At 38.3% G+C, this 120,275-nt stretch overlaps 1 protein-coding gene across 1 annotated transcript; it reads left to right on the top strand.

Moving 5' to 3' along the window:
* The first annotated feature begins 25,137 nt into the window (after window positions 1-25,137).
* On the top strand, window positions 25,138-114,397 carry LOC139738516 (protein SFI1 homolog). The gene is made up of 30 exons (XM_071649140.1): window positions 25,138-25,724; window positions 26,242-26,313; window positions 26,818-26,928; window positions 27,433-27,527; window positions 29,555-29,775; window positions 30,779-30,938; window positions 32,357-32,518; window positions 33,392-33,462; window positions 34,746-34,838; window positions 35,515-35,612; window positions 36,562-36,628; window positions 37,429-37,559; window positions 39,210-39,291; window positions 40,876-40,968; window positions 41,939-42,024; window positions 42,252-42,327; window positions 42,831-42,926; window positions 43,570-43,646; window positions 43,969-44,003; window positions 44,958-45,109; window positions 45,975-46,071; window positions 47,188-47,348; window positions 48,254-48,328; window positions 107,244-107,495; window positions 108,220-108,530; window positions 109,272-109,385; window positions 109,789-110,348; window positions 112,486-112,711; window positions 113,570-113,678; window positions 114,287-114,397. Exons 1-30 carry the CDS (start codon window positions 25,138-25,140, stop codon window positions 114,395-114,397), a joined length of 4,581 nt encoding a protein of 1,526 aa, XP_071505241.1.
* Window positions 114,398-120,275: the final 5,878 nt, after the last annotated feature.

The raw sequence follows: 120,275 nt of genomic DNA, 5'->3' as shown, positions 1-120,275 counted from the left end.
TTTTACACTCCAAAAACTGCAGTTCTTAGCCATATTTTTTCGCTTTGGAAATTAAGGGGGGCGCACCGGGCGCAACTGCTGGCAACTTACTGGCAGCAACATCAGGTGAATTGCATAACGATTCAATGCGAGCGAGCGAAGAGAGGAAACTTGAAAACTTTGCATTTTACAGTCCAAAAACTGCAGTTCTTAGCCATATTTTTTCGCTTTGGAAATTAAGGGGGGCGCACCGGGCGCAACTGCTGGCAGCTTACTGGCAGCAACGTCAGGTGAATTGCGTAACGATTAAATGCGAGCGAGCAAAGAGAGGAAACTTGAAAATTTTGACATTTCACAGTAAAAAAACTGCCGTTTGTAGCTATATTTTTTTTTTTTTTTGCTTTGGAAATTAAGGGGGGGGGCGCACCGGGCGCAACTGCTGACGATTACTGGCAGTAACATCAGAAGAATTGCATAAAGATTAAATGCGAGCGAGCTTGAAAATTTTGACATTTTACACTCCAAAAACTGCAGTTCTTAGCCATATTTTTTCGCTTTGGAAATTAAGGGGGGCGCACCGGGCGCAACTGCTGGCAATATATTTACTGGCAGCAACATCAGGTGAATTGCATAACGATTCAATGCGAGCGAGCGAAGAGAGGAAACTTGAAAATTTTGACATTTTACAGTAGAAAAGCTGCCGTTTGTAGCTATATTTTTTTGCTTTGGAAATTAAGGGGGGCGCAACGGGCGCAACTGCTGACGATTACTGGCAGTAACATCAGAAGAATTGCATAAAGATTAAATGCGAGCGAGCTTGAAAATTTTGACATTTTACACTCCAAAAACTGCAGTTCTTAGCCATATTTTTTCGCTTTGGAAATTAAGGGGGGCGCACCGGGCGCAACTGCTGGCAACTTACTGGCAGCAACATCAGGTGAATTGCATAACGATTCAATGCGAGCGAGCGAAGAGAGGAAACTCGAAAATTTTGACATTTTACAGTAGAAAAACTGCCGTTTGTAGCTATATTCTTTTGCTTTGGAAATTAAGGGGGGCGCAACGGGCGCAACTGCTGACGATTACTGGCAGTAACATCAGAAGAATTGCATAAAGATTAAATGCGAGCGAGCTTGAAAATTTTGACATTTTACACTCCAAAAACTGCAGTTCTTAGCCATATTTTTTCGCTTTGGAAATTAAGGGGGGCGCACCGGCGCAACTGCTGGCAACTTACTGGCAGCAACATCAGGTGAATTGCATAACGATTCAATGCGAGCGAGCGAAGAGAGGAAACTCGAAAATTTTGACATTTTACAGTAGAAAAACTGCCGTTTGTAGCTATATTCTTTTGCTTTGGAAATTAAGGGGGGCGCAACGGGCGCAACTGCTGACGATTACTGGCAGTAACATCAGAAGAATTGCATAAAGATTAAATGCGAGCGAGCTTGAAAATTTTGACATTTTACACTCCAAAAACTGCAGTTCTTAGCCATATTTTTTCGCTTTGGAAATTAAGGGGGGCGCACCGGGCGCAACTGCTGGCAACTTACTGGCAGCAACATCAGGTGAATTGCATAACGATTCAATGCGAGCGAGCGAAGAGAGGAAACTTTAAAATTTTGACATTTTACAGTAGAAAAACTGCCGTTTGTAGCTATATTTTTTTGCTTTGGAAATTAAGGGGGGCGCACCGGGCGCAACTGCTGACGATTACTGGCAGTAACATCAGAAGAATTGCATAAAGATTAAATGCGAGCGAGCTTGAAAATTTTGACATTTTACAGTCCAAAAACTGCCGTTTGAAGCTATCTTTTTTGCTTTCAAAATTAAGGAGGGGGGCGCACCGGGCGCAACTGCTGGCAACTACTGGCAGCAATATCAGGAGAATGGCATTACGACTAATGAAATTTTTGACATTTTCTTTTTACAATTAAAAAAGCTGCCGTTTGAAGCTATATTTTTTCGCTTTGGAAATTAAGGGGGGACGCCCGGTGCGCCCCTCCCCCTGGATCCGCCACTGGTAGTCAAAGGTGTCGGTTTATGTTCATGACTGGGGGAGGTATGACCAGCGAGGTGGCGTCGAAGTGACCAAGCGGGGGAAGGATGTCCAAAATCTGCACTTTAGAGCATCCCCTAATTGTGCGTGTTTGTTTGTGTGTGTGTATTATATACATGGAAAAGTTAGGAATTAGCCCAGGTCAAGTCTTTTTATTGGCAATGCAAGACATTTTTTATATTGACTAGTATGTAAAGCAACACTGCAAACTCAATAATCTAGCTTTGATATAACGAAGCGTAAGGTTCAAAGGTGTACATTCTACATCACATTGCGCAACATTGTAGCGACTCTTTTTGCCGTTATCGGATGTTCTGAGTACACTGCGCACATCCTGCTTATATGCAGAATGCCAACCAGGAATCACGCTAAATCACAATCTTTTGTCGGGTCCGTGCTTTTTGAACAATACTGTTTCACACTATATACCTATTTAATTATGGTTAAAAGAAATCATAGAAAAATATCTTGTTTCTTGATCACCCTTTCATTCAAAAGCAGCTTACAAACCCTTGAATAACTATTTTGGTAGGTCTTTTTTTTTTAAACCAGCGGATGGGGGGGGGGGGAGGCACCCCCCCCCCCCTCCGTAGTTACACCACTGCTTTTGGGTGAAATAGGGTCTAATTGGACAGATTTCTAACAAAAAGGCAAGAAAATCTTTTCATCGCGGGAATTATGATTATGTGGGGTGGGGCAAATGGTGCGCTTGCCTTCCAATATTTTTATGGGGGCAACATTTTTTTTTCTTTCAAAAGCAAGAAAATCTTCTCATTACGGGAATTATTAATCATGGGGGGGGGGGGCAAAATTAAAATATGCTTTTGCCCCTCCAATATTTTTAAGGGGGTAACTTTTTGTTGTTGTTTTTTTTGTCAAAAAAAGGTAAGAAAATATTCTCGTCTCTGGAATTATGGAAGGGGGGGGTGGGCAAAATGATATGCTTGCCCCTCCATTTTTTAAAAATTTTTTATGAGGCTAAGGCTCGCTCTTGGGCTGGCAATATGGATTGGTCAGAAGTAACGTACATATAGACCCTACATACTTGTAAGTAGCACACGTACATGCAAACGTGTACGTGCTCCGTATCGTACGGATGTACAGTACGGTCGATAAAAAGTATTAAGACGCTGTACAGAATACTAGTAGATATGTATAACATCAGTGCTGCCAGAACCAGGGGTGCGAATTGTTTTTGCCCAAGATTTTTTTTTTTTTTTTTTGTCCCTGGTGCAAAAAAAAAAAATATTTAAAAAAATAGAAAAGAATAATTATTTACCGTCCGGCGTTGAGGTCGCTCGCAGACTGAAGTTTTTTTTTTTTTGTTTTTTTTAAAGGATCTGAAGGGGGTGCGTTCGCACCCAACGCACCCCCCCTGGTGACGCCCATGTCTTTCTGATAACCCAGGACGTGTAGCTCCAATCTCTTTTTGCAGGCTATAACTGCTGGCATTGCTGATAATTTATAGCGAATACCTTATAACATTACCCTCTAAAGTCATTCCATATTATATCGAGAATAATCATTTACTTCACCTATGTGTGCATGCGAGCGAGCGAAAGCAAGCCAGCGCGTGAGGAAACATGCTCTTTTCATGTGTCATATCATTTTTATACCCAATGAATATCTTCCCGAAAAATATAAGTTCCAGGTGCAAAACCTAGGTCGGCGCGATGTTTGTTACATGTTAAGAGTTTTCCGGCTTTACATTGATTATGGAATGACATGTGTGAAACGACAAATTACTGGCAGCAACATCAGGACAATTGCATATCCCCAAAAAATGCGAGCGAGCGGAGCGAGCGAGCTTGAAAATTTTAACTTTTTGTACAGTACAAAAATTGTCGTTTGTAGCTATAAAACTTTCTCGCTTTAGAAATTAAAGGGGGGGGGGGGCGAATATACCTTATAACAATACCCTATATAAAGTCACTCCATATTCAGAATCATCATTTACTTCACTTACTTGTGTGCGAGCGAGCGAAAGCGAGCCAGCTCCTGAAGAAACATGCTCTTTTCATGTGTCTTGAATACATCATTTTTACCCAATAGATATCGTCCCGAAAAATATCAGTTCCAGGTTTAAAACCTAGGTCGGCGCAATGTTTGTTACATGTTGACAGTTTTCCTATTACATTGATTATGGAATGACAGTGTGAAATGACAAATTACTGGCTGCAACATCAGGAGAATTGCATATCAAAAGAAAATGCGAGAAAGCGGAGCGAGCGAGCTTTAAAATATTGACATTTTGCAGTCCCAAAACTGCCGTTTGTAGCTATATTTTTTCGCTTTCCAAAGCGGGAAAGGGGGGGGGGGATTTGTATGGACCTTTTTGTTTTTGTTTTATATTTTGGCTGCTGTTGTCACGTTTTATCTTTAAAAATCATTCTTCTGTCGTAGTTTTCATCTTTTTTCTTTTTGTTCAAGGGGCGGGGTTCGTTCGAACCCCCTGAACCCCCCCCCCCCCTAGTTACGGGCCTGAATAATATTGGCATAAATAGGCGCTCTAAAGTGCGCGTTTGCTATAGGGTTATAGCGAGGCGCAGAGCAGCTGGACTTCTTTATAGGGGAGAGTGGGGTGAAGTGGGACAAAAATTGTGATTTGATGAATTTTCTCCTACAACTTTTCTGATATTTAGAATGGGGTATTCATGTCCTGAACCCAGACTCCTCAAAGGATGCTATATAGGCCACAATGATGGGTTGTTATTTCATATTCCTAAAAGTCAGTATTTGTTTTTTTATTATTTTTTTTTAAAGGCTCCTGAACGGGATGAACTGGGCCACCCCAGTTGGGAGAAGTGGGACATTGGTTTGGATGAAGTGGGATAAAAGTAACTATAAGCTGGACAATATTACAAGCATAATCATATAATAATGTGTATGTATGTGTGTGTGCGTAGGCCCAGGTTGTGAGTGTTTGAATATTTTCACATGAAGTGTTTCATTGCAAAACGGAGGATGTCATTTTATTCACTTGTTCTTGCTACAGCCACCATAGTGGTTGGCAGCAAACCATAAAAAAAATTAAATCATTGTATGCAATAGTATCTCCAAGGTATTGATATATAAAAGCAAGATATTTTGTGTGTTATACAGTCGACTGTGATTGAAGTCGTGCCAATATTGAGGATAACACGATTGGTAAAGCATAATGCCTCATATTCTTGTGAAATTGTGAGAACTGTAGGCATAATCCGCATTTCTGCATTCATTTTTATTCTTTGACGTTTCTAAAGTGGAACTGGATTGAAAAAACTTTTATTTTGGTTATAAATTTGAATCCGTGAAGAATTCGGGAAGAAACAGAATCCTTGATTTTGTTTAACTTTATCGATCGATATGACTATCTATTTTGACAAAATAAGTGATGAATTTATCAGTTTATAAATTCATACAGCCATGATTAGCAGTAAGCATAACAAGTCAAGCTTTAAAGGGAAACTAACTTAAATGATCGTTATTTTTATTTCAGATCTGAATCTCGAAATTTAAGAACCCTTCTTTAAATTTACAAGAGTGTCCAATATACATGTACGCAGTCTATCAAAATATGGCTCCCAGCAAGGGCTGTAAAAAATAAATTATATACATGGGCTTCTAAGGAGGGGGAACAATGTAGAAATAATGTCTAAAAGTTAATAACTGCATGGCAATGCTTCTTGAGATAGTCCACAATAATGTGCGCATATAGGCTATACTTAATACGGTATGATATCATGCGAATGTTATACATATTATAGGCACCTATAAGAATAAACTAAGCCATGCACTATAATATATACTCCCAATATTGTTACCGTAATTTCATCGAAAGGGGGTAATTTTGAAAAAGTCAGAAAGCATTGTGCAAACTTTGATAATTCGAAGAGGAACGATCGAGAACTTGATTATCTTAACAATCGCCCGGCCAAATTGAGAATCCATCACACATATTTTAGCAGCCAAGAGACGCTTAAGATGGCGGAAGAAAATGTACGATCAACAAAGGACTTACAAGTGAAAAATGAATGATTTACTCTATACCTGATAAAACATTTACGATAAAAAGTACAGCTTGTTTTAAAGGGAGACATCACCAAACCCGGTACAGGAATTTATTGAACGAAAGTGAAGAATGCGTTTTGTGATTAAAATCATTTAAATCACTCAGTTATTAGATGGAGAGATCACGGAAAGTATATTTATTCATATATATTGCTACTATTAATGATATGGCCTACCCCTTTCACACAATGTGCATAATTGGCTTAATCTGACATTAATTGCAGCTAAAGTTGATTTGATTTGATTTGATTTATTTCTGCTTAATTCCGTTACATCAGATAGGATCATGTACATGTCATTTATGACAAACAGTATATCAACACATAGTTTTTAGTACAATTATACAAGACAAATACAAATATACTAGCTTATGGAACTTAAACAGAAGGGTCTCCAAAATAAGCCGAGGCTTGACGGTATGGAGACTATATGCTTACCTACTCTGAATAGAATAGGGAATAGAGAAAGAGAGAAATAGGGAAGGGTATAGGGGAAAAAGGGAAAGTTACAGAGTGTATGGGTAGTAATGATGATAATAATAATGATAGTAATGATGATAAATACAGTGTGATAATGATATCAAAGTTAACACGTTCAGTTGCCTTTGCCGGAGTAATGACCAAATATGCACTATGAAAATAATAATGTGTGAATACAAAATATCTTATACATATTGTTATCTGACATTGAACAAAATATATCGTGTTTGTTTTATGTACGCAGTAATGATAATTGGAAAGGCACATCGTACACATACATGCTCATATAATATACATGATGTATGGTACCTATCCTATACATACATACAAATACTCATATTCATAATATGGATAGATAAATAAATCGATATGTGTATGCACACATCCATGCATTATGTATCACGTACATATTCATATACATTTGATTATAATACAATAAAGGAATCAGAATGTTATCCTGGGGAATACTGCTTAAGGAGGTGAAGTTTTACAGCCCTCTTAAATGAATACATAGTGGTCATGTTTTTAATTTCGATGGGAAGGGAATTCCAAGTGTCAGGGCCGGAGTGTCTGATAGAATGATGCGCGAGTGCGGTTTTGGGGTTAAATAAATGTAAATTTGTGGATTGTCTGGTTGGATAAGAGTGAATCTCTGAATTTGACCGAAATATTATGTAAAATATTGGAGGCAAGAGGTTTGACTTGAGACAAAACATAAATACAGCTTTTTGGAGAAAATTTATATCATTTATCTTAAGGGATTTAAGCTGGAAAAACAATGGGTCGGTGTGATCTCGAGAGCGTGCTCGACTGCACACTCGTATTGCTTTTTTCTGTAGGAGAAGTATACGGTCTGTGTTACATTTGTGGGTTGCCCAGATAATGTTGCAATACGATATATATGGTAAGATTAAGGCATTATACAGGGTAAACAATACACGAGTTGGTAAAAAATACTGAAGCTTAGTTAACAGGCCAACGTTTCGGGATATAGGCAAAATGATGTGTTTTACATGATCATCCCATTTTAGGTTTTCATTTATATACACACCAAGAAATTTATTAAATATTTTCCTTTCAAGAGATATACCATCAATATACAATTCATATTCTGGTAAATCAGCTTTTTTACATTTAAAATGAATGAAATTAGTTTTGCTTAAATTAAGTGCCAGTATATTACTTTTAAACCATGTAGATAATTTCGGTAATTCATTGTTCAAAATAGCAACTAGGTGGTTTAGGTCAGCATGTGAGTAAAACACATTTGTATCATCGGCAAATAATATATACTGTATACATAGATGATGCGTTTGAAATATCATTAATGTAAATTAAAAACAATAACGGCCCTAAGATCGAACCCTGGGGAACTCCACATGTTACAGGTAGTGTATTGGAGGATACTGAATCAAAGGAAACAAATTGTTTTCTACATAACAAATAGTTTTCAAACCATGTAAGTGCAGTACCCCGAACCCCGTAATGTCGTAGCTTATATAATAATATTTTGTGGTCAAGAGTATCGAATGCCTTGCTCAGATCCATAAATATACCAATTACATGTTTGCGATCTGCCAAGGCACTCGATACTCTATCAAATAACTGCATTAACGCGTGATCAGTAGAATGATTGGTTCGGAAACCGAATTGATCAGGATTGAAGAAATCATTCTGACACAAAAATCCATACAACCTATTATACACAATTCTCTCGAGTATTTTGGAGAAACTAGAGAGAATAGAAATGGGACGGTAATTAGTTACACACGTGGAGTCATCTTTTTTATAAATCGGTATTACTTTAGCTATTTTGAAGGAACTTGGAAAAATACCAGAAGAAAGAGAAAGATTAAAGATATGGACTAAGGGAGACAAAATACTACCTATAATCTGCTTAAGTAAATTGGTGCTGATTTCATCATGACTGACAGAATAACTATTTTTAAAAGCACAGACAATTCTGAATATTTCAATAAAATCAGTTGGATTTAAAAATAAGGATGAATCTATTGGTTGTGGCAGAAAATCTGCGAAATCACAATTACTCTTATCGATTTTAGAGCCCTGTTGTGGACCAATATGCACAAAATATTCATTGAACATATTATATCTACCGGATTGCTTACAGTATTGCCATCTTTATAAAATACTTGAGAATCAGATGATGATTTACTCTTATTGAGAATTTCATTGATTATTTTCCATATAGTTGAACTTTTACCTTGAGTATTATCTATCTTTTTAGAAAAATACATTTCTTTAGACTGTTTGATAATGCTTGTTAATCTATTTCGATATGTCTTGTAATTGGAAACATTTTCAGGGCTAGTTTGATGAAGACTTATTTTATACAAAATATTTCTTTTATTTATAGAATTCAAAATTCCTCTTGTTATCCAAGGTTTTATAGGTTTATTACGTTTTCTCCCTGCCTTGGTCTTAGGTATACTAATGTTGAAATATATCTCAAATTTAGCCCAGAATTACTGATATGCTCTTTCGGTATCGTCACAGGTTAAAACATCTTCCCAATCTTCATTCTGCAAATTTTCATTTCACCTAGCTATATTTTCAGTGGTGAATTTACGAGCATAAAATGATTGTCCATTTCTACGAGGAGGAGGGGAATCAATCATTACAAACACAGGGATATGATCTGAGATTTCAGAATATACAAGACCTGAGTGAATATGACAATTGTGTACATTGATAAATATATTGTCTAGAAAGGGTAGACGAATTACCTACAATTCTTGTAGGTTTGTCGATGACTGGAAAACAGGCGTTCGAGTATACTACACTTTTGAAGTGATTGACATTGTTGTTATCCTGTTGCAGGTCTATATTGAAATCTCCCATTAAACATATAATTTTACTTTCTCTATTCAGATTATGTAATATATCATCAAAATCTTCTAAAAAAATATCAATACAATTATTAAAGTATGGCAATGTCATGCTTCTGTATCATAATCTTGGACACGTTCATTGTTGGAGGGCAATGTTTTATCAGTGGAAACATGCACCATTAGATAATGAACAGTTTTACAAACCAAAAAGTAATGAAGGCATTTTTTGTACATTCCATTTTTATCATTGTCAGCTACTAATATTGTATAATTCGTATACTGATTTGTACTATAGTATCATTAAGTGTGTCATCGTTGCTTTGATTGCATTTTATTATGTTTCTGTCTTTCTCTTATGATGGAAATTAATGAAATAAATAAAATTAAATAAAGACCATAGTGAAACATGAATTCTGATTGACGAAGAAAAAATTAAAGCTATACAGTCGGATGTATAAGATTCAGAGTGATATCTATATATCGGACATACTCGATCAGATTCTCTGCGGGGTGGATTTCCTCCTTTTTAAATTCCATTGTGTAAAGAGAGTTGGCATTAATTCTTGTTGAGAGTATACAGGCGATCACGCAAAATACAATGAATTTTATTAAAATCGCATACATTCAATGGGACCAGTAGTTACCGTATTTCAAAGTTTCAAATATTTTCACGAAACATTATAATGGGAGCAAACTTGTTAAAGAGGAGATTTCGTCATAATCATCTTACTATAATCTCCCATCTCCATATTGTAAACCAAATTGTCATTATATAGAGAATCGCCTCTGCTTGCCCATGGTTACATGACTTTAATGCATTGATTTGATACTGCAATCCGAAAATGAAATAAAGTTCGTTATAGATTACAACAGTACGTTCGTGGGCGCACACTTTTCTTCTTTTTTTTTCATCTGCGGAATAAATGACCTTAGGTCATTTTCGGATTAACGAACCTCTGTTGATCCAAAATAATGGACCTTATTTTAATTTCAGATCAACGAACCATTGGAGTAATGCGACAAAATGTTTGGATCATCAGATTTTCAGATTAACGAACATCTTTATATAGTAATATGTTTTCTCTGCTGATTCGCCATCTGGGATTGAGGCCGCCGTCACTTTTTTTTTAAATTCAAAATCAAATTCAAATTCAATTCAAATCCAATTCAAAATGATTTTATTTCCATATAAAGTAATACATATTCTAGTAATATACATAACGCTTACATGAGTACATAATTTTAATGGAAACATTATACAGTGTACTTTCAATGTAATAACTTTCTCATTATACCTCATGGCGTGTATATGAAATGGTTATTTTGCTATATGTATATGTTATGTATATGTATATATGACTATGTATATAGATATATATAAATTTATATATAATCATGTGTGTGTGTGTGTGTGTGTGTGTGTGTGAGTATCCTGGGTACAATATACATAAGCCTGCATATTATGTATATGCCTACATCTATTGGCGTTTCCGAGTCACTTTTACGCGGTGATCTGAAGGCCCTTGTCAATTAGCATTTCAAAATCATTTTAAAATCGTTGATGCCATTTAACGCTTGATCAAAATTTGACTTTCATCTCAACTAACTTCATCTCTGGTAAAGTGGACAAATTATGATCATCACACATGGCAGTTCATTTACGTAATATGCATTTAATTCCTTTCTACAGGGTAGGACCTATGTGCAACACCTGTAAACAATCCGTCCTGTAAAGGTACAGTAATATTTTGAAATGCAGGATCGGGGATGTGAAATTGTATGTAAATCATTTGCTCTGTATACCCGTCGAAATAGTGTATAATATATTTTTATCAAGATACTGGGATTTTTACGAGTCTACGCCAAGGAAGTTTACACCTACTGTGCATGCACCTTATATAATAACGGATATATATACATATCTTAATCCGGCATGTTGATTTTTAAAGGGAAAAATGATAAAAAATCCCATGAACTAAAATTGTAATCAGCTTATAACTTGCTGCGTTAATCACGGATAGCATTTGAATTCTTCGTATTTCCCAAGTGTTTCCCTTGAACAGAAAAAAAAAATCCCTAAAGAAATTCAAAGAAACTTCCTGTTTGTTCTGGATGGCTTTGGTTGGTCTATAAAGCGAGCTTTCGAAGATAACAAAGTCAGTTACGGAACTCACACGAACAAAAATACAAACGCACCGTTTTCTATTAACAACAAATTGAAGATTCTGCCATTGCATGAACTTGTCATATTGAATATCCTTTTTTTTTTTGTTTAAATATCATAACGGTATGCTCCCTTCTGTATTTGGCAATATTATGTTCTTAACAAACTCTCCTTTTCACATGCGTGACATGTATTCCACTCGTTCTCGAAGCAATTTACGATATCCTTTCACGAGTTTGACTGTACGATCCCACTCTGTCAGGTTCACCGGTGTAAACGAATGGAATTCAGTAAGTATACTCCTGCTTTGAAATGCAGCACAACTCTCAAGTGCTTACTGAACTTTACTGAAGCGCTCTTTTTGAACAGTTATGACTGAGCAGATAATGTTCTTCTTATGTATATCCTGTCTTCTATCCTATAGTATAGTCAAATATTGTATGCGTGTGTGTGTGTGTGTGTGTGTGTGTTGTGGCGTGAGTGTATTATTGTGTGTATTAATGTCACGGTGTCTTCTTATATCTACTTAATTGACTTCACACAGAATCATAATGTTCCAATAATTGTAAAGTATATAGTATTTTCATTAAAAAAAATATCTGGTATAGGCATCCTAATATCAAAGCACAAAATGCTTTCAAGGCTGCCTGGCTCTAATTGTAAACGCCATTATATGTTTTTGTGTTTTATTTTGCTGAATAAATGGCCTAAATTGGTTTCAATCAATTCAATAAAACATATTCGTTAGTCATGAGTGTATCCCTTTCTTTCTATGTTCCTCCACAGAGGGATAATCGAAACAGGAAGGATTCTTTATTAAATACAAGGACCAAATAAGCAGAAGAAAAACAACAACACGACAAATCCTTGATGACCAAAATCTTGAGCAATATAGAATGGAAAATATAAAATATAATTATAAGCCATACTCTCAAATGGCAGCAAACTGTTGCTAATGTCCTTTTTGGAGTCAGGTTACTCACTCATTTCAAATTGAAAGAGTCGGGATCTTTTCACATAACTTAAATTTTATCATTTTATTATCATTATTTCTTCCTTCTGTTTTCTTTTTTTTTTATAAGAGCGACACAAAATTCATCATAAAATTGGTTCATTGAACTCAACACAATATTGGCTATTATGCTCACAATATATAGTCCATATACAGTACTCAAAAGCGACACAAAAATTCATCATCCAACAGGATAAACTTGCCACAATACTGGCTATTAATACACACAATAGTCTCACATTATACTGCAAGGGTATTCAACTCAGAATCGATGCGTCATTGCAGCGTGCATGGTTTCACAACCGGAAGCTGATGCTCGGGGTCGGTCAATCCCACCCCACCTCCTTCTCTCTCTCACCCCTCTCTCTTCTCTCTCTCACACACACACACACACACACTCGCGCGTGCGTGCGCAGCACACCGACCCTTACACACTACGAAATACAACTCTGTACATGTCTCGAGGACAAGAATGTAGGCCCGTTCTTTCGGTTTCTGTGTTATTATAAAGGGGAATTCCGTAACCAGTTCAAAGTTAGTGTGAAAATAAAAAGTAGCGTCTACAAGCACGACAGTGAAAATTTAATAGGAAATCAAATAGATATTAGGGGAGTTGCAAAATTGTGAAGTTTCGCTTATCTTAAAAAAAAAAAAACCAGTGCATATTGACAATTATTTCACTTTCGTTACGTCAGCACACATTGGTTTTATGTATAATGTATAAAGGTTGCAATTATTGTTGTTTTCCGTGTATAAATTTACATAATATATTTATATTTTTTGTCACTGAAAAAAGTGAGATGTACGTTTGTATGCCATTACAGTGAAAAAACGAAATCGATTTGAACTTGAATTTGAACTTTAACTAGGGGAATAATCATGGCAGGGCCCTCTGGTAGAGCAGCAGTGGCAACACTGAAGAGGCTTTATCCTGGGTAAAGAAGACATTATCCAGTGGCGGATCCAGAGGAGGGGCGCAACCGGCGCACGCCCCCCCCCCCCCCCCCGAGACCCAAGAAAACAAAAATAAAAGGAATCCCGGAAGTGGCAACAGAAAATATTAGTTGTCCCCCCCCCCCCCCATCCTTTACAAAATTCCCGGGTCCGCCCCTGTTATAATTATTGATATGCAGTTATTGAATAATCATAATTATGCATAATATAGTAAGAAATATAGATGATGTTATCGCTTCAAAAAGTGCTCATGATATCTTGCGGCATATTCATCATTTCGATTTTTCCCCAAAAGCAAGTATGCCAAAGATTTGTATTCCTATAATGTGTGTATCTGACTTATCATTATTTTGGAGCCAATCAGCCATGAATAAGATTGTGTTGTATACACAATGTCATTATGGCATAGATAATAATACATGCATTTTCGTCATTATACATTTTGTACACGACAAATGGGTAATTATGAAGTGATCACGATAAGAATTATTATCAGCTGACTCTCCTGCATAAAACTATAAGTTAACAGTTATGCCGTTTGAGAACCGTTTTGCATATAAAACTGTGAATCTCTCATTTTATAACTTCCGTCCTTACTTATCAATTCGAGTTCGATTAAAGTTTTCACGGCATTGCTCGTAAAATTAGGCATTCCATTCAAAATAATCTTTTTACTACAGAGTATATATATATATATATATATTTTTTTTTTTAAGACATCGCGGTTGAGAAGCGTGCGCTGTTTTAATTGATCCGGACCAATTCCGATTCGTGTGTGTGTGTGTGTGTATGCGCGCGCGCGCATGTATATATTCGTTAACTCATTGACGTATACAAAATAATGCGGGGATTTCCCTGATTTCATAATCACGCCTATAGAAAACTGGCAGCACAATTCGCATGCGGTCCACAAAAAGGAATCTTAAAACAAGTGAAAATTTGAAACAAACATTTCCTGGAGCGTAAAGTCATGCGCTATTTCACATGAGGAATTCGGTATCAATCTTCAAATAGCATGCCATACGGTACTTAAATACAAGTTGCAGAAGGACGTAATTTGACAATCTTGAAAAAAAAAAGGAATCAAACAAAAACTATATAACTTGCTGTTAGTTAGGAGGAGGAGGATATTTCGAGATATTCGAGATACCTTGGTGATGAACGTTTCTTTAGTTTACATATACTTATTGTTGTTTTGGTTTGAGAAGGAAAATGAGAAAAAAAAACAACGTTGAAGGAACATAGACTATGTCAGTATGAAATAAAAAATATTTCGCCATTACTATGCAGAAGCGATTGAAAATGATAACGTTGTGACAAAATTAATGTGAACATTTGAAATCTAAAAAACGAATGTAAAAAAACCAACAAACATCATGGAACCTATGTGTCAACATACAGTCGTCTGCCCAGATTTAATGGGGAGCTGAGAGGTGGGATCGGAGGCTTTCGGACCCGCATGCATGCACTGTTTGCATAACGTAATGATCATAATACGAATCTATGTATATGATATATAGTATGTCTCATTATTATCATCTATACACTATATTGGTTTACAGTGGTGGATTGAGGGGGAGGAGGCGCAACGGGCGGGCCCCTTTATTTTTTTTTTTAAACAAAAGAAATAAAAAGAAAAACGGAGGGGCGCGTGCTCCCCCTTTAATTTGTAAAGGCGCCCCCTCTTTACGGGATGCCTGGATCCGCCCTTGGTTTATCATACAATGTTTTCAAAATTGACGTGCTAAAGAGCTTGATATTTCCCTTATTGTTCTCCGCCCTGCTTATGCTTATGACATTTCATTTTTATTTTGGGTTAACAGGCATTGATTGTATGCATTGAGCTGCTCTGTTCTACCAAAATTGCGTCGTCTACTGCATTAATGAATCCAATATTCGTTTTAGCCGCAATGCAATCTATAGGTTCCTTTGACAAACTAGTGTTTCTTTGAGGATGGATTCAATGCGCATACATAATGTGTATGCAGTCAAACCTGCCTTAGCGGCCACCTGTATACAGCGGCAACCTGCCGTATGCCGCCAATGAAAAATCCCCCCACCGAAAACCTATGTTAAAGACCCTATGATGGCGACCACCAGTACTGCCATATTTATAATAGCGCGGTAAGCGGTCGCCAATTTTGCTTCCCTCGGTCATGTCATTTTGGGTGCTGTTCGTTATTCCGAAGGTTCGCTATTCCGAATGGTCGTTAATCCGAAACACACAAATTCCCTATACCTAGAGGTTCGTTAATCCGAAAATGAAAAAGGGTTCGTTAATCCGAACATTGTGGCGTTATTCCGAAGGTTTGTTATTCCGAAGATTCGTTAATCCGAAAATGAAATTCGGAAAAATGAACTTTCGGAATAACGAATCTTCGGATTAAAGAGCCTTCGGAAAAACGAACCTTCGGAATAACGAGCTGTAACCGTCATTTTAACCTGTCTATAGCGGCCACGTGACCCATAATTCAGCGCGTTTGTTTATTGTTTGTTTGTTTGACACATGCATGGTACACATACATACACACACATACACTATAATAAAATTCAATGTGCATGTAGGCAATACACACAAAAATTAAAGGGCCCCTGAAATCCAAATACATGTTAATTTGTGTTGATTTACCCTCAACATCACTTTTGCGGTGAAACGAATATCTATGGAAACATTCCATATATCCTTAACGATTTTTCTTTTATTTTTCTTCAGATTACTCGGGAACGCCCGCAAAAAATCCTTCCGAACCAATATTCCTCAGATGACCTCATCTGTCAATCATTGCTAAGTACTGAAATGTTTAGCAAAAGACATTGGAATGCACCTTCCCCTCGACTCAGCATAACTTGCATGTTCCCTCGCCATGTCTTTTGTTAGTGACATTAACATCACAGAAACATGCAAGTTATGTTGAGTAGAGGGGAAGGTGCATTCCAATGTCTTCTGCTATTAACAGAATATTATTAACAGGGGGTTACATGGATGAGGAATGACCATTATGCTGCATGAACCAACACTCTATATCGAGTTTTAGTTGATTTTGTATACTCAAAGAACGAGAATGAGGAAGGAAAACAATCGTATGATTGATTTTATGATAAAACACGACATTTTTGAAGGTGCGCTTGTAAACATTGCTTTTTAAAAAAAAAGAAATCGTTCTGAAATGATACAGGGCAGTCTCACGTCATGCTCAAATTGGCTTCACCGAATAGAATAAACTCTAAATGATCAGAATGATTTAAAATCTTATCCAAAAGCGGATCTAATATAGGTAAAAGGGCGATGCTCGATATTCCGCCGAGGGTTTGTCAATCCAAAAATGAAATAAGGTTCATATAAGTCATGAATGTTTGAAGTTTTTGTGCAGCCACCGCAAGATGGGAAGACTATACAGCTTGTCATGCCTCGTAGATGTAACGATAAAGAAAGTGTTTAGAGAATTCATCCCACATCGCAGTAGGACCTACCTCTCGCAAAATGAAAGAGCGATTTACTTTATACCTCCCATTCAGAAAGCAGGTGAACAATATTTTCCTTAACATGTAATAATGTCGAGGAAATGTGTACTTATCATGAAAAAAAAAAGGGAGGAAACTATAGAATTGTCTTCACATTTTCCTTATATACTGTTGTACAAACGTGACAACATTGTACGATTGTACGATTTTCCTCAAACCTTCTCTGATGACATTCTACTTTGGGAGACTTATGGACAGAAGTCAACGATGTTGATTCCAGCATTTTCATATTTTCATATGCTTTTGTATGTTTTTTTTTTTCTTTTCACTTTACCTATCAATAGCATATTCATTGAATTCACTCATGGTATTTTGCATGTCGATATAATGCTCTTACACTTTACTGTATGTCTTCAGTAATACAAAAAATATTTACATGTTTTGTTAGAGTCAGTCAGAGATGGAAAAATGAGTGAAATAAACGAAAGAATGAATGTTTCTAGATAGATTCTTCCTGTGAATTTCTATTCAAACCAATGTATGACTTATGTGAGTAAACAAATTACAATATTACAATGCGGGGTGCTCAACAAAATGTACACCTTTAAACATCGCATCTCTATGAATCTAGACTAGTTCAGTTTCAGTTTCAGTAAGTTAAATTTCTCCACTTGCAGAAAACAAAAATAAGTATGACTATATCAAACGTAATATTCAAAAGTCATGGAAATATAAGCAGGAGTTCTCAGTACATAATCATGTGAATAATCAGGCCCGTAACTGGGGAGGGGGGGGGGGGGGTTTCAGGCCTTCAGGGGGTTTGAACGAACCCCCCCCCCCCCCCCCCCCCCCCCGCTAGCGAGCAGGGTCCGCTTGAACAAAAAAAAAGGTGAAAACTTCTTCACAAAGCTCCAAATAAGACAGAAGAATGATTTTTAAAGGTAAAATAACAACAATAACCAAAATAAAACAAAAACAAAAACAAAAGGCCACGCATGACCCAAACTCGACTAACGTCTCTTGCGCTTCTCCATATTCACTACCACAAAGTGATCAACCTGGAAGATCGAGGTGGTTGATATCTTCAGCAACACAAATCCAAGAAGGATGATGCTCAACTTTGTATTATATAGATGATTAGGTATAAGAACAAGGGCGCCGAAAGCGGGGGTGGCACCGTCTTACCCCCCCCCCCCCCCCACACTATTTTTTTAATATTACGAATACATCATTTCCTGACCGAAAGATTGGTCTGTAGCTGGTCATCGGGGATGGGATATGATCCGCGGAGACTGCTTATGTACGTCTGGCTTCACGAAATCCCCTCCTAACATGTCTACATCCCAGAAGAGATCCGTAATGTTAAAAATTGTAAAAAAAAAAAACCAAACTCTTCTTTACAGACGGATTGTTCTGTTTAATATATTTCACGACAATCAGGTGGAGGAGACGGTAAAGTTGTCAATAAGCAAATCGCTTGACTTGGCCAACGGCCTCAAAACATTACAGCTTGGAGCAATTCCATTTGTTTTTTGACTGAAAGAACAGAACACAATTCACATATAGAATAAACAACGTAAAATTGTCAAGTATTTTAAGTGCCATTTGACCAAATGTGAATAAGATATTCTCACATTATACTGGCCAATGGAGTCAGCGGCACTTTAAATAGGTTGGCCCTACTAAAGTTGTGTCTATCACTCCGATCAATCTATCCATCACGGAATTCATTATTACATAATGAATTGCACCATCTTATTTATATAATCCTTGCTCAGCTTTGAGTGCAGCCACCAGCTGTCTGAAGCACTTCCTCAATTCCCTCGTCCGTTTCCCCAGTATTCAACGTGTATGCATTCTCTTCCTTCCTTCCTTTCTTCTTTCTTCCCTTCTTTCTTTCTTTCTTTCTTTCCATTCTTTCCATTTATTTTGTACAGTGTTGTGTCATGTTGTTGTGTTTCTACTGTTTTGTTCCGTCTTGTCTTAATCATTTTTTTGCCAAGTATTTGCAAATAAGTATTTCATAAGATATATATCATACACACACACACACACACACACACACACACACACACACACACATATATATATATATATATATATATATATATATATATATATGTATATGAGTATATGAATATAAGAACGACCCAAGTCCATGGAAGACCATTTCGAGTAAACTAAAAAAAACTTCATATTTTTTTGTTTGTCCAATAATATTCTATTTAACTGTGATGGGAAGGCAACATTGTATATACAAATTAGAACATATATCATTATGACAATTAACATTAACATTAATTGTGGAGACGCCATTTTGTGTGATGGACTTGGGTCGTTCTTTGATTCATATGGACTTGGGTCGTTCTTTGATTCATATACATGAAATTCTGCTATAGAGATGAGGGAAGGACGAGAGAGGGCGCTATAATATGAATGTAAGAATGACCCAAGTCCTTCATTCTTACATTCATATAAGATTTAACTCATTTATTTCAGGCACTTCCGGGGGTAATTAGGATTTATCATTTATACACACGATGAGTCCATGCATAAGCTACAATTTCCCATGTCAAACTGAATTTGGCCAAAAATTGGACTTGGGTCGTTCTTATATTCATATACTCATATGTACATATATAATTTTTGTTTTTTAATGTAGTGGTTCACAATATGCAAGCGTGCTTTTTGGTGGACATCTCAATTCCTTTTTTTTTCCAAGTAGGCAACTGAAGCATAAATTTGCATATTTGTCGGTATATCGGGTATGCATATTTGCATCATTTATTCTTTGCACCGTCGAATGTATGAATTATGCTTATGAATTAATTCCTGATTTATTCTGTCTTATGTTTTGTTGAAAAAAAAGGAAAATGAAAATGAAGTAAGTGAATTTGAATTGAATACCGAAGAGATTAAATGTAAATTTGAATAACATCACCTCTCTGGTGCATAAGGATGACGCACAAGAGTATGCATCGACCTCACAAAAATGTTCATAACTCTCATATTCTTTTAATAAAACTTCGTTCTTTATTACTACAAAGAACAGAGGACACAGAATTGTATTCATGTGAAATTACCACTTTCAAGCCAATTCTAAAATTTTACGAACAACGTCAAAATCCAGTAAAAAAGAAAAAAAGAAGGAAAACAATGTTATAAATCCACTAAGAGTTCTCGAAAATTCGGAAAACTTTCACAGCATAATGCATGTAGGCAGTGGCGTATCTAAGGGGGGGCAAGGGGGGCACGTGCCCCGGGCGCCACTCCCCGGGAGCGCAAAAAAAACGAAGAAGAAGAAAAAAAGAAGAAAAAAAAACGAAGAAGAAGAAAAAAAAAGAAAAGAAAAAAAAAGAGGAGAAGAAGAAGAAGAAAAAAAAAACTCGCCCGGAAAAGGGGGGGGGGGGCAGAAAACCAAATCAAACAAGACCATAAAAAAAAAAAAATGATGCCGCCGACAAAATGACAATGTTTATTGTGTTCACACAAGAATTCCATGTAAGTAAGCTGAAGTACAAAAATTTTCGGCTCGCTTGATGCGCTCGCTCGCCAAAATTTATATAAAAAAGAAGGTAAGAACAAAACGTGATGATGACATGGACAAAATGACAATGTCTATTGTGTTCACACATGTCACTTTATATTTAGCAGGCAAATGTTTCACGGAGCAGCGGCTGCCATTTCTTTCGTTCTGAAGCGATCGCCAATTGGATCAAAAGAAGGCGCCAACGGTTTCGAACATTCCGGGGGGGGGGGGGGGGGATGGGGGCGCAAAAAAAAAACCAAACAACCCAAAACAAACAAGATAAGAACAAAGCGTAATGATGACGCGGATATATACAAATTTCGGCTCACTCGCTCGTACTAATTTAAAGTATTTTTTAAAGTCCTCAGTTTGGGTCGTCACTATATCTTGTAAGAATTGTAAGATTTAATAAGCAAAAAATGACAAGAATTTTATGTTTTGTAAGCTGAAATACAAAGTTTTTCGGCTCGCTCGCTGCGCTCGCTCGCCAAAATTTATCCCCAAAAAAGAGATAAGAACAAAACGTGATGATGACGCAGAAATATACAAATTTCGACTCACTCGCGCGTACTAATTTAGAGTATTTTTAAAGTCCTCAGTTTGTTGGTATAAATCGTTATCGTCGTCACTATATCTTGATTAGAATAGTAAGATTTAATAAGCAAAAAATGACAAGAATTCCATGTTCTGTTAGCTGAGATACAAAAATTTTCGGCTCGCTGCGCTCGCTCGCCAAAATTTATTTTAAAAAGAGATAAGAACAAATCGTGATGATGCCGCGGAAATATACACATTTCGGCTCACTCGCGCGTACTAATTTAGAGTAGTTTTTCTAAGTCCTCAGTTTGTTGGTATTAATGGTTATCTATAAGGCCGTCACTATATCTTTATTAGAATTGTAAAATTTGATAAGCAAAAAATGACAAGAAGTCCATGTTTTGTTAGCTGAAATACAAATTTTTTCGGCTCGCTCGCTGCGCTCGCTCGCCAAAATGTATTAAAAAAAGAGTTAAGAACAAATCGTGATGATGTCGCGGAAATATACAAATTTCAGCTCACTCGCGCTTACTAATTTAGAGTATCTTTTAAAGTCCTCAGTTTGTTGGTATAAATCGTTATCGTCGTTACTATATCTTGATTAGAATAGTAAGATTTAATAACCAAAAAATGACAAGAATTCCATGTTTTGTTAGCTGAAATACAAAAATTTTCGGTTCGCTCGCTGCGCTCGCTCGCCAAAATTTATTAAAATTCATTACATTTAAATCACCCTCAAAAAGACCCCTTTTAAGTGCTTGAAAAAGTACATCATGTGGACTGTGTTTAAAGTCCCTACTGGGATGGGGTTGGGGTGGAACGCTTTTTCAGAAAGTAGGGGCGCAATTTTCGCGCTTGCCCCGGGCGCCGTTTTCCCTAGAAACGCCACTGCATGTAGGCTGACTGGACGGGACGGTGGTCGAGTTTTAGCAGATAAAAGTTCTTTCTATAATAAATTGGCCAAGACTGAACGGACCTTTATAGCAGCTACCAAGAGATGGCAGCATTTCACAGTGAGGAGAAAGTGTCATTGGCATCATGCATACAGAACTCACGTACCTGTGATGCTACATCATAGAGCTGCATTTACATATCGCGCACGTATACAGCTCTATGTGCTACTACTCCATCCGCATCCATGCATTACAGAATTTTCTTCTGTCTGTAAATCTGCTCTCTTGGCGTTCATCAGCGCGCGGTATTTCAAACTGACGGACCAGTTTACAGGCCGGAACCTGTGGTTAGTAAGTACTGTTAATGTAGAAACAGGTATATCTAGTATGAATAACTTTGCTTCCAATGAGGGGACATAATAAGGCGGGCGAAGCCCGAAATTAGTTTTCAGTATAAAGTAAGTAAACAGAAGCTTACAGTTACGCACCCAGCCAGGCCAGGCCTAGTGAGCTGACGGGGCTCACCAGCCAGCCAGTCGACACCTGGGGGGCATTTCATGAAGCATTTGGTCGGATATTTTTCTGACAAACTGTTACAAGCTACTGAAATCCTTGCATGTGATTGGATGAGAGCAGATTTGTCCGACAACGTGTCGGACAACATGCTTCATGAAATGCCCCCCTGGCCTGGGCCCAGGCGCTAGAGGCCGAGCTAGCAGCGGTGGGAGTGCAGTGGTCATCACATCACATCATCACATCACATCTGATACTGATACGGAAGTAGATGGGGAAATTACAGTTTACCCAAGTAGAGAACTTGTCCTGTAGTATTCCGGTCTCAACATAATAGAATTAATGAGTGTTGATTTTGACTATTTGTTGCTTTACGTGCATTGCCATGATTGGGTGTGGACCCTGTGCATTGAAGAGCAGAGGTTTTGAATTTCTAGCGATTAACCAGGGGTCGCACTTAACTTTTTTTTTAACTAGCCAGGCGGACTACTTAGAATCAATTTTGGCACTGAAGCAATATTTTGGCTAGCCAGACGGACTAGCTACTTCAGAATTTTATGATTTTTAGCTAGTCTGACATGATTTTGGGTGGCCAATGGCCAGCGGACCATCGCCAATTTCGAACCCTGCGATCTCCCCCCCCCCCCTCCAAATGTCTATCTGACCCGTCTATACAATAAATTTGTGAAATCATTAGTTCTGAGGAAAGCTTCGATGGGACGATGACACGTCTAACGTCAATCTGTTTCAGTCGGCAACTACTCTCTGGCTATAAAAGACATACTTAGTACTTCGCAAGTCTAACCTTTATCTTCTCCTTGGTTATTCTCCCTCCGGTCTTCAGAGATCAGCGGTTATCCGCATCAACTTAAGCTGTGACTGTGAGGTAATTTCAAAGCGTATCAGGTGATTGAAATATAAGAATGTATCGAAGGCAGTGAGTGGGTCATAATGATGGTAGAAAGAGAGGTAGGTATTGATAGAAAGGGGAAGGAGATTCTACTATTTCTAGTGCTCGGAGTAGTGGTACCATGGATGGAGATTTTGTTTGCTGTAGCATAAATGCCTGGGTAACATGGTCTGGAGGGTTTAGTGCAAGGATGTGCTGAATGAGTGCTGTCCTGAGTTTGAAGGGCTGGACAAGAGGCAACGAAGTGAGCTGTGTTCTCTTTCTCAAGGCTACAGAAAACAGTTACAGATGGAGGTACTGGAAGACTAGACAGAAAGATCCGTCTGTCCGGAGTAGTCTTTTATTTTTTTGACGTTATCGCTCTCTTCGGAGGGGATCCGTGAAGCCAGACGCAGTCTCCGCGGAACATTTCCCCGACGACCAGATACAGACCGATCTTTCGGTCAACTGGAAGACTTGCCTATGGTCATCAGACGGTACTGCGTTGGGTAGGTGCCAGTTGCAAGCTGGGATCGGCGGAGTGGAGTCTTGAGGCATTATGGAGGTGTGTGTGGAGGCAGGGAAGCTGGAAACAGTCTAACCCTTTCTTCAAAGGGGTGGAAGGCTGCTACATTGCTCCCATAGAGCAAGGGTGTGCCTAGCCCGACCAGACGCTGTTAGGTAGGCTGTGCGATGTACAGCGACTGGGCTGTGTATAGTTAGGGTGTGCCTATAATTTCTATGGCACCATGAATCTCAGCATTGTGGTGGTCGTGGATAGCTCGACGACACAGCCTTTTCCAGTCTGGGTAGTCGAAGCTAGAGCTTGAGGTGCCAGGGAAGAGTGGGGTTAAATTGAGTTTGGCAAAAAGCTGCTTCCAGTAGGGGATAGAGGGAGTGGTGTTTGCCAGAGTGTGAAGAAGGATCCTGTGTTCAAATCTGTATGAGGGCAGTGTGAATAATTGTCGTAACTGGTGAAGAGTTTGAATTCATGACTTCACTTTATGACTTGATTCAAATGATATCTGATAGGAATGTGATTGGGTAGCTCTTGTCAACTGGGTAACCTTTTTGATATTGTGTTCTAATAGAATAGTCCTGTACCAAAAGATGAGCAAGATTATTGTTTATTTTGTACATCATGGTTAGCGTATCATTTTCTCTGTTCCGTTGCAGAGTGGTCCAATCAAGTGCTAGTTCTTGCAGTAGTTTAGTGACACTTAAGGTATTATGCATGGTTCTTTGCTAATGGTACAGTTCAACGATGTCGAGTACACACTATCACACTAGATTCCATCATATCATACAATGCATGCAGGACATCACAATCAGTACGGGTATGTTGGGTGAATTTCTGATGTATTTTCAGCCGCCAAAAATAGTAAATATAAGTCAATGTGGCAACTGAAAACACATGTGAATGGTGAAATAATGCCCATTTTTTTTTTTTCATTTTCTTCGGCATTTTGAAAAATAGTAAAAAACCTGATACGGTACCAAAATCAGACATGCGTGAAGAAGAGAAACTACTCTCTTGTTGACTTGGCCTTGTAATCAGACTACTGGTCATGTGTATCTTGATTTCATTGTTTAGTTCATTTTTTCACTTCAACTTTTTCTACCTAAGGTATTCTCCTGTCATACTACACAGTGTACATCTCCCAGTGTCATCATACATTGATTTCTTTATTTCATTGGTGTGTATGTAAATTCTCTCTTTAGACTTTAAGCATGGCCAATGGTATGTAGCGAAGCGTAGCTGGAGATGGCCGAGAAAGCTCCACGCAGGGGGATTCTTCCCAGCCCATCCCTGGTAGAGACCCACCGGAAGGCGGACCGCTACGCCCTGAGTGACCTCCACCGGCAGACCAATGCTGCGGCTAAGCAGGCCATTCTGCAGGAGCTGCACGTCTCCATGCAGCTCCGAGCAGAGAAGATGCGTCTCCACCAGAGGGCGGGCTCCGGCTACGCTCCCGGCGCCGGTGAGGAGGGTGGTGGAGCTAGAGGTGCGGACGCCTTCATCGGGATCACCCCGACTCGAGGAGGTAGATCGCACGACAGCCAGATCGGCAAGAGAGTCACATTCTACGGAGAAAGTCGCCAGGATGCTGTGGCTCCTCAGGCTCAAGGAAAGACCCAGTCGAGGATCCCTGTTCCAGTTCGGAGCAGACCTGTGCCTGGTCCTCGAGGGACGACGTCAAGTCAAAAGGAGCCACTCGGCACCCTTGATAGGCATCAGCATAGAGCCAGACGGGTCCAGCGTAATGCAGGCAGTGCGGTCTTAGAGGCGCACAGTGAAATGTTCCGGTACACCTGGGATTCCAGAGGAAGGCTCAATGAACTGAGAATAAGGTATTACATCCCCAATCATCCTAATATATCTTTCATCTTGAGAAACTTGTTACCTATAATTTCATAGAATGTCAAAGCATTATCTTGTTACAGTTAAGTTTACTATGTTAACTTGTGTTTGGACATTCAGTTTTACTTTTGTTATTTACGTAATTTCTTATGATATGATTGAAATCATGTAAGGCATTGAAGTAGGACCGAGGTTCGTAAATCATAAATTTCCACATATCACTTTGTAGCATGTGTGTTGAATATGCTTGTCATATCATTTCAGCAAAGTCTGTTGCAACAGAAAAGTATTTCAATTAGAAAACTGGAGAAATGTAGATGTCTAGATGTCAAACAACAAAGGCTAAATATAAGACTTTGAACTACTTGATCTGTATGTCAAGTCTGTCTTATGATTGCTTGGAAACTTTGCCCTTCAGTGGCCGGAATAGACATTTCAGATATGACTAAGTTACCAGAGCTTCAGGTTCATGTCGTAATGTGGTTCATTGTCATTTTCTGTTGACAGATTCCTTGCCAGGAAATACTTCTGCATATGGCGTGAGAATACTTTCACTGGTGTCAGACCATCAGCAGTGAGGTGGGTTGAACAAAGTCTAGAAATCCTACCCTACAGCATATATGTGTCAGAAGAATACTTATCATTCATGTATTTATATGGTCTGTTTTGCTGCATAAACAGTGCAAACCAGATATATGAAACATCTCAGGCCCCTACACTGTCCAGTTGCAAATGTATGTTGGTTGAAGTTTTCAGACAAAGGAAATGCTGAGCATTAGGAAGGAACAAAAATGAAACAAAACAGAACAAAACAAAACTCAGAATTAACATTTAATAGTTTATTGAGCAGTTTGTAATGATATTTGAAAATTAGGCCAAGTAGGTGTTGTCAAGTCAATTTCTTGCTGCTAAAGATCTACAAAGCCTTATCAAATAAGACTGAAGACTCTCAAAAGAGAGCCGACAATAACAACAACTATGGGGGAAAAAAGAATGCATGCAAAATTAATCAGCTATGGTTGTGTATACATTGGAGCATCCTTCGTCTTTCTCACCAGTTTACGTCTGTTTGCAATTTCACAGGGCACTCTACCGTCACCGCCTCCTGCGCAAAACTTTCGACGAGTGGCGGGAGTTTTGGTGGACGCAGCGCCGGGAGTGGACTCTCCTCATTCGGGCGGAGTATCATTACAGGTACTAGGAAACAGAGAGAGTTGGAATAATCTGCATGCATCATCAGTAGTCAAGAAATTTGTGATCCAGGCCAGCTTGTTCATGTGTACATTGTGCTTAAAGTTTGGTATTTATCATATACTAGTAGTTCACCCACCTGAGTTTCATCAGTTAGCCAATGAACATGTGTGAATGTGGTTTTGATCAAAGTTGTTGGTGTAGTTGTGTTTAGAAGGTCTGATTTAAGAAGAATTTTGCCCAGTTAGTGTGTGATTACTCAATCTTTGGTGTTGGCTGTTAGGATTTGGATTAGGCCTACAATAATTTAAACTTGCAGAAGACTAGAATTCCTCAGTGAAATTTCTGAAGGGATATACAGTCTGTAGACATGAAGGACCTCATGTAGGGTACAATACTTTGTGACATAACATGATAAGATATATACATGTAAGTGTGGGGATTCATGGAGTGCAAAGTGCAAAATATATTGATATTTTTCTGTCACATGATATTATGATGGTTTAGGTACAAAGTCTACCAGTGGGTGTGGCTGGCTTGGAAGAGCTTTGTGGTGAGGCAGAGAGTGAAGGCCAGCAAGAAGAACATTGCAATGATGCATGGTAAACACTTTATAGCCCTTAACCCTATTCTAACTGGGGGGGGTCAATTTGAACCCCCCCTCGACGTTTCGTGCCACTATTTCGCAACGCGCAAAGATTTTGCCGCGTCGTTTCACGACTTTTTTCATTGAAGTCTCCCGCATATTTTGAGACCAAATTTGTGACGTCCGGGTACACCGTTCTGAAGTTACGTAATGTTTTGCATATGCATGTCAACCAAAAAACAGCTCAAATTCATGATATCGTGTGCAAATCCAATGCAAATTGTGTTTTTTGGTTAAATTGATATAAATTAGATTATTTCAACTTTTAACCATTGAAATTAATCAATTCTAGTGTAGATAAGCCTGAAAAAGTGCCTGCAACAAATTTTGGCAAAAAACCAATAGAAAACAAAAGGTCGAAAAAACAATGAAATACATAAGAAATTAACAAAACAATAAAAAACAAAAGAAATTGATTTCGATTGTGCTATTTTTTTTACACGAAAATTGTTGATGTGTCTTGAGGAATTTTGACACAAAAATTTAGCAATCCTCCAGTCTTTTTAATGGAGTTATAGGTGAAAATATGATTTCATGCACAAATTTGCATAATTAATTTATTAAAAATAGAAAGGCAATATTTTTCTATTGTATGACCATGTAATCTTGTAGTTGACATCCAGCTCTATCTTCAGGCAAAATTTCGCGGTGATCGCGCGATCGGCGGCCGAGATCTGAAGGGGGGGTCAAATTGACCCCCCCTCAGTAAAAACTTGGTCTCAAATAGCCCAGTTAGAATAGGGTTAAAGGACAAGTTCACCTTCATAGACATGTGGGTTGAGTGAATGCAACAATATTAGTAGAACACATCAGTGAGAGTTTGAGGAAAATCAGACAATCCGATCAAAAGTTATGAAATTTTAAAGTTTCTGCTCACTCAAGGCTGGATGAGGAGACTACTATAGCTTGTGATGTTACATGAGTGCAACGATATAAAGAAAGATTAAAGAAAATTCAACATATTTTCACTTTTCTCGCATAACAAAAGAACACTTGACTTCTCTCTTTCAGAAGGCAGGGGGAATAATATTACACTTAACATATGTCAGTAACAAGTAGAAGAAATGAGCGCTTTATTCAGAAAGTGAAGTTTTGTGAAATTCTCTTTTTATTTTCTTTATATCGTTGTACACATATGACATCATACACTGGCAGTAGTAGTCTTCTCATCCAGCAGTGACTGTGCAGATACTTTAAAAATTCGTAACTTTTGAATAGATTGTCCGATTTCCCCCAAACTTTCACTGATCTGTTCTCCTAATATTGTTGCATTCATTCAATCTCTTTGTATATGAAGGTGGACTTGTCCTTTAATTCTCTGTGTGCCATATTGATTTCTTATCTATAGGTTAATGTGTGAAATTTGTGCACATTCAACTCAATGGCATGAAATGAGTTAAACAGAGGGACTTGGCCTTGAATCCTAGGCAGCAATGCAGCTTTCACGCAGGGAGAGATGGAATTAAAAGAAAAACATTGTTGCAATTTTGCATACTACATGTATAACATTAAAGTATCTTAGTAGCCATTTCTCGAACATCTGAATTACTCAGTGATGTTGAATTTTGTGGGTAGACAGATATTCAAGAAATTCCAAAACAACGATTGAAAAATACTGCCTCCCTGTAAAACACATGCACTGTATGTCATCTTTGAGGTTAGAAATCACTAAAATATTTTTCTGAAAAGGGATTTAAGCTATTTCTCATTCTGTCACACTCACAGAATTGTCTTACAAGACCCTATTTGTGAAATGCTAGTATTATGCGTGTGAAGTGTATGGCGTATACAGTATTGAACGTGATCAACGATTATGGACAATTGTTGTTGTTGTTGTTGTTTTTGTGTGTGTTTTTTTTTTTGGGGGGGGGGGAGGGGTTGTTTTTCACAGTTTGACGAAGGTTCATTTGGCACACAGAAGTTGATGTAGGGTATCTTGAATTTTGGTGCAATGCCGTAACCCATAATTTACTTCATCTCCAGCGTCCCGAGCTGCTGCCAGTAGGACCATGGAAGCATGGAAGGCCTACGTCAGGCAGAGACGGGCCAAGGCTGTGGTCCTCAGGAGGGCCCAGGACTTTTGGAAGGGGAAGGCCTTGGAGAGGCACTGGTCTACATGGAAGGCAGCCCTGAGAATCCGCCATGCCAGGCAGGATACAGATGCCTTCGCCATACAGTACTGGGCTGACAACCTTACTCAAAAGGTAATTTCTCATATTTGCTGGGTATTACACATTTTAAGAATAATGTGTTCCTCATTTCTTTCAACTCTTTATGCACCATTGTGTAAACCCTTTGTGTGTGACATTATTCTGAGACTGCAATAAAGGCATGCTTTGGGAAAACATATGTTTTTCAAATCCATTTAACTCCTTATAGAATTTTTTATGCTAGATATGCAATGAGCAAAGTTGAAAATTCCAAGATTTGCTATGATGTGAATTTTATGACAAATCAATTATTATTTTTCTTTCAAATGGTCAGTAGCTACATTTAATTGTCCAAGTCTAGGAGGCATGATGTTTGCACACACAACCGATAAACAAAATTAGAATAATTTGCTCGAATACCCCCCTGGGGAACACTAGATGCTTGATATTCAATAACCAAGCAATGCAAGCTACATGCAACAGGAATGGGATTGTTAGTGAAGCATATTGTTTTACAGTGGCAATTTGGTGATTTATCAATTGGTGTTGGCAGGTTTTTTGTGCGTTTGAGCAAAATACGCGAAGTTGGCAAGTCGACTGACTCGGTGTGCAAATGTGGCACATGAAGAATTAAAGTCTTTTCTACATTTGTTTGATTGCTTCTTTGTAAATGAATTTTTGTATATCACATGTCATGTGTACTGTATATCATAACCATTAAGGCATTACCATGACATCACATTTAGGTTTCTTCCAGCTTTGTCAAAGTGGTTTTGTACTGTATGATCAGGTTGCAGGTTTTCAAAATTTGTTGAAGAATTCAGAGGTGTGTTTGATTTGTATTGTTTTAAACAAAGTAATGATGAATATCAGAACAATATTATTGATTGTTCATACATGTACATGTATCTGTAATCATTCTTGGATCATTTCTTTGTCAAACTGTTAAAGGGCAGCTGTTAGTAAAAGATGGTATTATTCAGTGCTCAGATCTACAAACTCCAAGGCTTTGCCTTGTATGCCCTTCCCACCCTTTCCCCTTCTTCCCATCCTGTAGGCATGGGAGACTTGGAGACAGAGATACCAGGAGCAGCAGGAGATGCGGTGGAAGGAGGCCGACGCCCATCGCCACTACGAAAGAAGTCTTCTGGCACGCTGTCTCCTCCAGGGCCTGGTTCCCTACACCCTCCACAGGAGAGAAAAAAGAAGGAGAGCAAGTAGGCCATGGAATCTGATTAGAGCATGGACTACATATTTGGTTTTACATGCCACTTTATTGTGGGGGGGTAGGAGGGAGGGGAAAGAGTGACCGTGATAAATTTTGGAAATTTTATTGTAGGTCTTGTTCACCAGTACATTTTGAGTTGCTTGTACCTGACCTATCTGAGGATCTGAGGATATATCAGAAGGAGTTACATATTGGTGAGGGGTCTAGGGCAGTTACCCCCTGGACAATTACCCCAGACCCTTCCCCTGACCCTAAGCCTAATCCTAATCCTGAACCTAATCCTAATACTAACCAAAATCTAGCCCTGAACCTAACCCTAACCTTAACCTTTACTCTAACCTTATCACTAACCAGTATTTAGCCGGGGGTAATTGTCCTCTGGGGGTAATTGCCCTGATACGATCAGTGACAGGGATCTAGAAGCAGGTAAGGCAAGACTCGAAGAGGGTTAATTTTGTTCATTACAGTGAGGAATGGGGAGGAGTTAAGGGGGGGGGGGGAAGGGGTCTGGGATGGAGGAGACATTGGGAAAATTTGAAACGACAGACAAAAGATGGTGCTAAACAAGAGGACTATGATCGTTCAGGTGTTCCCCAAACAGGGCCCTGTTTCATAAAGCTGTACGTAAAGTTACGCACGACTTTAGGAATGACTTGAATATGGCAAGCCAAATGGGTTTCCTGATCATTGTTAATCTTAATAGCTAAAGTTGAAATTTGCAGATGCTAATGATTATTCGAACACACATTTTTAGTTTAAATTGTATTTTTGCCCTAATGTCAATGAAATGTTGTCATACAGTTGTACTTTGTTAAAACGTAAGGAAAAAAAAATGGGCACTCATGTTGGCACTTCATATTCCAGTTGTTCGTAAAGTCATTCGTAACTTTACAAACAGTTTTATGAAATGGGGCCCAGGATATTTTCAACAAAGGCTGCTGATCTCTGGTCAGGTCTCTTTGAATCAGTGTGTGAGATGAAGCGGATGATGTGACATCTGGAGGGGTTCTTAGCTGTCACTTGCACCATGATGTACATTGTACATTATTTGTGACATGAGCATTGAAAAGGAATGACAGATATTTGTTACATCTGATAAGTTCTTGTACTTGTACTCTCACAATTGGGTAAAATGTCTTGACAATATTCTGTAAAAGACTGTAAAGGTTTCATTATATTTATGCACAATTTCAGAGTGACTTGTCTGCAATACAAGAGTGAGATACTTTGCCCCAAAACTCTGTGTCACACTTCAAAAAAAAAAAGGGAATACATGTACTTCATGTGAATATTAAGTACAACTTGTTATAATGTGCATTTGTGCTATGAGGTTAAGCTTTTGATCATAGATTATGAGTATTCCAGTTCACCTGGATCTGCTAACTCATGTGCTTCTTGTCCGAGCAGCTGAAGCATTCCAGCTCTACGAGGACAGGCTAGTACAGCAGGCTTGGCAGCACTGGAATCAGAGGTGGTTCACGCGCCGCTCCTTGGCACTGCGCCAGGTACAGGTGGACAGACTCGGGAATCGCGCCCGGCTGCGACGAGTCGTCGTACACTGGAGATTCTGTATCCTTGGTTGAATCATTGCAAGTCTGCAAGTGCTAGAAGTGCTTGAAGCCTTGACGATGAAAACGCTTGATGGTGTGGGTAAAGGTGACTTTTACCTGAGCCTACTATGACTATATGTAGAAAGATGTGAGTGTGCTCAGTCTGTGCAGATACCATGGTGTGCAACTCTTTGTGTCTGGACTCCCATGTTACATAATTTAGTTGCGGTATCTGAATGCTCTGCCTGGAGTACTAACAACTGCATTTGATGTGCATTTTACAAATCAACCAAGTCTGCTGCCATTAGCAACAATTTGTAGTGAATGTTGCAGTGTAATTTTTGAAGATGATTTCTTAAATAAAATCTAAAATGAATTCTGTTAGATTCCACTTCAAAATACACTGTTGGCAGGATGTGACAGAAAGAGCTTGATAAACAGAGAAGAAGAAGAAAAGCCATGTAATACAGCTGTATGAAACATACTTGTACTGATAGCAGAAATACCATTATATGTGCTTTCCATTGACATAAAAGTTTGACAAAAGCCAACATAACCTTGACTGGAGGTTGACTTCTGTAAAAGTGGTTATTTTCGTGCGAGTAATTTTTCGCACTCGGCTGGGTAAGATAAGTTTCATGTGATTTTAATTTTGCAGAATCAAGACATGTCTTAGTGGAACATACGGCAAGCAAAATATTTGTGTGCTTTTATTTTCCCACTAGTTTCTGGTTGCGCGAAATGTGCACAAATGTCAACACCATGAAAATTTCCACATTTATAGTACTTGTAGTGATAGTAGAAATAGCTTTATGTACGACTTAAAACTTTGACGAAAGCAGACATAATCTTGATGGCAAAGTTGACTATTTTCTTAATGCCATGTATGCAGACATTCATCTCTTGCATGTTGAGAGGATGAAAGAGCAGAGGGCAACACAGCACCACAACACACAGCTCTTGGTGAGTCCCCCCCCCCCCCTTACCTCACAAGCCAAGGTCTTTTCCATTTCAGAGTGAGTGAAAGTGTGGCTGTGCTAAACTTCCTCTCCTAATATTTACCGTAGATAAAAGAGAATGTGTATCTCTTGTGTACAGTTATTATGCTCTCCTCGTTTGTATGTGATAAAAAATAAAACGCTACCAGAGAGATAATATCCTTAAATCGCTGAAGACTAGTCCCGAGTATTCTCGGGCTGGGATTAATGGGAAATGCATGTTGTAGGAAAATCAGTCCGTCTTCAATGGATTAAAAGTCCCTCTGCACCCCAAGAATGGAGATGACTGCAAGAAGTCGGGCATCAAAGCATGGATGACTTAAAATAGAAGAGAGTCGAGACAGGAAACTTTGAGCTGTGCATATATTGTGTCAGTATATCAAGCAAAATGTTGTAGAGGGGTGTGGTACATTGTATGCCATTCTCTGATGCAGGGAGGGTTGAAATGCAGATGATCTTCTTTTCCCTCGTATGGCGCAATGTGCCCGGTTGATACCCTTTTGCTGACTATTGCTAGTCACATGGGGTAAACCATGAGGGGTGGCCATCATTTGCCTGTATTCTAGTGTGGATACAATGGGGTGGACAGCCTTATACTGGGTCAACACCCTGGTCATTGAGAGAAAGTGAAATGGGATCATTTACATGCAGGAGTAGTGACCTCCTCACACAGGGGACCCCCATTTAATGTCCTCCTGGTATTGAGGGATAGAGTGTTTTTGCTGCTTATGGTGGGGCAGCATGATTACAGTGCACTCCTTTTATGATAAACCAACATGGTTATAATGAAATACTTGTTACAGTGGAGAAAAAGAAAAATCCGGGGGTCCATTTTATGAAGTCGTCACATAAAAACCTTTACATAAATCTCAGAATGGCTGAAGTCGCTCATATGTAGCTATTATGAGACTTTCAAATCCATTTCATGAAGTCTCTCATAAGACCTTCATGAAATGGGCCCCTAGTCCCAAAATTCTCACCTACATATATCTTTATATATTTTACTATATGCCTATAAACAAAATATTAAAATTTATAACGAAAGAAGACTGCTGGTCCTGAAGACTTTGTTATAACGGGAGTCACCTGTACAGACAACATTGCCAGGCTGGAGTCACTTGGAATCAAACCCAAGCCATTTGATTGCAAGCCAGACATGCTGCCGACTGAGCCACATTACTGCCCATATATAGTGTAGATGATGCTCTAACCAGTTATCTTTCTCGTGCTCATTTTCCTTTTCCCCAGAAACTGGGTCTTCTTGTTCTGCGACTGGCAGTGGTACAGAGAAGACTGAAAGACAGGAGAAATGACCAAGCTGCAGAGTTTCATCAACAAATGGTGAGAGAAAAAGATCCTGGGGGCAACAGAAGTGTGATAAAAATCAGCCCTTCGAGTTCAAAATCAATGCAGCTGTGTATGATAAACTTCTTGGCTCATTTTGTCAATGTATTGAACAGTGTGAACATATTATGTTCCAGTTTGTTTACCTTGCGGCTCATGCTGGAATAATAACAATCAGCAGCATTATGGCTCTTTCATCTTGTAATTTCATGGCGCCAAGCAAGTGTGTACCAATTATAAGATAAATGGACAAACATTTTGTGTGTGTGTGTCTTTCTGCCTTGTTTTGATAAGTTCAACATATCAGAATGTAAAGAAATCCTGAAATGAAATTGACTATTACGCATATTGTTTATAGAAAATAGAAACAAGCAAGTCTTTTTTTTTCTGCCCCTATGTAGTTTATTACCCTCACTTTGCATTTTTGGCAATGGTTTAATCCAGTGGTGAATTCTGTGCTTGCATCATTATTCTTATAGATCTATACAAGTCTACATGTGTTGATATACCATTTAGATTTAGAACAGCGACCTCAGATATTTTCCAGCCAGTCGTGTCGAACTAGACTTGCATCACATTATGATGAATATGTGGTGTATACAGTACTCTAAAAATGTCCCTGACTCAAGAAATTGATTGTCTCTCGCTGAACTTTTCATATGCTGTGCCTCAGCTGGTAAAGCGGTGCTGGAATCAGTGGATCTCCCAGTGTGAACACAGAGAGGAGCTGAGACTTTTTGCAGTGACACGGAAAGCCAGGCTGATGTACAGGTCAGACACTGTGTGACCACCCCCCCCCCCCCCTTCCATTACACATTGACCCTTGACCCCAAACAGGAGCATACCTACATATGAGAAGCACAAAAATGTTTATGTTGAAGACTACATATTTTTGTAGAAATTGTGAAATATGTATGCTGTAGTGTAATTCTATATGTTTCATTCTGATAAATATATCTTTGGCCAATAATCTAAAAGTGCAGTGGTGTAAAATGTTGCTACTCTGTTAATTTCTTTCTGTATTGTTTTTGCTTGTTCCTTTGTTGTTTGTGTTTTTGATCCTGTAGACTATGGCTCTGTAATTCAGATCTCACCTTGATTCCTGGCCTGTTCTAAGCTTGCAGTTATATGCAAATGGCGCATGTATAATTGTTACAACCTAGGGATTGTGGCATGCTTGTTTATACTTTATACGAAAGATGGAGTGCAACAAATGGCAAGATTGTAGTTGTGATACTCTGTGTGTAATTTGTCATATGATGGGGTTGAATGAGTGGGAAAATTGTAACTGTTATACTCTCTGAGTAATTTGTCCTATGATGAGTTGAAATGACTGGTAAGAATGTTAACTGTGATACCAGAGACTCCAACTCTCCCGTTTTCGATGGGAGATCTCCTGCCGAAAACCAATTTTTGCAAAATCTCCCGTTCTCCAGCTTGAGATTTAATTTCTCCCGCCCTGGCTCTGTGTCTCCCGTTGGAAAGGATTTCTTACTTATTGGTATAGTATGTTACAAAAAAATAAGCCTTAGATAGCACCAGAGAGCATGTAGAACCCTAGGAACTTCGCGCTTCACACACATCAACTTGGAATCTCCCGTTTGCTAGGGATTTCAGGCAGGAGAATCTCCAGATCAGAAGGTGCTTTGGGTTGGCGTCTCTGTGATACACTGTGCGTAATAAGTGTAGTCCTATGTGATGATGATGATTGTTCTTGCAGGAGACGTCTCCTAGGAGCTGTGATGCGGCAATGGTGTGGGTATGTGGCCTGGCGCAGACATCGCAAGGCAAGTGAACACTCTTTGTGTGTCTTTCTATTCTACTTACTTCCCCATGAAAGCTCTGTCATGTGACAAAAGAAAGTGGGGTAAGGGAGGGGGAAGATGTGGGGGGGGGGTGTACTCCCTCCTATGGTAAGGAGCATTAGAGTTAACTTTATAGCTGTAAATTGTGCCATCTTGGGCTTTTTAAATAGAATATTTTGACGTATTCTGATTAGATATGACAGATTGTTCCAAGATGTTACTTTTTGGTTGTTGGAAATCTACATGTCTTTTTTTTTTTGTGAGCTGTCTTGGAGAAAAATCTTGTCAGGCATGTGAATGTGAGATAGGGGTCTCACGCTGAGTGCTGGAGACTTGGTAGGTCTGCATTTTATCTTGAGCATACTCTTTGGTCCGAATTCACAAAGGTTGTTTAACTTGAAACCATGGTTTAAATCGGGCATGATATTCTGTAGATTTAAATCTGATTTCTGATCTTTTTTTCTCAAGTCTACACACATTTTGCTTTTTTCAAGTATCAAAATCACCTGAAAATGTTGATTTCTGATTTTTTTCAACTAACCTCCATATCATCTCTGTTTGAATTTAGACTATGGACTAAAATTAGCGTGAAATACATGCACGCATATGTGCGTGTCAATGTGCATCGTGCATTTCTTAATGGACATCTATTGGTGTACGCAGTCTGTCAATTGTATATACGCAGAAGAAATTTGCACAAAATAATGCTCTAAATTCAAACCACCTTTGGGAATTTGGGCCTTTGCGTTTCATATGGTTATTTAACCTCATAATGTCTACAGGAGCAGTATGCCAGGGCAGACTTCCACTACACCAGGTGCCTGCTGCCAAAGTGTTTCCTCAAGCTGCGAAGCAACGTTGGGTTGGAGAAGAAGAAAAGGGACCTACTGTCCAAGGCCCACCAGTTTTACAGGTTTGTGCTGTTATCTTGTGCTGCAAATAGTATTTCCCTACCTTTTTCTACATTATGATGTTCATACATAACAATCCACTGCTGTGATTGATTCAACGGATTAAATTAAATGAGGAAATTTCCCCAAATGTATTGGTAGATTTGGTGATTACTTAAACAAATTAGAGAAACACTGAGTGAAATTTTGAGAAAAATAGACAATCCAATCCAAAGTTATGAATTCTCAAAGTTTTGTTTGAATGTACTCTCTCTTGATGGGAGCTCCACACTAATACGTGAATGTCACAATAGTTCAACGATGTGAAAGTATGAATAAGATTCACACATGCTAAAAAATATATATATATATTTCTAGGATATTGAAAAGGAAATTTATCTAGATCCTGCAGAAGGCACAGAGAATGATGATTGTTGTAACATACATTATCAGTAACATGTTGAGGAAATGGGTGCCTGTCATAAAAACTGAAAGTTTTTATGTCTTGTGATTAGGGCTTTGAGTATCTGAGTCTGAAATAAATTCTTTTGTACAATTGTAGCTCATATATCCTCATATCTCCAGTTTCTCTTTCTCTGTGTCCATTACTCTCGTAACGTTATCAACTTCCTCCAAGCACATAACGTCCCCACTATCTTTGCCAGTTCTCCTTTTCCTTCTCACTTTAACGGATTGCAGAATATCCTGTTGAAATACCATTAACATATAATTCAAAGTCATGGCCAAAGCTGTCGTTAAAGTGTGCCATTAGAAGAGTTTTCACCTTTCAGTTCCAAGGGCATTACTTTGTAAGACATTCACACTGAGCTGGCATAAATTAAAGGGGGAGTTTCCCCAAATATGCACATGGATTGAGAGAATGCAGCAATATTAGTTGAATACTGTATACGGCATATATTTCGCGAGTCTAAATTTTCGCGAATCGGGTATTCCTGACGATTTTGCGAGTGGTTAAATTCGAGATCGCGGAGTCTTGTACTGAGCAGAGATATGTACATGCATACATCGCATCCACTTCGGGATCAGAGCCAATATTTTTGCGTGTCTTTAATTTCGCGAAGAGCACCTGACTCGCGAAATTCGCGAAAATAAAAACCGCGCGAAATATTCGGCGTATGCAGTACATCATTGAAGGTTGAGGAAAATTGGATGATCCCTTCAAAGGTTATGAGTTGTTAAAGTCATGGTGCCACCATCAGGGGATGCGAAAACTATGACAGTTTGTGACATCACCGCAAAACAATGATATATAGGAAACATAAAGAGAATCCCCCAGATTTCATTCTTTATGAAAAGGACACATTCGTTTGACTTGTTGCTGACATATTTTAAGGGTAATATTGTACTCCTGGCTTTTTGAAGGAGGATAGACATATCTATGCTCTCTCAGTATGCTACAAAAATTATGATATTTTGAATTCTCTTTATATTAAACAAAAAAAAAACCACTCATCTTATCATAGATTCCATTTCAAAGGAAAATCTACCATTGGATGCAGCTGATCATACACTGTTCAAAAAAAGCCAACTTTAACGTGGCGTGTGATTATGCTTTAAGGAGCCGTTTCACCTGTCGTGGGTGTTGGCAGTCATAAATGGTATGCTATGGAATCCTGTCAACATGATTAGTGTCTCCCTTCTTTTCCCCACAGGGAGGGGCTCCTAGGGAGGTCATTCTACCACTGGCATCACAGCTTTCAGATCAGTCAGGATGGCCGCATGATGGCAAGAATGGTAACTTGTGTGTCCTTCTTGCTTATCTCTTTTATACAGCACCTAAAAAGAATGTAGCCATACAAGTGGTCAATAGCTTATACATAGCATGCAGTTAAAAGTACCACTGCAAGCTGTCGGTCGCTGTCAGCTGTGTAATTTTGTTTTGAGTAAAAATGGATATTGCACTTCTGACATCACCAATTTGCATGGACTCCTGTGTTAAACTCATGATCGACTTCTAGTTTTTATTTCATTGCATGGCTCTGATATCACAATGAACAAACTTTGCTGTGTGAACTCAACAGTTACAAGTTTATTCTGTCACTCATTTTACTGTAAACAACTTGGTTTTGCGTACAAGTGACTGTGCTACTTATTTGCATTTCACGAAAAAATGGCTGCCATTTCTGTTCTAAATTCAAGATTCCGTGTGGACTACACCTGTTGATGTCCAAGGTGTTGTATAGAAACAAATAGTGTATGATCGTTACTCTTGCAGCAGAACAAGATTTCGCACTTGATGAAAGATGAGCCGCACTATTCAACTCGGCTTTGCCTCGTTGAATAGAAGGCCTCTATCTTTCACCTTGTGCGAAATCTTGTACCATCACACTCATGATCATTCACTATTTGTATACTGTTGACTCTCTCAGTATCCCTGCTGGCAGAGTGATAGACATTCTCTAGATGCTAAATTGTTTTATGTGTTGTTGAAAGTTCATCCGTGTAGAGACATGCGGTTGTCACATTGGAGACAAGCAGTTGTCGCATGGGTGACAACGTAGTCAATGAATGATTGCAAAATGGTTTAATATCGTTCACGATAAGATGCAAATGTTAGTCATGAGTCTGTAAACTCTACATTTTCACTCTGATCAGTGTTTAATGTACGTGCATGCCTACCCTCAATGGTTTGTTTGGGAGTCTAAAATAATTGCTTATGTGCTTGTTCCGTCTTTTCACTTTCCATTATTTGGCTCGTCTTCCTTTGCTCCATGTTTTGAAAACGATAGAGAAACTGGTTCTGTAATACATTGATTAAATTGTTTTTTATATTTAAAGAAGTCTTTACAATTTCATAATTTACTCTCAGCGACAGTTTAATGACTGATATCCAGTGAAAGTGAATTCTGTAATTGTTTTGCAATTGTTTTTAGGAGGAAGATGTTTGTGTATGATGAGTCCTTTTCATGGGCTCTTGTAGTTCTGTGTCGTGGAGTTCTAGCTTAGAAGGTTGGAATGAATTTATCTGCGGTTGAAAACCTGACCCATAGTCTGAAATTTCTATAGTCACTTGTCAACCTCATTTGCTCACTTTATAAAAATTAGAATACTGGTAATAGAATACCAAAATTTGATATATATATATATATATATATATATATATATATATATATATATATATAGATATAGATATAGATATAGATATAGATATATATATATATATAAACACACACACACATACACTATATATATATATATATATATATATATATATATATATATATGAGTATTGTTATAATTCAAAGAAAATTTTGCTGGTAGTTTCACTTCTCATTATTGCAGTAATAGGTGTAATAGCATTTGTCTCGTTGTTGCTAGGCGATCTTGCATCACGAGGAAGTGTTGTCCAGGAGGTTCTTCACTGCATGGAGGAGGAAGCTGAGAGAGAGGCTAAGAGACACAGATCAGATGGTGAGATTTTCTTTACATCACAGCCCAATACTCTTTTAGTCATGTGCGATGATTATCAGTGTAGCCATATTATATCAAATCTAGTTCAATTGGCTTTACTTGCCCTTATACTGTATACGCCAAATATTTCGCGAGGCTTTTATTTTTCGCAAATTTCGTGAGTCAGTTGCTATTAGCTAAATTCAAAACATGCGAAAATATTGATTTTGATCCCGATATGAATGTGATGTATGTGTATACATAATTTCTCCGTTCAGTACAGGCCTCCACGATCGCGAAATCGTCAAGAGATCTCGATTCGCAAAAATTTAGACTCGCTAAATATATGGTGTATACAGTAGTGAACATTTTCCATTCTAAGTGATAAGCCATGATAGTGCTATGTGTAATTTAGATTTGTGACTGCATGGAAGGCAAACTTGTGATACTCAGGTGAGCGCGGGACTCCTGGGTCTCGTGTTGATCAAAACAAGCATTCAGGGAATAATTTTCCAACTCATATTTGATTAGCAATTTCAGCTGATGAACATTATTTTAAGTGGTATCCTGTACACTTCTATGGAAGAAAATTGCTACACAAAAGTTACTTTGTATAGCAATGGTGTAAAAATGCGTAGCAAATTGTGATGCGATACCAGGAAAATTATTCCCTGCCATTCATTTAATACTGGAGTGATACACAAACGGGTATGTTAAGATGACTTGTTCACCACTTAGCCTTGGGCCCAAAAAGGTTTTTTAATATGATTGCATAATTTAGCTGCTCTAGTACGAATGAATGTGAAAAAAACGACAACCCAACAACAGTCAACAAACAAACAATGACAACAATTAGAGTGTGCCCTAAACATATACAAGCAATTTGTTCTTGTAGTTGATTGACACAAAAGGGGAATTTCCCTGTTATGTATTGTGCCACTCATAATTTCAGTATTTATTAAGACTTGTGTTTTCCTTCCATTCTATGCAGTGTCTTGCCATTGACCATCATCATACTGTACTATGTAGAAGGGCTCTCCAGCGATGGATGGAATTCAGCAGGGATTCAAAACAGAGGTAAAACAAAAATGTAGACCACCTAATTCGCGTCATTACACTAGTTTTATTGGTATCTAATCTTTGAAGATATTGCTGCCAGTTTTGTGCACATGTTACTCAGTGGTTCCATCAGAGTGTTGATGATTCAGACAGATTGTAATAGTTTGTCTGGTACAATCACACAAAGTGAATGTCTGACCTGTAACATTTACAACATGTCTTTGTCTATGTTTTCTCATGTTTAGATGCGAGTTGGAGAAACTAGCCGCCAAGCATGCCTACCTTCAGACGGTCAAGAAATCATGGATGACGTGGAGCCAGGTACGTCAGTGTCACTAGAATCTCACTAATTCATTGTTTCACTGACTCCCTGGATGTTGTCATTTGTGTGTGTGTGTGTGTGTGTGTGTGTGTGTGTGTGTGTGTGTGTGTGTGTGTGTGTGTTTTTCCAATTAGAAGTCGTATTAAATTTTTTTCGTGACAGATGACGTTTTGAGACAAATGACAGTAACTTGTGAATATTGATAATAGCATTTTAGCATGAATTTGGTACTCTCCATTACTGCCCAGATGCAATGTAGTAAAGATACCAAATCTCATGTGAGATAGTATCAAAAACCAAACAACAACAACAACAAATGCTAATTTGAGGAAAGTTTTAACAGTCATGAAGATTGCCATGTAGGTATGTGTAGTATTGTTGTCCCAGTAGATGTAAGTTTGAGATGTGGAACATTCTTTCCAACTGGAAAAAAAAAAACCCAACAACAAATGTATTGAGATGCATTCTTATGTCGGATTATTACGATGATATTTGTTTGCAGTATGTTGCGAGCAGGAGACGAAAAGCCTTGAAAAAGGCTACAGCTGACTTCTACTACCACCGACGGATAGTGAGGAGAACTCTGGAAGCTTGGAAGGTAATGACACCTCTTTCTTCTAGAGCATTACGGGGTGGCCGTGTGTGCATGTATAAAGGAGGCATAATACTTCTCTGTGTTGATTGTGATTACTATAATTCATGATGATTCACAATTTCAGTTATTTACAAGTAGGCCTAATATTAGGAAGTTCAGATGTAGGGCTTCAATCAGAATGCACAATGCGCTCTTAGTTATTTTCTTACACCCCTTGTCAACAACCAAGTGACAGAGTTACCCATCTCCCTCGTATATGGCATATCACATTACACAATGAAATTTTAGCAAGAAGTGGTCCCAGTTCAATGTCGCATACAGTGTATGTAAAATGCCAACTGAGTAAGAAGCAGGGCTCTTCTATTGTAAGGTTGGCACCATGATTATGGAAATGTATTCAGCAAGTATACTGCATCAAACTGACCTCAGAGTTCAACATGTATGTACTCATTAGGCGTTTTCACATCAGCCCGAAAAAATCCAAGCTCGAGATATTTTTTAATTTCCCAAGTCAGAAAATAGCGCGCTATTTCGAAATATCGGGCTGATGTGAAAACGCCTATTGAGAAGTTTTGTTGATCTACTGATCACAATCACAGCTGTATGTCTCTTTCTGACCCGTCTCTCTCTCTCTCTATTGTCACAGCGTTACCATGCACGGGTGCAAACTGTACAGCGATTGGTGGCTGCCAAAGAAGCGTCGGCCAATCAGCAGAGACTGAGGTAAAATTGATAGTATATGTGGGTGACCTTTGATCTTTCGTGTTTGGTGTGGCGCATCAAATATGTCTTCCACATGCTTCCTTTGGCTGGCTACAGATAGAACCAACCCTCAGCAGCATACAACAAGCTTTGATAAACATACGTGGGAACGTATGCAGAGATGCTGACTGTTAGGCTTTTACACTGTCGTGAACTCTTTTTGTTTTTCTTTTTTTTTTGCCAAACATACTGCACATTTCATGAAAACTACTGTTTTCCCCAAATTATATTAGTACACATCTTAAATTGCAGAAAAGGTAAAAATATTATTTTTCCACTGAAGATATGCCTTTTCAGCCTTTAAAATACTACAATGCTGTATTCAAGGTTGACATCCTTGCATGCCTTTTGACAAGTTGGTAAACGTTGTACATTAAGGGCTGCCAAAACTCTGTGTTTGATCGTGCAATGTTTAGCAAAGTTAAGTACAAGTGATAAATAAATGTCCCTATTGCCTGAAAGCCATCCACGAAATCCAGTATTTAGAACTGACAGTGCTTAAAACTTGAAAAGGCAATGCCACTAACGTTGGTAGTATCTGTATTTCAACCCACTGAGGACGAGCTGATTTTGCGATACCACGCAATTCTCATGGACATCTGCCTGAGTATACTCGATACTAGTCTTCAACAGGTTAAGCAGGATTGCAGCGAAGCGATAGTTTTTAAAGCAATTTTGATGTGCAAGTCTACTCTGCTGCTCCAAGATGTTTTGGGTAAAAGTACTGAGCTGCTATTTGTACTATCGATGCGTTTGTCTGAATTCTCGGTATCGCTAATATCTGGGTGCCGCACGGTGAGCATCATTTTAGATGCATTATGGGATAGCTCAGGGGACAAACTTGCACCTGGTATTGCCTGCATATACACTCAAGTCACATTCCGTCTTTATCCAGGAGTATTTTTTGTGGGAAGATTTCTCCACTTTCCATTATGTGACCAGCACACTGAAGCCTTGCAGTAGTGAATCATGACTCCATTGACTGCAATTCACTAAAACTTAAGAGTTTTAAACTCTCTTTTTAGCTTATTTCTAACCAAAAAAACAAACAAACACCAACAACAACGCAGCAATGAGAGAAAAGCAGACAAAAATTGCACTGAATCGCATGGGAGCTGAGACATGCACAAACCAACCGGAAGCGACAACGCTCCTAAGAAATCCCACAGTGCATCTGTGACAGGGCTCTACACTGTGCACAGAGGTTTTTTTGTGTATTGGCGATACCGCGAATTGATGTATAATGTATCAGTTTGGTCTCATCAGATGTAGTGTTAATGGTGACAAAGCTGTGCCTACGTATTCCTCGTGGATTTCTCAGGTATGCCTTGGGTGTGTGGAGACAGAATGCACTAGCTGCCAGGGAGGGGCGTTCCCTGGAACACACAGCCACCGGACACTGGAAGAGAAATCTTCTACACAAGGTATGTACAGTCTGTATGTGAGCATTCCTTGAGAGATGTGTTTTAAGTATTGGTGTTTTGTTTGGCGGCTGCACGGATTACCAAATGTACTTGAGTTTAGCACACATTTTCCAATGTCTGAAAAGCATCCATGCTGCCCCCGTGCATGTGCACCATCGATGCACCAAGCAACTTGTACCACATCACTTTGATTCCTCTACCTGTGCAGTATTCCTTGACCTGCTTCTGACAGTTTCCTGTGACATTTTTCCATCATAAGCAGGTTAAATTTTCTTGGTGTGCTGTGTACAATCTTATTTGTTCTAGTCATGTGTTGACACAACATTCAAAACAGACTTGGCACAGTTTTGAATAGTAAAAGACACTGATTGAAAGAGTTTTGCATGCTTTGTATTAATGTGGATTCAGAGCTGGCAGATAGAAAGCTTCTTTCATATTCAGTATGTTTTTTTTTTTTGCCTTTTTTTTTTTACTGCAGAAGGGAATACCAGGTATGATTTTAAAATGAAAAATATATTTCAGAAATTTAATTTATCATGCTTTTGTCATGCAAAGTGATCAAGAAGTGTACCATACCAGCTGTTGACATGAGAAGAATGCATGTAAAACACACTACTTCATAATGCATACAGGTGATCCTCTTTGTTTGGGACACCTGTATCCAACAAAAGGGTACGAGGTGAATGTGTTGGTCGCTACAAAATATGTGACACCTTTGACTCAAGTTCAAAAATAGCTCATGAGGTAAACTATCTCTTCAGAGCGCTTGAACATTCCCAATCTGACATGGTGCAGTATGGTTTGGTTTGGTTCGCTTTTTAGCACTCGAACAAGGCCTGAGATTGCTGTTTTTCCATCTCTACAGATTATGAGAGTGTGGCACCAGTATGCCCAGCGCCATGCATTGGATGCAGCAGTCAAACTGTGGAGGTTGGAGGAGATCAGGGCACAGCTAGACAAGGGTAGGATATGTCGCCATTTCTTCAAATTTAACGTTGACAAAGTCTTTGGAAATTGAGTTTTTTGAGCTAGTCAATTTATTCTGACATGGTCATATTTCTGCATAATCTCTTGGGCTTAAAATGGTCTTAAAGCTAATACTTTTGCCATTTATTGTTTAGACTGTGCAATTGATTTGTTTTGCTGGAAGAGGAAATGAAGCAAAGTTTCATTTGCCATGCATTGGAAGCTTTAATACTAAAAGTTGCAAAGGGATGCTTATAAGTTTTAGCAACAAATTCAGACAAAACAATATGTACTCTCTTCAAATGATAGCAAAGTTACATGCGAGTCAGATGGAAGTGACTGGTACCACATATCCAAACACAACATAACAATCTGTCACTAAGTATGAGGGATGTGTAGACACAGATCAAAGCCATCTTTGATCAGAGACCAAAAGAAAAGTCTGATGAACTGTTGTTATCATGGTAAATTTTCGCATGTTACCAGCTATATCTCTCCCTCTCTCTCTCTTCCTCTACCTATCTATCTCTTCATCTCTCACTCTCTCTATTTATCTCTCTCCCTCCATCTATCTGTATCTATCTATCTATCTATCTATCTATCTATCTATCTATCTTCCTATCTATCTATCTATCTATCTATCTATCTAACTATCTATCTTCCTATCTATCTATCTATCTATCTATCTTCCTATCTATCTTCCTATCTATCTATCTATCTATCTTCCTATCTATCTATCTATCTATCTTCCTATCTATCTATCTATCTTCCTATCTATCTATCTATTTATCTATCTATCTATCTCTTCTTTCTATCTCTCCCTCTATCTCCCTCTTAATATCACTATCTATATATCTATCTCTCTCTCCTTTATTTTTCTATCTCTCCCATTCTTTATCTTTCTCTCTATCTCTCCCTCTATCTCCCTCTAAATATATCCCTCTCTCTATCTATCTATCTCTCCTCTATCTTTCTATCTCTCCCTCTGTCTATCTTTCCATCTCTCCCTCTGTCTATCTTTCCATCTCTCCGTCTCTCCCTCATTCTATCTTTCCATATCTCTATCCATCCCTCTCTCTGTTTTTGTCTCCCTTGATGAAACTGTACTGTAGGTAAGCTGCAGAGGATGTTTTCCTCCTGGCGTAAGGCATCGGATGCTGCAGCGCGTGAGAGAAGGAAGGTTGAAATCGCCGAGGCTCACCATGCCTGCAAACTGAGGAAGAAATGTCTCCGGCGATGGCAGCACTACAGGCTTCTGTGTCTGAAGAAAGCGGTAAGAAAGAGGACTTTTTTTCTTGCCTCCAGCTCCGCATGTCTTTGTTTTTTTTTCAGAGCCAGATCTGAAAATACAAGTAGTGAATGTTTGTGAGTGTAGTGGTGCAAGATTCTGTGCAGGATGAGAAATGAGACAAGAGTTTTACTGTCACTCACCAAAAGTGCACAAGATCTTGTCGCAATGAATGAGTATAGACCATTCATTATTTGTTTTATACAACACCTCAGATATTTGCAGTTCTGTTGGTCCAAGTCAAGGCCTGGATAAAGTAATAGCAATTTGTCATAGCAAGGTGAATGGGAAACTATGAAGTTGATGAATAGCCTATGGGAGTAGTGGTTAATGTACACAGTCTTTACATGGTCTGTGACATGTTGCTGTCTCAAAAACTGCTCAACTCCATTTGCAAACTTTAAAGGTGAAACATGTAATTGTACTTTTTGTGTATGAATGTCATGTGATAACCAGTCAACCAATCAGCAGGCAAGAGTCTTTTTAGGCATCGTTTAAAATGTGATTCTTTGAAATGGCAGTGAAAGATACTCATCAGTGGCACTTCAAGATGGAGTGCTCTATTCCCATCGTGAACTTTGGTTACTTTCTTCAGGTCGTTCACTGTAAGACAGAATGCACAGAGTGCTATAGGGGTAGACTGGCTTAAAACTGCCCTACTGTCACCTCCTGGTTTCATTGGGTATCTAGGAAGCTTCTCTTTGAGGACTCACCTGCGAAGATGCCTGGAACTAACAAAAAAAGCAAACAGGAACTACCATCATGCACAACTTTTTCACTCGCAGATCTGTATGCTTTTCTGCATAAATGACAACAGTGCTTGCTGCCACATTCTTGAAATCCTATGTCATCTTGTTATGCCGATTTACCACATTTGATATATTCCACAGCTGATTGCCAGACAGGCAGCTTGGCTGAACAGGGTCAGGGTGCAGGCTGTGGTCTTTAGCAGGTGGAAGCAGCAGGTAATTTTTCCTCTCCTTCACAGAGAGGAAGCTACAATGGTCTGAGTGTCTGTCTGTCTGTCTGTCTGTCTGTCTGTGTGTTCAAGTGTCCAAGTCTGTACAGTGCACTCCCATTATAAAGAACACAATTATTACGAAATTCTGGATACAACGAAGTAAGATTCAGGGCCCAAAATTGTCATTGAGATATCTTTAAACCTGTTATTTTAACATGTTATTTTAACATGTCTGTCTTTGTGTCCAAGTGTCCAAGACTGTACAGTGCACTCCTGTTATAAAGAACACATGAAGTAAGATTCAGGGCCCAAAATTGTCATCTTGTAGATATCTTTAAACATTTTATTTGATCGGATATAATGAAATTTCAATATAACGAAAGAAAACTGCCGGTCCAGAGGAGTTCGTTATAACGGGAGTCCCCTTTAGGTCGAAGTGTTCTATGTGTCTGCCTGTTCAAGTTGTGTGCTTATCCATATTGTTTGCTTGAATCTTGCATCAGGCCAATATTCAAAAGTGTCCTTCTTATGTAGTAACTTACAAACTTCTTTATAGTAGTATTTCATCGTACCACGTACCTACATGTAGCTCTGGTACAACAGAAAATAGCTTCTTTAAAATGTGCAAAGGCAATTAATATACAGATTTCGAGCTCACCTGACAGAGGGTGAAGCATCATCAGTCAGGGCCACCATCAAAATCTATAATATATCAACACAAATTGTTGAGAAGTATATAACCCAGTCCAAAATAAAAAGAGACTTTCCGAAACAGTCTACAAAAAAGCACTCGATTTTGGGGAAAAATTTTTAAAAATTGATCCGTCAATGGGCAAAAAAATGGCATTTGCTACTGAAAATGCTGCCCCAGGTTCGCTAAAAAGCGAACCTGGCTGCCAGGTTTATCAAAAAGCGAACTTGGCTGCCAGGTTCGCCAAAAAGCGAACCTGGCTGCCACAGGTTCGCCAAAAAGCGAACCTGGCTGCCAGGTTCGCCAAAAAGCGAACCTGGCTGCCAGGTTCGCCAAAAAGCGAACCTGGCTGCCAGGTTCGCCAAAAAGCGAACCTGGCTGCCAGGTTTGCCAAAAAGCGAACCTGGCTGCCAGGTTCGCCAAAAAGCGAACCTGGCAGCCAGGTTCGCCAAAAAGCGAACCTGGCAGCCAGGTTCGCCAAAAAGCGAACCTGGCTTCCAGGTTCGCCAAAAAGCGAACCTGGCAGCCAGGTTCGCCAAAAAGCGAACCTGGCAGCCAGGTTCGCCAAAAAGCGAACCTGGCTTCCAGGTTCGCCAAAAAGCGAACCTGGCTGCCACAGGTTCGCCAAAAAGCGAACCTGGCTGCCAGGTTCGCCAAAAAGCGAACCTGGCTGCCAGGTTCGCCAAAAAGCGAACCTGGCTGCCAGGTTCGCCAAAAAGCGAACCTGGCAGCCAGGTTCGCCAAAAAGCGAACCTGGCTTCCAGGTTCGCCAAAAAGCGAACCTGGCAGCCAGGTTCGCCAAAAAGCGAACCTGGCTGCCACAGGTTCGCCAAAAAGCGAACCTGGCTGCCAGGTTCGCCAAAAAGCGAACCTGGCTGCCAGGTTCGCCAAAAAGCGAACCTGGTTGCCAGGTTCGCCAAAAAGCGAACCTGGCTTCCAGGTTCGCCAAAAAGCGAACCTGGCAGCCAGGTTCGCCAAAAAGCGAACCTGGCTTCCAGGTTCGCCAAAAAGCGAACCTGGCTGCCACAGGTTCGCCAAAAAGCGAACCTGGCTGCCAGGTTCGCCAAAAAGCGAACCTGGCTGCCAGGTTCGCCAAAAAGCGAACCTGGTTGCCAGGTTCGCCAAAAAGCGAACCTGGCTGCCAGGTTCGCTTATAGGCGAACCCGGGCTGCCAGGTTAGGTAATAAGTGAATCCGGGCTGCCAGGTTCGCTAACAGGCGAACCCGGGCTGCCAGGTTCGCTAACAGGCAAAGCGAATCCAGCCTGCCAGTATGCACAACAAGACATATTCACAACAAGTGAATCACCTAAAATACATGTATCTTTGCCAAATATTTGATCACGAATGAATGATGTGGCACTCACTCATTCAAGCTTGACTGTTTATGTAGATTTGATTTTATTTGCCATAATAGTGATAGTCATTGTAATTATGATGATAATGATGATACATGTAATAGTAATGAAAAGAATAAAAATAACAATAATAGGGGGTATTGGTAATGCCCTTCACCAGCACTTGTTCTGTATTGCCTACAAATAGAAAGGTAGAACATCAGCAGTTTAAATAAGAGTTTTGCATGCTCATTCAACTATTGCTTTTTGACTCTGACGGTTGTACAGATTCCAAAGGAAAACACATGATATACAGAATACCTCAACTTGAGTGTTATCTTTTATTTGAGGGGTTGAAGGAGGGGAAATGGATTTAACTTGCATGAACAGTGCCTTCAGGTAAAGATTGCAGGTCCTGCAAATTAACCTCCATTATTCCATTAAAATTCGTTCATGTAAACATTGAAATTTCATGGACAATGCAAATGTGAAAATAGCTCAATAATTTTCCTTAATACTTCTTCTTTTCTTTAAATTCAACATAATTGTGATACATTGTGTGATCTGAGAATAGCTATATGTCATCATTATTTGATGGAAAGATGCATGATACCATGATTAATAGTGTCCACTTTGTTTAAAGTAATAGTCTTACAAATCAAATGCCATTATTGATTCTGAAGGCAAATGCAGATACACCTATATTCTGATCTTTAATTCAAACCATGAACTGTAATTCCATTATTGTAGCAATCTTCTGCAACAACACAGTTAAAGGAATCAGAAAGAGAAATGATATGAAGAGATCAATACTATTTAACACATATAATCCAAATCAAGCATCTACGTATCATGAGAGATGCACATCTCTTTAGCCTAATTAGGTGGAGGGGAAGACTGCACCTCCCTGTGAGCAATTCAGCAAAAGCTTTGAAACACAAAGAGATGGAATACATCATATATTTTTTTTATAGTCATCACTTTTTTCTAAGATCCTGCAACTCAAAATGGAGGTATGGTTTGGGGTTTCATCAGATTTTCCATGACAACCCTCCTCAAAAAGAAAGAAAGAAAGAAAGAAAGAATGAAAGAAAGAAAGAAAGAAAAAGCTGCTTCCAATGATTTGTGGGTACATAGGGAAAACTGAATCAATTATATATACATGTATATTAAGGTAAAGTACATGAACACCGCTATTCAATGAGTTCTCAGTAATACCAAGGACATTTTTTGCGGTTTCAACTTTCCTTCCACACCAGGCTGAATACAATGCTACTGGTACTCTTGTAGCAAGATCAGAAATTATGGATAACTACAATTGTACTATAACAGGATGAATCTTGTGAGTTCCAAACAAAGAAAACATGCTAATTAAACCTCTTATATAGTGAGGCAAAACTTTGCTTAACCTTCACAGTCATGTTCTAAGATTCTTCAGCTGGATGTCACACATCTGTGTCTCATAATTATGTTCTACATCACACCAGAGTTGGATAGCACTCAGTTGTTGATAGCACTGCATGTTGTTTGCCTAAACCATGTGTCAACGGTGTGTATACACACACGTATACACATGCAAAGTTTGTATCTGTTAGGTTTGAATTATTTGTAACAAATATGAATATTCTACACACTACACAGCACACTTACAGAACATGACATCAGATACCAATTCACAATCATGACATGACGGTCTTTATATTGACTGTAAACTGTAAGAAAGCGTGGAATAGTTAAAGGACAAGTTCACCTTCATAAACATAAGGATTGAGAGAATGCAACAATATTAGTAGAACACATCAGTGAAAGTTTGAGGAAAATTGGACAATCGATGCAAAAGTTATGAATTTTTAAAATTTTTGTGTTGGAACCGCTGGATGAGGAGACTACTACAGCTTGTGAGTCATATGCGTACAACAGTATGAAGAAAATGTAAAGAAAATTCAACATATTTTCACTTTTTTCGCATAATAATAGAGCACTTGACTTGCCTCTTTCTAAAGGTAGGGGGAATAATATTACCCATAACATTTGTCGGTAACGAGTCGGGGGAATGTGTACTTTTTTCAAAAGATGAAATTTTGTGAATTTCTCTTTATATTTTCCTTATATTGTTGTACGCATGTGACATCTAAGTTATTCACACACTGCAGTAGTCTTCTCATCCAGCGTTTACTGCACAAAAACTTCAAAAATTCATAACTCTTGAACGGATTGTCCGATTTTCCTCAAACTTTCAATGATGTGTTCTACTAATATTGCTACATTCTCTCAATCCTTATGTTTATGAAGGTGAACTTGTCCTTTAAAAAGCACATTTCAAACAGCCCTCAAAACCTTATTTCACAGGCAAACATCAAGGCAAAATAAAACACCTTTTTGTAATGAGAAGTGCTGTCTAAAAAACATTTTGTGCTTGGATTGCCTCAGATAACATCGCCTGTGACTATCATCAAACATTTATGGTAACAATCAATGAATGGAAACATGGATACACAAAACTAGACAAGACATAAAAATAATACTTCAAAGTTATCTTGCCACTTTGAAAGGTTAATTCTCATGTTGTATTCTTTGATTATTCAGTACAGTGATAACCACAAGAAGCTACATGGTACATATCAATTTGGATACCAAATTACAATGAAAACTTGATATTCAAACATGAAAATCAAACAGTGACTTTCTTTTGTAGCTTAATTTTGACATTTGAATTGCCAGACTCACAAAACAGGCCACAAAAAGAGGAAAACATTCACAGAAGGGCAAGATAAAATTTAGAGGAACATTAATGGCACATTTGACTGAATAACAGTTCAATCATTAATATACAGCGTCGGGAATGAATATATTCTAGCATTATAATGTATGAGATCATACATGGAACAATCCAATTCACTGTACTTATTTCCAGTAAGAGTACAATTGAGCCACAAAAATTGACATATTTTATGCTTTATAAACTGTTTGCAAGCCGCACAGCACATTCTGACATCATACAGTGACCTTGATTTATTCCTATAAACTTACAGTGAGAATTACAAGTCATACATCTTGTAAAATACTTTGGTACAGGATTTTTCATGATGGCAGTTACATGTAGATGTCTACACACTGTTGAAATACAATGGGATGGTACTTTTTACTTTTGTTGTAGTATTACACCTAAAAGATAGAAGTTGTTTGCATTGTCAAACATGTATAGAAAATGATTACTTAGGATTCGGTTAAAGTACAATGAACAAGAAAAATAGTATTTATGAATAAGGTGAATCATACATTTCTGGAAAGCTTAAGTCTCTAGAAATATGAATAATTTAGGTTTTCAGAAGGTGAAATTGTCTCTAGAATGATGGATAGATAATGTTTTGAGACCCTTTTTAGACCATGTGAACCCAATCTGACAGAAAAATTTGGGGGACTGAAATTATGACGTCACGCAAGGAACAATCAAGCCCGGCGCTGATCTGTTGCTGCTACTATTTGCTGTGGTTCAAAGGGTGAATTCTGCATTCGTAGACACATTTTAGCGAGATATCTTCCTAAAGAAGGAGGTACATGAACTTTGTTGCATATAATTTTCCCAGATTTTTACTATTGAATCTACATTGTATCTTGCTAAGAACTTAAAGAAGAATACAGCTGTATTTTTAGACTTTTACTTCTGCTTTTGTGCCTTATACATGTTGTAGTCTAGACTCTGGAACAGTCATTACCTGCTAACTCGTGGTTGAACTAGAGGCAGGACGGGGGACGCCGTACTTTGCAATGCACGGTTGTCCACGGTCGGGCTGGTAATCCCCTTGAAATTTTGCACATCCATCTTCGTCTGTAGATCTAACATGTTATATACATCTTTAGATAGAGCTAACATTAGAGATCTAGACTAGCATTACTCCTACAAGAGTCCTAAAAAGAGTGTTCCCAAGACACCATCTACACAGTGGAGATTTTAGGATTCTAGCTAAATATCTGATTCGAATCCAAGATATACGATATTTTACCTTGGGTTTGGCTCTAGTCCGTATAAGTGTGTCTGCATAGAACAAGAATTATGTAGGCTTAAATTAGACTTTAGAGGTGTAGAGGTTTAGCTACTGCAGAGTGGACTGATACATTTGTGAGACATATTTGTAGGCCCTGCATCTAAAACATGCCTTGAGTCCTAAAAGGCATCTGCTGCTAGAATGGATCCACTGAACAAGCTTTATTTAAGAGCAGGGAGGTGTAAGAAAAGGAGAGACAACTCTTCGTAATTCATGCAAACTCATGTTTGGGTTCAAAGCATTACAATGGGATTTCTAGCATTCCACTAAACGATTTGAAGTCATGCTTGGCACCGCTCTAGTTGCAAGGCAAAGTTCGGAGACGAAGGACGCATTTAACCTTTCATTGAAATACAAGCTTATTTCCCCGTAAAATTTTAGGTAAGATACTCAAAATGATTAAGAGTAGTTTAGGAAAGAATGCAATATCATAAACATGAATTTCTAGTTTTTTCGTAATGTGCAAATCAAAATGAAATCAAACTTAGGCCCTCTTAAAAGCCTAATATTTTACTATAATGCGCACATTTCTGCATGTAAGATTTCTATCCTTTAATCTGGGATATTTTGATCTTTCAAATAAAGTTTTCTACTAAAGTGTGCTTCAGCGTGCTTTTAAACTATTTGCTGTTAAAATTGTCAGTGACTGCATTTTGATTCGCTGATCCAATTCAAGGTACACAAATTCAGTGTTGCCATCACATTGAGAGAGAGAGAGAGTGAAATGCAGTAGGGGCAAGTATTTCTAGATGTGAAAGCGCTAGTCTCGATTATTGATGCTCTCTTTTGTTAAAGCACCTGATTTTCACCTGTAGTTAAGCGCATAACTTCTCAGCAGTGCCGTGCATCCTTCAAAGGAGAGAAGGAGTTGTCTCTCTTTTTCTTACACCTCCCTGATAAGAGCTATAGCTAGTACGGTCCTTTCATCCGCGGTGCTCATAACCCTAGCTGCACAGCTCAGGTGTGTACTAAGTAATATAAGAACCCACATACTAAGTACTTATAACCGAAGAGATGGTTGTGAGAGTATGTTTACACCAAGCATGGTAACAGCAATTGTCATGATTTGTGCTATGGTGCTCCAAAGGGAATTATGTCTGGTTCTGTTGAGAAAAATAGTATTTCGGCACAAAATCATCCAAAATTTTATTCTAATGTCAAACTCAACAGCAACAATCAATTACCTGTAGAAGTTTAATTTTGTAACAAAATTATCAGTACAGAAGTGATATTGAAACAGAACCAGACATGGTTCCTTTTGGTGCACATTAGCAAAAACCCGCCCATACCTTGCTCGTTATAAATACACCATAACAGTTCAATGAGTGCTGCAGCTTTGAAGCACTGAGATATCAACATGAACATACAGTGTAAAAGCAAAAAAAAAAAAAAAATCTAATCACCATACTCCATCATCGCATTGCCCTTGCTTCTTCTATCTACTTGACTTCGTCCCTGTCGCTCTCAGTGTCATTTGTTACTGTCATCACTCCATTCACCCTCAACATCAAACTTAAAGGCTTTCAGTACAATGTAAGGTAAGAACCGGTCATTTTAATGGCTCATTTGCTCGCCTGGAAATACATACTTTATGAATGACGGCCTCGATGTCCCGCTGCACTTGCAAAGGGTTTTGAGCCTTTCGTGACGTCATAATTCAGGGCTAAAAAAAAGACAGCCGTTTCTGGGCAAAAATCAAGGAAGTGAATTCTCAATGACAAATATCCTTTTATTAGTCATCATGATAATCTGATTCAGGACATATTTCCCTCTGTTTTTATACCTTTCTTCATATGATTTTCCTAATTTGAATCTCTTGTTCATTGTACATTAAGTTCCCTATTCCAAGGGTTGATTTCTTACGGTAAGTTTGTTACTTCAAGGCTCCTCATTCCAAAGTTTCACCATTCCTGGGAGTCCGAAGGTTTGTTCATTTGAAACTTTGCTCTTCTGAAGACTTGTTATTCCGAAAATTCATAATTTAGATAGAAATATATTGTTTGTTTTCCAGAGGTTCATTGATGGGGAAATGAAATGAGGTTCTTCATTCTGAAGGTTTATATTTCATTTCTGAATCAACAGACATTTAAGTGTATCAGAATCTGTGTGTTTTGTCATTAAGAACCTTCAGAACAATGAAACGAATCTTATTTGCATTTTCAGCTGATTGTATAACAATAATACAAGTTCCCCTCAGAAACTGTGGATGACACATGGAGGAAACACATGGTGATGTGAAGCATTCTCCCATGCAGATACACTATAAATGCTTGTTCCACTACCTACTGTATTTTCAAAAGTAATAAAATTATAATGGAGCACATTCTTTTGTTTTTCTTTTGTCAGTGGCGCTCTGAAAAGACTTTGTCATAACAAAAATTTTACTATAACTGTGTTAAAAGCAAATATTGTAGCATGGAATTTAATGGAAATAATTTTGGGACCAGAAGTTTTACTTCATTATAATGCAATTTCGTTCTAACTGTGTTTGTTATAATGGGAGTACACTGTACAGTGTGTCCCAGAAAAAACAAAACCGAGTTTCATTGCAATTCTTTGCGATCATAATCATATATTTGCTCTATGAGATGTACATCGATTGAAAGATACACTTCTCTTCTTTCATTTGATGCACAACACATTTTTCATAATTCATGCCTGACTGAGTTAGAACAATAGACAGTGGTGCTACTAAATTTTCAGTTGCATGAGCAAATGGTGACTTTGAAAGAATTTTTCAGTCTTTTTCAGCAATCTTTTGCAAAAAATAAAATCATAGCTTTAACATCCATTCTTTCATATGATATCCCATGCATAAAAAATGATCAACGCCTGCTCGAGAAAACTTAATTTGAAAATATCCTTACATTTTACCAAGATAGAAAAAAGGAGCAGTTAGCTTTCCCGACGCCTGCCCGACTTGGCAGATAACAATGGCCTTCATGCTTCAATGACTTTACACAAACATGAAGGGAGGGGGTAAAAGGGAATGTTACAGATGGTTCGGTTGTGAATAGGGTCGTAAATTAGCTCGTGATCATGAGCTTGCCTGACCATGTAGCTAAAGGCCGTGTCACACCTTTCCGGGCAAGCTACGCAGGCTTGCGGCGAGGAGGTAGTTTCCAGCACGTAGAAGATTTTCTGCGGGCGAATAATAATGTTTGCAATTTTCGCACTTGTTTCTTACTTACTAAACGCGTGCTACTTAACTTCTACTTGCGTGCATTCCGTGTGACCTGCGCGAGAGCTTTGAAACCGATCCGTTTTCTGTTACGAGCGACTTATGTGTACTGAGAAGTACCTGTGTTGGAGTTGCCTGCGAGGTGCTGCCGGTAAGGGTCTCCTACTGGTGATCTGTGTGTACCTCTGCGACTCACTCGGAACAAGTTTTGAGCGTGCCCTAGGCCTTGTCATACCGTATCTGGGGAAGTTTTGCGGCTTGACTTGCGGGCAAACAAATTTGCTACCCAGAGCTCTCAGTAGTTGGTCCGCACCTGACAGTATACCTAGCGCGTATCTCACCTGTAGTTGCCCGGAGGTGCTCACGCAAGTCCGATTTAACCGCAGCAAAGTTTTGAGCATGACCAAAACTTTTTCTGGGTGAGTCGCAGGGATGCCCAGAGAGGTCGACACAGAACGCCTGTAGGAGGTCCTTAGCGGCAGCACTTTGCAGGCAACACCCACGGTGCACACAGGTACTTCGCAGTCCCCGTATGCAGCCAAGATAATGACATTCCTTGGGACTTCTGCCATTCCTTCAGAGGAATTCCTTCACTGAGTTGTCAGCTCCTATGCGACTGATACAAAGGTCACATAGTATACCCGCAAATAGAATTTAAGTAAAACGCGTCCAGCACTGACACGCCCAAATCCTTGTTCGCCCTCAGAAATTTCCGGTATGCTGGAAAATCCCTACATGCAACAAGCCTGCATATCCTGTCCGGAAAGGTGTGACAGGACCTAAACATGGTTGCAGGTAAAAAGATTTGCGAGCACACCTCCAGGTGACTATGGGTGAGATACGTGCTAGGTACTGTCCTGTGTGACCCATTCCGGGGACCTCCGGGTAGTAAAAATTGTTCTTCATAAGTCGCACACAAGGCTTGCCCGGAAAGGTGTGACCCGGCCTTAACAGAGCAAAGGGTGTTCATCAGCGGAATGTTTGGGAAGGTGGGGTGGGAGTAACGGACCGAAAAAAGACCTTCCGAGCCTCCCCCACCCCCCCAAAAAAAAAAGAAAGAAAGAAACTAGAAATGTCGCTATGGCGACTGATGCCTCCGCCATAATGCATGATTCTCCAAACAGGTGTATGGTACAATGTCTTCACAATGTGTGATGACTGACAAAATATTGAAACGTCAGGTTTGTCCGAAATATCTTCAATGTTCACATTCCTTGAACTAGATTTGCTATAATTGTCTACGAGTGCAGGTACACGCATTTTGGGAAGTGAGGATTTTTACTTGACTTCTGACCGACCTTTTTGTAAGTTTATACATTGAGTAATTTTCAAGGTATGAAGAAAGAGCGTAATTACAGTATAACGTAGATTTTTTTTTGTTGCATTTAAACCTGGCCTTTGACCTTTGAGAGAATCTACATTAGGTAATACATGTATATATCAAGTTTTAAAAATGATAATGCAAGCATTGCATATAATATTATATACCTCATTTCTAGAATCCTCTCATCTGATTGGTTAAAAGGGGAGTCATGAAAATAACTGTGCCCTATTTTGGAGTTACTGTGACCGCGCGGCCCGGGCACAGTTAGTAAATAGGTTTGGAGACATACGCGACCCCATACACATAGATCGCTCATATGTACGCACCAATGATACGACCGCCGCGCATTCAATCAGCATGCTGTAAAAGAGACTAGCGGACTGGTTTGGAGACAATCGCAACCCTGTAATACACGTAACGTACACTGTACACATAGATGCTTACAGTATGCACCAATGATACGACCGCCGTGCTGTCGATCAGCATTGATTACGAGTGCTGTAAAAGAGGCTAGAATCTATATTTTCGGTATCTATATTTCGGAATCTATATTTTAACTGTGCCCCTCATAGCAGTCATTATTTGTTTTACATACCGAAAATATAGATTCCGAAATATAGATACCGAAAATATAGATTCTAGTCTCTTTTACAGCACTCTTTTACACAAGAGACTAGAATCTATATTTTCGGTATCTATATTTCGGAATCTATATTTTCGGTATGTAAAACAAATAATGACTGCTATGAGGGGCACAGTTAAAATTATGTAGGCCCCCGGTGATGTGAAAACCATTAACCATGCCCTCAGCTTCGCTTCGGGCATAGTTACGGTTTTCACATTACCTTGGGCCCATAATTTTAACTGTGCCCCTCATAGCAGTCATTATTTGTATTAGTTAATGAGGGAAATAGTAAAATTTTGAGTTGACCTTGACCTTTGACCCGACTATTGACCCATGACCCGTACATTCCCGAGATAATCCCTGCCAGTCAGTACATGAGTATGTACCAAGTTCCATGAGGATACATTGAACCATTTCCAAGAAAGTGAAATTGTAACATTTTCACCTAACCTTTGACCTTTTGACCTTTGACCTTATGACATGAAACTCTTTCTGGAGAATCTTTACGCAGTAGTACATGTCTACACTAAATTTTAAAAAAATACCTTTGGACATTGCATGGATATGAGTAAATAGCAACATTATTAGCATTTGACCTTGACCTTTTGACCTTTGACCTCTTGCTAATGTCACTAAAATCAACTCAACTAATTGTCCCATCATACATCATCCTTGGACCAAATTTGGTGAAAACTGCTCCATCCAGTTTTGAGTTATCACGTAAACAGTTAAATTTTAGGATTTGACCTAGACCTTTTGACCGTTGACCTCTTGCAAATGTCACTAAAATCAACTCAACTAATTGCCCCATCATACATCATCCTTGGATCAAATTTGGTGAAAGCTGCTTCATCCAGTTTTGAGTTATCACTTAAACAGTTAAATTTTAGTAGTTGACCTTGATCTTTGACCTTTGACCTCTGTCCAATATCACTCAAAAACTAATCAAATAATTGTCCCATCATACATCATCCTTGGACAAAGCTTGGTGAAATTTGCTCGATCCAGTCTTGAGTTATCGCATAAACGGATACAATTTCATGATTTGACCTTGACCTTTGAACTTTGGTGGATTTCACCCCAAATCTAATCAACTAATTGCCCCATCATACTTTATACTTGGACCAAGTTTGGTAGAATTCAAGTCAATATTACTCAAGTTATCGTGTAAACGTAAGCGGACGGACGTACAGACGTACGGACGGACGGACAACCCGAAAACATAATGCCTCCGGCACCACTTCGTGGCGGAGGCATAATAAAAACAGTGATATAAATTTCAGGTATTAAATCATTAAAATGTGTATTATTGTTGTAATGTTGATTTCCCGTAGCCATTGGACTGCGTGCAGCCTGAGAATACTCACCATATTAGTCTTCAATTATTGGTTGTGTCTCATAGCTTATTCTAAATAAATGACAACAAATGGCTGTCCGTCTCATACAGCATTCTTTGTAAATCTCCCCCCCCCCCCCCCCCCCCCCGAACAACATTCACTGTAGCACTGAGGTTGTTTTGTGTGAATTCAATGGTGCAGATTAGCCCAATGTCTAATGCTAAGTTGGGAGAGCTGAATGCTTGTTTCCTTCGACTATCCGTAGAATTGGTAGAAATGAAGTATGTTTTCATACAAATTTTTCTCAAGCATGCGTTATTCATATTTGATGCGTAAGGTCTCATATGAAAGAAGAAAATATGAATATTTGAGTTATGAACTTTGTTTTTTGACAACATAATGCTAAAAGTTTGAAAAATTAACTTAAAGTCACCATTTGCCCGTGAAAATGAAAATTTGGTAGCACCACTTTTCATTGCTCTAACTCAGTCATGCATGAACAATGAACATTTAGTTGTACATCAAATGAAAGAAGAAAAGTTTATCTTTCCATTGATGTATATCTCATAAAGAAAATGTATGATTTCGATAGTAAAAAGTTGCATGGAAATCCGTTTTTTTTTTTCTGGGACACGCTGTATAGCAAACTAAGCATGATGAGATTTACATATAAGTCTGTATGTACAAATCAGTTTCTCTTTTAACATCTTGTTGGACAGTGTGGGGAATGGAAATGATGTCTTTCTTAATATCGTGCTGTACGGCCACGGGACATATCAAAAATCTACTGTGCACTTCTTGAATGTCCCTTTTATTTAACTTGTTCCCCCTCAAGAAGTGCACGGTGGCAGTGTCGACAGATGATATGGCGGCCACTCGTCCAACGGATGCTTTTCGGCCGTACAAGACTGCCACCCACTGTCCTTGTCGGCACGTTTTTTTCCGTTGGGCATGGAAAGCTACAATGTTTGGAATAGGAATACAAATTAAGTAGATTCTAGCCGAAGGTCTTTTGTTTCTACACATAATGAATCAAAAAGTTATCTGAAGGAGAAGTTCAACTTCACTGTAAATGAAGTACATATCCAACATTCAAATTGCTACCTTCATGACCATTTCTATTTTATATTAAGACCACACTTTCATTTCAGACTAATACAATGACCAAACTATTTCTGATCATGTTAAATCATTAAGATAGCGAGGTCACAAAAAATACTGTCATACTGCCAAGGCATAATTTGCTATTTGCAGATTTACCAAAAACCCAGTATACGTGCTTCAAAATAATTCTAAAATGCGATTTAGGGATATAAACAACAAATGTACAAATTTGATCAATATAATCGATAAGTATTGTTAAATAGACAAAATGTGGACAAGAATAGTAACAATTTTTTTTTTTTCCAGACTAAACAGTTTGCAGTAATGGTTTAATGAGAAATATAGTGATATCTCCTTATATTTTTGACTTTATTGCAACAAATTTATATGGTAGGATGTTTTGTGATTCAATTGATCTATGCATAATATCATGCTTTAAAAAAAAAAAGATATATCCAGAAAATGTTTCAAAATCGTTGCTCCCAATGGTGAATGGGACATTTAAGGCGACATGAAAAACAACAAATGACAGTCCCTTTCTCACAAAGATGGCTGAATAGGTTACAACCGAGCAAGAAAACATTTTGAAATGAGAAAAGCTTGAATTATGTGGATGGTAAGTTTTGACAAGGCTGTGTGTTAAAAGAAATTAAACATGTATGTTTTTTATCAATCCTTAAAAAGACTGCACAAAATTGTTATATCTTTACCTCCTGTGGCACCATTGTTGATGATTCTGTGGCATGGTCCTCTTGTTTCCCACTGCTGCCAAGTTCCTGATAAGAAGGAAAACATTAAAAACATAAAACCTGGGAACTTACACTCACCTGAATATGGAGTAGATAGGGGGGGGGGGGGGTGCTTGAGGCCTTCTGTGAAAGCATGGTGTCCATTTGCACACTCCTTAACACAGGAAAAACACTTGTCAAGAAATGCATTAAATATGGATCAGATTGGTGTGTGACCATGCAAGAATCTTTGTCAACAGTCTTGTAAAATTGCACCGTGATGACAATAACATCTTAGGACAAAAATAAGCTAAAATCTAAAGCTAAAAACAGGTCGAGTTCCACTCTCTCTACAAACTAAGTAGACCATGCTTATTTTCAAGTTTTTATTGTAACAAACAACATTCCACTGGTCTACCTCATAAAATTTGTTGTGATAGCCTCTAAATCTAAGATGGCATCCAAGATAGTTGCCATATTTACTGAATTTGTTATTTGAATGATAGAATTCGAGAGGAACATCAGATTTCAAGAAATGTGATGTCATGTGAAAGAGAATAACATTTTCTACAAGTTGATACCATATTTGTGGGCTATTGTGATAAGTGGATTGAGATTTTAAGGAAAAAACACTATTTTTTATTTTTCTGAAAAAAGGTAAAACATGAAATGCTTGATTCAGCATAAATCAGAGAAAGACTGAAGGATTATCTTGAAACGTTTTAAGAATTTTGTTTGACATATAACTAAAATTTGGAGAAAATTATGGGTCAGTACCATTTTTGCTTCAGGAGTATGTCTCAAACTTAAAAACTCACTATGTAAAAATGGCCACTTTAGTTGTGCCCAAGACCTTGTTGGTCATAAAAAGGTATGTGCACGTCAAGACTAGTCTTGGCGAATGCAGACTTTTTCTTTGACAAACAAGGGTTTGTGCCTGCAAACTAATTTTTCATACTAAGTGGCAGCTCAGGTGACACTGATCTCTATTATTTCGAAGTAGATTGTTCTGAAGCAGGTGAGATGAGGCAAAACATATTTTTCAAATAGAGGTAGTAACTTGAAACTTGGCACCAATCTAATTCTTGTTATAGATAGTTTAAGACAGAAAATAAATACGTACTGTATAAAGATGGTAGCCATCAAAGTTGACATACTGTATTGTGCCAAATTAAAAGTATTAAATTTCACTTTTGATACATTTGTCTGTTGTGCTATCGTAAACCGCCTTAGGTTTTTATGGACACATTTTTACAACCAGTGATATTCTACTCCCTGAAAAAGATAAAAAACCGAGTGGAAGTTTTTACTTTTGACGGAGTGAATAACAGAAAACAGTGAATTTAGAGTGAAATTGGAGTGACTTTTGAGTTAAAATGTTCATTTTCACTCATTTTAGAGTGACCTTAGGCAGGGCTCCACACTAACTTTAAGTTTTGGTGGCCCAAAGGCAAATATCCAACCTTTTTTGGTGGCCCGATCAGGCTTCCAAATTCTTAAGTTTTGAAATTTTGGTGGCCCAACATACATTTTTGGTGGCCGTTAGTGTTGAGACGTGCCTTAGGAATCACTCATCACTCTTCGAGTGATCCCTGAGGTCACTCTAAAATGAATGAAAAGGAACATTTTCACTCTCAAATGATCCTGATATCTATATAATATGGAAAAGCATCTACCAATGGCATAAGTTCAGATCAATTGTGACACTATAACCCACATGAAATCAGCCTAAAAACAATGTAAGAAAAATCTAATAACAGTAGTTTAATACAGTTTCAGCATGCTTCTTTGTGAATTAATGTGAATATACAGCACAAATAATCAATTTGGACAGTTTTATTCAAACTATATACTGACAACACATTTAAAAGCAAATTTGAGAAATTGCTGCCATGTCAGATTTTTCGGGGGGGGGGGGGGGGGGTTCGGATCAGAAGGGCTTTCAAGGACATCTACGGATCAGACATTATTTCACATGTACGTGTACCATCTTCATTCACATTTGTACAACAGCAGAGTAACATACAAGTAAAAAAGCATATCTTTGATACAGAAGCATTTCTTTTTTATCAAAGATTGGGCCTCACCCAAATACTGGAATGAGCTCCACCCCCACCCCCACAAAAAAAAGACCCTCAATATGGTTTACACTAGTAAAATATCGTTTGGATGTATATAAGAAACATGTAATAGATAGCAATATAAGAAGATTAAAAAAATATATCGAATTATAAGTTTTAAGTTAAGATCAAACTTTGACGCAACACACTAAAGGTATTGTTTACCATTGGGAGAGATAGTCACATTTGATTTATATGTGCAGGTTAGTTGTATCACAAAACATTCAACCGTGTAAAAGAAAATTATAATAAAGCCTAAAACATACGGATATATGACCATTTCTTTTCAAGAAACCATAACCATGATGACTGTTGACAGCGTAGTATAAAAAAAATAATCTTATCTGATCTATTTAGTATTTCTAACAATACATGTATTTAGCATTTATTATACTGACTTAAGTTTGTACATTAGTTGTTCTATCCCTAACTCAGAGCTTAGAACTTGTTTGAGGAATTAACTAAAGCTGGGTTTTTGATTTTTACGTGCACTCTTGGTAAATAATGCTTTGAACGACAACCTCGATTAATTACTGCCATCTTGAATTTTGTGTGGATACTATATTTGTCACTAAATATGACACATTGGCAAAATTTGTTCCAAATTCCAAGCTACTTTCTCTTTTTGGAAAATACTTTCTGTTCAATCTTATCCGCCTCAGAACAATCTACTGTGATGAAATGTTACAGTAATAGTGACCAGCGTCGTAACACTTGGCATGAAAAGTTAGTTTGCAGGTTCTTACAAGTCACTAGACCATTACAGTTTTACATGTGACCAAGTAAACACATCGTATGCAAAATTAATCATGCATAAATATGTTTTTTTTTTCTTTCAAGTCTTAGATTTTAATTTCTCAACAGTGTTTGACATTGCCTGTAATTCCATAAATATGAATTATGCCTCAAGCTCAATAAATCTCAATCTCAATCGCAGGTTTCAAAATAATTCTTCAGTTCTTCTTTGATGAATACTAAATCATGCATTTTTAAATTTCTTCCTTTTTTTCAAAAAATATAATAAACAAACAATTATCATAATAATAGTTGACAGGGCTTATATAGCGCATAACTCAAAGTGATAACGTCCCTTTGTGCTGAAAAAAAAATGAAAAGATTATACAAAAACATACCATTCCAATTACAGTGATGTGGATTTCCTCCCCCCCCCCCCCCCCCCAAAGGGAAAAAAAATTATCACAATACACATTTCAAGCTGTATCAACTTTTGGGAAGTTTTACTCTCATTCATATGACGTCAAGTTTATTGCAATTCAATGTCTCTATCAAATTTTATATTTGAAATGTTAAATTCAATAAAAATGGCAGCCCTGTTGGACCACATCTGTACTTTGGAGGTTTTTGCAACAAATCTACTGAGTTGTACTCACGGAACATTGCTTAGTACGCTTAATATTACATATGTATGGTCTTGTTTATAGAGAAAGTGGAACTAGAAAAGTAAGCACGATCTCGGATTTGATCCTCTGTGACGTCTTTGGGAACAGATGCGTGCAAATACATATTATGTAAAATGTGATAGTTTGAACTCCTGAACCAAATACAATACTGGCACCTTTAATTTTCTCCAAATATTGATTATATGGGAAAGATATCAATTTCTACATGGTTTTCATAAACATTTTTAAATCTATCTATTTTTTTTAGAGAAATATTCATGGTGCATTCTGAAAAATGTCTCCATAAAAACCTATTATGGTTCGAAATAGCATTACAATGTTCAGAATATATAAAAACCATCATAGACAGCAAAACAGATGAAAGCTTCATCTCAAGCTTCTACCTCTATTTGAAAAATATTTTTTGCTTCATCTCATCTGCTTCAGAACAATCTACTTTGAAATAATAGCGATCAGCGTCACCTGAGCTACCACTTGTTATGAAAAGTTAGTTTGCAGGCACAAACCCTTGTTTGTCAAAGAAAAAGTCTGCGTTTGCCAAGACTACTACACGCACCACTGGCACTGCTACAAGTGCAAAAAAAAAAATGATAAAAATTAAATGGTAATGGATAAACTAAAACATCTTTTTATGTAACACACAATATCAGGGTTTCAGAATATCAAAGACTTCTTACCTTGTTAGAGTCCTGCTTATTTGAGGTTCTTACAGGAGGTATGGATGTAGTTTCCATTCCATTGGCATCATCATCTACTTCCTATGAGAAAGATAATATAAACACAATTCTAACCACTTTGAAAGTCACATAAACATGCAATCTTCATGCCTTGATTAAATCACACTGTCCCATTAAAGAAGTAGACCTATACCAGCGACTTCCAGATTGCACTATGACAAAAAGCATGTGGATGTGAAACAAGACCATTTTCATGTATGACTGCAAAGAAAACTAAAATTCATTGCACATTCATTACACAGCATACAATAGGTCCTATTGGTTCTACACCAACAAAAAAGAAACAAAAAAATCTGTAATCTCTACTATATGGAAATATGAGCTGAAGAGAAACATGGGCTGAAGGAGGGCCTGTTCAGAGCTACTAAGTCTCACGCATTGTGAGTGAGACTCAAGCATTTAGGGTCTGTCTCACGATCTCATACATGACACCCATTTTTCTCACGCATTGGGAGCATAGCTTAAAGGATCAAAGTAAGAGTTGCAATTGAAGGCATATCTCCCTTTTGTCTTTCAAAATAAGTAAAAAATAGTCACTTATTAATGCACTAGCTTGCACCATAAAGAGCTAAAAAATTGAAAAGGCTCCCAACCGTGGGAGGGCGGACACTCCCCTCAGACACCCTCCCCTCACTCAATTGCTTCGCTCCCTCGCTCACGCACATGCATGTGCGCCGAGACGCCGAGTCACGAAAATCTCACTCATAATTTTTTTTTTAACTTGACATCTATGGCCTGTTGATGTTTTTTAAACATGGCCTATGGAAAGCGGGGGGGGGGGGGGGGGGGAACCTTCATTTTAAAGGGAACTCAAACCCCAATAGCAATGTGGATTGAAGAAAATATAAGAATTTCTCAAAATTTAATTTTTCATGAAAATCATACATTCCATCAACTTGATACTGACATACCTGTACTCTATGTTAAGGGTAGCAATTATTTCCCCTGCTTTCTGAAAGCGTTTAGTCAAGTGCTCTGTCATTATGCTAGAAAGGTTAATTTTTGTGGAATTTTGTTTATATTTTCCTTATATTGTTGTCCACATGCACATATGTCACAACCTCTAGTAATCTCCTTATCCAGTGGTTCCAACACCAAAAACTTTTTAAAATTCATAACTTTTGCATCGATTGTCCGATTTTCCTCAAACTTTCACTGATGTGTTCTATTAATGTTGCTTCTTTCACTCAATCCACATTGCTATGAAGTTTGGATTCCCTTTAAAGGCAGTACCCATGTGGGTATTATTAGTATGGAGGCAAGACTGCCCCATTCCTACACCATGTGGATTGGTTTACAACAGAGGGATGGCATTAATATCACTGTCATAATGATTACCTGGACATGAACTACAGCCAGCAATAAACATTAGATTCATGCACACAGTGGTAGTTGTAACTATTAAACCTAATTTTGTAAGCCTCCCCTCCCTCTTCATGGAATGGATCATGAATCTGCCTTTGCTACTATTCTTCCCTACAGCAGGCAAATGTCTCAATCCTGCATATAACAGCTGCTGCAGGGCTTTTTACTAGGTCAACTTGGCTGAGTTTAAATTCAAACCCAAGGACCACTCACAGACATACAAGGCTCCTGTGGACACATACTTCACAAAGAAGAATGATCAGGGAGGTGAGATGAAATTGAATCCCCAGGATGATATTTGGCTTCCACAGAGTTTGTGAATGAACCCTAATCTTCCTCCAAGGTTAATAGCCCCTTGGGCATACCTGCTGTTTATCTTAAAGTGTCACCAACTCCATTCCAAATGCAAGAGCTGGAGAGCAGTTAGTCTCAATCTACAGACACACACTTATGCATCTTGTTTGAGCAGTTGTCATTTAGTTTTGTAGCTTTCGAGTGTAAAAAAAATACTGTTGAATTCCTACACAATGTTGACCCTGAGTGGCAGAGGCCAAAAAAGGGTGTCATTTCACATGTACTTCCACATACAATGTACTAGTAATAGTATGCATGATAAAATTCCCAAAATAAAAGCAGTGGAACATTGGTTGCAAAAAGTTCAGAATTAGGCCTATGCAGTATAGACTCATAAAAGTAATGTTGAAAGTAAGGTCTAGAGTAACCATTTGCTTCATCTCATTCTATGTTACTTGTGTTACCAAAGAGAAAATTTTATGCTCATCCATTTTTTCAAAGATATATAACACCTATTACTGTACTAAATATCCCAATTACTGCTTGTGTACATAATGTTCTATAACAGATGCTCTTGATACTATATAGAAGGCACTATAACTCTCATGATGTAAAACATCTGTACAAGTATGTAATGTGCACATGTAGCTACCTTATTAAGACTTATACAAACCTGTGTGTAGGTATCTTGTCAGAGTAGACTAACCAACAAGTAGGGGCCTTCTTTTGTGATTCATCAGGGTCATAGAAGTTTGGTAAAGCGGTATACTTAGGCCCATATGTTTGCAACAGAAGTACATATGCTCTTACATTTTGTATCAGGACTGGACAAAATATTTTGAGTGTCATAAACATATCATGTATATTTGAATGAATGTTGGCAGATGTTTACAGAAGATAATAGTTGTACCTCCATGGGGGTACTTGTCTTCATAGATGACAGTATGAAGAAAAAGTGATTTATATGCCAGTCTGAGAAGAAAAGTGTCTGTTAAGTAGACTAATTTTTCATATACACTGTATGGTACCTCTAGCCTATTTAAAACCAGAGTACAGTTGGACAAAGTGTAGTGCAAAACCCTCTTTTCTAAAGCACGTATGCTACATTGCCTTAGCATAAAATCCACTGCATTAAACATATTTTTCTGTTTCTTTTTCCACTTGCCAATGTCTATAGCTATTGAAAAAGGGCACTAATTTACACATGTATACAGTAACTGAAACCAACATCAGAAAAATCTGTGAATAATAGTTATTCTGCTTTTGTGTCTCTGAGGACAAATGAATATAATCTTTTCATCAAGATGTTTTTATTACATTACTACAATTAGTATATTTTACTGATTTACAAAATTTCTTACCATTGGCATTTCTTCATTCTCATAGTAAACCTCGTGGGTCTGGTTTGTATTGTCCTTCTCTCTCTCCTCCAAATTCTTCTCACGCTCTTCAAGTTCCATCTCCTTTTTTCGGAGTTCCATCTCCCACTTTTCAAGCTCCATCTGCTTCTTGTTCAGGTCTTTCCTCTCCTTCTTAATATCCATCTCCCACTGTATTAGCTTGTTCTCTTTCTTCCTCATCGCATTTTCCTGGGACTCTTCTTTCTCCGTGCCTTCATGTGATTTGCACCCTATCTTTCTTTTCTTTGCTTCTTGCAGGTCTGGTTTGGCAGTAGATCTTTGTTTTTATGTCAGGAGAAAAAACGAGATACATGCCTCATGAATGGATCATGCTGGTATGAACCATTTGACTTACATTTCTTTGAAGATTTTTTTTTTCAATTCATAGCATATATATTTGACAATCAGCTGTAAATGACATCAAGAGTTCTCAGTTTGTTTGATTTTTCATTATATGACATACACTGTACCCTTGTAGACACAGTGTCAATCTAAGGATGTGGCCATTCAAAATTTTTATGATGTATCAAAAACCCATAAAAATCTTCTTGACTGAAATTTAAATTACTATGAGATGGTTTTGAGGCTGAAATGGCCTATTGTATAGGACCTAAATGAAATGAATGAAACCTTCCTTTTGATTAACAGAATGCTAGATTAATACAGGCAGGACTTTTCATGTGGGAAAAACACACACTCAGGTGTTCATGTGTAGGCTTACAGCATGGACATTCAAACTTTTTCGAGAAATGGAAAGGGGATTTTTGGAGCTCATCTGAAGTCTGCCATGAACCAACTTGAAATCATTCATAAATGTATTAACTCATAGTATCAAATAAGCTCTATCACTTCTGATTCTAGAGAAGATTTTAAAGATTCCTATAATAATTTTGGAAGGTTTAGGTCCCTTGGGGGCCCTCCAGGTTGGATATGGTGCTAATTTTTGGATAAATTGCAATCCTATCCCCCAAGGGATGCTGCCTGCCAAGTTTGGTGAAAATACATCATGAGTCTTTCAAGAAGATGAAAATGTACAATTTAGGCCCCCCTTTGAACCTCCACACCCCCTCCCTCCTGCCCCCAAGGAGGGCACCCATGGATCTGCTATGAACAAACTTGAAACCAGTCATTAATGTAGGCCTACTAACTCATAGTTACCCTAAACTTAGCTTTATCACCTTTGGTTCTAGAGAAACCATTGTAAAAGATTCCTTAATTTGGAGGGTTTGGGCCCCCTGGGTGTACAAACTGTAACCCCCTAGGGATGCTACCTGCCAAGTTTGGTGAAAATAGGTCATGGGGTTTTCAAGAAGAAGATGAAGATGTGAAAAGTTAAGCACAACACTTGCCGGATGCTGGCTCAGGTGAGCTAAAAAAATCATTCACATGTACAAATTATAGTGACTGATGTACAAACTTTAACAGTGTATTTGTCATGTCAGAATCAATACGAGTTTACTTCTTTATCATCTCTCCATCTTTTTTCTCTTATTTGCAAGATGATATCTGAGCTATCTTTGATTTAGGGTGAACATGACCCAGAAAGCCCTACAGTGACCATAGAAAGTAAATTAGTCATCTCAGAATAGAAAATCATGTCAGTATTCCTCCCCTAGGTTAAGAGACAGATATGGCAAGTACTCTTGTTGTGTCCTTTAAACTAACATTAAAAAGTATCACAGTAGAAGTCATACCAAATTCATCTGCCACAACCTCATCAATAACAATCCCTGTGAATCTGTCAAGGGAGAATACACTGTAAGTACTAAAAAGAAATGAAAATTCTTGATGACACCTAAATTCATAATTCCAAAATGATGGATAGCAAACAATTTGATTGAATTGCCACAGGAGTCTGTATCCAAACAAAAGAACAAAGTTTCGGACTCAGATTTCCCATTAGCTTTTAAAAGATGTTCAATACAACTTACAGTTGTAGTTGTCTCCATCAAGTCAGATTATGGATGGAGTGAAACTGACAACTTTGGGTGACTGTGATACACTTTTACCTTTGAAAGTAAAATGCAATCAACTTACTTTATTTCTTCAAATGACATCTCTCCATTCAGCAGTTTCTTGAGAGTGTCTTCTGCCTCTGTCTGCTCCATCTTTTCAAGGAAGGCAAGATGAAGTGCTTTGAGGGGACCAGTTCTTTGTCCCATCAGAGTGTTCTTTTCCCATGCGTTCATGACGCCCACAATGAGGACCAAATGTGGGTCGGTTGACTGGCCAACCAAGTATGATGCCTGTATTTATTACGCACTTGTTTCACCTGTAATGGAACGATAGGGCAGATGAATACTAAAGATATTTCCAAGATGAGGTACATGGATTAGCCAGTGAACATCATGCTCAATTATGTTTTTGTTTTTGTTTTTTAACGACCATAGCGAAAACATTCTACAGTAGAAAGAAAAATCTAAGGCTGCTTTCCAAGACTGTAAACAGACACTGCAAAATTACACTTTTGAAAACCATTGTTGATCAAAAGAGTGCTGTTCAGAAGCATAAATGCAACTCTTGAACAGTAACATGAAATTGGTTTACTGCTTCACAAGCAAGGATGACAAAATGTTCATTCAGAGTGTGCTACAAGAGTGTAACAGTGAAATTTGTAACACATGTTACCCACACAAAAAGAAAGTTAGGTGCAGGCCTGAGATCTGCTCTTTTCTTTCACTTTAATGAACTACAAGCATGAAAAACAACAAAGATACAAATACTATACACCAAATACTACTCACATTTGCACCAAGTATTGTGGCCATTATCTGCCGCCACTTTGTCCTTGCGCTTTGGTTCAGCCCTGCATCTGGATCACCCACCAACTTTTTCCTAAAGAGGCACACCTCCTCAATGAACGTCATACTTCTAGAATGTTGGTGTACACTGTTATGTTCGTAGGCCAAGTGGAGGGCCTCATCATTTGTCAGGCCTGCATATACAGCAACTGGAACATTTTTGGTATATTGGAGGAATTGGAGGGCCTCAAATGTATGGTTCCCTCCTAACACCTCTAGGGTGTGTATCCCTTTAAGCACATCGCTTGCACTGATGTACTTCGGCAGGGTATTGGAATGTGAGCAACAATGGTTGGTATGGGATGTTTCCGTCCAGTCGCTTAAATGAACAAATAAGCTCTTGTACATGAGCATCATTTTTGTCCTGACCAGGCGCTGCTTGGGTGGGTAGAGAGTAGAGACACTGGAATCTCTAGCAGATTTGTCTTCATCTGCAAGTTCAAGATATAGAGAAATGGGAAATGAAGTAAATGGTTTGTGATACCTCAAAGGTATAGATTGAAATTTATAATCACAAAATGTTTCTCTGAAATGCTTGAAGGGCCCTTTTGATTGGCCTAAGTCAATCTTTTCTTTAGCTGTTACTATTTCAGTCATGACAACTTCATGAATTCACAGGGTTTACTGAGCAAAATTATTGTAATGGTAAGTTCTCACTATAAAAGCACTCTATCAAGTGTAGTCTCTCCTAACAATGAAACCAGGCCCCCTTTAATAAGTTCATATTTGGACACAGCCTACTCGGTGCAGATCACATCTAATATGCACCATAATTGAAAGGACAGTTAAGTAACCTCAAGAGCCCCTAATATATATTTGTACAATCAGCATTATTAGCCTGCATGGCCATGGCACATACCAAGTCTGGCCTACTTGATGTGTGTAACCTCAATTATGCAAAGTGTCAGATCTTCCTAGGAATATACTGCTACTTCTTTGTCCAATGATTTTTTTTTTCTTTTGAAATACCAATTTATGGATAAATAGCAGCTGGTCTAGTCAAAGGAGCTCTAAACTGAACAGCTATGTAACCTTTTTGAATATTTATCAAATGGCATTCCTTCAGTGAGCAGCTTCCATTTCAATAGAGTAATATTTATCTTGTTAAAGCAATTCCTTCTGACATATCATGACATCATTTTGTCGATGAAATGATCAATTTTGTAATGAAACATTCCGTGTGACACTTGGCACTCCATGGTGTTTGTCCATTTGTACCACCTTTGTGAATTCGGGCCAATGTGTCTACAGACTGAATCAGAATTACAGAAGAGTTGTGTATTGTATGCGTAGTTGAAATAGGATACAAATTTATGCATTTGCATTTCAAAGAGTTATTTTCAATTGTTTGTTTTGCTTACTGTTATTTGAATTGACAGGAAAGGGAATAAATCACATTGATCTCAGCACTGGATGTACTTTTCAAAAACTTGGGAGTGCTTATATTTTTTCTTGCATGAATCAATCTTTTTAAGACAATTGTAGAATCAAGATGTTTAATGTACAAATGTTTGTAAGTAGATGCTGAGGTGTACAGAAACAATTCAGACAGATGCACTATGAAGAAATAACGTAACATTTGAATATTTAACCATGCCATCAGGATTGAGCAATCCAGTCACAGGGTATCATGACCAATATGAAGGCATTTCTAGCTCAAGTTTTGCTATAATGAATAATGGGAGGTACATGTAGTGGAAAGGACAGCACAGAATGTTTGAAAATGGTGGCAATATGAGGTTGAATGTCCATACAAAACTTCTCAAACTAGAAATGCACTCAGAAAGCACAGACCTCTGCAAAGGCAGCAACTAATTTCCACCCAAAGAGATATTTCCATCCTTACACGCATGCTGTTTCCCAAAATAAAAGTCTTTTGTTTGGCAGAGCGTGCACTTCAGTATCTGTATCTGAACCTCCAGTACGAACAACTTGAACCCCAAGTTCGTTGATGTTATATGCCAAAATATGAAAAATCTTTCAAAAAATAAATAGAAATTCTCAGATCACTACCAACATTGAATGACGTGTTCCTTGTGTCAATACTGACATTTCATGCAAGTTTCTTTTTAATCCATACACAACACTTTGAGTTATTTTGCAAACAGACCAACACCGATGATCACAAACCTCCTCCTTCTGTAGTTGTCGGAGGTAACAGTGCACAGTGCATTGTTTCTTTTTTACGACATCATTCGTGTATAATGTACTTTATATTGTATTGAAAAAAATCCTTTATCAGACGAGTGTAAGAAATATGAAAAAAAAAATTGTATCACTTTGGATTATGTCAACTTTTTCTTTTCTTTTCTTTGTGATGATGGAAATAAATAAACTATTGAACTATTGAACTATAGGCCTACACTCTTAGCTCAACTTACCAAATTTCACTTGCTTTTCCTTAATTGCATTTGTGAGACATGCATGAGGATACAGATTGTCATCGTCAGTGGAATCTGCATTGTGTAGAAGAATGTCAATTTTCTAAAATGCTTTCATCTTCAGAAAATGAGAAGAGGGAGAATGTACATGAACATAAAAACATTTGGCATTCTGAATAGATTTGATTTCCCCATTATTGTATGTGAATCAATTCTTGGTAGGTAATAAGCATAATTGGAGCATGCAATCACATTTTTCCCACTTTAAACTGTTGTACATTCCAAAAGAATGCACCATCTGACTTCAAAATTCAAATGCAGCATGCTTAGATAAGCCTACATGTGGCATTCACACAAAAGTGATGATTTTCTCACTGCTAATTACTGATGATTGACAGCTAGAAAGTCCAGTAAAATACATGTAGTACATCACAGAGTGTTTTAAGAAGATATGTGAAATCATGATTTGAGGTCTGAATTTTAAGACGACCCCAAAAATACCAAATCACTGATTTTTCTCTTCTTTTTTTCTTCCTTTTTTGCATCCCTTAAATGAAAAAGCAAAACAGTGGTCAGCTCTGCTGGGGGAAAAAAAATGTTGTGAGATTAAGTCAGTCATGACAGGAGTGTACTCTGTAAAACAAGGAATGTTCGCATGCATTTTAATTTCGCGAATTTCGCGAAAGCCAAGATTAGTGAACCTTAAATGCATGTGAAAGTTCTTGTCTACACTAAATGCATTGAATGCATTTCGCGAGGCAACCTCGCAAAAATTTCATGCTGCAAAAAAGGCCGCATACCACACAATATTGTGTTTTACAGTATCTGGTTTGCAGGCACAAACTCTTGTTGGTCGTAATGGAGTCTGCACCAAGACTACAACATGCACCACTGGCACTGTCCCACAGGCCCTGTACTGTCGCCGACAGTGGTGGGAATATGAAAGAGATGCTTTGACACAGACTCCTTTATGACCGACAAGGGTCTGTGTCTGCCAAGTGTAATGCTGACTCATATCCATGACCCTGTGACCTATAGCTAACCCTGCCTATAAAGTAGCATACACGGGACACAGCTTTTTTTCTGATTTTTATGAAAGTATTGAACGCAGACTAATCAGCCATTTTCAGTTTTTCAGCCACCTCCAAATGTTAAATAAAATAAGTACAGCTGTTATTTCATATTGTCAGTGAGGTGTAGACCCTTGCTTCACAAGGTGAAAGAATTTTCTTTCAACATCCTTTTTTTTTTTAAACCATGAATTGTACATATGGGATATGACATGAAAAAAGGGCCCTTAGTATATAAGGGTGTAAAATACCAAAATCAAGTTTTTTTCTAATATTGTTATTGCTTTCAACAAATCAACCTTTATCAAAAAAAGATGAATACTTCTTAAGGACGCCCAACATACATGGTGTAGATTACATCTGTTATCGATAGTATTCTTGAAAGTTCTCTGAACAAAATATTATGAAATGTATGATAGTGGTTTTATCTACATTCAAAGTATTGCCTCAGAAACTTCGCATCCATTCTGATTATGGCTTTAATTAACATTTTGTAACGCCAAATACAAATTTACACAGATGAAACACAGATGTATTTGTTGCTCACACCTGAAGCATCACTCACATGGAAATGTGTCACTTATGTACCTGAATGGATGCAGCAAAACAAACTCATGCCAAATGACAGTATGATGGCTGAATTGTTGGAGAGAGGTAATCAAGCAGCTGTGAGTGCACTTTACATGTTTTATGGTACACACATTGTACACTACATTTCCTCTTTCTACTCCCATCCCTCTCATTTAAAGAGCATAGAGACACCATGGTAGTGATGTGCGCCATATAGGCCTAAGCATTGTGTTACACATATCGAATATACTGTATTCACAACAGCAGGTCAATATAAAATCTCCGTTAGAGATGTAAATTTGACAAATTTTCATCCATAGGGCTTTGTCAAGTCACTACATTTGACAAATGTATTAACAAATGTATTGACAAATGTATTGACAAATGTATTGACAAATGTATTTGACAAATGTATTGACTTGACAAAGCCCTATGGGCAAAAATTCATCAAATTACGTCTCTAACGGAGTTTCTATATTGACCTACTGTTGTGAATCCATACTTTCTTTTGACAAAATGTCAAAACAATTCCTATGCACTGTCTTTAGGGTGAATGGCAGATGATTTATGCCACTTCAGGCATTTTACCACCACTGTTCCATTCCCATGAATATAATGAGGTATCAGTCTGTACTCATGTCAATGCCTGTAATGAGATTACATGGGATCTTTATGTTTAACATCAAATTGACATATGTGTATTACAGGGAACATAAGTCATATTGAAACACAGAAAAGCAAATTGAAATTTACATTTATCATTCATGAGTCTGTCTCTCTGTCCATGTTCATATGTACATGTACACATGTAAAGAGAGAGAGAGAGAGAGAGAAAAAAAAAAAAGAGTCCAATCATCAGTGTGTAAGGATATCATTATAGTCAACATGATTTCAATATTTAGCATTTGTTTTTGGATCTTGATGATTTCCTGATCCGGGGAAGGAAGATTTCTTCAGAGCATTTGTGAATAGGCCAGACTGGGAAAAAAAAATACAATGTACAATGTATTACAAATTGTGTCACCATAAGGATGATACCTGCACTGCTTTCACGACAATGAGTAAACCCTTGTGCATGACAACAAATATGTAGTCATCACAAAAGTGAGCTGACAAAAACTTTTCATTTTAAAAATGGCCTACACTGTACACAGTATGCAAACCAAAGAAGAAAACAGAGAAAAAGTCTGATTAATTTCATTTTTATACCTACCTTTAGTAGTCATGTCCTCTTCTGCATCTCTAAGTTGTTGCAAACGCTGCACAAACTCTTGGCTACCATCTAGAAAATTTGCCATCATCTTTGATAATTCATTTTTCTCCCAGCAGAACTCACTTATCTTGAAAGGTTTTTCAATTGATATGTAGTCTGGGTGGGGAACTTTCACCTGTAAGAAACAAAAAAGAAAAAAGAGCTCCCTTGTCACTGTTTTATCGGAAAAAAACACAAACTTATAAAATGCATTGCTTTAGATTGGTGATATTGTTGAAAGAGTCAACATGTCTTAATGTGTTGCATCAAAGAAAGTCTCTTGGAAACAGGAGTGACAGTTTACATAGTTATCAGTCTGCAAATTGGATATCTTGCTTTATATTATAAAATTCTACCACTGAATAGCTGTTGAACTTACAGCAAATTCCCACTGTCTCCACTTCACAGCATTTTGAAAAAGAAGAAAAAAATCTGTGCTCATACATTTTATTTACAAATGTATACCAATTATCCTCTGTAGCAAACTTACTTCATGGTTCATACTGTGATAAACTACAGTGATTAATAATGATTAAATAATGTCTGATTTCCAAAGGTACCCTCTTCACTGTTGCTACTACTCTACCAGAGGGCCCTGGCATTATATTAAAGTACCCCAGCATAGCCAGGTACCCAATTACAAACCCAGTTAGAGAGTTGTGGCGGATCAACACATCTTGTCCAAGGACGTAAGGTACTAGGAACCTGTGTCCTCTGATCAACTACGCCCCAGCACCACTAATGGATTGTATTTGTTATAAAGGATAGTCAGTTTACCTTCTTTCTAGAAACAAATTCCACTGATTTAATGAAGGAAATAACATATATTAGTTCCCAAGTTGATGATATTTAGTATTAGTCATTTCTGGTAAAAAAAAAAGGCTGATGCTCCTAATAAAATGAAATATTGTAGACAATCTTTCTTTTTTTTTACTGAAAAAGCACAATGTTGTGGCTACTTGTTCATTTGCTTCTGTTAACATAGTCACATCAATATATTATATTGTAATTGCTACTTCGGGTCTGTTTAGGCTGTTCATCAAATATATTATTAGGTATGAAAAATGGAGACATGTGTCTTTTGTTCACATACAACTCTCAGTCATTGTTTAAGGTTGTTTTTTAAGACGCAAACAAGACATGTTTTCTGAGGATACATCTCAACATAATGTAGATTTATACAAAATATACTTTCACTGCTTGGTAGATAGTAGACATGTGATGGAAGAGCTACTGATTGTTAAATGACTGAAGGCTTCCATCTTGAAAACATACGCAATTTCTTCTTTACCATTGGCATAGGAAAATCATTCTTGATAATATATTGTACTGAGAGGATGTGAAACCCTGGAAAAGAATGTGAACCCCTAGAGACAATCAATCATCAATGAAAAAGCACATTAAAGAGAAGTTATTCATAGTTTAGTTATCTAAACATAGATTGAGAACAGATCTTACCATTAACACATTGGAGTCTGCGGGTTCAGCCCTAATACTTTGGATTGGGAGGAGCACTTGTTTGTCATGCTTTTTTCTGTGTACAGCATACTCTCCATCTTGCTTCTCCAACCACCATTCACATATGTTGGATTCGGCCATGGGTGCAGTTTCTCACTGTTTGTATTGGTCATAATCAAATAAAGAAATTGAAAAATCATTGTCTCATATTAAGCTATTATACTGTGTACATTCCATGCAATTTTTCTTTACTGTTGAAATAACATATCTTATAGCAAAAACCATGCTTTCGATTGGCACAATGGGATGTTATCATATCAACACACATCATCAATATATGCCTTTAAGAAATAATAAAACAGCACTCTTGATATATCGTAAATACTTATTTCATCATGGAACAAAGAAAGAGTATTGCTCTCGAGAACAATCTGTATAAAATAAATGATTATAATGACTCCTTGAATTCCAAAGATGTGTACTTGCGCAGATCCTGCACATAGTTTAATATGCAGCATTTGCACAGCTAGCCTCATGCTTAAAGAAGACTGCAAGATGAGTTTTGCCATATTAAAAAGGTCTATGAAAAAGTCTATGAATTGGTTATACTTGGTACAATTTCAGAATGCTAGTGTTCTGTATTAAGAATAAGAATGTTTACAAAATTTATAACAAATCAGCAGATTCCCAAGGAAATGCATTGGGTGCTTATCAAGAAAGAAAGAGAGAGAGAGAGGGAGAGCATGCACATTCCACTCAGGTAGACATGTTAAGCAAGTATAAAATGTATTATAATAATAGCTAAGCACTAATTGCTACATTACTGGAATATATGTGAGCCTCCAACACATTTGTCATCATCTTTGTTCAGTATATCATGTTTATAGGGTTTTCAGGGTATTGATGAACATACCTCATAGACCACAATAAATTCCACAAATCTGATCATTGCATTAATTCCCATTTTAAGTATTACATGACGTTGAATTATAAATTTTCTGCAATGACCCTTTAAGTACACATTTTCTTGTACCCAGAATGAGGCAATTAAAAGTGCTTCTGCTTTAAGACATTTCACATTTTGTATCATTTACCTATATTGTATTACATTTACAAAGGGTTGCAAAATCAGTTGGATCATGATATTATCAGTGATTATGAAACTTGAGCAGGGCTAATTAACATGCATAAAATAAATAATTTTAAAAAAAATGCAATTTCAAGCATTTCGAGAATATAATATACAATTTGAATGTATTTAGTGTAAACTTACCGTAGTTTAAAGTGGAGCAGTAAAGTTACACATACAGTTGTCAGCTGGATTATTCACTTCTTGTTCCTGAAGACAATTAATACGCCACCATAGTAACACAGTGCGTTTGTATCACTACCCAAAATGAAGAAGTCTGCTCTCCTCCAAAGATAACATGCTGGTAGAAATCATACCCAATCATTTGTGGTGACCGACTGCACAGAATTCATATCCACAGGGACACTCTTGGCAGACAGTCAGTCGCCACCATGAATGAGTTATCATAGCTGAGTTGTCATTGGTTTGTTGTTTGTTCCATATTCCTTTTATTCAGTAGAGTCTCCTTCCTCAATCCTACGCCCCCCCCCCCCAGTAAGCCATGTTTAATGCTCCCAGATTTTGACACCGCCAAGGTCTGTCCTTGCCACCAACATTGGCTGTGCACATGCACTTACACTTTTGTTTCTCCACGGTGAAATTCACCTTGCAGCCAATTCTCAACTCTCTATTAGGGCAGAGTGGGGTGAACTGGGATGCAGGAGAAGCAGGACACCTCTCATATCTCTAACCCCCCTTTCAGACTCGAGAGTTCTTGTATGGGTATAGCACGTTTTTATGTGTTTGAATGCTCTTATAATATTGAGTGTCGCATCAATATACGTCGTATATCAAAACGATGGTTTGAGCATCATTTTAAATTGTTATCCTATATCCATACGGTGTATATTTGTGTCTGAATGCTCTCATATCCATACATTGTATGAGTAGGCGGAGCTTTTTCACAGCGCACGTCAAGCGCTGCAGCTCAGGTATTCATGGTGCGGACTTGTAACGGGCGGCTGACAGATTGATTGTGATGCAATAATGATCTGGCGCATACTACCACATGAATCCAAGGCAGAGCATGAATACTGCGCAAAGCCTGTGTAAATTACATAGTGCGCATATCCATGGAAGAGATTTACATATACTCAAGAAATATGGCTTGTGCACTAGGATTGAATGCTCTAGCTCATATCGAAATGTCGTATATATCCATAAGTCGTATGAATGTATGACAACTCGGTGTGTCTGGAAGTGCCATAAAGCGCTTTTTACACATTTTGCAAATTTTTGCTTAGTCTTGTACCAACAGTGGGGCTATGCAACACAGCAACACTTACAACATCTTTGTTAGTGTTGCTTTGATAACCACATTTTTACTTGGCAAAAAGCACAAAAATTGCAAACTCCCTCAGTATTTCAACATTTGAGTAAAAGTTTGACACATTATAGGCCTTAAACCACTATTTCAGCGCAATTGGTAAAAAATTGTGTCACTTATGTTCCTACTCACCTAGGAGAGATAAAAAGCTCTTTTAAAATGCTCCTGTGATTTTATGTGATGCCAAAGGATATGTAAACAAAAACTGAAATCATTTCCAAGGCGAGATTATACCACTAAGCCATTGGTGGAGGGTTAAGTTCGGCCAACAGGCTTAAAAGTGCATGTCGCCAACAATGATGTTTTTAATGTTTTCTCAACTTTGTGGGACAATATGAGCATAAAGAAGAAGCTTACTCACAGTTTCAGAAAAGTAGCTTAACGTTCTATGAAAACCTTACACAACTTTTTCAGCTAACCATTCTTTAACAACAAAATACCTGATGGAAATGTGTCGCCGGATCTGCTGAAACATACGTTACCATTTTTGTACTGCAAACTTGGTTATGCTATTACAGTGAGTACTACACAATTGTATTGTTTTTCTGACCAAAAGGGGTCTAAGTTTATGCTAAAAACTATTTTATCACTCAGCTTAAAGAGACACATGACTGCTAGTCACGCAAATATAGATTTTCAAAAGGTAGATTTAGGAGAAGTAACATACGTTACCATCTTTGTAAAAAGTATGAAGGTGCATGGCTCTGAATGATTGTTCTCGAGTTAAGACTAATGGAGTAAATTGTCCTCATATGTATGGGTAGCAAAAGATTAATTATTATGTTGCTAACTTATATGATTTAATTCACAAGTGTAACGTACGTGATGTAACTTACATTACCACTAAATAACAGAAAGCTTGTGAAAAATAGTCTCTAAAGTGACTTACACTTCGACTCAGAGACTGTATGTTTCAATATTCCACTTAAGCGCTAACCTATTCTTGAGGATCGCGCCGATATTTTCAGGGGAAAAAACGGGCATCCGAAGCCGTGCTTCAGTGCAAATGCGCCGTCAACGAATTGGGGAATCTGCACATGCGTCAGCGGGTCTCTCTTGCCAACGTAAACTCCTGACGGAATTACCAAGTATAATACCTTCTAAATGTACATTTCTTGAATCTGTGCCATCAATTTGAGGTCATGGGATAGCTCAGCAAACTCTTTCACTGGCATCTTGAGCATTGGCAGTGCACAAAATACCTTTACATGATGTGTTGAAAATTGTTATTTAAAAAGGATATTTAGAGAATGTGCGTGGATAAAAATAATATCAAATTGTTCTAGATCTATTGTTGGAGGAATTCTGTAAGGAAATATGTCTTTTCTGTTATATTTGTCTTCGGTAATCATAAACCAATATGGTGACTTTACTACCTGACTATTTTTAACAGAGAAAATTAACTCAAATTTGTGGCGTAATATCGTTGATGATCTCAAAGTGAAGAAAAACACATTTTGAATGAAGAAAAGGCAACAAAAATACAGTGCATTAAAGGGAAATACTGAAGAAATAAGATTATATATGAAGTCAAAGAGTGGAACACATAGAACAATTTGTCGTTTACATCATTTAAAATGGCCTTTTTGAAGTGGAGTTAGAGGATATTGAAGATTTACACCTGTCACCCCCCTGAAATCTAGGTCACAGCGTAAATTTCGAGGCTTTGCCGATGACGTCATGGGTTGAAGGGAATCGCGCAAGGTTTCGAGCGCCGCAGGCCCCCCACGCGCATAGTGCATGCATTGTCTTATACAAGTTGTTGTAGATAGTATTTGCATAAGTTTTGAAAGTTTGTTTTTCGATAATGCTCGACATCGTACGTTAAGGCCAGAGATGATCAGGATGATTTCTTGGTGGAATTTGAATGTGGAAGCGGTGATGAACTGAGTGATACAGTACACACGAGTGATGATAGCAATGAGAAACTAGTGATGATGACCCTGGTGAAGTTGGAGAGATAGATGTTGATTACGAGCCGCACGGCGGGGCGCAGGAGGGAGACGCTGCGGGCGAGCTAGTGGGGAAGGCCCAGGCGGTCTAGTTGAAGCGGACAAATTTAGTGGAGATTGGCAATACGAGCCCTTGCCAAACGGCAGGCCAGGGGACAATGTTGGTGACGCAGGACCAATGTCAGATACAAGTCGTGTAGGCTTCAAAATTTAGATTGGTAAGAGTTGTTTTTATTCTGAATTGAAAATGAATCGAGCTTAGAGCTGACCTGAACTCTTACTTCAGAGCAGCAGTAGGCCTAACTGAACACAGCTCAGTCGCTAGCCCTATAACTTGTAGAATTGTCGAAAAGAATTGCTTTTTCCGAAAACATAAAAATTAAAATGGTTGACTTGGTTGACCTATTTTACCTATTGAGTCCTTTTAAGTGAAACCAGGAGTGCAACTTTTTGTTAGTTTTATGCTGCACGGTCACAATTGTAAACTAATTCACAGTCAAGACTCAATTTGCTAGAGACAATTTTGCTTAAGTGACCAATGTGTTACTTCCATGACAAGTCACAATTATGTACCCTGAATGGACACAGTGCAGTCATTAGATAATGTGCTCTATTTTTAAATGTCTTTATAAACTGTATATTACAGGAAGATGAATTTGCAGAGGAGTACAGATCAGTCCTGTAAATTGGCCTTCACATAAGTAGGGACATAAAGTTCTTTCTTGATCTGTAGATTTAAACAATAATATCTGAAATATGACTGAGTCAAACAACTGGTATTCCAACTTCCATTTATGTACTTTGGATGAAGGGGAGTCTTCATAGTATACATGCCATGCAGGTCTATTTTTTGAGAGTAGCCCACAGTCTATCCTGATTTCTGAAAAGGAGAACATCTCCAGTCCAACACAGGCATGACAGAATTTAGCGTCTACGGCTGTAACCCTGGTCCGAAACAGTGCAATGATCTCAAGGGATTGCACACGATGAAAGCTAAACAGCAACTGTCAAACTTTTTGCCTGGGCAGTATCATTGGCAGTTTACCTCAGAAGGACAATAATCCTCCATCTTATGAGCTTGTCATTGATGGAGGGGGAAAAATGTTATTTGTTGCTTCAAAACGAAGGATATGACCTGATACAATGTAAGTGCTCCAGTGTCCCAGTGAGAATGGTCAGTGGTTCTCAGTTAGATCAAAATAGTGGATTCCATTATAAGAATGTCTGTCTCTTAGCTCTGTGGTCTATAGGAAATATCTTCACTTTGGTGGTAGAGAAGTGTTTCTTTTTTTTTATACAAGAATATATCATCACTGCATATCATTGTCTTTGCTTGTCATAGAACATACTTTGGATTGATATTCAACCATGGCAGGAGCTTCACAAGGAGATATTCGTGACATATCTATGGATGATGTGCAATTGGACTCAAGCATTCAGTTGATACAAGATATCTCGCAACTAAGCATTGATGATGCAATAGTGAATGACATATGCCCTCTTGCTTCTAGTACTCCTAAAAAATATAAAGTCATGGAAGTTGGCAATTCTGTGTATGATTTTTGTGGAGACTCAGCTGACAGCGATGGCCACTGTACCTCACCGTTATCATCCATTAGCACCAGTCTTGATGAGAGTAGTGATGCTAGTATGCTGTTATCTTTTAGTGAAGGTGAGGATGACCCTGCTCTCTTAATGCCATCATCTATTGTTTCTGCACGTTCAGTTGGTAGTACAGAAAGAAAAAGCACGAACAAGCTTTACTGCAAGAAAACTGGGAGGTGGGAGATTGAGAGTGCCCGAAGGTTTAAATGCCATTGCTTGAAACCCTGTCTCCAAAAACTGTCTAATGCAGACATTAAGTCTGCAAGAAGACTCTTCTGGGCGAAGAATGCTAATCACAGGAGGGAGTGGATTTGTTCACAGACCCTTGACTCCTCAAAAAGTGATAAAAGACTAAGAATTCCAAATGGCCGAGTGGTATGTGTACCAGCATTTTTACGCTATCTTGGTCTTTGCAGAGCATCATACTACAAAATGAAATCTCATGCCAGTAAAAGAAGTTCTTTGAGTATATCATCTGAAAGCAAGCACAAACTTAAGTCCCCAGCCTCAATCATATGCATGAACTGGTTGGAAAGCTATGTAGCAAAACGATGTGACACTATGCCGCACAAAGATGAGGTTCGACTGCCATATGGACTTGCAAAAAGAGACATTTATGCAGAGTACTTGAGAGATATGGCAGATTCAATGGACCCTGCAGTTGGAAAGTCTTCATTCTATGAGATCTGGAGGAAGCATTACCCTCATGTAAAAGTGAAAAAGGTAAGTTAGGTTATTTCATTACATTATAATTCAGTGAACCAATTTACTTAAAAGAATAAAGGTTTGCCATATAATCTTACTCACTTGTCATCAGAAGATTTTAGATGTAGTGAAAAAGGTGCCTCGATAGAGATATTACTTAATCACACTGAAAACCAATAATTTTCTGTAACAACTGCTGAAAATCCAATTTTTTATGTCTTTCATGAGTCAGAATGAAAATCACACAGTTTGGTTCTTTGAAAAATGAAGGGAAGATGACTATGTGCCTCCATTTAACTTTTTCTAGTCCTCATGCAAAGTCAACGGGTGCAACTTTTTGGTTTTCTTTTTTTTTTTAATGATACACAATGCGTCACATTATACACTTGAATGTTTCTCTTTTAAAGGGAGGATTGACTCCTCTGTTAAAAAACAACAACATTGATCCACTGATCTTCTTTCTGATGAAAATGTAAAACATTTAATGAACTTTGAATAGAAAAGATTAATCTTTACTGTCTTAGGTATTGGTTAAAAATACTCCTTGATGTTGAATACTTTATAAACTACATTTATGTCAATTGTTGAGCTTAATATTTTACCCCTAACAGTCTGGTGACTTCTCCAAGTGCCAGAAATGTGTTGTGCTGCAAAGGAAGCTGGATGACGAGATGAATCAGAGTAAGAGAAAGGAGATAAAAACAGCACTGAAGATGCATAATGATCGCCAGATGTAAGTAGAGTCATTTACATACTGTGGACTAATTATTATTGACAGGATAAAAGTGTTCATGTAGAGCATTATAACATAGTATAGTACAGTACTCTCCACGTAATCGGGTATCGCTTGTACGGGTACTCCGTTTAATTGGGTAGCAATGTCAAAATCAGTTCGAATGCACATTAAAATTACCTGATAATCGGGTTGCCTCTCCACATAAATGGGTAAAAAATTTTCTTCCAATCTAATTTCTACCCACATATTATCGCAGATATAACACTTCAAGAAATCATGAATGTCAAAATTTCCACGGCTGATCGCTTTCTCTGTTTAATTTGCAAAGAAGACCGATCATTTGGGGAGTGATTAAACATGAAAACACATGTAGAGCTGTACCAGTACCGACTTGCCACACGCAAACGAACATTACACATGTAGCTGGCACTGACAATTTTATAGACAGACATGAGTTGAACACACTTGCGCTCCTCCCTTGCTCAGCAACAAAATTCACAACACGAGATGTTTGCAACGAAAATCAGGCCATGCACCAGCTCCAAATTTTGCTTTTCCCCAGTCACTTCTCGAAAAGTAGCCCGACGTTGTACGTGACTAATGCACGCAAAGAGACGTGTTAATTTTGGAAACCGCCTGCGTGTTGCCGAGGAGTCTGTATAGTCAAACGGCAAAGTTTACTGAAGACACATTGTCCATAAAAAGAGTGTAATGCTCGTAACTGAGCAAGTGTAAGGTATGTATAATGTGCCGTGCAAGCACGCGTGTTAAGCATACAGTGTAGATGTTTGCTGCACTGTACATGCATGTACATACACATTGTGTGTGTCAATTGTGAATGACACGTGTACTTCTGTTAATCAGGTACTCCGCTTAATTGGGTAAGAAACGCTCTGCTCGAGCCTACCCAATTATGCGGAGAGTACTGTATTGCATACTCCCATTAGAAGGGACATGTGTACATGTCTTGCACCCATGTACTATCCATTTTGCACATGCTATATAAAAGGCAATAGGCCTAGGCCTACATTTGGACAATGCCACAGTGTGGAATTAGTTTCACACCTACAGAGCTGTAGGTGAAAAACAAAGAGGTACAGAATCTCATCATACAATGTACCATTGTAAATCTTCATACATTCACACATTCATACAGTAGTGTGTATTCATCTAAAAAAGATATTAAAAGCATTTGAAAACAAATACACATATGTGATCATACTCTGGATAATACATTGCATGATATAGTATACAGATATTGACTGGTACGGGGTGAATTATAACATTCTTTGGACCGCCACGGAGTTATATTTTCCCGAGGGAAAATATGATAATGAGGAAAAATATAACTTCCTGGCATTCCAAAGATTGTTACATTCCATCCCTGACCAGTCAATATCTGTTATATTAGATGACCTTGCCCTTGATTACGCTTTACAGAAGAGTACCGGTACAGTATTAATAGTCAAGAGCTACTGTTAGGCCTACACTAACGGGTGCTGTTCGTTATTCCGAAGGTTCGCTATCGTGAAGGTTCGTTGTTCCGAAGGGTTGTTAATCCGAAACACACAAATTCCCTATACCTAAGAGGTTCATTTATCCGAAAATGCAAAAGGGTTTGTTGATCCGAAAATTTGTGGCGTTATTCCGAAGGTTCGTTATTCCAAAGATTGGTTATCCGAAAATGAAATTCGGAATATGAACCTTCGGAATAACGAATCTTAGGAATAAAGAGCCTTCGGAATAACGAGCTGTAACCACACAAACAACGTACGTATAACAGTTACGCGCTGTTAGCCCAACCAGATGATGTGTGCGCCCTGTCACAATTTTGTACAGCGACTGGGCTGTGTACCGTATGTATAGTTAGGCTCATGTCCACTTACATACCAGGTTGAGCTACCAAGTCTCACGCATTCTGAGTGAGACTCCAGGTTCCTTGTTCCGAAGGGTTGTTAATCCGAAACACACAATTCCCTATACCTAGAGGTTCATTAATCCGAAAATGAAAAAGGGTTCGTTAATCCGACTACTAGACTACTACTAGTAGTTTTAACTTGTTAGCGCCAGCCGACGGGCCAGGCCATGGCCCGTCGCTCCCGCTCCCGCTATAGGGACGCTCCCGCTTGCGGCGGCCGGAGTAGCGGCTCACTTTGTGAGCGAGCTGGGTCTGTTCTTCTACTACTTAGACAAACAGTTACAACTTACAATGTCAATCATGTATAATACAGTATATCCTTTCTAACGTTAAACTATATGGGGGCATACCACACATACCACTGTGTATTTCCCAGGCAATCGTTTCCGTGAGGTCTATTCTCGGACTTGGTGCCATGCATGTTCATACGTTCTTGCACTGGCAGCGGGGAGATGCAGCTGGTTCATATCGGTAAAGTGCAGCCCCACGATAGCGTTCTGGTTCATCGGCCTCTCCCTCCCCATATTCCCCTTCAACTTCATGTGCCTCCTTTTCTTCTCCGCTATCGTTGGAGTTGCAGTCTTCATCATCGTCATCATCATCAATGTCGAAGTTTACCTATATAGGGGAAGACATTATGCTCGAGGTACCAGGTATTTGTGCAAGCTAACTTAGTGATAATGTACGTGGTACTAATGCGTACATGTCGACAGTCAGTGGGTCGACCGGGAGCTCACATCTCGCGGGGCCCGGGCCTGGCCGGGCTAGCTAACGTGTACGCGCGTGTACCAAGCTAGTTAATCTAAGTGCTTGTGCTAAGCGGCGTCTGCTAACTGAGCACAACTCCTTGCTTATACGTCATCAGTCGGTTCAGGGGTGTTGGTCACGTGACTATCTTTTTCGCAAAAGCTGCAACGAGGTCCTCCAAAAATGTGATATTTGGGGGAGTTTCTAGAAGTGATAAAAACCGGAACGACAGTTACAACATATTTACATTAATAATCATGACATATATTTTACATTTCTTTTGCATATTAAAACATTTTGCGCGCATTTTATTAGGTCCTTAAGGAATATCCAATAATATTGTTCTCTAGAATCAGAAGTGATAGAGCTCTAAGTCTTTTTTACCCAAACTGCAAAGTCCAACCTTCTATAAACTATTGAAATACAATAACAATGACAATTATACAAGTAATACATGTACACCATGTGCTTTCTCTTGCATCCAAGAACATTGTATATTGACCATTATTCATTTGACCTTAACTTCCAAATCATACTATCATTAACCCAGGCTCCTGAATGACATTTTCATCGATCTTGCATTTTTGCTCCTAGATTATCAGTTACTTTTATAGTACATTATGGGAGCAAGGATTATAAGACATTCTACACAATCATACCCAAGAATATTTTAGCTAAGGGTCTCTCCTCCAACAAATTTTCCCCCAACAATTCTGTTATCAGTGATAAGAAACAAGCCAGATTGTTCAGAGTTAACATGGCTTGTAATTCCCCTGACCATCTATTACACCAGGAATTACAGGTATATATTTAGTTTGTTGAAATTGTCATTCATTGGAATAAAGAAACCTTTTTTAATGATTTTACAGCAAACAGGAAATAAAGTGCTTTTGTTTTTAAATGTAACCTCAACCAAGTTCCATTGTGTGCTCTAGATACTAAATTTGTTGTGAAAATGGAGGGACAGATGCAGGGAAAATCAAATGTTCTACATCACTCTTGTGGTGGAGATATAACAAACATATTTATGTCCTATTGCTCAGGTTGGAAAGACAACTCTACTACAGGAAGAGAAGTGATGCAAGGAGAAACAAGGACAAATATCTATCGATGATCATTGATGGTATGGACCAGAGCAAAACAAACATCCCAAACTTTATTGGTGACAAGGCCAAGGTAAATATGAAAATTTTCCTTAAGGAAAATATTTCTGAAGAAGGCATCAGCTTTTAATTCAATGGTTATGATGGATGCGACAGAATACATGTATCTTGTATGACTTCACAATATTTGGAATTTAAGAAGTCCAAAAACAGTTCTCTCATACATTGTACCCTATGTATGCAATCTTTGTTAAAGAGACTTTACAGTACTGATTGAGCTGAGGATTCAGGTTTATAACATCTTTTGGGAGGATAATGAGAAACATCTAATGAAATTTGAAAGAGCATATAATTTCAAGAAGGATTTTAAATTTGATGACAATTGGCCTTGGCATGGCCGAGATATCAAAAAAGCAATCATGACAAAACTGACTGGCTACATCTTTTATCTCTTTGTTTTGCCTTGTTTTTAAATATCTCAGTCATTTCAAAATCAATTTTTATCAAATAGACTATTGATTCTCCTTAGAATTGTATGCTGTTTAACATTTCATTGAGTGGGTATCTATATACAGACTGTATCTCACAAAACGATAAAAAGCTGAATCTGTACCTAAACTTGGGCCCCGTTTTATCGAAAGATAAAATCGATTTTAAATTTCCTTACTACACAGTCTCCCATAGACTTACAGTTGAAATCAACTTTATACTCAATTCTAACTCTTCATACTGTAAAGCAGGGCCCCAGTACTTCACAGTCTATTTAATACAGTTAATTGAATACTGTAAAACATCGCATTTTTAATAGCAGCATTAAATTTTTTGCAAATTGGGGCTTACAACCTTTTTCACAGCATGAAATTTTCACAAAGTGCCTCTGGCATTTAATACATACACATGTAGTGTAGACAAAAGCCTTCACATGCATTTTAATTTCACACATCCTAGCTCGTCCGAAAGTTTTGGTACCTCAAAAGTTGCCCTGAATTTCCTTGTCTTAGTTTGTGTTTCAGGTTAAAGTACCTTTCATATAACTAACACTGTGAGACTTACTCGCCCCAAAGTGCTCTCATGTCTTAGTAATCATGCAATAATGGTTTCGTACCAGAGGCGTTTACTAGTATGCGACGCCATACGGCGGCGAGGTAGTACACGTATTGTACGAAACCATTATTGCATGTTACAAAATGGGTTCAAGAATGTAGCCAATAGGAAGCGCTGAAATGAGTCACATGGGCGTTGTTTATTTTAGTTCCATTGCACTTGCGTGTTATCCTATTGTAAATTGCCGATCGTCCGTGCGCGCGGCTCCTTTGAATCGCATGCAATGCTTATAAATATGCAAAGGTTGATATCGCGATATTGATTGCCAGCGAAACGAACGAAAAAATGGCTGCCTCCAGCTCGGACCCGTTGCAGGCGCAGTTTGAACTGTTGAATGACGAGGAATTAGAACTGATTCGGCGAGCATGAAGCGATATCTGAAATTCGGATGGCAACTGATTTGAGGCCTTAGTGAAATTTACCAAGACTTCATTGACGGATATTTCCCGTGAAAATTTGGATCAGCTACTGTCAGCAAAACGTAGTAACAGAGACTCCAACCCCAAGCACCTTCTCATCTGGAGATTCTCCCACCTGAAACCCCTAGCAAACGGGAGACCCAAGTTTATGTGTGCGAAGCACGAAGTTCCTAGGGTTATAGATGCTCTGTGGTGTATATCTAAGGCTTATTTTTGCAACATACGATAGCAATAAGTAAGAAATCCTTTCCAACGGGAGACATCGAGCCAGGGCGGGAGAGATTAAATCTCAAACGGGAGAATGGGAGATTATGCAAAAATGGGTTTTTCGGCGGGAAATCTCCCGTCGAAAACGGGAGAGTTGGAGTCTATGTAGTAATGTATTCAGACAATCAGGTATGCAGAACAGTTACACAGTACAGTGTTAGATCTACTGTTGCAGGTGAAGAACAGTACAGTGTTAGATCTACTGTTGCTGCAGGTGAAGAACATAATCATAGACCCATTTTATAAACAAATGATGCACAGGATTATTTCGTGGCGTTAGTGAAGGTGCGGCGCACTCTATCCTGTGCATCATTTGTATAATAACTGCAGGCCCATAAACGCATACTGTAAAAGTGGATATTTTCGCGCGACTAATTTTTTGTGCTTGGCCGGGTCAGAAGAGTTTCGTATGTTCTAATTCCGCGGAATCAAGACACTCACAGGAACGTATGGCAGGCAAAAATATTTGTGTGCTTTTATTTTCGCGCTAGTTTCTGGTTGCGCGAAATGCGCAAAAATTTCAACACCGCGAAAATTTCCACTTTTACAGTAGCCAACTGCGACCAGCAGCCCCATACGCATGGGGCTTCATATTGCAGCATTCAGGATCCTAACAGATTTAGTACTGCGGGCAAATATCAACTTAAAATCCAAAAATTTCTTCAATTTGAAGACTTACCAGTTAAGTTGAAGTATTGAAAACAGGCTTTGGGCAATGTTTGGTTTTGCCAATAGTTCCTTTCTGTTCGAATTGATGACTGAATGTGACTCTGTCAAGAGGACTTTGGGAGAGCTACACTGAATTGACGGCCAGTGCATGCGCACACAGACATCTTGCTCATGGATTTGAAATTTGTGCGCATGTGATGTGTGCACATGGGCTGGCCGCAGTATTCAGTGTATGTAGCTCTCCCAAGGTCCTCGGTCTCGACCGAGTCACATTCAGTCATCAATTCCAACAGAAAGGGACTATTGGCAGAACCAAACCAGAACCTAAGTTGATATTTATCCGCAATCCTAAATCTGTCATGATCCTGAATGCTACAATGCGAAGCCCCATTACGCTATGCATATGGGGCTGCTGGTCACAGTTAATTGCAAGATTACTATTCATGAGAGCACTTTGGGGCGAGTAAGTCTCACAGTGTTAGTTATATGAAAGATACTTTAACCTGAAACACGAACTAAGACAAGGAAATTCTGGGAAACTTTTGAGGTAACAAAACTTTATATTTAATTATCTTTAACCTCTCAAATTAACTCTAAGTCCACTTACTCTATGATTAACTTCCAAATAAACTTCAAGTCCATTTTATCAAGAGTCCCAGAGCTGAAATCAACTCCATCTTCTTCCCAAATCAACATATAAGTTTTCTCAACCACTGCAAATCCATGAAAACTTTACAGTTGATAAAATATTAACTTTAACGGTAGGGACAGTCTAAGTAGACTCAATTGTAAGGCAATTTACAGAAAAAAAAAAAGACTGTCACACTTTCCTTGTCTACCTGGAGTGTTGTCACAAATGTTTGTCTGTAACTGCTCACTTTCTCTAACATTTAGTTGCATTTCTTTCATGTAATTATGGTCTTTTCCTTGCATGAAATTCATGATCAGCACGCAATGCTTTACGCTACTGCTGCACGCAAATGCCCTAGACAGCAGTCTCAATCCCAGCCTGCGCGCCCGGCGCCTCGGCCCGGCGCCTCGGCCCGCCCGCTAGCCAATAAAGCCATCACCAGCAAGGGCCTCGTAGGGCAATTATAAGTAACCGAGTAAATGGAACCGCGTCTTTGTGCAATCTTGCCACAGAACCCATATGCGAGGAAACCAGTGATTTCTGACGTGCGTAGGCCTACGTAGAGCTACATGTAGTTTGTCAATAGATACCAATTAAGAGTTCAGTAGGCGTATACAGAAAATAAAGAGTTTAAATTAATTATAATTATAGCACCGAGTACGACAGTAACTTAAGATCTAAGTTCCTAACCAGTGGATAGGCCTTACGTTAGGCCTAAGTAACGTTACAGCGAGTCGTTTGCACTTACCGTAACACTGCATGACTAGCAGCGTCTACTAGGTCTAGAATTTTAACATGTAGACTCGCGATCTATTCTTTACAATGCCGATCTGTGCCGTAGAGGTAAAAGAACAAGCTTTAACTACTGTAGTCACCATGACACACTCTCACAAGTTTCCATAATCCTACACGTAAACACACAAGACTTGAAACAATGGATACAAGACCTTCACCTTGGACAGTCAGTTACTGTACGTTTTTCATAACGTATCCATGTCAATGAATACCATTAGAACGTTAGATTTTAATACTGGGATCCTACGTAGTGCAGTGTGCGGGATCTTTACGGTACGCGCGTACGCAGATTTTCGTTGAGCTCGAGATGTGCTAGATCTATGGACCTACGTGCTTTTTTCAATACAACGCAAAACAACTGCATATTTTGCGGTTCTGTTGCAAACATACTGCTAATTCAGTGGCTGTAGCACTATTAATCATACTACAGCACACTAGCAGACTACGCTTCTGTGGCTGTGTTACAAGGCAAACATCTAATATATATTTGTAATGTTTTTGTTTGTTTTGCTTTATGTATTGTATTGTTTTTAAGCAGACAGTACCAGAAACCAGCCTCGTCCTGTGTTTTTTGTTTTGACTAAATCAATAATTCAGCCATGGTGATGAACTATCACTATAATCGACTATTAAGTCTCTTTGTAAAACGGAAACTTAAAATTGATTTAAAGCTATAGCGGACTTTAAGTTGGATAAAGTTAGCATTGATTTCACAATCAACGCTAAATTTATCTCAAGTGATAAAACGGGGCCCAAAACTGCTTGCCTCTTTGCTTGTTATTTTAAAAGTCAATAGGTCTCATGAAATAAAGAGGTCATCAGAATATGAACTTATATGCTCATGACAAAGGCATGTTATGCAGAGTATTGACACACCAAACATTGGGAAAAATGAAATGAGTTTAACTGTTGGTTTTTTTTTTAGATTCTATATTTCCCTATGAAAAAAGGGCAATGAATGATTTCATCTCAAATACCCGATGATGAACACTAGTTCATACTGGAATTTGATTGCTTGTACATATGTCATAATCATTTTAAAATTTAGATGCAGCATTTTATCCTCCTTTGCTCAACCGATTTTAGTGTGTTCCAAGCAGATTCATCTAAGTCAATGGTACAATAATCTAAAGGGCATTAATGCATTCATATGGAAGCTTCCATGTCCCTCCTTCAAGATCATCATTTTTATAGGAATACATGTATCAAGTACTTGTATTCACTGGGTTAGAAAACTATTTCTAGTATACTTTGGATTTAAATAAGCCTTTTACAATGCAACTGCAAAAGGTCTGTTTCAACTTCAATTTTTCTTCTTCATTTTGTCTCAATCTCCAGGGAATCAATGACACAGACCTGCTCAAAACTCATGTCACTGGTGTCGTGCTACATGGACAACAAGAAAGCCTAACATTTGTTGACATTTGCCAGCACAGCCACGACTCAAACATGACATTGAATGTCCTCATGAAAATTCTTGCTTACATATCACAGGTAATATATTACAGCACTTTTTTTTTTCTATTTTACACTACCAAAGAGGATACATTTTGCCTGCAATGGTTTACTTTTCTGTTTGCAAAATAATTAAAAAACAAAATATATGTCAAAGGGATTTACATGAAACTTACTGAAAAGGATGATAGTGACAAAAGGTAGTGATCCAGACAATTGTCTGGATCCAGGACACTTTAAAATCACTATTTGTTACTGTTGTTGTTGTTGTTGTTGTTGTCGTTGTTGTCAGGATTATCTTTGCCGAATAGGGGGGGGGGGGGGGGGAATGAGGAATTTCAGGCTGCATTTATAGGAGGTACATAATGTATGCCTAGTGAAGACTTTGAATACTCAAGGTACCATGTGCAGAGGACAGTAAGCTACTGATGCGATAGACACACACACACACACACACACACACACACACACACACACATATTCTTCTTCTTCATTGGGAAATAAGGGCTATTTGCAGCATGTGTGTATGAAATCTGCTTGGGGGAGGGTGCATTCTCAGAGTACTTTTAAAGTTGATTTTAGATTCATTCAAAATTCAAATATTCACATATATGGGCCTATATAATCCTGATAATTTTATAGGTGGTCAGCCTGGGCACATACAATAACTCAACTTTTAGGTTGAAATACAGGTTGGAGTTGTCACTGGCATCCATATTACTTCCAACATCGAGCCCTGTTTTAGGTACAATATACCATTAATATTGTCTTCGAATATGTATGGAAGGAGACATTACAATTTCTCAATGCACATTTAATAAACTCCCTACAGGTTTCTATTGCCTACATGTACTTTTCCGTGTACATACGGTGTAAGCCTATCACAAAGGAAGGCTCGTGCAACTGACAATTGATGTACATGGTAACTCGTTGTCAATCGTAAACAACAATTATAGCACATCAGTACACTTGTTTGTTGCAGTAACCACCTGCTCTTCATACTTTTGCACTTTTATAGGGAAAGTCTCTTCCTCCAATCTTGTACCTGCAAGCAGACAACTGCTGGCGTGAAAACAAGAACAAATTTGTTCTGGCCTTTTGTGAAATGCTTGTGGGAAAGAAGATTTTCAGTGAGGTAAAAATATCAGCTTTGTTTTGCATGTTATGCTTTAACAAAGACCTTTTAATGGAAAGTTAGATTTGTTTCAACTTTCACTCATGATGTAAGCAATAGTTCATTGTGCAGGAGCAATTGTAGATCATGAAGCAGATATGAAATGAGGAAATTTGAGAAGATACTGGACCAAGTTCATTATTTTGAATCTTCTAAAATGTATTGTGTTTATCATTATGTAATGTTAGGGATGCAAGACTGTAAGGTGGATATTTTTGTGGGAGTTATGTTTCGTGCTCGGCTGGGTGAGATGGATTTCGCATGACTTCAATTCTGCGGAATCAGGATATCAACTACTGGAACATAATCAATTTGATATGCAAAAATATGCCCATGCTTTTAATTTGGCACTAGTATCTGGTTGCGCGAATTGCATGAAAATTTCCACATCGCAAAAACTTCCACTTTTACAGTAGGGATTTTGTTGTCAAATGGCATTCCATCAAGATATACACAACAAAGAAGGTTTTTTCTTCTTTTTTTTACTTGTAGAATTGCTACATCAATTATTTAAATATTCATGATCATAATATTACATATTAACATTTATGTTAACAGTACATGAGCTAACACTTTGTTCTTCACCAACAATGCTAAACAGACTGATATGAAGGAAAGGAAGTACATGTAGACTCCAATTCACTAAAATTCATCTTAGCAGCTTAAAACCAAATTTAACTTTTTTTTTTCTTATTTATCAGGTTCAGCTTTCATTTCTCTTGGTTGGACACACTCATGAGGATGTTGACCAGTTGTTTTCACAACTTGCACGGAAACTGCAGAGGAGGCCTGCAGAGACCATGCCACACCTGCTGGCTCTCCTCCCAAACAGCACAGAACTTGCTGGCCTCTTTGATTTCAAGTCATGGATGATCACTAACATGAATGCTGTGCGGGGTCATACAAAGCCTCATCATTTCAAATTTAGTATGGATGATAATGGAAAGGTGGTGGTGTCCTACAAGGGAATAAGGACACAGGAGTGGAAACATCTACATCAGAGCTTTTGGAAGCACACCACCTCGGGTAAACCTGTCTACCCTCGCGGGAAGCCTGCACTCTTGGTCCCATGCTTTGACAAGGTGAACTTGGAGAGATTGACAGAGAAAGTGGAGGATTGGAGTATGCTGTTCCAAGATGAAACCAGCCAGTATTGGTGGACAACATACTTGCTGGAGCTGGCAAAAGCAAGAGACCAGAGCAGGGCCAGGAGAGAATACATGGCCAGGAATGCTGTTTGGGCCATTCCGAGACTTGTGCACTACAATCCCCATCACCTTGAAGAGGATGAGCACACAAGTGCTGGACCGGCAATTGCTCCACAGTTGCAAGAAAAGCTAGATGATGAGCTAAAGGAACCAACGGTATGTTGAGTTAATAACACAGATCAATGCTTACTAAATATTTGACCAATTTGAAAATAATTTGCTTATGTCTGAATTACGAAGGTCAAGCGAAAATACTAAATTTTCACTTTTTTTGTCATATTTCTGGAATTCTTCAAGGTATTTTCATCTAATGTAGAGCATACATGTATACGCGTAAGCCTACTACCTGACAATTATCATCTCGAGAATATTGAAGTCATGACATCAAAGGTCAAGGTCAACCCTTAGAATTTCAATATTGCCCACCTATCCATGCAATGCCTTGTACAAGACTGATTTTCTTGAAACTTGGTGTTTACATATTTTACCCAATATAGAGATTTCTCTGGGATAGCTTTTGGCCAAAAGATCAAAGGTCAAGTGACAATTCTAAATTTTACTTCGTCCTCCATATCTTGGAAGTGGCTATATTAAAGGTATAATCATAAAACTTACTAAAAAATGTACATGTTTATGTAAAAATCCTCAAATCCCTAAATACCTCCTCTCCTGAACAATAATAGCCACTCATCCAACAAAACCCAGTTCAGGGAAAGCTCACATTCAGCACATTTGTGACAGACATTTCATTTTCATATCTTGCCATTTATGAAATAACATATTGTTAAGATGTACTATAGACCTAGGAGAACCATGCTCTGAAGACAGAGGCATACTAGTCACCATGGCAACATTTTTAGTTGTTGTCTTTTTCTTTTGTGTCCCTTTTACATGTGAAACCCACCTTTTTTGTGGCTCTTGGTAAAGAGTGGAGCAAAATTGTGAGGTGATTCTTTGCAGGAACATACAATGATTTTAAGATGTCATTTCACTATTTGCAACTTTACTACATGTGTATAAAGCATCATAAACACATGTGAAAGTATTGAAGAGGGACATATGGTTTTAAGTAATACAACAATGAAAGGGCAGTTAAAGTTCCAGATGATGGATGACTACATGTATATTCACTTGAAAGGGAGTATTTGTTAAGCCATGAGTAAAAAATCTAAGGTGTTGGCAAACACAGATTTTCTCTTGTATCAAATCAAAATCAGTTTAAATCGCATTTTATTTCCAATAAGAAGCAAATACAAAGAAATATGGCTACAATTAAAACAATCAATGCAATGCAAAAGATTTGAACACAAATTTTAAAAGGTTAGAAAGTATGTGCATTTCAACTAAATAAGTTTGTGATGGAACTAGAAATTGGTACATGTATGCCTGCGCCACAATGCATGATTCTCCTAATAGGTGTATAGTACATGTACATTTCACGAAATTGGCAAAATAGTAAAATGACACGTAAGTCATAAATGTGTTGAATTTTCCATCGGATGATGCTCTGAAGAGACCTTGTACTTGCGGATTTTAGGACTTTTACTTGACCTTGACACCTTCATAAGTTTATGCATTGAGTTATTTTCAAGGTACGGAGAAAAAGTGCAATTTCTGTATTGAATAGTAAATTGTTACCATTTTCATCTGGCCTTTGACCCTTGACATTTGAACCTAAAATTCATAAGAGAATCATTGTCAGGCGGAACATGCATAAATACAGTGTGTATGCACTAAGTTTCAAGACAACTTGGGCCACCTCCGAGATATGGCAGACAAAAAAAAGAAAAAAAAAAGAAAGGAAGATTTTGACAAACACAGTAGGTGATATGCTGGTAGCGTATCACCTAATTACAAAGTCTCCAGAAAGGAGTACAGTTGAACCTCTCTTATCCGGCCTCCCTTTATCCAGATCTCTCTATTATACGGACGCAATCTCGCCGTGATTTTTTCTTAATAATTATGGGAGGAAAGGGGGATTCCCAACTCCTTGAGAACTCCTACACAAACACACATGAATTACATATTACTTCCAACATGATTAACATACATTACATCAAATTTCTTTCCAAATTGCTTACCTTCAGACATTTTAACATCCCCAAACATCTCCAAATGTAACAATGAAAAGGTTGCAGTATTCACATTACTACATGTGGTACTACAATGGGCTACATCAGTACATGTGTATGTATGTATATGTACTATGTATAAAGCATTGAGTCTCCAGTATCCGGCCAAATCCCTTATCCGGATGAGCCCCGGTCCCGACTTGTCCGGATACGAGAGGTTCAACTGTACTGTAAAACGAGGAATATTCGTGTGCATTTTAATTTTGCGAATTTCACGAGTGCTAAGATTCACGAAATTGAAATGAGCGTTAAAGTTCTTGTTTACACTGTATGCATTGAATGTCAGTGCCAATTGGCGAAAATTTCATGCCGCAAAAAAGGCCATCGGCTCCAATTCACAAAAAATTCATGCCGCGAATATATGCTTTACAGTACTAGAAAGTTTCCAATACCATTCTCCACATTTTAAGAAATGGGAACACTCATTTGGAACATCATTTTGTAATAGTCATTATATTCCATGAACAGACCCTTTATGCAGGCTTTGCACTGACTCATAGGATGCTTTACAAAAGGCAAAGAAGCTCACATTAATTTGGTGTGAGATGAAAACAGATTTCTGGATGAAGTTAGTAAAATCATGAATTTCCAACAAAGAGCAAATGTTCATCAATCATGAAGAAATTCATGTGAGTTGATACACAACATATTACTGAGGCTTGACAAGCCAAAGTAAAAGAAATCATCTACTGAATCTTGTCTTCTGAATCATCATGTATGCTCAAATTTTGTAAACTTAATTCACTTTTGAATTTATGTTTTCTAATCAAATATGTGATTACAGGTTCATGTAGGAGGAAGGTCTGGCCAGAACCGATAGGAGAAGGGGAAAGAGGGGAAGGCGAGCTGAGCAACACCACAAGCAAGTTTTACAAGTTGGCATTCCTGTATCCAGTCCTGAAACTTTTATGGTACAGTGGCTGTGCAAAAGTCAAAGAAGTAGAAATTTGACATGAGATGAGTGCAGACTTGTGGAAGGAATTGATAAAGTCGTGAAATGACAAATTATGGTGCTAATGCTCCTTCGAATGCATGTGATTTCAATACGCAAACAGCATTTACAATATCCTTTCACACCTACAGTGTATGATGAGTCATAGTGATGGTCTACAGAATCAGAGGCAGAGAAGATTCCATGCTAGGACTCCCTTTATAAAAATATAAAGCAACTCATGCCATGGTACTTTACATTGTATTCTTTATCCTCTACAGGAACTAAATTTTAGAACCCCTGGCAGCAAAAGTGTTTAAGAGGCAAAAACTAGACTTTCTTTGCGTAAAAATCTCGGGCTGCCTAGTCATAAAATCTGTGTTAAAGGAATTCATCTTGTCATACTTGCATTCTTCTGCTAAATATGTACCATACCAGTTCATATTCTTTTGAGATACATTTTCTTATCGTTTTTATAATCAAACTTAGCAACTCATGGAAGTGAATGCATAATACATCTACAAAACGTTGTAGATTATGTAGGCAGTTTGGAAGTTTATCAAGCCTAGAATATGATAGACCTATAATGAAATTTATGTACTGAATACATGTATCTTACGGTTTGCACCGGTCCTCTTTGAATTTGCATGTACAATTACCAATTATTGGATCCAGATTTTTAACTCGCATATCACCCAAGTACATGTATTAGACAGTGTTTTTTACCCACTCATTTCTTGTTTATGAGATTGTCTGTAACTACAATGGTACGGTGTACATATGTGTTTACACATACACATGCATGCATGTCATCTGTCTGCTACGTGCGCATGTTCATCACTGACAAGCAGACAAGGAATGGACATCCTGAATGTGTAATTGTTAACATTTACTGAGTTCATGATGTGGACAGACTGCAAAATTCAGAAATGCTAACTTTTCCATTATAAGTTTGCATCAAAAAATAGTGCTGGTGCACAACATAATGATATCAACACATTGGATTGTAGCAATGCACTTGAAGCAGGTTAGAACTGGACAGAAAACATGGGAGGGATCATTCAAATCATTCACGATTTCATCTCCCTTTTTACCAAAATAGTTGACTACATGTGCTACTGATATATGTCCCTTATTTTAAAGGGACTGTACAGTACTGGTTGAGGTGGGGATTCATGTTTTGAACATTCCTGAAGTGAGATAATAAAAAGCTTCTTATGAAATATGAAAGAGCATGTAATTCTAAGAAGGATTCAATGTTTATTTGATGAAAATTGGTTTTCAAATGGTTGAGATATCCAAAGGCGACATGCCACAACTTTATTAGGATCTCTTTGTTTCACCTTGTTTTTGGGTATCTCAGCCATTTCAAAACCGATTTTCATCAAATAAACTTTTGATACCCCTTAGAATTGCATGCTCTTTGACATCTTATAAAGCGGTTTCTGAATATCTCACAAAACATTAAAGGACAAGTTCACCTTCATAGACATGTAGGTTGAGTGAATGCAGCAATATTAGTAGAACACATCAGTGAGTGTTTGAGCAAAATCGGACAATCCGTTAGAAAGTTATGAATTTTTGAAATTTCCGCTCTGTCACGGCTGGATGAAAAGACTACTATAGCTTGTGATGTCACATGAGTACAACGATATACATGTAAAGAAAGAATAAAGAAAATTCAACATATTTCCATTTTTCTCCCATAACAAAAGAACACTCGACTTCTCTCTTTCAGAAGGCAGGGGGAATAATATTACCCTTAACATACGTCAGTAGGAAGTCAAAGAACTGTGCACTGTATTCAAAAAGTAAAGTTTTGTGAAATTCTCTTTTTATTTCCCTTATATAGTTGTACGCATGTGACATCATACAATGTAGTAGTCTTCTCTTCCAGCAGTGACTGTGCAGATACTTAAAATATTCGTAACTTTTGAACGGATTGTCCAATTTTCCTCAAACTTTCACTGATGTATTCTACTAATATTGCTGCATTCTCTCAATCCTTATGTATATGAAGGTGGACTTGTCCTTTAAGAGCTAAATCCTCACCTCGACCAGAACTGTACACACCCGTTAATGCATATTATGTTTAAGTATCAGCTTACTGGTAGATACACTGCATACTCTCCAGTACGCTAAAGTTCAGAATCATTTCTGGTGTTCATTTGTACTTAAGATCAGCCACATTTGAAACTGAAACTCTGTTGAAATCCTCTTGTATTCAAAGTTTGCTTGCAGTATGGAACCATTATCTCTGACAAATCATTTTCAATAAATATAAGGTATGGATTATCAAAAGTAAGCATTTTGATCTAAAGTTGTCACTGGATATAGGGCATACATGTATAACCATGTGACTTGAAAGAATACATACCAAAGAGAAAAAACAACACTGCAGTTGTTAAAATGTGTAGAAGTCAGATAATAAAAGTTGATTTATGTAGATCTGGGTACTGAATATGTTTTACTGTACCTACATTTTTTACAACAAAAAATGAGTTGCCCATGAACCAGTCCACATATGAACATTCAAATTGAAATTTTATCATTAGAGAGGATTTTTACCATATTCATATATATGATGAATTATTGGTAACCTTATCACAGTAGATAGTGAGGTCATGTGGACATCAGCTCTTGCTGACAAAATGCAGTATTTAAAGTTGTTTGATATTTGTGTGTAGGTTAGATTATTGTGATGTTGTATGGAGGAATGCAAAGAAATCTCATATTCAAAGACTCCAAATTCTTCAAAATAGATCACTGTGTGCTGTACTAAATGTACAAGCTAGGTTCCCTCCTGAATTACTATACAAGGTACACATCCATTGATAAACTGGGTAAGAATCAAAATAAACATACAATGTACTCTACATGTTATGAATAAAATTGCACACAAGCTTTGTCCGAAGTATTTGCTTGATCAATATGTTTCAATTCAAAGTTTTCAGCTATATAATGTAAGGAATTCGTCATTACCATTGGAACTGAAACAAAAACCAACGTTTGTAAGCTTTAAAAATGCACTGGACCAAAACTGTTAATGAATAATAGACAACTTTCTCAGTTTTTTTTTTCCCCCTTGCATACGCTTCTCCTTCTTAATCTCCTCTCTCCCTCTTTCTCTCCAGTACTGTCCTTTGTTTTTTGTCTCTTTCATTATGAACTATGGTGATGTACTTGTATAATAATTGCACATGGTTAGCTTTGATTGATCATGTTTGTTTCTTTCGAAATGTATGCCGTAGATTCATCACCATGTTTTCTGTTTTCTATGTTTTTGTTGCTTTTATGTATGAGTTTTGTCTTTTCATTTCTGTATATTAATGTTGTATATCCTCACGGACCTGCAGAAGAACAGTCTTCAGACTGAAGTATATTGCTCTGCTTAAATAAATGAATGAAATGAAATGAAAAAGGTTACTGTGCAATTAAAAAAAAGTTCTAAAGAAAACAGAACCTGTTGTAGTAGGCCTATGATTACCACTATTTAAATCTTTTATTAGACCTGTGTAGCTCAATGCATTTGCATCCTCTCAAATTCATTTCTCGATTAAGATTCTTGAAATACTGATAACAAGACCCTATACATACATGTATGTGAGTGTTGTCTATCATTACAGTGTACTAGTATCTCAAATAAATGATCAGTATTATCAATGTGTGATACTTGTAGTGTATCAGCTAACCTGAGCCAAAAAAACTTGACCAAGACATCACGCACAATTACATGTACAGGTACTAGTAAATGTTAAGGCATCATGTGATATACATCATCCTGAAAATGATAATTTCATTATGTTGTTTTTGTTGTTGTTGTTGTTGTTTGTTTCTTGCTGTTCTTGAAAATCTGCATTGATATCATCTTACGTAAAATACTACAGTAGTATAAGTAGGAGAGGACGCAGAATTCACTGCTAACCAATGAAAGAGACAGTCCTCACCAATAGCAAAATTATGAGCTTGACTTTCTTAAAAACAAATGTACAGCTGTAAAGGAGGCAGGATAGGCTATAAGTGAATGTGGGAGCGAACCTGGCTGCCAGGTTCGCTTTTTGGCGAACCTGGCGGCCAGGTTCGCTTTTTGGCGAACCTGGCAACCAGGTTCGCTTATTGGCGAACCTGGCGGCCAGGTTCGCTTTTTGGCGAACCTGGCAACCAGGTTCGCTTATTGGCGAACCTGGCGGCCAGGTTCGCTTATTGGCGAACCTGGCGGCCAGGTTCGCTTATTGGCGAACCTGGCGGCCAGGTTCGCTTATTGGCGAACCTGGAAGCCAGGTTCGCTTATTGGCGAACCTGGCGGCCAGGTTCGCTAATTGGCGAACCTGGAGGCCAGGTTCGCTTATTGGCGAACCTGGCAACCAGGTTCGCTTATTGGCGAACCTGGCAGCCAGGTTCGCTTTTTGGCGAACCTGGCAACCAGGTTCGCTTATTGGCGAACCTGGCGGCCAGGTTCGCTTATTGGCGAACCTGGCGGCCAGGTTCGCTTATTGGCGAACCTGGCGGCCAGGTTCGCTTATTGGCGAACCTGGCGGCCAGGTTCGCTTATTGGCGAACCTGGAAGCCAGGTTCGCTTATTGGCGAACCTGGCAGCCAGGTTCGCTTTTTGGCGGCCAGGTTCGCTTATTGGCGAACCTGGCGGCCAGGTTCGCTAATTGGCGAACCTGGAGGCCAGGTTCGCTTATTGGCGAACCTGGCAGCCAGGTTCGCTTTTTGGCGGCCAGGTTCGCTTATTGGCGAACCTGGCGGCCAGGTTCGCTTATTGGCGAACCTGGCGGCCAGGTTCGCTTTTTGGCGGCCAGGTTCGCTTATTGGCGAACCTGGCGGCCAGGTTCGCTAATTGGCGAACCTGGAGGCCAGGTTCGCTTATTGGCGAACCTGGCAGCCAGGTTCGCTTTTTGGCGGCCAGGTTCGCTTATTGGCGAACCTGGCAGCCAGGTTCGCTTTTTGGCGAACCTGGCTGCCAGGTTCGCTTTTTGGCGAACCTGGCTGCCAGGTTCGCTTATTGGCGAACCTGGCAGCCAGGTTCGCTTATTGGCGAACCTGGCAGCCAGGTTCGCTTTTTGACGAACCTGGCAGCCAGGTTCGCTTTTTGGCGAACCTGGAAGCCAGGTTCGCTCTTTGGCGAACCTGGAAGCCAGGTTCGCTCATTGGCGAACCTGGCAGCCAGGTTCGCTCATTGGCGAACCTGGCAGCCAGGTTCGCTTATTGGCGAACCTGGGGCAGCATTTTCAGTAGTAAATGCCATTTTTTTGCCCATTGATGGATCAATTTTTAAAATTTTTTCCCCAAAATCGAGTGTTTTTTTGTAGACTGTTTCGGAAAGTCTCTTTTAATTTTGGACTGGGTTATATTCAAATGCTATTTTATTGAGATGAGAATGTGTGTAGTTTGAAAAGCCAATTCCCTGATTAGATGTGTGTCAAGATCTGGGTTGAGTCAATGTCAAATTCCGAAATGATTCTAGAATGAAATAGTTTTAACACATTTTCATCAAATTGTGCATATTAAAGATTATATTACAGTCTACATATTTTTGGCCAGTCATACATTGACTGATTATGAAGCAGCCAAGTTTCTTGACATTGGCTAATGCACTACTTCATGCTGATTTTGAGTCATGCATTTTACCCTTTTCGTTCCTCGTCGAATCAATGTGATCTGCACAGTTTGCACAGGCGCAAGAGGAAAAGCGTAAGACTGTGGTGGCGCTCTGGCTGTGGAGCATGAGGCTCCAGCAGCGGGTCATTCACGCCTGGGTCTGCTACGTCGGGGAGCGGCGGCGAAAGAAGGAGCGGATTGCGGGAGCCCTGGCACAGCGGAGGCAGGAGTTGCTCCGGGAAGGCGTGAGGCAGTGGCTGGGCGTGGCAGCAAGCCTAGCGGAGAGGAGAGCCTCCATAGCGGCACAGCATCATGCACAGGTGGGATGTAGTGGTGGGGATTATGATGATGATGATGATGATGATGATGATGATGATGGAGATGATGATGGTGATAATGATGTTGATGGTGATTATCATGATGATGATTGCGATGATGGTGATGATGATTATGACGATGATGGTGATAATGATGGTGATGATGATGGTGATGATGATGATAATAATGATGATGGTGGTGTTGATGGTAGTTGGGGTGATGGTGGTGGTTGGTAGTGATTGATGGTAATGATGGTGATGATGATGAGTATTGATGATTGTATGTGTTATGTCATGATTGATTATAAGTGCATAGAGAATGCATGATTATTATGTGCTTTATGAATGTGAATTGTAATTATTATTGTTATTGTGATGACGATAATGATGATGATGATGATGTTGATGATGATAATGATGATGAAAAAGCGATGGATATTAGGAGAGCCATTTTGTTGTCCTGGATAACAATGGTGGTGGATTTGTCAAATGTTTTAAAGAACAACACATTTTCAACTCGTTGCAGACTAGTCCCGAGTATACTCGGTCAGATGTCTATGGAAATTTATGTTATAGCAAAATCAGCTTGTCCTCAACTAACAGCTTAAGTGATGTCTCTGTTGATATTTTAAGAAATACATTATTGTGTAAATGTGGAAGATGTGCACGATTTCTGGTCGTTTGGTTTACCAGTTGTCGCTTTGCTCTGGGCATTTTTGACTTTCAGAGTTCCTACAAATCCTATCATACGGTGCGACGCTTTGCCATTCGTTGGCGAGAGAAAACCGTGGCCGCCAGGCTCGGGGGCAGGCGACCAGGGCACCCGCGACACGCGAGTCGAAGAGTGAGATTCCAAGATGAGATGACACCGGTAGGTACCAAGTCTGAGAAGATGGAGCATAAAGATGCAGTCCGGGCACTGAAGCTTGCTCCTGCACAACTCTCATCACATCCTCCTGCAGTATGGAGCAAGTCGGTCAGCTCTCAGAGAGGAGCACCTGAAGTAGAGCCAGGTATTCAGTCAGCTGATGGTTTGGGGTGAGTGAGCCTGCTGTTCTTTGAAAGCAAACCCTTCAAAGGCCTCAATATCTATGTGGTTTATGCAAGATCACACAAAGTATGCAAATGCTATTCATGGGAAAAAATTTTGCATTTATGAGACGTCTGTACTTCATACTTGCACTTTGCAATGTGCTTGTATTACATCCTCTCTAACTTTCTGGCTATAGCCACATCCATGTTCTTACTAAACTGCATGTTTACGTGTATACTAGACCGTCATAAAATATTTTAAAAAAAATCAGTCAGTGAGCTTAGACTTGGTCATCCCAGATTTGTGACTTCTTTGCGGCACTCTCAAACATGTGATAAAATGTGACTGCTTGGCTCAAAACCCGCAAAAGTAGGCCAAAATGTATTTTCGCTTTTCTGTATAGTTTAAAGGAATAGGCTCTGAGCTTTAAAGTGATAATTTGTTGAAATTGGACCATCATAATCCATTCAAAAAGTGATGGAAATAGAAAAGAGTTGTAGGAGGTGCAGTTTCATAGAAAAGGGAGAAAAGAGGATTTGAAAATTAGGGTCACTCAGGCATACTATGCAGAAGTAGTAATGAAAATCAGTGATAGCAGCGCCTGTCTTGAGCCAGCAACCCTAATGACTATTTTGGTCCATAACAGAGAATCCTAATCTGCAACTTTTTGTGGGTTTTGGTCCAAGCAGTCACAAATGAACACTCTTGTCAATAAGAGCCATGTTTTATATTTCATTCTCCACCAGCAGTGGACCAGTGACGGGCAGAGTTCGTGCCCAGCCGAGACGGCCGGACTTCCTGCGAGACTCCCTTCAAAGAGAGGGCTTGTGGGCACAACCTGCTTCTGTAGGAGCATCTTTGTAAGTTTGTAAATACAGTGTATTGTATTTGAACTTCAGCTGTTATCAATAGGTCAGGAAATCATATTCAGGCACAATTTCACAACAGCTGTGAAATCTTCAAGTGGTCGTAAGATGTTAAGAAGACATGAGGTAACCGAACAAGTGAGAGAAGCCTTTCTACAAGAGAAAAGCGATATAGTTCCAGAAAAGCCAATAGAGTTCATTTAGTATTGCTTCTGTTCAACGCGTTTTCTTTTATTTTTTGATGCAGTTGAGTCCTCTTAAGAGTTGTGGTTGCACATTTTGAAGGGACACATAATAGTTTTGTTTTCTTTTGAAAATGCTATTATATTGACAGAAAGTCCATGTAGGAATAGGGAATTTTAGATTAGTGTTGAGTTTGTACTGTGATTGATTTCAGGGGGATGCATGAGCACCTAAGCTTATCAACTATTCAGAGGGACGAAGAGTTTAAGGATCATCCATCAGTGCGTTGGGCTCCCCCTTCCCAGACGGAAATAGTTCCTGCCTCCAGCCATACATCGCCAGTTCCACAGGTGGCTCAAGAGGACAATCCATTTGACCGTAGAGGTAGCACCATCTCGCCAGGAGTGGAGGGACACTCAACAAGTGATATATTTCCCGTTCACAAGTCAAGAGCATTACCATTGAGCATCGACAGTGAAAGCACGAATGCAAATGTGACCGGACGTGTTCTCCCCTCTGCCACAAGAGCAGTCTCCCAACCCTCGGTCAATCAGCCAATCACAGTGCCCATGCAATCTCAGGGGAATGTTCCACTTTATATGGGAGGTAGTGCCAAGTCATCCACAAGGAGCAATGACTCAAAAAACAGTGACAATACTCGCAGAGAGGGACATGGAGAGAATTTTCAATGTAGAGGAAAGGACAAAGGTGACATCAAAAGTGGAGTGCTACCCAAATCTCCCCTCTTACTTCCGCCATCCGCATTCACTTCAGGTATGTCATACTGTCTAACCCGTCTATAGTGGACACCTGTCTATAAAGGCCACTTTTTTATTTCTTTCTTTGGGTGGCTGGTATAGACAGGTTTGACTGTGTTTTCTTCCCAGCCAAAGTGTGTGGTCAGTATATAATGTTGATATTGTGGTGAAGGATGTTGATGCTCTGTGTTGTGAGAAGTAGTGCCAGTACAGATGCAGAGACGGCAATAGTAAACGTGTAATATTAGCAAATAATCAACGTTGGTGAAGGTGATGGGTCAAACTATCACTTCAAAGGCGATCTGGATGTAGCTATCTTTCGGAAGCACAGCTGAGGAAAGATAGCGTACACATTCAGATTGCCGAGGAAGTGATAGCTTGTCTCATTGCCTGAAACTAAAAGTTGATTATTTGCTTTATATTCCACATCTAGAGTCCTAGATATTCCCATTTTATTCCACATCTGAAACCATTTCAGCTGTCTTAGGGTATCCTCAGGGCTTAGGCTATGTCTACGTAGTTTACTTTAGACGTAAAACTATGCACGGAGATGACAAAACAACGAATTTTCTCCGCGCCCGGCGTGTGGCACCGAGATAAAAGTGCGTTGCACTGTGGTCTATCACTTGACCCAGGTCAAATGATAGACCACAGTGCAATGCACGTTTATTTTGCGCGTACTCAAATTTGTAAGTTATATCACGCGTTAGGACTGTGTGGACTAAGAGATCAGCGAAACAAAATGACTATCATCATAGAGTGTAACGAACTTTTCTTCTCTGGTGATGTGATGGGCAAAACTACGCTTTATCACGTGATCAGCTCTTGACCAATCCTATAGCAAGATTCTTAGTATGTGGAATATAATTTGTACTATTATGATTGGGAGAAATGCACCCTACAAGCTCTACTTTTTTTTAGCAGTCTTCCCCATTTCCAGCATTTTCATATACTCAAAATGTTTTGCAAACTTATAGATTTCATGTATTGTGCATTGCACAAAAATGCATGTACAAGTATTTTTATGTTTTAAGTGGAAAATGAACGAACAAATGAATGAAAAACAACTGTTGTGATGTAATGCAAAAGTGTGTGACTGTACTTAGTTGTGATGGACGTTGTGCATCTTTATCAGCATGGGTGTTGGTGTCATCATGCAGAATTTTAACGTTGTTTGTAGTATTCCCCTTTCCAAGCACTCAATTTTTATGATATTTCAGGAGATTTTCTTTTTGTTGTGATTTATTATGTCACATGGTATGCTATGCAAGGCAGTTTAGCTGATACTTTGGTCTAGCTTGGTGATTAGAAATAACTTCATGTTTTTTAAAAAGTAACCTGGTACATTCTTTGATGAACAAAAAAAGTTACAACATTTTCTAGTTGCTGTAGGTTGCTGAAATGTGTTCCATCTATAAAGCATAATGCACATTGCCCTGATGTGAATATCCTGACATACATAATTATACAAGTTCTTGCACAGCCAAAAGTGAATTGATTTCTCATTGTTATCTTCATGATGCTCTGCAAATAAGGACCACTCTAGGGAACCACACTACAATGATGTCTCTTGGACTGCAGATTTTACCTTTTTGCACCCTGTACAAGTACCTCATTGTAAGCATACTGAGAAAGAGACCAGCTAAACACAGCAATATAAAATTGGTATTGCCCAATTCACCTCGCCAAAAGCGATACCTCGTTGATAGCAAGCTTGTTATGTCAGGGTTCCCCTGTACTAGTTAGCTACATTCAAAGGGATGGTATAGTTTGGGTTGAGATGGGGATTTGGGTTTTAACTTTTTTGCGAGATAATTAGAAAACAATTGTATGAAGGGATGGTATAGTTTTGGTTGAGATGGGGATTCAGGTTTTAAATTTTTGCAAGATATATATGAAGTATTGCACAAAGTAGTCTCCTTGTATTTGCTTGTGGATATCTCAGCCATTTCAAAACCCATTTGCATCAAATATACTTTAAATTCCTCTTAGATTTGTATGCTCTCTGATATTTCATATAAGTGGTTTCTAATTTATCTCACAAGAAGTTAAAATCTGAATCACCGTCTCAACCAAAACTATACCGTCCATGAAAAAACAAAACACCCCCCCCAAAAAAAAAAAGAAAACACCCTCATCATTTCTGTTGCTAGGCGACCCTCAGAGAGTGCATCATGGTGGTGGTACAGTGCTCGATGAAGCTCCCCCTTCCACCAGCGCCCCAGAGATGACCCCCACTGGAGAGGGGACCTATCAAACAGCACCAGTCAGGGAGGGGCGGCAGAGAGAGGGAGTCTCTGGGGAGGAGGTGGTATACGACGAGATCCAGACCCTCCGAGAGACACTGGTGGACTTCCAGAGTGCCAAGGCGGAGCTCAAGTGAGATTTTGAAATCTTTGTCAGTCAGTTTTAACCCTCCTCCCCCCCACATCTTTAATCTTTCTCCCATTCCCACCCCTGTACCCTAGCCCTAACCATCTCATCCCCACTTAATGGCCTGAATTCACGAAGGTGGTACAATCTTTTTCCATGGTTTAAACCATAAGTGTACATAGTTTTGTATGGGGTGCCAATTGTCGCATGGCCTATTTTGCTACAAAATCAGTCATTTCGTTGACCAAATGACCATTTTGTTAACTAAATGTTAACATTTCGGAACAAAATAGGCCATTCAACAATTGGCGCCCCATACAAAACTACGGTCTTTGTACATTTTGTTAACTAAATGTTAACATTTTGGAACAAAATAGGCCATTCAACAATTGGCACCAAATACAAAACTACGGTCTTTGTACATGATTTAAACCATGGACAAAGATAGTACCATCTTTGTGAATTCGGGCTAATAAATTTACCAATTCAGAGCAATCCTTGTCTCTCATTGTCTTGAAAGCCAGTGATTGTGTACTCGCTCTACTTTCTGAATTCCTGGCCTGTATTTCTCAATAAAATTTAACAAAGGACTAAATATAGGCCTATACATAATACAAGAGGCATGGAAGATCTGTATGATGTCTTACACAAAACAGATTGAAAATTAAATATAGATTTTTCTAAGTATTTGAAAGGCATATGAAAACAGTCTGACAAGTGGTGGACAAATATAAGATGAAGATGCAAATCTGTGTGTGTTTCAAGCACAAGAAGCCAGTTCAGTGTACACACCGCATGAAACTATGTTCTCATATGAATCTGATTTTGATCTTTGCGTGCTTCCATGTAATTTTTTGCTCCTAGAAAGCTACGCAGCCAGGAGGTTGAACTGCTGGGCTGGATGAAGGAGCTGAATCTGTCCAGGATGACGGAGGACAGCGCTGCCATTCTCCTTGGAGACGAACTCCAGCAGGTGGGAGAAATATTGTTATCACGGTCTCTGGTTCTCAGCATGTAGACTCGTAAACTATGTAAGGCTGGCGTCCACTAAAGCACTGACAGGATTTAGGAAAGCTAGCTGAAGGAAATTATACATGCATGTCATTTTGGCATCCTTTCCGCATCAGATGCAGAATATGTGTGCAAGTAATCAAGACATTTCTCGGGATGTTACTACAAATCTCTGTGTATTGACTGCAGACCTACAGTACCTGGGAGTGTCGTAAGAATCAGTTGGGAACTGTGATGCACCTGGAAGATGCCTTTTGACGCCTACAATGTACGAAATCTCCTGGGAAATTGCACATTCATTTCAATCATATGAGTAGAAGCGTTGCATTTTGTGTGTGGAAGCAAGATGCAGATAAAATCTCAACGTAATCAATGTGCTTGAAGTTTAATTTCCAACACAATGCACGGCATAAATGAGAAACAGTTCTTTGTCCCACTCCCTGAGACTTTTGACATAGACAGAACCAGAAGGATAAAAAACAAAACAAAACAAAAACACCGCATACACTACCACAGTTTCCAAACACAAATTATATTTCTCATATGTCATTTTTTTTTTCTCCCATGCAGGTTCAGGAGCAAATAGCGAGACTGTCAGCTAGAGTTCGTCACAGCAAACCTCACATCAAGGACCTTCTTGCACGCATCAACCATCTCACTCAACAAGCATCTCTTCTGTAAAGTGAAGCTTGTCTCCATCATCAAGATCTTGTTGCATTTGTATGTGTCTATGCAGGACTTTTGTGGAAAAAGAAAAATTCTCTGAATGACTGCAATAAACAAGAAAGCCCAGTAGATCTGACAAAATCCGAACCAACGGATTGGTCTATGCTACTCATGAATTGCTTCATCTCCATACTTTCTGCATTACCAATTATGAAATAATTCAGGTGTAATTTGGACCAATGTTGCATCAGCTGCCTGGCAGAAGGCCCTAGCATGAAATACCAACTCCAAAATCGAATTTTGGTTGGCGACAATTCAACAGAATTTGAGAGCTCTTTGATACCATGTTACATCATCAATTTGTGATTTTTTTTTTAGCTCATTTTTTAGTTCTTCCTTTGCCACTGTTACAGTGTATATCCACACTCCACAGGATTTTACCAAATTTTTAAACAGACAAAACTAAAAAAAGCCCAGATAATTACAGCTATTGTTAAGTCATCATTACAGTCAGAACTATTGTAGTTCAGACAGTGTCTAGTTGAGTCTTAATCACTAGTACTGTAAATGCATGTGCCATAGTGGAGAAAGATGCCGGGAATGTAACTCAAGCCTCTGAAATGTATAGATATGCCTTAACCCGTCGAGGACGGACTGATTTTGCTACAACAGGCATTTCCCATAGACACCTGCCCGAGTATACTCGGGACTCGTCCTCAACAGGTTAACATACCACCTACATTGTATCACACTTCAGAATACAACCATTTGCCTTTCTACCACGAAAGTGTACTATTTGGATAATCTCTGAAAGACATTGTCTGTACTTCTGGGCACAAATTTGGCCATAATCATGTATTAAACGCACCCCTATTTTAAGCATCTGCCCCATTGTTTTGTGCACCAGAATGATAATGTAGGGTTTGTCACTTCAATGCAATTTTCAATATTTTTTGGAGTATATATAAAGACTTAAGATGCAAAAACAGATACATCCATTTTTATCAATTTGAGATACTTCAGATTTAATCTGCAAAAAAAAAAAAAAAAAAAAAAATATATAATTTTAATGATATCTTCAAAAATACAAATGTATTTCTTGTTAAATGAATTGAGTAAAGTGTCATTGAAAAGATTGTTTTCTCTATGTAATGATGGCCATACCTTTAAAAAATTGAAAGATGGCATTTATGTGTTTTGGCATTCAAATTCTCAATGTCTCGACTCTAAATGCTGGCATAGACAGTGTCCTATGGATTTTCATAAATCATGCTGATGTCATCATCTGGATTAAAGTATGCAAATGTTTTTGCGCAGAATCAAGTTTTCAAGGATTAATGTGTGTGGTGGACTGAAATTACTAAGTAAATGAGATTTGCTTTGGAGGTGAATACAAAGAGTGGATATTTTGAATAAAGAGATAAAAAAGGAAACCACATTAAGTAAGATCAGAAAAATATGTATACTGTAGAAAGTCATTATATCTTCATATTCAAAGAAGATTTGAGGATTATGTCATCACTAAGCAACTCTCACTTGTTTGTACATTGAAATATGGTACGGGAAATACAAAATTGTGTTCTGGGTCAATAACTCAACAATCAACGTCCCGATACATCACATGTACTGTAGAGCAAGACATATTCGCGTTATGAAATTTTCGCGAATTGGCGCCAACGGCATTCAATGTACATGCATATTGTGTAAAGCAGAACTTTCGCGTGCTTATTAATTTTGCGAATCTTGGTTCTCGCAGAATTCAAAGTATTGTTTACCATTGGGAGGAGTGATATAAAAAATCAAATGTTTGAGTTATCAGTTAGAACTAATTTGAAGCACTAAAACTAGGGTTTAGTTTCATCTGCAAATGGTAAACAATGCCTTTAAGTGCATGCTAAAAAATTCTGGTTGTACAGTATAAAGAGAGGGCAGGGACTGCATATTTTACCTCGTTACAACCAGTACCTTTTTGAAACATACTCAAAAAGAGATAAACCAGCTAAATACAGCAATGCAAAATCTGGAAGGGAATACTCACCTCGCTAAAAGCGGGACCTCGTATCAAGCAAGCTTCTCAAAGGGATAGTATAGTATTGGTTGAGGTGAAAAACCAGTTTTCAACTTTTGGGGATATCTTTAAAAACCACTAGATGAAATGTTAAACAGCATACAATTCAAAGAGGAATTCAAAGTTAATTTGCTGAAAATAGGTTTTGAAAGAGTTGAGATATCCAAAAACATAGTAAAACACAGTGATCCTAATAAAAGATTTGCTTTGAATATCACAGCCATTTCAAAACCAATTTTCATCAAATAAACTTTGAATTCCTCATAAGATTATATGCTCTTTCATATTTCATAGAGGTTTCTCATTATGGTAAAAAATCATCATCAGAAAATGTTGGAAACCTCAAAATTCATCTCCATCAGAACTACATTGTAGTTCTTCCCTTTAAATGGGAGTTTTCCCTATATGATACTGCCTACTTAAACTTGATCACTGCAAAGTCATCAGCAAATTTCCAGTATTAACTGTTAAATTTTGATGGGAAGGGAATAATTAATTCTGCTAGACTTTGTTAAAAAAGGCAATATCAGAAAAGGAAATTTAGTTGAGATTTGTACGCAGGACATCAGCGAACTAGTACGGGTAATAATACCATCACCTCATGATTTGTGTACTAACGTTGACCGATACGCCACTTTTTGCCCAAAACACTGAAATTTGAAATTCTACAACTCCCTCCTTTTGTGTCTAATTTCAATGAATTCAAAGGTTCATTTTTTTTTTCTTCTTTAACTTATTCAATTTCTATCAGGTTGTTTAAGTTGATGGTGATGGTAATACATACACTGTATGTATGATTATCATCATCACATCATCTTTATTACTATCATTATTTATATGATGATGATGATGATTATAATTATCATTGTTATTATAATTATAATTATAATTGTAATTATTATCATTATTATTATTATTTCTATTATTATTATTATTATGATTATTATTATTATTATTATTATTATTATTATTATTTATTAACTAGAAAAATGATAAATGATAATGATAATAATTAGAGTAGTGATAATGATAATATACTGTTCTTTTTCCAGGGTATATACAATATGTAGCCTCTATCAGTGTTGCCACTGTTCTACCAGAGGGCCCTGCCATTATTATTACTCTCTGGAGCTACTAGCTCCATGATTACCCTAGCATTTACCAGGTACCCATTTCTTGTTTCTAGTACCCATTTCTTTTTCTGGTTTGAGAAGGACAAGAAGGATATGGTGGGAAAAAAAATCTAGCTTGTCCAAGGAGAGAGGCACTTGGTGGGATTTGAACTGGGGACCTCCTGTTGAACGTTACAAGTGTACCACTATGCCACAATGCCCCAAGTCACACTGCATTGTGGGGTGGGTTGCTTCTATAGTAGAGTGACTGTATGTACAGGTGTGTAGCACGTACAGCAACAACCGCTCTGCTCCGTTCAGTACATAGGAATGACGACACCAAGACAAGTATATAGAGTAATGCGTGAATATACTGTGTTTTAATTGGTACGTGCCTACATTTACAGTACATTCTAAACACATTCTGTACAAGAATCTTTTTTTTTTTTTGCAACACAAAACATTGACATTTTTTCTTATTTCTTAAATTGAGTACAAGAAAAAACTGTCCAAACTTGACAGTAACATCATAAACTACAGTTCATATTTTCATATTCAGGTTTTCAGATATTTTTATAATATTTATATAATATATTTATTTTGTATGTGTCTTTTTTTTTCTTCAAACCAGTAACACAGTGAAAAGAGCCACAGTAAAACGGATTTGGTATTATAATACATTCATATATATTTCTCTATACTCTTATCTAAATATCAATATTCTTGATTTCCTATGATCAGCTAACAACATCGCATCATCACCATGTAGTGTAGCATTTTGAATTATGGATATATATATATGTATATATATATATATATATATAATGTATTTAGCAAATTTATCTAGACACACTTTCGTATTCATTACAATGTACATGTAAACTGATTAACTTGTTATATAATCACTATACATCAATTAGATTGCACTGAACAGCCAACATAAAAAAGTGGCAATGCCGTTTGTAGACTCATTTCTGGTTTTGCTACTTTGCAAGACACATTCTCACTCATATCACTAAGAAAGAAAAGTACGAAAAGTTTTCGTCTCTGACTCAACGTCCTATTAAACTATTAGTGAGCGAAAAGAAGAAAAATGTCCAAATTCTACTGAATACTTGTTGTCTCGCGTGTCGAATCTATGATCACTGTTAACTCTTTTGAATAGTTCAGACGGTACACATAGTATTCTTTACAATGTTATTAATATTGCTGATTTTCTTCATTTTTTTTTCTCTCTGTGAAGGACAGTTTCTGTGAAACATTGAAATAATCCTTCCGCTCTCTCTGCGTTTCTTTCCGGAATCTTTGGCAACGGCAAGTCGTAACACGTCATGGTAGTGATTACCCACGACACATTGAATAAACCGAATAAATTACAATGAAACAAAAACACAAAGAAATGAAATAAATAGACGGAGAGAAAAAAACCAAACTCAATCGTAATCGACGATGCATTCTCTTCGGAGGTGAGCTGGCCAGGGCAGTTAGTGCTAGTTTATTTCATGTTTATTCCGTCGAAGAGGGCAGGATTGTGCTATCGATGCAATATTTCATTTGCATGCATGGAATGTGATCAACAGCAGAAAAAAAAAAATATTAAAACGACGTTCAAAAAAAGATATCCAAGAAAGTATATGAAGTTGCGTAATCAAGCCCAGGCACATTAATCACGCCTCGCTGGATTCATTTGTTGTTATTTCTGTGCAAAAAATACACATCAAAGTACAACGTAGCTTTGCAGGACTTACTATTTGCCCCATACAGAACAGTAGGAGAGAAAACAAAGTCAGATATGATGATTTGTAGGCCTTATTAAAAATTTTTTCCATCTGTGACCATAATCAATTAGCAAAAGTTTATCCCTCGCTAAATTTCTTTGTTCTCTTACAAATGATAACTATCGAGGGGAAAATAAAAGAACAATCAGTGGAACACATGAAATGTTTCTACGAGTACATAATTATATTCTGAGTGGAAGCCGATTGCTCTCACATGATATTTACTTGCAATCTTTCATGATTTAGCAGTTCTCTGATTGGACGGACACAGACCGTCGTCTGATAACTTGGCATGATTGTCATCTGGGACATATTAGTTTTAGCGGCTGAATAAATCCATTGCACATTGATTTGTCTGATATTGAAAGGAGGAATACTCGAACAAAATGTTCCACCAATGTCACGTGAGAGAACCATTCTTTGAATACAACGGCTTTGGTCGGTGAGGTCCACATTCCGAGCTGGCAGTCGGACTATTTCACCCAGCTTTGACAAACGGGCCCTAGCCTTACATTCATAAATCAATTCCCAGAACAAACTTGACATAATTCTTGATGCATGTAGGTTACATAGCAGGATACAATGAGGTATTGCAATTTTTGACACAACTTCCTTTCACTTAGTATGATCCACTTGAGAAAGAGTATGCAAAGAAATGAAAGTAATTCCACTATAAATTACAGGTCTCATAGATAAGGGGGAAACAAAATTGAAACATAACCACGAACCCCCTCCTGCAATCCAGATATTTGTACAATGTATGCTGATTAAATTCAGAACAGCAAATGTAACTACACAGCCGGCTTTCAAATAGAAGTAGGCAAAAGTAACACAATTTCCCTTGGCCCACGATTCATGGACAGCGAATTGTGGCATATAAACATGTGTAACCAATGCCAATAATACATGATGCGAAGTATAAAATGGTCGAGACA

Source organism: Diadema antillarum, unplaced genomic scaffold, assembly GCF_040938485.1.
Source record: "Diadema antillarum isolate AM-2024a unplaced genomic scaffold, OU_Dant_1.0 seq00000751_RagTag, whole genome shotgun sequence".
Taxonomy (NCBI): domain Eukaryota; kingdom Metazoa; phylum Echinodermata; class Echinoidea; order Diadematoida; family Diadematidae; genus Diadema; species Diadema antillarum.
Note: the sequence above shows the minus strand (reverse complement) of the source record. Positions and strands in the feature narration are given on the sequence as shown.

What these genes read in the sequence shown, in the direction of transcription:
- LOC139738516 (XM_071649140.1), top strand. Translation starts at nt 25,138, where the DNA reads ATGGCCGAGAAAGCTCCACGCAGGGGGATTCTTCCCAGCCCATCCCTG. An exon ending in CATGGATGACGTGGAGCCAG is followed by an intron (nt 42,328 to 42,830) that starts GTACGTCAGTGT and finishes ATTTGTTTGCAG; the next exon opens with TATGTTGCGAGCAGGAGACG. An exon ending in GCCATCCGCATTCACTTCAG is followed by an intron (nt 110,349 to 112,485) that starts GTATGTCATACT and finishes TTCTGTTGCTAG; the next exon opens with GCGACCCTCAGAGAGTGCAT.